Source organism: Conger conger, chromosome 4 (genome assembly GCF_963514075.1).
Source record: "Conger conger chromosome 4, fConCon1.1, whole genome shotgun sequence".
Classification (NCBI taxonomy): Eukaryota; Metazoa; Chordata; class Actinopteri; order Anguilliformes; family Congridae; genus Conger; species Conger conger.
In genome coordinates, this window is record NC_083763.1 from 52908324 (window position 1) to 53052502 (window position 144179).

The 144179-nt window shown below is 39.0% G+C and overlaps 2 protein-coding genes across 14 annotated transcripts; both read left to right on the plus strand.

Moving 5' to 3' along the window:
• The first annotated feature begins 37277 nt into the window (after window positions 1–37277).
• epb41l3a (erythrocyte membrane protein band 4.1-like 3a) lies at window positions 37278–90649 on the plus strand. Of its 7 annotated transcripts, none has more exons than XM_061237646.1 (25): window positions 37278–37410; window positions 53156–53338; window positions 54606–54791; window positions 59056–59160; window positions 59250–59292; window positions 60050–60125; window positions 62350–62568; window positions 63859–63946; window positions 66409–66561; window positions 67867–67964; window positions 68251–68426; window positions 69396–69467; window positions 70437–70624; window positions 72696–72749; window positions 73458–73493; window positions 75535–75720; window positions 76301–76378; window positions 77892–78524; window positions 82079–82198; window positions 82786–82950; window positions 85450–85581; window positions 86211–86309; window positions 86612–86692; window positions 86981–87096; window positions 89676–90649. In XM_061237646.1, the coding sequence occupies exons 2-24, from the start codon at window positions 53165–53167 to the stop codon at window positions 87089–87091; spliced, it is 3273 nt and encodes a 1090-aa protein (XP_061093630.1). In that variant the 5' UTR covers window positions 37278–37410; window positions 53156–53164; the 3' UTR covers window positions 87092–87096; window positions 89676–90649. The 7 variants fall into 7 exon arrangements, with proteins under 7 accessions (XP_061093630.1, XP_061093631.1, XP_061093633.1 ...); XM_061237647.1 differs by having other exon boundaries at window positions 82786–82911; XM_061237649.1 differs by lacking the exon at window positions 86981–87096.
• A 1138-nt stretch (window positions 90650–91787) lies between these two features.
• On the plus strand, window positions 91788–110034 carry top1mt (DNA topoisomerase I mitochondrial). 7 transcript variants are annotated; one of them, XM_061238743.1, is made up of 24 exons: window positions 91788–91920; window positions 92406–92545; window positions 92842–92923; window positions 93024–93088; window positions 93640–93724; window positions 94099–94124; window positions 94686–94784; window positions 95035–95095; window positions 95604–95698; window positions 96099–96150; window positions 96466–96854; window positions 98981–99096; window positions 99620–99741; window positions 99865–99987; window positions 101567–101754; window positions 101869–102013; window positions 102158–102301; window positions 103641–103826; window positions 104138–104206; window positions 104608–104722; window positions 107470–107597; window positions 107777–107871; window positions 109143–109292; window positions 109513–110034. In XM_061238743.1, the coding sequence occupies exons 2-24, from the start codon at window positions 92442–92444 to the stop codon at window positions 109613–109615; spliced, it is 2742 nt and encodes a 913-aa protein (XP_061094727.1). In that variant the 5' UTR covers window positions 91788–91920; window positions 92406–92441; the 3' UTR covers window positions 109616–110034. The 7 variants fall into 7 exon arrangements, with proteins under 7 accessions (XP_061094727.1, XP_061094729.1, XP_061094732.1 ...); XM_061238745.1 differs by having other exon boundaries at window positions 91840–91961; XM_061238748.1 differs by having other exon boundaries at window positions 91854–91920; window positions 92437–92545.
• The last annotated feature ends 34145 nt before the right edge of the window (window positions 110035–144179 follow it).

A 144179-nucleotide genomic window follows, 5' to 3' on the forward strand; every position in this document is an offset into this window, starting at 1 on the left:
ACTTAGATGCGTTATTCATTTATTGGCTGCGATTTAGGTTTTTTGCCTTTATTCAATTTGGTGTGGAATTCTCCTGATTGCCTGGTGTGATTGCTGTTTTGCTACAGTGAGAGATATGATCACTGCAGGCTTGTTGGAGATTATATTAATCAATCACTATAACCAACTGATGAAATACAATCATTGTTATGCACATAACACCTACTGGTAGCATCATACAGCTCTACACATGTCAAATCTTTAATTGAAATAAGAATTTAAGCAATATGCATCCAAGAATGTCTTCAAATTATGTTCAAATGGTTTTGTGTGTGTGTGTGTGTTCTTTTTATTATTGTGGATGTGCCACCCAAGAGTTCCAATACTTATTTGAATATAAGTTGCAGTTGTCGGTAAGTCATGAAACCTGTTTTACTATTGTGCGATCCAGCATAAGCCACTGGGTGGCAGAATCACCCTATTTTCTACAGAAACATGTAATCTTTTTGTAACCTAAGGCTTTATACCACAAACGCATTTTACCAGTAAGTCACATGCATTTCCCCAGAAATAAGTGCACCTAGAATATATTCATTACATACACGGTCCATTTTCTGTTGATATAATGCGCTGACAAATGCAAAGGACTTCCAATCAGTGGAGGTTTTTAAGAGGCCTTTTTCTTTTATTGATTTGTGTAAAACAATGCGATTGATGGTTTGAAAGCACTCTGAGTATGAAAGCCATTAGATTTCAGCTTCCAAAAGTATACTAGTAGTATAAGTGTATACCATTAAAATGGTGGGTCTTGGTGATTTCAAGCCTTTGTATTTTCAGTACAAACTGCTGGTTAATGGCCCTCTGGTTAGAGAGCCTGTCCAGAGTCATGCAGGTTTTATTACAACCTGTCTGCATTATAATAAAAATTGAAAAAATATAAAACCCTATTTCAAAACTTCAGTGTGCTTCATTTGCATTTGAATAACAGTGATTACAGTATTCATGTACAGGGCAAAAATACTCATAGCAATAGGCAAATACATTAGTGTTTTGGCGATTCTCTTGGTTGTGCATCTTATAATTGCTGTAGCACAGCAAATAGGTCAGAAACATTGATGTGGCGCCAGACAAACTGATCAATATCTGTGTAGGCTGGTGACTGCTGGTTATCTATTCAGATCAATAGTAGCAGTGTGCTTTTCTCTTTTGGGCTTTCAGCTTCAGAGTCCAACATCTTGACACAGGAATAGAGAACATGATAAATGTGTGGATGACAAACTGACCATCAGAAATTGCCCCATTGACCAGTAATATCCTTTCCCCATTGTGAGGACTCAGCATTCAGACTGTTCAATTAAACTGAGTAGAGGAAGAATTGAAGAACCAAGTTCATTTCAGTACTACTGACGAGCCACTGTGCAGACCATTTCGGTATTAAACTGAGTAATTCCCCTGTCCTGAGGGGAATTTTGTTTTATTTCACCATGTAGATAATTAAATCAATAGCTGTTTGATTTGCTGGGAATGCTTTCTTGCTCTAGAGAGGATGGGGTTAGAGAGACTAATAAAAGCTGTTTAGATGCATACTTTAAGGATGAGAGTAGAGGTATAATATTTACTGGAACACTGATGCTCTGCAGCAGAACTCATGCATTACAGCTTGTTTGCTGTTAATATGGAAGAGATTCATTTGAAATTCACGCAGAGGAAGCAGTGACAAATAGTAGTTTGAAAATAACTATCATCCTAACTAATATCTAACTAATATCTAACTAATATAAGTATTACATATTGTATATTCCAGTATTCTGTCGAATGTTCAATTTCTGTTTTCCTGTGAATATTTGTATTAGTTGTTTAGCCGGGTTGTGTAATCGACCTAAGTTTGATTACATCAGTTGCACTGATAAAGGGTAACTATCACAGACCATAGTTATTCTGCATGTGTGGTACTCAAAAGCAAATTGACTGCTGCATAATGGATTTCATTGCATTTTTGAAACCCAGGCACTTGATGATCGATCTAGACCTCGGTCACATCCCAGGTAACATTTGAAGGAAATTGCTGTATTTCCATGTGAATTATACCTCAGTGTTTGCAGGCATCAATAATTGGTTTGGCATACATAGGTCAGGTGATAAATGTGATTCTGGATACCACAGAGAGTCCTCCTTTGGAGTGAATGGAGTCATTGTATGAGTAATAAGCAGATAACATAGTAAAATAAGATAAAAACATAATATCCAACCATATTCAGTAGTATGTCATTTAGGGGGTTACAGTAGAGATATATTGCAGGATCACTCTGCAGGAACAAAGTGGGGTCACAAACAAGGAAGATCCTATATTGGCTGTAGGAAGCCAGAGTAGGCTATGTAAAAATAAATAAATAAATAAACCACCCACAAACACAGATTAAAAATTCCACCGGGGATACACTTTCTCATCTATAATCTTTACATACAATATTTGAAGACAAAATTCAGATTGAGACAAATACACTACAGTAAGCACTGCCACCTAAATTATGCATTAACATTAAAGGAACAATAGGTAATTTCAGACTTCTAACAGTCAAGAGAGGAATTGCAGCAAATCCCCTCAAACCTCAACACTGTTTATCCCTCCCTCTTCTCTGTGAATGTGCTGACGTTCATTTTGCTGTTGTACTTTTGAAAAGCTGGCTGTCTATCCAGATTTTGGGTGTCGTGACATGTTATTACCAGCAGCTCACTGTCTCTCTTACAATATTGATTTCACTCAAGATTTCAAATTATTCTCATGATATCTTGACCAATGTGAGCTACCATGCACCATATTGCCACCCTGTGACGATATGGTGGCCTCCCTTAACCCTTCTGTACTTGGCAGGAGACTGTGAAAGGGTGAGAAATCTATTGAACTCTGAGCTGCCATTGCACATTCACTTCCTGTGCCCATCAAACGTGTCATTCGATAATGTTTGCAATGACATTTAGGTGTAATTGCCTTCTAATTAATGATGTGAAAGTCAGTTTTCATGAATGGGTGCTGCTATAATGAGCTTCCAGTCGCAATTTGATTGAACCAATCACTGGGAACATTATGGCCCTTCCCTTTTAGGTTTCAAACAACCTCACTCTCCTATTGATACTTCCAACTGCTAATCAATTCCATACTTTATCTAGCACTCTTCAGCATGCATTCTTTTACGTTTTATGTACTTTCTTCCTGTGGAAAGATATACAAACATATATGCATATAGACATACGTACATATTTGGCATGTACACATGTACCTGTATGTGCATACACTGCATATTATGAAGTGCCAGGGGATGACAATATTAGCTTTGTTATGGTGGAGAAAAAATTATAATAAAGAAGATTGAAGGAAAAATCGAAACACAAATCACTTTAATAAAATGTGTTAGGCATGAATGTTTAACTGAGTAGGGAAGAGAATAAAGTGTCTTTTGATACTATAGCTGCAGTTAAGCTGGTCTTGAGACCTCGTCTTGAGCACACATGTCAGTTTGGGGCAAGTTGTCTCAATGACTTTGGGGTAAGTTGTCACATGTGACATCTTTTTCCCAATATAAATTAACATAGAACCTGTTCAAAAATCATTGTGATATTGTATAATCAGCAACTATGTTTCTTGCAGTAGTACTAATTTTGCTGTTCTTGTAATTAGTTAAATGTCGTGAAACGTTGACTGTCCCAACGTGCGTAATTTGATTATTGGTTTTCTGATAGCATTTCATAACGTTGTCTAATTAATTTGGGTAGATGTTAATTTTAACAGCTGAGATAAGGCCAATTAGATAAAGTGGTTATTTGTTCCATCTCACGAGAACATCTTGAACAGTTTTCAGGCAGGGTGTGAAAGGGGACGTTGAAGGGGAAAGGGTCACCTGGGTTTTGTGAGATGTAAATGCCCAAATATTTTTGATCCTTTAAAGGTAAAATACCTGATCTCAGCATCCATATTTGTGATATTGAGAGGTATAATTTAGCATTTTTCCAGAGTGTGCACAGTAAAGTCTAGGGTTTTTTTAAATACAAAAATACTGTATGTCTTCAGCATACGGGTTAATTTTATGCTCTATTGAAGTGGTCTAGAAACCAGTGATGTTGTTATTTTGTCTGATATAAATTGTGAGTGGTTCAATAAAAAGCAAAGGGGACAATGGACACCCTTGCCTTGTGCCTATTTTTTAACTGAAAAGGTTGTCATGTGTGGCTGCTGGTTATTACGGATGCCATTGGTGAGTTAAAGAGAATCTTCTGGTGAAGCATGTCCCAATTCAAAATGGCTTAAGAACAGAGAAGAGAAAATCTTGTCAAATGCCTTTTCTGCATCTAATGTTAAAATAGTGGATGGAATTGAATTCTCTTTTGCACATGAAATTGACCATGCATTATTTTAAACTCTTCTGGTATTTAACCAATTTTGGGGTCAAAACTACAATAGTGAAAAAATAGATTATCTTAATTTTGTATGATTTTTTGCACATCCTTATACAGTGCTATATATATACTGCTTGCAAATAACATAATTATGAAATAATCCATGACAGTAGTCGTTAAAGGGTTTTAACACACGATGCAGAGGCAAAGAACCACACAACACAAAGTGGGCATTTATGCTAGACCGGACCATGGTATAAATGAAAATAACTTAATTTCATCACTATAAATACTGTTTACAGTACTCGGAATCTTTGATTTACAACTACAGAACAGTGAAGTGTGCACACATCATAACCAATTGCAATTTGCATCCATTGCTTAGCTGAGTATGCATCATTTTATTTAATTTTTTTCTCACTGCACTGTAAGCTCATTTGTGTGCACAAGAAATAGAGTCATATGTCTTAATTTGAATAAAAAGGAATCTACTGTATGCCAGCAAACAATATTAGCTGCAGATTTAGCCATCATTTACTCATCTCTCCATGAAAGAAAACTCGGGGCACAGCATTCAGGTATTTCCTTTGCTCTCCCAAGTTATAATAACAAAGCCCTTAATGGGCGAGGACCAAGCTACATTGCTAACTCCCTTTGCTAACTATGTACCTTCAAGAACAATGCAATCATCTGCTGCTGGTTTATTGGAGGTTCCCAGCAACAGCCGGAAGAAGATTGGGGATGCAGCCTTTGTCAATTATGCCCCAAAGCTATGGAACACACTACCTATAGATATCAGGGAAGCCAGCTCGCTAAATAGTTTTGAAAGAAAGCTAAAAACATATCAGCCTTTCCTGATACGGGCCTGAAACTCTTGCTTGCTTGCTGCTGTATTGTATTATGTCGAAAATGGAAAGCGGATTAGGTATGGGTTTCAGTGGGTTTTATTTTCTATCTTATGTTATGCATTTTATGTATTCTATTTTCATCCTCATTTTTATCTTATTTCCCTGTTTTTATGTCTATTTTTATGTGAAGTGCATGTAATTTCTCTGCTGTAAAGCACTTTGAGCTGCATTTTCTTATATGAAAGGTGCTATACAAATAAAGTTTTATTATAATTATTATAACATTCATAATGATAATTTGTTATTTAGTCATCCAAAGGGACTTACAGTTGATTAGACTAAACAAGAAACAATCCCCCCTGGAGCAATGGCTGGGTTAATGGCCTTGTTCAATTGCCCAACAGCTATGCGGATTGTGGAAACACCAGGGTTTGAACCACCAACAATCGAGGTCCTAGTCATGTATCTTAGCCACTAGGCTACAGGCTGCCCTATGTGAGTATTGTAGTTCTCAGTTCTCACTGAGTTATGGATTCAGTGTGAGGTACTTTAAAATAGGTATAGTCAGAATGACCTTGAGCATAATATTTATATATCTTATTCAACATTCATCTATAATGCCTTGCAAATGTACGCATCATACAGCGTGGGAAATGGCTACACTGTTATAATATTCAGCACAAGATTTTTATTTGTATGAATGCTTTCTAAATGTAATTATTGTAATCCAATAGGTTAATTCATACAATATGAATTAACCACAATGGGCACATTCATACAATATAATATAATTGTAATACATTAGTTCAGAGAAATGGCATTATCTTGAATTTCCACACTACATTTTCCACCAGAACTATAAAGAAGAAAAATAATTAATGTTGCATTCCATTACTTTAAGTGGGCATTTCTTCATTGTGTAATATCCATTAAAGGTAATGGGACAGTGCAAATTTTGATTATAGGCAATCATTTTATTTATTTATTTATGTATTTACTTAGTTGAAATTAAAGTGCTGTGAAGCAAATACTGAACAATAGTTTTATATAATACAAAACCAGTTTTATTTTACAAAAATAAGTTAAACCATGGAGTTAACTCTCAAGACCACAGGCTTCCAACGATTGCTGACTGTAACAACAGCTGAGCTGATAACATTTTTTGTATCTGAGGTCTTGTATCCAACGAAGACATGCACGTGAAATCTTCATTCATTCATTCATTATCCTAACCCGCTTATCCTGAACAGGGTCACAGGGGGACTGGAGCCTATCCCAGCATATATTGGGCGAAAGGCAGGAATACACCCTGGACAGGTCGCCAGTCCATTGCAGGGCACACACACCATTCACTCACACACTCATACCTATGGGCAATTTAGACTCTTCAATCAGCCTAACTTGCATGTCTTTGGACTGTGGAAGGAAACTGGAGTACCCAGAGGAAACCTGTACAAACATGGGGAGAACATGCAAACTCCTCACAGAGAGGCCCCAGCCGACCGGGATTGTGAACCAAGGACCTCCTTGCTGTGAGGCGGCAGTGCTACCCACTGCACCATCCGTGCCACCATGTGAAATTCCAAAAATAACATACTGTGTAATCTGATTTCAAATGATGAATTTATTTGCACATGGTAACATTTCACAGAAATCACTAAAAAGATTATGCTAGACGAGGGCACACCCTGACATATTTAGGTTTTTAGTTTAAAAATTAAATAAACATATTATAGTAAATATTTTAAATCCACAAACAAGATGTCTTTGCTATGATTATAGACCATCTGTACAGTTCTAGGACATTCCTGCCGATTACAGTTCAACCAACAGTAGCAAAAGTGAACTTAAAGTTACAACTTGTGACAGCATCTGAAATGTTGGAAAATAGACTGGAAAGCATTTTGTTTTTATAAATGGTAAATGGTTGGCATTTATATAGCGCCTTTATCCAAAGCGCTGTACAATTGATGCTTCTCATTCACCCATTCATACACGCACTCACACACCAACAGCGATTGGCTGCCATGCTAGGCGCCGATCAGCTTGTCAGGAGCATTTGGGGGTTAGGTGTCTTGCTCAGGGACACTTCGACACAGCCCGGGCGGGGGATTGAACCGGCAACCCTCCGACTGCCAGACGACTGCTCTTACTGCCTGAGCCATGTCGCCCCTACACCTATACAAGTCAAAGGTAGGGGAATCCAACATTTCTTACCATTTAAAATGTTTAATCAGATACTGATACATATAGAAATGGTCTATATTTTGTCATGCATAACCACACGTGACACCATTATGTCTCGGAAGACATGGATAAGAGCAAGCACCTTAAAGAACAGAATAAATGCAAGGTATACAGGGAATATATAATATAGAATATACATTAAACTTTATTGAGGCAGTAACAATATGCAGCTTAGCCAGCACAGCTGTACTTCTGCATGGCTCCCAGCATTGCTTGCTAATGTCATGTGTCAAAACTATACTCATATAACCCACAAAACATTTAAATTATGTATATTTGGAGTCTGTGCTGTTCACACCTTATCAATTCAACAAAAAAAATTTGATAGAAACAAATGACTTGTATGGCACTGAAATTGTACGCTGTTTATTTCAATCACCCATGGATATTGAGGAAACACTACCCTTGGTGGCCAGAAAGAGAACAACGCGCCTTCTTCGAGCAACATTGACTCTGGCCCGTGATTCCTGGGTAATCAGGAGCGCTCGTATGCTGCAAACATCCCCGCCGAGTCCCTCGGAGTGGCGGCCCAATTACGTGGCTCCCTCATGCGCCAGGCCGGCTATACTCGGATCTGGCAGATTTGCAACTGCATTGAACGGAAGACTGATGCCTTAGCTGTGCGTCACCGTGACTCCTATATTTGTTAATAACTCTCACAGTCGCACATGAGAAGCACGTGGCTATAATACATAACTGAAAACAATACATCAATACATCACTCTTGCCCAAATGCTACTATGCAATATCCCCATGTTTCAACGTGCCTCGTCTTAGCGTGTGCTAAGCTTGACTGCTAAATAAATTATGTTACATGCAACATTCCTGATTATAAAAAATGTATCAAAATGTATATTTCTTGCATTTGTGTTTACATCTTTTTCAGCCCTCAAGCTTCATATATTAAGTGTTTTTTCTTATTTTCACCATGTTCTGTAATGGGGATTCAGCAGTATGTCTTCAAGGCAATAAATTTAAAATAAATTTAGGACTGGAATTTGGCAGGAGTTATTAATCTCAGGAATGAGGTGTATCAATGTCATTGTGCAGCATCATAAACTCCAATAGATGAATTTCACATAAAGCATAGCCACACTATGACAAGCATGTCTATGAACTTCCTTAAATAAGAAAAAATGCTGTGTCCCCTACAAACAAGCTACACAAATTATAAGGTGTACAGCCATATACATATAAATCATTGAATAGCTTATTTGTTTTTCAGTTCTTCAGTTCTTAATTATGAAATACATCTCCAGATGGTTGTCTTGTGTATTGTTATAATGAACATAATGATGTATAAAGATATTTGTGATCCCAGAAGTCATTGTCCACAAATCATTTTCAAAGAATGGTGAATGATACAGTAGTTATTCTTAGATATTTGTGATCCCAGAAGTCATTGTTCACAAATCATTTTCAAAGAATGGTGAATGATACAGTAGTTATTCTTTGAACTTCAGTAATTTCCCCTTTTTCCCAGTGTAACAATCAGATATTATACAGTAATTTGTCATTGCAAGAAATGTTGAATGTAACATAGTAATGAAGCATGGTTTAACTTAAAAGGTTTCCAAATGGATTGAAAAAAGTTAATATTCAGTTATTTTTATTTCCAAAATAAGCATCTCTCTTCATCCCACTGCTCTTGATTGAGTACCCCCAGGTTAATTTAAATGATAAGAAGTTAATTTTTAAACATTCCTTCTTCTTTTTTTAAATTGTGAACAGACCCAGCAAAATGAATGGCAGGAGAGTTTAATCTAGGTACCAGAAATGCACCATAGACACAAAGTTCTAATTAGTGAAGTCCTTTCTGAGCTAATTTAATGGAGCTTGCGTGAGGCTTCATTGCTCTGGGTGTTTCAAAGGGAATTTACTGAAACTCTCTCTGCAGGGCAGTGAAAATAAGTGTCTCTGCCAACTAACTGAAATATCCACTTTCTTATGCTGGACTCTGCCAGAACTGTTTTACAACCTGTAAAGATGAACTACTTTTTATAAGGAATGTATTACCTTATATAAGGAAAAATCAGATTGAGCATCAATCTTTTTCAAACTTTATCTTGTGTAAAATTCGCTCTTTTAAATATAGAAGGCATTAAAACTGGGAAAGGAAGGACGTATTTCAGAAACTGCTTTCAGAGACATGGGAATTATCTCCTTAATTGTACATTGTAGAGACTGTGTATAATTAAAAAACCATAAAATGCATGCTCCAGACTATTGTGTTATTTAATATGTGGAGCAATGTGCCAAAGCACAATTAGTGTGCATAGTGTGGAAAGTTTTGAAATCGTGATCTTTTGAGACAAACAGCAAAGTTCCTGTGGTAGATGTACTTGAGCAGACTAGTTGCTCAGTGTGGGCTTGAAGGTTTGAGAAGGTTTGAGAGATTTTCAATACAGTCCTGTTGTTTTCTGATTACTGAAATACTAAAAGCTGTGTCAAATAATCCACACTGGAAAATCTGTTTCATTTAAGCACTTAACTTCAATGAGGTTCTGTGACCCTCCATTGGTGCAGTTAATTCAATCAAATTCTTAACTGAGAATAAGGCAATCTCCAGTGAATAAAACAGGCTGAGGGGTAGAGGCTAATACATTGTTTTTCTTCTCATGCAGTCAGCTGCTCTCAGTCCACAGTATTTCTGAGTCTGAGAAATTCCAGCATTGGGCTGCTGAAGGTCACTGATATCAGAAAGCAGTGTTGTATTTTCAGGTGTGTATTTCATGCGCGCCGCATGCAGCAATAGTAAGATTTGTTCATCAATTGTGTGCGAAACAATGTAGGCCTATAATATGCACATTCGGGAGGTTTTGACATGACAGCCCCTGTGTAGATCTAGTGAACCATGTAGGAATTACAGCCCTTTTTATACATAGTCCCCCCAATTTTAGGGGATCAAATGTAATTGGACAAATGAATACAAACTGAAATAAAGTCATCATATTAAATATTTAATTGCAAATACTTAGCAATCAATTACTTCCTGAAGTCTACGACCCATAGACATCGCCACATGCTAGGTATCTTCTCTGGTGATGCTCTGCCAGGCCTGTACTACAATCCTCCTCAGCTCCTGTTTTGGGATCTATTTGTCTGGTCTTCAGCAAGTGAATGCAAGCTTAATTGGATTGAGGTCAGGTGATTGACATTCCACTTCTTAGCCTGAAAAAACTATTTGATTGTTTTGGCTGTATGTTTTATATCTTTGTCCTGCTGCATGATGAAGTGTCTAATCAGTTTTAATGCATTGCTTGGATCTGAGCATGATGTTTCTGTATGCTTCTGCATTCATTCTGCTGCTGCAATCAGCATCAATAAACACACTTTGCTTTTTCCATTACTCTGGTACAGGTTCATCTTCATCTCATCTGTCCATTACCCATTTTTCCAGAATGTTTTTTTATTGATTTATTTACGATTTTTCCCTTTTTCTCCCAATTTGGTAGCCAATTGTACCCTATCTAATCCAATTAGTGTTAGCTGAGGGATACACCGCCCACACCCTGTCCCTCGGCAGCCCAAAGTAAAGTGACATGCCGTCTTCAAGCCGTCTTGTCTCATGCTTGTGACCGTGATTTCGAGGTGCCCAGGGTGCTGTTGTGCGCGGCGTTCAACTAACCCAGCCAAGTCCCTCCCTCAGCGAGCCAATTATGCCGCTCCACGAGAGCCGGCCAAACTTGGCTTTTGGCAGGACCGGGTGTGCAACGCAACAAACTGCAACCGCAATGCGGCTCCTTTCCAGAATGTTTTTGCAACCTGTAACCTGGCCGTTCTATTCTTGAGGCTTGCCATGGGTTTGCATCTTGAGGTGAACCCTCTGAGCTGCTGGCATAGTCTTCTCTTTGACACATCTACGCCTACATCCTGGAGGGTGTTCTTGATCTGTTGAACAGTTACAAAGGAATTTTTATTCTCCTTTCAAGGATTCTTATGGCATCCATTACGTTGGTTTTTTGTGGTTGTTTGCCATTGCTGAGCTCACCACCGTATTCTTGCTTCTCAACAATGTACCAAACAGTTGATTTTGACACACCAAGTCTCACTTGGTAACAACATATTATTTATAGGGAGTGCTATGAGATGCATATTGCATATGCATATTCAGTCTACAGACAAGAATTTGCAGGGATGAAAATATGGCTCACGCTGAGAGGTACACTCTTTTCCCTGAAGATAGCTTAGCATTATCTCCGACTTTGATGAAGTCATGCAACAATACAGATCATGTAAAGCGTTGCTTCACACTTCCGTTGGCCTCGTGTGAAAAATTGATCTCTCTGTTAATGATCTAAGCCTGTGAGAAACAAAACAGTCAAAGATAAAGGAGATGCAGAAAGGATGCAGGGATTAAACCCTGCAAACTTCTAAAAATAGCACTGAGCATGCACAAACCTAATCTGTTTCCGCCCCTCTCACCATCATCAGAATTCTTCTCAGGAATAAACTGCATGTTGCCTCTTAGCCTCTGATACAATGTAGTCACATTGTGAAATATGTGGTCGGGAACAGATTGTTAATGTTGACAATACACAGAGTCCTGGGATGTTATGTATGAATTAGAATCTAATCTCCTTTACTTTACAGGGTTAACAGCAGGATATTTTATTATTTTCTCCCACATGAGTGAAGCATGGTGACCCTGTTCTTTGATAGTATCACAACACCGTAATTTGAAAAATAGTTCTGTGAAAGCCTTTTCTTCTAGCAAATATGTCTCAAGCCATATTTTCCAGTAGCAGAGCAGAATATCAAAACATTTTTCAGCTCAGCGGCTGCCACTTCTCTGAACCCTCCAAACCTTTGGCTGGGCAATAATCAGTTGCTTTGTGCACACAACTCCTTAAGCATACATGTTTAATATAAAGTTATGACTTACCCAAGATTAAGTTATTTTCAGCCATTTGAGAGGGAGAAGAAAGGTAGACTGCTGATTCTATCCCCATTATGTTTAAACTGCTGCTCAAGTGCCCTTCTGCCTTTGAGGTCAACTTTATTTCACAAGTGAACATACAGTAGGTGAATTCATTCACCTTCATTAAAGTAGAACCTACTGTTGTAACTTGCCCTGAGATAAAACAAATGTCATTTCAGAAAGGTTGTTAGAGATTTTTATGTCTATTCTATTGCAGGAAAGATAACTCCCTTAAGTCACAGGTGTTTATTCTCCGTATTGTATAAGCAACCAATAGTCTCACACATACTGTGTAATGATACTGTAGTATACAAGTGACTTCAAATGTATTGATCTGCATCATAATTACCTGCCTTTTCTCTTGATAGCTTTGAATCAGCTCCTCTAGAATGAGATCTTTGGACCAGTGGTTGGTTGTGTACAAGTGATCAGAGACATAGCTAGATTTTTGTGGGTCATAGGCAAAAGATAATTTGCGGGCCTCTCCAAAACAAAGATTCACATTGAGATTTATTTTTAATTGATCTGTCAAGGGATGTCAAGATGGCGAGGCCATTGGAGGGGTGCCTGATCTTGTCGGATGGACGGATCTAAAATGATAGTCAGTCTGGTTCTGTGTGGGGGAAAGTGAGTTTCTGTGGTCCTGTGTGAGAAATGGGGAGCCTGGTTGTTTGTCGGGGATGGTCAGTCTAGTTTTGTATGAGTCATGGGACATCTGGTTCTCTGAAATGAATGGTGATCTGGGGTAATTCACAAATGGAACGGAATTGGAATTTTTCATTCAGCCAGTCAACCACTCAATATTTACTTAATATACAGGTATACCCACACAAAGTACATTTCTCGAGGTCACTGCATAAGTGCAATTAACTATTAAATAAAATAGAACTTGGAATTGAACTGTAAAAGAGGCATGGGGAAAAAAACAAATGGAGTTTTCACATTGAAAGATCAACAAGATATGCATTGAGTTGGTAAGTAAATAAAGACACCAACAAAGCTCATTTTTGGAGGCTATAATAAATTGTGAGTATTTTTCACATAAACATATCTTCCCGACAAGTTTTACACATTGCTTATCACACAGTGTGGTTAAATCCAACAACTAGCATACTGCAACAAGCATTTTATTGCATCTCTCTGTGAGATTCACCTCATCAGAACCCTATAGGATGCAACGACATGCACATCAGCAGTTTAACTGTGAGGAAGCGAATCTGAAGTGAAGTAATCAGCTACAGGCCAGGGGCCACACAAAGATTTACCAGTATTCATCTAAATGATATGTTGCCAAAAACATCACAGGATGATTTGCCAGCTAAGATGGAGAAAATGCAGATCTTAGACCAATGCAGCTGTTAAAATGATCAATCTGTAAGTATAGCCTATTAGTCTATTGTTAGTCCTATTAGAGAGTATAAAAAAGTGAACTTAGCTATTTGTATCCAATTCATTTGTTGTGATTATTCTAATGGGAGTAGTACATCTGAGGCTATACATAAAACAAAAGATTAGAGCTTGACATGTACTATTATGTCAATATCTGTCTCATATTATTTTCTAGGCGAATGGTGCAGTGGGTAGCACTGCCGCCTCACAGCAAGGAGGTCCTGGGTTCAAATCCTGGTCGGCTGGGGCCTCTCTGTGCGGAGTTTGCATGTTCGCCCCATGGTCGTGCAGGTTTCCTCTGGGTACTCCAGTTTCCTCCCACAGTCCAAAGACATGCAAGTTAGACTGATTGGAGAGTCTAAATTGCCCATAGGTATGAGTGTGTGAGTGAATGCTGTGTGTGCCCCCAATGGACTGGCGACCTGTCCAGGGTGTATTCCTGCCTTTTGCCTTATGTATGCTGGGATAGGCTCCAGTCCCCCTGCGACCCTGTTCAGGATAAGCGGGTTAGGATAATGAATGAATGAATGAATTAATTAATTAATGATTTTCTAACCCATGAAATTCTGTTTTTGCAGGAAAGAGAGTGAAAAGAAGTGAGATACAGTGGGCATCAGCTGCCACTGTGCTGAACCCTCCAGACCGTTGGCTGGGCAATAATCAGTTGCTTTGTGCACATAACTCGTTAAGCATACATGTTTAATATGAAGTTATGAATTATTGGCACCCTTAAGAAAAATGGAGAAAAACGGCATAATAAACAGCATCTATAATTATCAACATTTTATGTTCAAACATATGGGAAAACTATGAACTTTTCTTTTTTTTAGACGCCATTTCTGAAATCCCCCAATGCCAGACAGGATATTTTTGATGATTGTCTTACCATCTGAGTGGAGGACAGAATCCCACTTCTCAATATAACAAAACATTAGTTATTTCTTATGAATATAAAAAGAGAATTCATTCATTCATTCATTCATTATCCTAACTCGCTTATCCTGAATAGAGTCGCAGGGGGGCTGGAGCCTATCCCAGCATACATTGGGCGAAAGGCCGGAATACACCCTGGACAGGTCCCAGTCCATTGCAGGGCACACACACCATTCACTCACACACTCATACCTATGGGCAATTTAGACTCTCCAATCAGCCTAACCTGCATGTCTTTGGACTGTGGGAGGAAACCGGAGTACCCGGAGGAAACCCACGCAAACACGGGGAGAACATGCAAACTCTGCACAGAGAGGCCCCGGCTGACAGGGATTCGAACACAGGACCTCCTTGCTGTGAGGTGGCAGTGCTACCCACTGCACCATCCATGCCGCCTAAAAAGAGAATACTACACCAAAATACAGGGTGCTCCATATACAGTATAGTCAAAAAATCCTATAAACAAGGGCAAGGACTCAGGAGCACGGGGAAGGGCAAGGGCACAAGGAGGCTAGAACTGGGGGAAGGAATCAAGGGCTCAGGACAAGAAAACAGGACAAGATGAACTAGCAGCGAAAACGCGGACTGAATTCACGAAGACACACATGTAATACAAACGGCTCCGGACTAGAGAGTAGACAATTGCAAAGAATCAGGAGATGCAGAGATACGGAGAGACAGGTGCGAATACTTTGCTGAAACTAAGCAAGTAATCAGTGATAGAATAGGGAGGCGGAGTTACGGAACAGAATTGAAACTGGAGATGCATTTGTAAGTTAATTAAGTGATTTAAATTACAAATACCCAAAACTAGTGAATGTTAGTTTGTTAGTTTGACAAACATATTAGTGTGTTAGTATAATTAGTACTGTACAAATTCTATGTTAGTTGGGATTAGTATATTAGTACTATGTACAAACATGAAATGGAGAGAAAGCAGGAAGTAAGGAATGACAACAGGTGCAATGGAGATGCAAAAGCAAGACAACCCCCAAAAAGGTAATGGTTTTACATGTGGTGGCCACAGACAATTGCTCTCTCCTTATCCTTGCTGACTGATTCTTCTCTAGTTTTGTGTTCTGCTGGTGTCTTTGTCACTACTGGTAGCATGAGGCAGTACCTGCAGCCCAATCAGGTTGCACAGGTAGTCCAGCTCCTCCAGGATGGCACATCCAAATGTACGGTCGCAAGAAGGTTTGCTGTGTCTCCCAGCACAATCTCAAGAGCATGGAGGAGATACCAGGAGACCGGCCGTTACACAAGGAGAGCTGAACAGGGCCGCAGAAGGGCATCAACCCAGCAGCAGGACCACTATCTGCTCCTTTGTGTGAGAAGAAACAGGAAGAACACTGCCAGAGCCCTACAGAATGACCTCCAGCAGGCTACTGGTGTGCATGTTTCTGACCAAATTGCCAGAAACAGACTCCTTGAGGGTGGCATGAGGGCCCGACATCCTCTAGTGGGACCTGTGCTCACAGCCCAGCACTGTGCAGCTTCATTGGCATTCCCGAGACACCACCAGAATTGGCAGGTCCGCCATTGGCACCCAGTTATCTTCACAGATGAGAGCAGGATCACACTGAGCACATGTGAAAGGCGTGAAAGAGTCTGGAGACGCCATGGTGAACATTATGCTGCCTGTAACATCATCCAGCATGACCGGTTTGGCAGTGGGTCAGTGATGGTCTGGGGAGGCATATCCTTGGAGGGTCTCACAGACCTCTATGTCATAGCCAATGGTACCCTGACTGCTGTTTGGTACCGGGATGAAATCCTCAGACCTATTACCTTACGCTGGTGCAGTGGGCTCTGGGTTCCTCCTGGTGCAGGACAATGCCCGGCCTCATGTGGCCACAGTGTGTTGGCAGGTAATTATGATGCAGGATGGGCAAGGCATTAATGCCATTGACTGGCCCTCACGTTCCCCTGACCTAAATCCAGTCGAGTACCTATGGGACGTTATGTATCGGTGCATCCGACGCCGCCATAGACTGTCCAGGGGCTCACTGATGCCCTGATCCAGGTCTGGGAGGAGATCCCCCAGGACACCATCCACTGATTCATCAGGAGCATGCCCGGATGTTGTCAGGAGTGTGTACAGGCACACGGGAGCTGTACACACTACTGAGTCAGATTATGAGTTGCAGTGATAAAATTCATACAAGTTGGATCAGCCTGTGATTTCAATTATTTACTTAGATTTTTGGTGTGATTTTGAATCCAGCCCTCAATGGGTTCATGGCTTTGGTTTCCTTTGACCGTAATTTTGTTCTCAACAAATTCTACAATGTACATCAGTAAAGAATTTCAACTTAATAAATTGTTCATCAAGATCTGATGTGTCCCTTAAGTGTTCCCTTAATCCGGTCTGAATTGGGCGCAGATTTTAAGGAGAAAGAAAAAACCCCAGCATAGCTTCCTCTCCAGGACGAGGGTTGCAGACCCCTGTTTTTAGCATTGTATTCCATATTTCTCTGCAAAATTGAAACAGCTGTTTCTGTGTATTTGGGTTTGTTTTGTTTATTACCCCTATCTCACCCTACTTGTGTCAATTCAATTTCTGTCCTGCGTCATTCTGTAGCCTGTTTTCATTGTGGCAATTTCTACTTATCTGTTATCTTGAGTCAACGTTCATGTCAGCACAAGCACTTATGTGTCATACCCTGCCAAACACAATCCAACATTTCTGTGTGGTAACAGAGATATGTTAGACAAACACAATGATTTAATGCAAAGAGAGAAATTGTGGAACCAAGGCAACGGACTGATGATGTGATGACAGAAAAGGGGGGCTTTCGTTCACTTGCAATGGCTCTGTGATTGTTGGATTGGTTGTTAAGGAGTTTTGTTACCAAGCAATGATACTGTATGAAAAAGTCTCCAGTGATAAAAAGATTAATAAAATGGGGACAGGAGGAGTGAGAGGGACACTGCGGAGTCCTTGGCACAGTTTCAGTCTCGAAATCAGACAGACAGGAAATGCTACAGCAAGGCTGCCCTCCCCTTTTCCTGAAGATGTGTCATCCTGTATGTGTTCACTCCAGCCCTAACAAAGCAGGCCTCATTGGATAGCTAGAGATCTCATTGAACTGCTAATTGGTAGAATCGGGTGTGCAAAATGAGGGTTGAAATGAAAACACACAGGGTGGTAGATCTTCAGGAGGAACAGGGTTGGGAAGCCCAGTGCTACATATAGCATATGACAGAATCACTACTGACCTAAAGTACTATTACTACAGTATTACTACTGCTGCTGCTGCTGCTGCTACCACATGCATCATCTTAAATCAACCTTTCCGGCATGGGATTCAGTACTATCTAGGAAAGGTGTATCACTTCCTGTAGTAACATCAAAACTACAACAGGGGGTTGATGGTGGTGTTAGTAAGAGATGACAATCACTGACTTCAGACTGTGTCCTGGAGTAAAATACAGCTATGACCAGCTTGAAATTATTGTTTCAAAACATAGCTTGAACTGGTCAAGCTATATTCTGTATGGAGCTGTTCTGATCTGATCTCCCAGCTGTTTCAAAACCTAGCTTGAGCTGTTTTTTCAGCAGAGTAGGCTAACCTTTCCTGGATTTAATATAAGGAATGACAACCTGTTGTTATTTTTCAAGGTTACTTTCTAGGAAATAGACACATGCACTCACAGTTTTATGGATGTTTGCTTGGCCACTAGCAGCAGTAGTAGCTAGTCAATCATATTTAGCCAATCATATTTAGAATTTGCTTAGTTGTATTTGATGAATATAAAGGTCAGGCTAATGCCATTGAAAAATTGTTTAGCCCTTAATATGACAGAACTGGCTTTTGATTCGATTAACAGGTGAATTAGCATGAGCTTCATTTGACAGAACCTTCAAATGATATGGCCTTTTAAAACATTAACAGTGAACAAAATAAACATCCATTACAAACTAAAGCCTTTGTGTAGACTGATTTCACAGTCTTCACAAAACGCTACAGTTTTCTTTATTAATGTTTAAATACACGTCAGATTACGTTTGCCAAATCACTGTACACGTTCTGTCATCCATAACAACAAAGACCGTATCATTTCAAGGTTCATTCATAACAAGTTGACAACTATCATCCGTGCCATGTTCATCCCCCATAGAAATGTAATAGTGTGTAGAAATGTTGTTTAATCATCATGGTACATTTGCCTAAATCCACAGCTCACGTTTTAAGGGTACAAATTACAATGACAGTTTTTGTGACCAATGGGGAGTGTCGTTTGTGGGTGTGGCTTCCCTGGTAGGGAGCGTCTGGCCAATTGCGCACACCGGGGGCGGAGAGCTAAGCTCCTTCGGTCGTGGTGCTGTGAGGTTGTTGCAGAATCTTGAATGTGGGATGTTTTGAAAGCGTAAAGTAGCCTATTTTCACATCTTTCCAGAAATGCGGACCTTTTCCAGAAGTCTAGTGGTAGCCTGCTGTTTGTTGGACGTTGCTGAAACAAATACCTCATAAACTGACATTTTTGAAAGTGGCTTCAGAAACAAAGAAGACTCAACGAAGGTAAAGCGTTTGCACCAGATTAACAATGCATTTTAACATCATGTCGTATGTACTTAGCTGTGCTATTAGAATAGATTGAAAGTGTTGAACAGTTTTTTTTTATTTTATGAACTGATCCACCAGAAATTAATGCAAATGCTCTGACGTCGCAGTGCAGTCAGTGGCGTATTTTTTAATGTTTTCGAGTCTAATCGAAGTCACATAATAAATGATAGACTATATGTGCTTTTATTGTAGAATTATTCGATATAATTTGTTTATACACCAAACTGCAAGTTTCACTTATGAAGTTCAATTCAGTGGTACAGTAGCCTATGCTCACGTTATAGACTAATGTTGGAGTAGTATCATTCAGCATCATTGTATCCCTGAACCTTTGAAAAATGATTAATCATTTGAAAATGTTCCATGTCTTCATGGGGATATGTTGGAGAATTTGAGACTGAACTACAGTTTAGGAATTTTGAACCGCAGCTGTCACCGCATTTCATCAGTAGCTAGATTAGGCATTATTATTTTTCCGCAACGTTTAGGCACTTTTTGCCACATTTAAAGCAATATATCTGCGCTTTGTATTAATGTATATTTTGCCTCTTTCAGTAGGCCTATCTGAACATGCATAACTTTATAGCCTACTGTTGCGGACTGTCCCTGACAGTGACGGCAAATAATCATATGCATTATTCCCCAAACATAGCTGATCGGAGCTATAGGTGGTTGCTGGTTGTGTGGAGAGCAGAGCTGCTCTGACTGAATGCGGGTGGCACCGTCAACGTTGCTGGCACCAGCCCTGGGGCACTGCACTCCATTGATTGAAAAAAAAAAAAAAAAATGAGCACAGCGATCCGTAACCTACTTGAGTGGTTTCATTTGTTTGCTACCAATAAGTCGTGTAGCCTATTCAGAATAGACACTAGAAAGAATAGACTTTGAAAGTGTACGCTACGTGTTTAGGAATTTGTTTGGCATAGGCTTATATTAGCAATTTAGCCTTGGTTTGGAAGGTTAATGTCATTACGCCAGCTTTATCAAAGCGGTGTGAAATTATAACTGAGGTTGTCTTATGTCATCCATTTTATCTTATCACTTGATACTCTTCAAGTAGTCAAGAGCCTGCATTTTCAGTCATTAAATATAAAGTAGACCTACCAATTTGACATAATATGTTCCAAAAAGGTCCATATGTAGTAAAATGTAGTAGTATAACTTCATATATTGTGAAATTAATTTGCATTTAAATATAATGCCACCACGGGTTTGTCTTTTATGTGTATAAGAGTAGCTGTCCTCCTGATTAAAATGAGCTCTCAGCCAACGCTCTACATGTAGGCCAAGTGAGTGCTGAGATAACCCTAATCTACTGCGCATGATCCAGTTTCCTGCTTGACTATGGACTTCACTGGGGGTGCTTATAGGCTATAAGCGACAGGTTTCCACTTTTAACTGAATATAAACAGAGAAGGAAGTCAGGGAAGGTATCTCCAAATACAAACCCATTTTACCCACCCATTTTATTTCTTCAAATATGAGCAATGTATAGGGTAGGCGAGGTAATGTATACCAAATTCACTATGGCCACTACCGCTATTTCTGTGCTGAGATTGCTTTTGCCAGCTTTTGCAAGGTGAGACGTAGCCTTATCCGTCTTGTTCTGTTAAATGCGGTTATTGTTGTTTTGTGGTGGAATGTTGCTTTTATTGTGTGTTTTGATCAATATCCATGGCATTGTAATGTAACCAGTCCATTGTTTTGAATAATTTTCATGACTGTTTGTTTGTGGTATGCCTCCAGCAAATTCATTGTTTAGCAAAAAAAAATCCTGACAAGAGGACAATAACTGGGACACTTTGATGCCCTTTTACTAATGTCCTAGTTAGGACACTTTTTGTTTTGTTTTGACAGAACCCATTCATAGGAGAACAAAAGTAGAGCAGTGAGTTCTAACATTGACAGAAATGGACCACATCAACTAGCTTGGCTATGTGCTTGTAGTGACTCAGTGATAAACATTATATTATGACTACAGTATATTCAACCTAACTCTGAACCACAACTCAGAATTCTAACACAATATGTATCTGCCAGGTGCATTTTTTCACTTCATGTACCTGTATGGTAGTACTGATATGTTTGTAGCATAAGTGTTTTAGCAAGTGAGATATATACATATATATATACATATAAAAATGAATTTATGAAGTTAGAAATGGTTCTGTCTTGTAATGATTAGCCAAATGCAAAATGGACTGTTGGATTTGTAAAGAAACAGATGCAAACAGCTAATCCCAAACTTTCCATGCATGTATAACGTATGTTGGATTATGTGGTGGGTTCTATGGGATATTTGATTTGTTATGTTCTCTGTGTTGTGTTCCCATTTCAACAAAATGTTGACACGGTGATCACTGCTGACATGTTGCAATGGATTTGGATATGCTGGATGTACTTCAATGGTGAGTATCTTAATGCCCCAATTACAATTTTCTATAATAATATATTTGCAATATGAAATTATACCCTCTGTATTCCTCAGAAATTGGTTAGTGTTACATCTTCTTTCGTATTTGATACACAAACTATTCTCATGTTCAGATGAATTGTTTTGAATAGCCAGAAAATGAGATTTCAATGAAATGAAAATAAGTGCTATAACAGGACCAAAGTAATGTTCTGTGGTTGGCTCCACTGCTAAGTAAGTTATAAATGCAGGCTCCACTGCTATGTATGTTATAAAGGTCCATGCACAATTTATGACATTTTGTTTGTATAAGGTTATATAATGCATCTTGTTAATTGACACTTTATAATATTGCTTCTAAATTATGTTATGCCTTGAGGTTATAGGCATAAACCAGGGAAAAGTGCAGACTGTTAAATCAGAATAGAAGAGTGTAGTCAAGCATGTTACACTGAAATATCTTTTTGAAGGTTGTATTAATGATGGAATGCAGAAGATAGCTCCAGGCAATGAACTGTATCCTGCTAGGTGAATTAACTAGGTGAATTAGGTGAGTTGAATTTGAAGAAGTCAAAGCATGACGAGGTGAAATTTAAAGGTGCTTTGGGGCAGTCTGACCCGATTTGAGTTGAATCTTTTAGCCTGCTGTTTAATCTTCTGAAGTTTACATGTGGGGATTAACTACGGGCAATGTCCTGTCAGTATCGCACATAGAATGCGACTAATGTGCAGCAGAAGTACCTTTAGCTCATTTTTGCTGTTTTTGTTTGTTTGTTGTTGTTTGTTGTTGATAATGCTTCTTAATTATATTCAGAAGTTTCCCTTTCCTTCCCCTGTCTGACTAAGCCACATCCCAGGATCTTTCTGTCCATTTTCTTCCTGAAACATGATCTCGCAAAGAGAAAAGAACAACTATTGATCCTTCAGAATTCATTACACACCACTTCCCGAAACATAAATATAAAGTGCTCCATTACAGGAATGGTGAACAGATGCAGATGGTGTATTCTTATAGTTATATTACCAGATTGCTGTTGAATGATTATGCAGTTTCTTAAATGTGAAATTAGCAGTGTGCTATACATTTTTCATTCTGATCTAGTGCTCTAGTGTTTGTTCTGTGGAACATATGGAATATTTGTAATTGGTAATATGGTGTAAAAAAACTATCTTCAAGTCTTTTAAAGGGTTGTTGTTTATTCATTGTCTTGTCAATGATCTTGTTTATATTTGTGTTTGTGTAACAGTGATTGATGAATATTGAAATATTGAAAAAGGAGGCTCCCAGAGCCAGGAGAGAACTAGCTAACTTCCAGACTTCCACTATCAAATAAATCGGTCTGTAATAACGTAAATGCAGTGTCCGCTAGTTTTGCTTGTCATACATGTGTTCTTATCAATATCCATATGATAGAATCAGACATCTTTCCCAAGGTGCTTGATGTCACACAATCAGTACGGTTACGAGACCAAAATGGTGTCTTAGCATTTCTCCTCCCTGGTCCACAGTTCTTCATGTTCTATGCTGAGCACTGTGACGCTTTAACAGGAATCATAGCTCAACTAATTTCACTCATTTCTCAGGTCATGCACTTTAGTAATCAGAAAATTGCTAAAAAGCTATTGAAAAGAGGAGTGAATCCTCTTTCTTTACATCCCGCTGTTCATCCTGTCAATCATTGACATGGTGCTCTTGAATCTTTGAAGTATAAATGACAAAATTAGGCCTATAATTCAGAAATAGCCACACAGCAAGCTGGAAAAAATTGAAGGATCGTAATTTGGCTCTCATGTTTTATCACAGTGTAATATGTTGTAGTGGCCCCAATTAAAACTCTGAAGGTCACCCTGATAAAACGTTTTGTTGTTGCAATATAGTCTGTTTAATCAAGGCTGTAATGACTTGTCACAGAACTAAAACAGATGTTCATTAGCATCAATCTCATATTGATCTTTTTTGGGAGGTCCCCTGAGAAATGTCTTCAAATCATATGCAAACATGAGCTGACGTGCTTAGGGGTCTACTAATATTATGGAATCTAGCCTGTACATTTTTAGCTCCATTCTGTTGGTTGAAAATGGGATGAAAAGCTCAGGTTTACTTAGTTTTTATTGAAGTCCTTTCACTATTGGTGTGCTCCATTAGTGTTACCTAAACATTGACAGTTGCTTTTACTGTTGTACCACAAAGTGCATTATTATGCATTTTGATGTATTTCGCCATGTGGAAATTCCTGTTTATTATTGAAGTTCATTGACTTTAAATTTTCCTTGTTGCCATTGTGATACTGGTAGAATTATGAGTATTAATACAGCACAATGAGAGGGAGCAGTGAATGAATGATGGCTACTGTTAATGATTGTATGATTTGACTGTTGATGTATCTCACCATTTGTAATGGCATGAAGGGGTCTAGTAATGTGCTTTACCACTTTGCACTTTGTTGTACGTCGCTCTGGATAAGAGCGTCTGCTAAATGCCACGTAATGTAATGTAATGTAATGTACCAGAGACATCAGAACTATACTGTATATATTGTTTCAGTGGTGCTTCAGATTGTATTTTAAACCTTAAAGTACGCATTTTAATGTGTCTGGATGCTAATGTCAACTCAGACCGGAGACTGAGACTCGCAAATACATTTTCTTATATCAGTTTTTTTGCGATAGGGAGATTCATAATATATGGATTTAAAATAAAACAGTGAGCATAGTGAATGCTTCAATCCTCTGTCATAGAGTGGTAGGCTGACTTTTTCCAGATACTGGTCTCCCAAATTTTTAATGATGACAGGAGAGTGGCATGCGACCTTCTTTCATTTTTAAGAGGTGCTGAAATGATGACCCCATAAGTTATCAAAGAATATTATTTGACAAGATTTTATCTATGTGATCAGTCTAGCACTTGGAACCGTACTTCCCTCTGTGGTTTTTAGTGCAGTAGTCCCTGGTTCTGATTTGCAGTTTATTGTACATCCCTCTGGATAAGATCGTCTGCCGAATGACTGTAATGTAATGTAATGTAATGCAATGAATGAATGTCTTGAAAACAAATCGAATTTGAACATATCAACATATCCTGAAAATAACAACATTTTTAAATTGGCTTTACATGTAATTGAAAGTAATATGCCTTTACAATTTTAAACCCTGTCCAAGAGCAGAAGTCACCATACAGTATGTCATGTTGGGATTTCAATTCAGAAAAGCTTCTTCATAGCATTCACTCTAGTCCTCTGACTGCCTGTGAGGTTCTTAATTTGTTTGTTCTCTTTATAAGTATCCCATGTGTATGATTGTAATTGCTCAGTTCTCAGCTTCTGTCATTGTTCTCAGGGTTATGAACATGGGAAAAGACTGCATGGCATTTCAAGCTTTTAAGTATCAGCTTCGCTGGTATTCAGACACTTATTAACACGGAAATTGCTTCCTCTTGTCTTTCATATGTATGAAAGTATTCAATTCCATTCCCACTCCTATATAATTAGCAGAATCTAGTTTAATTCAGAAGATCCATATTTAAATGAATTTAGTTGTTCTGCATGAGTGCTCGGTTAATCTCAATCGCAGGTTGATCATGGCAATGAATTCTTCAGGTTCTACTAATTATTTAGGTGAATATTGGCCTGAAATACCACTGGATAATAAGACATTATGAACTTTGATGATGTTTTGAAGTGTGGCAGCCATCTCAGTCTATATGTCCATAAAATCTGAATCTATCTCTCTTTCTAAGAAGATGGTGAGGATGAAGTCTGATATACATGTCTATATACACTAAGTGAGCACTTTATTAGATAGACCTGTACATCAGCTTGTTAATGCAAATATTTAAACAGTCAATCATGTGGTAGCAACTAAATGCATACAGGCATACAGATGTGGTCAAGGTTTTTCAGACCAAATGCCAGAATAGGGAAGAAATGTGATCTAAGTGACATTGACTGTGTAATGATTGTTGGTGCCAGACAGGGCGGTTTGAGTATCTCAGAAACTGCTGATCTCAATAATGCGTTATTAATGAGAGAGGTCAGAGGAGAAGAGCATCTCTGAAGACACCATGCATCAAACAAAAAAAAAAGTGGATCGGCTACAGCAGCATTAGTCTAAAATTTAAAATAAGCTCACTGAGTGTATATGCTGATCTTCTTTGGCATATTCTGTATACATTCAAAATATGAATTAAACTGGATGGAGTTCACACATAAATATGAGTCAACATTGGTAGGCCTATTGCTAGAGACAGAATCGCCATTAGATGTGCAATCTGTGCAGTTGACCTCAGCGTATTCAGTAGGAGATGAGGATGAGCTTGTTGCAAAGACACGGGTGTATAATGGTCGGTATCACCCTTGTGCTACTGGTGGAGAATGTGGACTTCTGATTGAGAGGAAATGGCTGAGATTTGGCCTGAAAAAGAAGCCATTCAAAGCTTGGATTCATCTGGATTACCTTCACAGCGGCTGTCTTTCCTCACAGGGGCTCATGGGTAATTCATGTCAGGGAGCACTCCCCTGAGTTCTAAACAGGCCCAGACATGGAGGTCCCTGGGGGCTAGCATCTAACCATGCTGAGATGCTGAAAGGGCACCTCCTTTTATCATGGACCGTTAGATCATCCCAGACTTTCATGACCTGCTTTTTATTAAATTGTCTCATCTCTGCTTTGAGCACTCACACAGCACAAGTGCGGTCTTAGTCAAGACGTTGGTAATTGTTTCAGAGAGGCAGGTGATGGTGTTAGTAAGACTGTATTCAGCCATAATACTGTCTTGTGTACTAGGCTTTGTTGGAAAGGAAGTTGTTGTTGTAGTTGTGCAATTCTCGCTCAAAATGCCAGTTGGCTCATGTATCATTGTAATTGGTAGAATCCATAACATCTTAAGACTAGTTATTGGCAAGAGTGTAATTTTACTGCTGAAAGATTGTCAGAGCGCTTGTAAGTTGGTGAAAAGATCTGTACACAAGGCATTGATTGACAGGAGAGCATTCACTGAACATTTACTCTTATTGTTCTTGACAGGATGTTTTCACACTTGGCCTAACTCCTGCACTGTAGAAAGGCTGATGTTGCTTGATGTGTACACCTGTGCTTTTCATTCTCAATCTCCATTGTTTGATAGAAACAACAATTATATTTTTGATGGTTCGGATAAGTGAACTTATCTGTATATTTGAAGAGAGATTTTTTGGTAAAAGCTTGCACACAGGAGCCCACGTTAGTAGGTTGGTGGGAAGCAAGTGTGTGGGAAATTGTTACCTTTTGAAAAATGTGATGAATATAACAGTTCAACAAGTGCAGTGATGTAACGGTAAAAAAAGGCACATCTCCATGGAAATGATTAAGGAAGTGAGGCTCCTTTCCCTATGGTTGCTGTCATTGTACTGTTGGCATGAACAGACTTGAGTTTTCACATTAAGAATCACAAGTGGACTCAACAAATGCTTTGATCTTCATACACTCATAAGGTGTATTGATTCTATTGATGTGGAAAATAGTAAATACCTATTGTGTAGACAGTATAACACTTATGCTGTCTGTTATTTTGTCTGATTTTATTGGAAATAATAATAAGCTTTATTTAAGTCTCATCTTAAAGCCTTTGTGTGCTTTATTTACTTTACTCAGGTATCCAGAGTATCTTGGATTTTACTGCATTTTAGATTGATAAACATGACGGTTAAATAAATAAACATAAATCACTTTTAGTTGTTATTTCCTATGGTTCAGTGCTTGGGTTTTGAAATGCAGCTGTATGCTTCAGCTAGATAAGGATTTTGGTAAGACACTATGGTTGGTATTTTTTATTAACATTATTAACATATTACATTTCATTTTTTGGTTTATTTGTTTTTGGAGAGGCACAATATTACACGAATGCTGGCATTCTGTGAAAAATATTAACTTAACTTTATATCTATTTTAAACTTTAAATTATCCATTCTAAAGGACAATTATAATTACAACTGAGATTTTAATTTCATAACACTGTTGCTGTAGAAGACTGATGGAAAGCGTGCAGAGCTGTTTTGAGAAATGTGTTTCTTGCCTGGAGGTACAGTAGTGAAGCGCGGTGGGAGATACAGCGAATACAAGTTGATACCAGATGATTGCTTCCCTTAAGGCGGCTGCAGCCGGCAGTGCCGTAGGGGGCCTGTAGTCCCTTTATCTGCCTACCACACTGACTCCTGATGAGAGCCTTCTGACAGTACTCCCCCTCCGTTCCCCATCCCACCCTCCCCATGGAGCTTTTCCCTGCTCTGTTCTGAATGACCCATCCCCATCATGGGCGCCCCCACCTCCCTCACTATTCCAGCTATGTGGGTCGGCCGGCCTCACAGCATGAACCAAAGGGGTTGTTTCAGAAATGGGGTCAGAAAACATTCCTCTATCAATGTACAGGTAGTTGAACGGGTAGACAATGGGCCAGAGGTACTAAGTCGTTTGCAATGATTTTCAGGCTCACATATGCCCAGTAAACATGCGTCGTATGTATCAAACTGCCGCACGGGGCTAGAACCGCTATGTGTGTGATATAGGTGAGACACCGCAAGATGCGCTTATGTCCTTAATGCATATGCATTTAAGGGTGGATCGCGCAAATAAATGGCAGAGATATTTTAAGTGTGGCTTATTATGTATTCCATTGAATGTACTAAAGTTCACACAATTAACAAGGGTCCAATTGTGCATGAAATTTCTCTGACTATATAGAGCAGGCGTAAACCGAGGTGCAAGACAGAGACACAGATCTAGTCTTCAAAGCTGCACTGAAATAATTTTTGCAACAAGAATCACGCCATTTCATCCCACAGAGCAGGAAATAATCAAAGAAATTATTAATATTAATTAATGATTGCAGCCAAGCAATAATTAAGGCTGGGTGTTTGTCACAGATAATATTTACAAAATAATTTATTAAATGAATCAATATCTCATGCGAAGCAGTGGGAAGTGACTGAAATAACCTGCTCGACCGTAGTGACAGTAGCTAAAGTTTTAAAAAACCAGTGTTGCCACTAGTAACAAATATGAGTAGGCTAAATGCAATGATGTGCTGCTTTTAATCGCAGAAAGAGTGTGTTTTTTTTATTAGTTATCCTCCAAAAACAATCATGGAAAAGAAACTGGGAATTGAGGAGACTTCTGTGACAAACACCCAGCAAGTTAAAACAAATAATTACGCTTCTGAGAGAAATAAAAGATGTACTGGTACCTCCCAAAAGACGTTCACATTCTATCTCGTCAATAGTGAAGCTCATTGCAACATTACAATTCAATGCACAAAACACCTGTTTTAACTGCGCTGTTTAAAATCTGTCCCTTTCGCAAAATGCCGTTTGTAGGCAGTCCCAATCGTTGATTGCGTAATGAGCTGTAGCCTTTGTAAATAAGATGTTAATTTCAGACAGACTGCGACCGCACCAAGACACTCTCGTCTGACTGCACTTTGCGCTGTGAGCTCCATGTACATAAATCTGGCCCAATACCTTCAATATCTCAACACTGGCGATCAAAACAACGGTTTTCAAAATCAATCTTTAATCACCTGCTAGTTACCTTCCATTCTGGGCCTGTTCCTTCAGCAGCTCTTTTGAAAGAGTATGCATTATATACAGTATGTGCTTTATTGCACTGAAAGCAAAAGAAACCCATACACTTTTTGTGAAATATAATTATACAGTCCTCTTCAATATTCCTGCAATCAACTTGACTGTCATGGCAGTACTTTTCACACCTATGGCCCTGAATAGCCAAGATGATGGTTACACTTGGAGCCATTTCCTTGGTTGTGCAGTGAGAAGCAATCATCACCCCAGATTGAAGCTCCTCATTCCTATTAGACTTTACTGTCACAGGGATAAAACTGCTCAATCTGGAGCATCTTGGACTACTGATGAGCTATCCTTCTACCCTTGAGCTAGAATAAATATTCTGCACCACTGGATGGACATAACAGGGCTGGTCAGTTTACCCCAGACAAAATAACTAAGCAGGACAACAAAAGCACAATCCATGAATTAAATATTAATGTTTATAATCCAATACAAGTTTAGGCAATACATTTGGCAGTTGGGTTATTCACAGTGGGCTCCATAATTATTGCCACCCTTAATAAAAATGGAGAAAAAAAGTTGCATATAATAAACAGCATGTATAATGATCTATATTTTACGTTCAAACAGTGGTCCAGGGGCACTATTTAAGATCATTGGCACAATGAATTACCAGAAAATCATGGCAGAAAATCTGGTTGCCTCTGCTAGGAAGCTGTGACTTGGTCATAGGTATATTTTCCAGCAGGACAATGACTCTAAACCTACATCAAAATCCACACATAAATGGTTACGTAAAAACAATATCCATGTTTTTTTCCAATGGCCATCTAAGTCTCCAGACTTAAATCCCATGGAAAACCAGTGGTTTGAACTGAAGGGGGGGGGGGGGGGGGGGTCCCTAAGCGCAAACCCATGGATATCAATGCATATTTATTTAGGGTGCCAATAATTCTGGAGCCCACTATACATACACCATGCCACCTCTGGGTGGAGAGGGTACTGAGGTCACAGAGAAAGATGGTCTAAGATCAGCTCAGGTGATAAAGAAGAGGGATTGGGCAAATTGCTTTGTAGGCATTTTAATTGTTGTCCTTCCCTATGTTGTAAGACCTTTTTTTTTCTCTTTCTTTCTTTCTGCTTTACTGTTGCAGACTCCATAATGGAACGCATAAATCTTGTGGACATTTCATCCTCTAATATTTGTGTAACACAAAATAGGATCCTTGTGAATGCCATTAGTGTGCCATCAATTTATGGCTACATACACAAACAAAAGGCAATATTTTCTACCGTCCATCTACCGTGTATCCTACTATCTTGAAGTTGATTAAAATGTTCATCTGGCAATGTGCATTTCACAGTACTCTGAGTTCTGTGAGAACTGTGAATGTTATTTATGCACAAAAGCTCATAGTCAATTGCATAACATAGGTGTAAAATGTAGGTTTTGGCAAGACCTAAAGAGTTGATTGGCCCAGTACATGATCTAATTCTGCAAGAATCTAAAATCAACATGGAAATGGGATTAAATGTGAACACAATTAGAAAGGTTTTGGTGGCAGTTGCATTTGCTAGGTTGTACCAGAATACTAAGGCAGCCTAGTTGAGGTAGACTTATAGAGGTTCAAGTCATGCATTTCATCATCACATGTACCTCTATACCTCATTTTCTATGATGCATCTAGTTGCTGATAACCTGCTCTCAGGAGATGAATACATATGTTGTTATTTGACACACCAGCCATCAAAAAGGCCAGACATGAAATTCATGCAACCTTACGCAACCCGAATGGGCACTATGACCCACAATATGCATAGAAAAGAGTTCTATTTTCCAAAAACCATTATCATGTCTTCACTGGAAATGCTCTTAAATTACCTGCACAAATTTCTGCTGATAACATGATTCAGTGCTTCATTCATCATCTTCCCCTAATTTTCCTTTTCACCATATTTTACTGTTAATGTATGTTTAGATGTGTTTGCAAAGGAGATTTTTAGACTGGAGGCTTGTAGCTACTGTGTGATCTTTTATGAAATGCATCTGGAAAAATATTTTTTCGTTTTGAAACACCTTTTTCTAATTAAAGCATTCCATTTCAACTTAGCGCCCCAATGTTAAGCCAATTTTTGTGGCTTCGGTGATTGACCTCTTTTTATTGAAAATGGTGATAATCCTAGTTTAATGGTAACCCCACAGATGCTGTACCTGTTAATGTTAGTAAATAATGTACATTTCAGACATGTCACATCCATAACGCTATAGCGTCACATCCGTAATGCTGTTATCTCCTGGAACGTCAGCCAAATGCCATTAATGTAACGTAATGTACTCAATACTGAATTGCTTCGCTTATTTTCATGTAATGATGTGTTGCATGGTCATTCATTATGGCAGACAAAATTGTGTAGCGCTGTGGAATGAACAAAGAAATCGATACCATCATAGAGATTATATGCTCTTCTTAGCACAAGGAATCATGCTTTATCCAAGCTTAATGATCTTGCAGCAGAAAGTTGAAGTCAGTATAGCCAGTCGCATACAGTATATTGAAATCATTGTCAAAAGTAACTTGTCAACGTCAATGAATGCACATTTGTCTGTGGTGGCTTTTTGTTGGTTCCAAGTGGAAGCTGGAAGGAATAATAGCCTTTTTGTCTGCTTTATGAAACCCTTCATTGCAATATGAGAGTGACCAACAGATGCTTTAGTATATCAAACCTCTGGGTTGTTCTCCCTCTGTTTTATTTGCATGTTTATTCCTTATCATAGCACAGTAAAGTTGAGCATGTTATTCTTGGGATCATTTCGCCAGATGAAATGGTCATCTAGTGTGCTGCTATACATTTAATACATACAGTGCATCCGGAGTAAATTTGCAAAAATCTCAAAAAAACTTCTTTCATGTTGTCATTATGGGGTGTTGTGTGTAGAATTTTGAGGAAAAAAATGAATTTATTCCATTGTGGAATAAGGCTGTAACATAACAAAATGTGGGAAAAGTGAAGCGCTGTGAATACTTTCCAGATGCACTGAAGGACCACTGTTTGGATCCTGGTGAAAGAGGCACAAGATCATGCTGTCTGTCTAATGTGCAGATCCTTGTTACAGTTAGGCTCTGATTTGGTTGGAAATGCACAAGATTAATAATGTGTGAGTGATTCTTTATTTCAGCTGTAGTCCTATTTATTCTCACCAATCAGTTTTTCATTTTATTTGAAAAGCTACAGAGCAGTCACACTTGACAGAAAGGTTGCTGTTGTTAATGCAGACCTTGAAATCTTGAGATGCCAAGAGGATTTTACATACAGAATGGTAGCTTTGGAAGGTAAACACAGGTCTGGCTTTTATTGAAATGTCAAGGCAAAATGGCACACCACGAGAGGCTGTGATTTTACTGAGGAAACTCTTGTACTGTAGCATATAATGACTCGATGTATGTATTTAGCATGCACTCAAGTGCAGTTTCCATTAGTTAATTTAATAGGCTTCATTTTTGTGGGCCTTTAAGTTTCCTGTAATCAGCCTGATTTAATGCAATAAAAATGACATTTTTTACTTAAAGGTAGTTTGAACAATATTTAGCAGACATGTCACTCAAGAAAGGTGTTTCTGGAAAGTGTCTGCCATGCAGTTATTTAATGCAGTTATTGATGCTAAAAGTGGTGAAACCAGTTATTAAGTTTAAGGGGGCAATTGCTTTTTCACAAGGGTGATATGGGTGTTTGATTACTTTCTTCATGACTTAAATGAAATAATAACTGAATGTTTCATGTTTTTATTTCTTCTAAAGATATTAAATCAGTTCAGTTTGACAAATATGCAATAATCAAGGAAATCAGGAAGGGGAAAATAAGCATTCACGGCAATATGCTTAATGCATATTACTGTATAAGTACATTTTTTATACTGTTCCCCCTTTCTGTAGCCAATTTGTATGCATTTGAATGCTCATTGCTGTAACCTCTGCTATGGATTTGGGAGAGCACTTCTTCTTGTCACTGGAGATTGTTAGTCAGGCTTGCACAGACGTGAGCTGAAGAGACACTTTATGTGCAGATGAACAGGCAGGCTTAAGGGCACCCAATCGAACAGCTGTGGTCATTGGTGTGTGATGAGATATTGTCATCGCAGCTGACTGAATCCCTCCCTACCCTGGTTGATGCTAGAACCAGTTGTGCATTAACTACTTTCTTAACAGAATGTGCCACTTGACTATAAGTACATTATTGATGAAGAAAGAAATATTTAATGGTCCAATGAGCTCTACTACCGCCCTGCTCTCAGTATATAATGCTTTTCAGATAGACCTGTAAGGCAACCATCGTCATACGCACCATTATGTGAGAAAATGAGAAGGCAGTTGGCTATGTGTGCATACAAGATTTACTGATCGCCATGTGTTGCCTTCTCCTTTTTTAGTGTTTTAAAAATGCACATTAAGTTCTGAATAAACTGAGATTGCCTTGCTTCCCATTTAATGAATTTTCGAACTCAGATATCTTTTCGGTAGATAATTACATGTCTATATGTTAATGAATCACACCTCACTGGGATAACTGCAAGAGTCAAAATGACACATGGACTGTTCCATACTGACTGAGGAACAGGTTTCTTTGACTGCAGGCTGCCAGGCTCTGCGGTGTCTCCATCCGAATGGTCAGACAGTCAGTGCTGCAAGATCAAAGATTTTATTTCATCAAAATGTAAAGATCAAGTGATTTACTTTCTTTTGCCAAACAGTTATTGTAAATGTTTAGATTAGACTTATTACCCTGGAGCTACAATACATAGGTGATGTATAGGTCACATACTACGTCACAGCACCTGCTCTTGTGTTTTCGCAACTTCAGTTTGATTTGTTTCATGATTTTTGTATTCTTGCTGAATAGTACTAGCTAGGTTCACTGCCAATAGGAAAGACTCTGCCCTCAGACAATACCTTGTGCTAGACTAGTCTTTGGCCAGAAAGCACACCCGAGCCAACCATTTCTGCCGTTTTTCATTTTCAAAACCATATCCTCTTTTATGCGGAATCCTGATTTGTAATGTGGACCATGTTTCCATTGAAAGGGAGCAATGGCACTGTCAAGTCTTAGTGGAACCCTTCCAAAGAGAGCATTGGAAAAAGGAATCATTTAATTGTTTTGAGATAAATGTGAAAACTAAATATCGCAAATGCATGGCATGTTTCCACGATGCAGTGTTCCATGGGTTTGGGCTAATAATACATACACCAAATCATTTTCATTTCAATTGTGTGGAATTATTTTCTATTAATTATTGGTTTAAATGCCGTAATGATTTAATTAACTTTTAATTGGTTTGTTATCTGGTTAATTCCCTCTCTTTAAATATCTGAAACATTTTCCCTTCCCATCCATGCTGGAGATTTCTTTTTTTCATAAACAGCTAATTCAAGGAAATATTATCTGTTATCTTTTTGATTATATCTACATGTGGTTTGATTGCAATTAAAATTGCACAACATACTGCATTGGAATTCATATTACATGGCAGGCTGAAAAATGTTCCTATAGAAACTATGGATAATGGAAAGCAGCACAACATGAAATCTATTAGTAGCAGTAAGTGGAAAATTAGTGGAATGGCAACATAATGCAAAATATTGGTGATCACGGAAACAACACTCTTGGAAGCTTAATGCATTAAGCATGATGAAAAAGGCAAAGCAATTTGGAAGGGAAAAAGTCAAGTGTCACTCAGGTCCTGCAAAGCCTTTCCCAGCTCTTTGGAGAACTGAATAACATGCTTTAATTCACATGCGCTTGTGTGTGCATGCGCATGGACCATGGGAATGCACAGGATAATATTGAAGATTGCTTGCCGAAACTGAGTGTTAACCCCTGTGAGTGCGATCAGAAAGGGAGAGAAATTAAGAGTTAGCGACAACATGCCATGTGTGACCAGGACCTGTCTGAAGTAGATTCCCAACTGATGTCTGTTCCTGAGCTTCTGGTGTTCTGAATGGAAGTGGAGTGTCTGACCTGGATTAGGCTGAGAGTGCAGTAAACACTGTTGGGTATGATAGAGCTGGGGGAGATGATTGGAGATAGAGATCCTCCAGAGGCACCAGCTTATTTGAAAATTATGCAACATAAGCCGTGGTGGTCGATGCTGGGTCATGTTGCCCAATCTGTTGTATGATTACTGTGTGCTCTAATGGGAGTGGAGTGAGACTTACTCCTGTTGAAAGTTGAAATTTTGGGGTGTGAACTGTAGTGAGTTTTGAGCTAGCTTTTGTTTCTAGTTATGGATGTTTTTGGTTGCCTGGTTGGCTTTTTGTTTATTTAAGAATTATTTATGTGGTAAATGTGATTTTGTTTAATAAAAGGCAGTAAGCAACCCATTTATCTTGGTTTTATTTGCATGTTCACCCTGGGAACCACACAGAGCCCTACATCACATTGGTTTTTGTTCATTCTTATGTTCATTTTAACTGATTAATTTATTATATTGGCTATTGTCCTGAACTTTGTTGTAATCTTTTCTGAATACACTTGCCTTAGATGACCAATTCCATGACCAGCAAAATGCATAGAACTAAATGGGAAGGCAAGGAGAGCCCTGAAGGAGCTGAACTTGTTTATTTGTAATCTACTGTACCTAGTCTCATGGGATATATTGTGGGCTCCAGAGTTATTGGCACCCCTGACTGGAAATGCACAAAAAAGAAACAATATAATAATTCCAAAGATTTCATAATTATTGGCAATGGACAGTATGCGTTTTTCTTGTTTGTGGGAATGGCAAACTGGTCCTTATTATCCATGACAACTGTTTTTCATGGTTTTTAAATAGGCTGGTCATGTGCACATTATACAAGAATGCCCGTAAGTGAGCAATACACCATAGACTGTAGTCTATAGGGCAGCCTGTAGTGTTGTGGTTAAGGTACATGACTGGGACCTGCAAGGTCGCTGGTTCAATCCCAGGTGTATACACAATAAGATCCGCACAGCCGTTGCTGCAGGGGAGGATTGTGTCTTGCTTAGTCTAATCAACTGTACATCGCTCTGGATAAGATTGTCTGCCAAATGCCATTAATGTCAATGTAAAAATAGACTGGTGTGCGACTTTTGCATTAGACCTGGCTTGATCAGGCGGGCGGCAAGGTGCAAATAGCATACTAGTCTGAATGGAAAATTGCAATGAGCAGCATCAAAATCTCAATGCCCTCCCATGACTTGACTGACACATCCCCGAGCAGCAACTCTCCTACCACTTCGCCAAGTCTCTAAATTACTCTGGTGTGTCAAAATCCAATGACGAAAATGCCAATTTGCTGTGCAACAGCTCACAACACTCACAGCATGCTAACACTAAGTTAAATGAGTGCCATTTAAAAATCAGCTGTTTGCACACAGTACTGCAGTTTGGGACTTGTAGCTAATGAACAATGGCTTTCACCTTAGAAATCGATTCGGTAGTAGATAAAAGAAAGACCCCTTTGTTAATCTATGCTTTCCAGACACCATTGTGCATCCATGGAAAAATACCAGTGCCTAACATTAACATAATATCTGGGAAGGAATTGCACTCCGCCCCACTCCATTACATTACAACATTATGGTGGAATCGGTGAAATTGTTTAACCTTGTGAAAAGGTTAAAGAAATTCTGACTAAAATGCATTTCTTAGTGCATTTCAATTTGAGTTAAATGCAACAGGATAAGATCATGAACATGCATCTCATTCTCCTGGCATCAGCCAATTAAACCACTTCTATTCATTTGATAAATTTAAATGATGTTAGTTACTGAATACCATATACCCATATACTGTAGGCCTACTAAAATTCTTATCATAATACAAAGTTCAAAAAAATGAACACATTAATAATTTATTTCCACTGATTTTGTGTCCATATATACATTTTTTTTTGTTTTTTGTTTAAAGCGTCACTGTAGAAAGAAAAACAAATGATAAAATAAATAAATATATAAAACAGCTACGCTGGCTCAACAGTATTTCGTGAGAGGGTTCCGCTTGCTGTCCGTGGGTATCCCAGAATGCTGCGCTGCCCCGTTAGTTCAGCTTGGTCAGTGCGCTTGGCAAGAGGACAGGCTAGTGTGTCAGCAGCATCAGCGCTGGGGGAACTGCGTCTCACCAAACCAAGAGGAGGAGACAGGATACCTGGTAAACGAAACGAAATGTGCATGGCCAAAAATCAAATTTACATGATTTCATTGATAACCGTATTTCCTGTGAAATTAACCTTATTATCCTGGTGTTAGGAAAGGAAAACGAGGAAAGATTTCCATGTTTTTCGTCAATGTTTGCATTGGAAGAGAAATCTGTAGGCTACTTGGGTATCACAGTTAGCCATACTTTATTAATGAACATACGGCGATATGTCTGCAAGAATCCTAACTGCATTGCTTTTTGACTGTTAAAGCATAGCTATAGCTAACAATTTAGATTCGTCCTTGACACAAAACTAGCTTCCTTTTAATTTATATCATTGCATGGACAGAAGATGCTTGAGAGATTGTTAGTTCAGAGCACACATTGATTTAGCTTGCGCATCTAAACAGGAACATACGATTGCTAATTTATGTAAATAAAAATCGTGCATTTAATTTACAATGATGTGTAAAACGCGATGTAAGTAAAATTTCGATAGCTAGCTTATTTTTAAGAAATCGAGTAATTCCCTACTGTAAGCAGTTTGACAATATGAGATATGTGCAGTTATGGCCGTTCTTTGGCGGTGTATTCATAGCCCCATAAACCTTGGTGAGGCCATCTCTGCTTTCGGACAGCTTTTGACTTGCCGGAGCTATTATTGTATTTCAGTAGCTCTTGCATTGGCGTGTTGTTCTGCAATGCGGTGGGTGTGGTTTGGATGTACAGTAGGCTACAAGGGGGTGCTGCTGCCACCGAGAAGCCAGTCTGACTTGGCATTTTTTCTCATCACATCACGCGCATCAGAAAAACTGGCATGTTGTAATTCACATGTAGAAACTCCCTGCATACAAGAAAGCAAAGCGTCACTTATGCTACAGCGCTTGTTACAGTAACCTTTCACTATGTTAATATCCCCACGATGTCGGAAAGGTCACATTAACCTTATGTGTAGGCGTTAGTAATGATCTTGTAAAGAATCACAGTTACATTTCCCGAATCCTTGAAGGGTTACCACATTAATATGTTTTTGCTCAGTTTCATATTTTATTTTTCATAGCATGGTCATGGTAGACACAAGCCAGTTTGGATAGTGAATATACTGTCCTAGGTGACCCGATTGAGCCAAGATTCAGTTATTGTACATTGCCTGACTTAAAACTGTGTCTGAAAATCATTCAGTTGAATGGTGAAAAAGCCAAATTTCTTCCAGTTCCAGTTGGTCAATAAGGTAACATGTCTGGGACTGATCATGTACATGTCCCTTGACATGGACTCATGGGCATGATGTGCTCTAGGTTTTATATCTTTGCCATTTCTGCTGATAATGAAGACAATAATACTGTATACACCATATAAGTCAATTTATTTGCCGAGTGTTTCAGTTCCTATACAAGAGAGCTAATCCTGTCTCACCATTTGCCATGGACTTTGTTAAGACTAACTAACACTGTGGCTCACTAAAGCAGCAAACAACTAATCAGAGCTCCTTCAGTGGTTTAGAAGTTACAATCCAATCTTATTTGTGTAATAGGGCCTCTGTGGAGATAAATATTTGTCTGTAACTCAGACTTCATACTTAAAATTCCTAGTTCATTTTCTTTATTTAGGTGCTATGCCACAAGCAGTATGATCACATCCATATTTGTCATTATACATTCAATGACCACTTTATTAGGTATTTATTCTAAAATTCTTGATTGGTCTTCTCCTGGTCACTTCAAGATTTGACGTCTTTTATGTTCAGAGATGCTCTTTTGCATACCACTATTGTAAAGCATGGTTATTTTAGTTACTGTTGCCTTTCTGTTGGCTTGAACTAGTCTGGCTATTCTCCTCAGACCCCTGTCATTAACAAGGCACCACCCACACAACAGCTATTCACTGAATGTTTTTTGTTTTTTTCTTGTAAAACTAAAGACTGTTGTGCATGAAAATCAATTCTGTTTGGTCTGAACAACAACTGGACCTCCTGACCATGTCTGTATACTTTTATGCATTAATTTGTTGTCACATGATTGGCTGATTAGATATGTATGTGGCATGAGGCATTTTAATTATTGAAACCTATAGACATAAGTCTGCTCTTGTCCGATTTGTAGTTATGTCTGCACTGAAATGTAAACAACTGCAACCATGTGACGACATGCTGCCTAGATGCTTTGTGAACTTGCAAATACTGTATGGCAGCGCCCAGGAAATTCAGGACTGGATTGTATTGCTTGAATGTATTTATTCATAGTCTGATAAGTAAATTAAATAAGAATTATCTGAATACCAGATTTCCTTTAACAGTAAGATAATGATAATGTTGGGTGATCTGTCAAGGAACTAATTAACTGAACAAAATCTGGACAAGTGTTATTTTTTCTCAGTTACTGACTTGAAAACAGAAAGGTATTGTGAAAAAAACTTGAGCACACACAACTGTAACAAATATCTAAGTAATATCTCCAAGTGATTCAAGGATGCCACACAAGGACCATTGCAGTTTTTGGTTTCCCTTCTTATATAACAATTTTGAGCACTATTATGTGTGTGTCTTTAGTCTTCTTTAAATAAATCCATTCAGAATCAGGTTCATCTATTTCCCAAATTTTTACACATACACAAATTACATTTGTAAAGACAAGGTTCAAAGCCATTTCCCTTCATTCCAAAGAAAGCTGAAGATGGAAGAAGTCAGTGGCCAGGAAAGCTAAACTCTGCTGTGCCATTAAGTTTGACAAAGAGAAAGTTAGCTTTGTAAAATTGTCTTGTGCAAATAGTATTTCAGATTAGTGGGTCAGATTGCAGTTATACTTTCTGAAGCCTGGAGGCTAGGAGCCCAAATAGATACCCCAGCTAACAATTAATATTGTTTAGAAAGAACAGGAAACTGTTGCTACGACTCTTTTAATTGCAGGCAACAGTAATCCTTTTCAAACAGAAAGAAATCGGGAGAGGGGCTAATGCTACACTATTAGACCAACAGATTGCTATATTTTCCTATATTAAAAACAGCATGCTTAGTGAATAATTTACAGACAAATTGTTAAAATAGTTTGTTTTATGTCATGTCATCTTTAGTGAGTTGTTGCATGGCATTGCTTCCATTTAACACCAGATTCTAGGTGCATTAACTTGGGAGAGTAGTGCTTAGACCAAAACAGGCTCTCAACTACTTAATGAAAGACAAGTCACAATGACATATTTTTATCATGCCCATATCCACTGATTCATTTGTGATGGAGGAAAATAGTAAAAGGTATCCAGTAGGCAGTATGTGGTTTACATTGTTTTCTCCTGAGGGAGCAGATGTATCATTAGTTCACCTGAGCCTATTGCTGTTTTTTCGTAAGTGTCTCATGTGGTTGGATGCTGCTCTACTGTATCACGGGTGTCATCTCCATGTACGATGATTGGGGGAGGGTGGCTGGTCAGTTTATAGATGCTCATCTGCCACCAACAGGGTAATTGCCTCACACATCACTGGTACTGCGGCTGCTATCCACCTAACTGTCTGAGGTACTGTAATGAGAGGATGAAGGAGATAAAAAAAAAAGATGGCAGAATTGAGGTTGTGAGGCTAACCTGTTGGGATAGCAGGCTCCAGGAGGGTGCCTTCTGGACCTGTAAAACCCGATTACTTGCTGTGATTTTCGTCTTGCTTAGCTGGTTTAATTTCCTTTGCGAATAATATTGCAGTGTGCACTCTGAAGACGTACTTTGGATTAACAATTTCAATTTCAGTAGCAATTCCTGGAAAATGTTTTGCAATTTTCTGAGTGTATTTAAATCAGTTAGCTTGAACTGTGAGCAATACTTTATTCACAAAGAAATTGCCAAAGATTAAAACTATGAATTAATTAGAATGACTCAGCTACTGCTATATTGCTGTAAATGCACCGTTATAATAAAGCCATCAACTACACCCTCAGTGGAGAATAGTATACAGTACGGTAACACAGAAAAATATTTCCCATATGAACTTTAGCTGGTGTTATTTTATTCAGTATTGTAGGCTGTACTGTAGTGCTATATTGTACTGTAGGGAACTAGACAATAGTCCTTCCCATATTTTCATTTAGCATTTTTCAGCACTTTTAAGTAACCATAAGAACATTGCAACATAAGAATGTTTGATGAGGATAAAAGGCCATTAATCCTATCTAGGCTATACTAGCATGTACGAAGCCTGGAGAGGCACAAACAACCCAGCTGATTTGGATGCCACATTTCGATTTCAGAACCTGTGTAATGCATTGCCTTTCTTTCATCAGTTCCGCTATAGCCCGCTCATTATTTTAGATTATTTCCCTTTTTTTATAACTCACAATTTTCAGTCCAGTCCTCATGCTTTGGGTTTCATTGGTTACACTTATGGCGCAGAGACCCTGGGTAAATCATACTTGCTGTGAGAAGATGAAGGCAGGGAGATCATAATGTGTTTGACAACTGTCTGCCATTCAGCCTTGGACGAATGTCAGAGTGACTGGTTCTGGTGTAAAATGAATGGGGATACTGCAGTGCTCACACAGATGCCTTTCCTTCTGCACTTTGAAGGCCACCAGTTTCTTACATGTATAGGGCAGTTTGTATATACATGTATTTAATAATTATTCTTTTTTGGACTGTGAAATGGAACAATGGATATGAGGTTAAATTGCTGAATGTCACCTTTAATTTGAGGGTATTACATCCATATTGGGAGATTCCTGTAGGAATTGCTTCCATTTTTATACATTGTCCCCTCATTTTAGGGGACCAAAAGTAATTGGACAGTTGGCTTCTCAGAAGTTTTCGATTAGTCGGGAGTATTCAATCGCTTCCTTAGTAAAGCTATAAGGAAGCTTAGTATCCAGTCTTTATTCTTGGCTGACCATGTCTGTATACTTTTATGCATTAATTTGTTGTCACATGATTGGCTGATTAGATATGTATGTGGCATGAGGCATTTTAATTATTGAAACCTATAGACATAAGTCTGCTCTTGTCCGATTTGTAGTTATGTCTGCACTGAAATGTAAACAACTGCAACCATGTGACGACATGCTGCCTAGATGCTTTGTGAACTTGCAAATACTGTATGGCAGCGCCCAGGAAATTCAGGACTGGATTGTATTGCTTGAATGTATTTATTCATAGTCTGATAAGTAAATTAAATAAGAATTATCTGAATACCAGATTTCCTTTAACAGTAAGATAATGATAATGTTGGGTGATCTGTCAAGGAACTAATTAACTGAACAAAATCTGGACAAGTGTTATTTTTTCTCAGTTACTGACTTGAAAACAGAAAGGTATTGTGAAAAAAACTTGAGCACACACAACTGTAACAAATATCTAAGTAATATCTCCAAGTGATTCAAGGATGCCACACAAGGACCATTGCAGTTTTTGGTTTCCCTTCTTATATAACAATTTTGAGCACTATTATGTGTGTGTCTTTAGTCTTCTTTAAATAAATCCATTCAGAATCAGGTTCATCTATTTCCCAAATTTTTACACATACACAAATTACATTTGTAAAGACAAGGTTCAAAGCCATTTCCCTTCATTCCAAAGAAAGCTGAAGATGGAAGAAGTCAGTGGCCAGGAAAGCTAAACTCTGCTGTGCCATTAAGTTTGACAAAGAGAAAGTTAGCTTTGTAAAATTGTCTTGTGCAAATAGTATTTCAGATTAGTGGGTCAGATTGCAGTTATACTTTCTGAAGCCTGAAGGCTAGGAGCCCAAATAGATACCCCAGCTAACAATTAATATTGTTTAGAAAGAACAGGAAACTGTTGCTACGACTCTTTTAATTGCAGGCAACAGTAATCCTTTTCAAACAGAAAGAAATCGGGAGAGGGGCTAATGCTACACTATTAGACCAACAGATTGCTATATTTTCCTATATTAAAAACAGCATGCTTAGTGAATAATTTACAGACAAATTGTTAAAATAGTTTGTTTTATGTCATGTCATCTTTAGTGAGTTGTTGCATGGCATTGCTTCCATTTAACACCAGATTCTAGGTGCATTAACTTGGGAGAGTAGTGCTTAGACCAAAACAGGCTCTCAACTACTTAATGAAAGACAAGTCACAATGACATATTTTTATCATGCCCATATCCACTGATTCATTTGTGATGGAGGAAAATAGTAAAAGGTATCCTTTTGATTGCCTTTGGAGTCTGTTATTGGCGTATGAGGGCCAGAGTTGTGCCAATTAAAGTCAAGGTCAAGCCATTATGAGGCAGAGGATTAAGGAAAAAACTGTAAGAGATGTACGCAAAAAAAGGCTTACAGATACAAACTGTTTGAAAATCATCCAGAAGAAAGAGAGAAGAGGTTATCTCAGTAAATGACCTGGTAGGCCAAGGAAGACCTCAACAGTTGGTGGATGAAGAATTCTCGCCACAGTGAAGCAACACTGATCCAACTGATCGGTAACAGAAACAGAAGCAATGGGGCGACATTGGCTCAGGAGGTAAGAGCAGTAGTCTGGCTGTCGGAGGGTTGCCGGTTTGATCCTGCCCTGGGTGTCTGTCCCTGAGCAAGACATCTAACCCCCTTGCTCCCGACATGCTGGTTTGTGCCTTGCATTGCAGCCAATTGCCGTAGGTGTGTGCGTGCTACAGTATATTAATGCAGACGATTTACCATTTGGAGGTTTTGTAGGGAAATATACTATTTTTGGGTAATACTGTTGCCATACCCAAGGGCAAAGATTATGGTTGTTCTAACTGCCTCAAATATTGTTTGTTGCAGTACTTGGCTTGATGATTGGCTGTTTGTTTTTGAGCTACTGTAAGTGCAGCTGTCATCTTGGCTCTGAGGTCTATGCAGATACAATATTAATGCAGTTCTGTTCTGCACAGCTCAATAGGACTGCTGCCTGCTAGTACCAACAGACTGCAGCAAGATTGGGTATAAGTGGGCAAAACCCAGATTTGCCTACTGTTCTACGTGGATCTTATTTAGTTGCGTCTGACAGTCAAAAAAAGCATATTAATGTTCCGTGACACAGTAACATTTTATTTAAAACAATGGTCTTTCTTTATTGCACCCTCTGTTCCATGAGTATTTCCTCGATTGATTTCATATTACTTCAGCAAAATGCCCACCTTGTCCAGACTTTTCTATAACTTGTTGGAAAAAAGAAATATGCTCCTGCCAGTGAAACACAAAGACCCATACTGTATTGTAAACTTATATAATCAGACTTTAAGAACAGAAAGTATCTGATTTCAAATTTGTTTTACACAGTCTGTTAATTTAGCCATGATTTAGCCTGAAGGTCACCACACTAGAGAAGACAAGATTGGAAAGTTGCCTCTCATTTCCCAATGATGACAGATGTCAAGGACAATTTGCCTAAGTGATTAGGTATGATTTACGTAGTTATGTATTTGGAATAATTTGGTTTATGTGCATGGCATAGAAGAGAGAGAGATGGGACTTCCAAAGCAGAAGGGACTTGGCTAGTGTAATGTTTGGGGACCTGGGCTTGTCATTCAATGGTTGTGGTTTGGGACCATTGTGTACAAAACATCAATGATTATTATTATAGATTATATATTATTAAAACTGATACTTATTCTGTAATTGAACACATGTGGATTTGAAATAGTTGGACTGTATTAATGTTATTATTAATACTGTGAATTGTCTAGCCAATTTACATGCCAATATTTGCAACTCTTTTTTACCATTTTGCATCAGCACTTACTTAATATTCATTGACAGAATGAATATTTTTGTAAGGATAGTTAGACTGGAATTTTGAGATGCCTATTTGAAAATTCAAACTATACCTGAGTAAGATGATCTTGATATATTGGCTTTGAAATACCATTTCTGCTGCGGGAAGTGCCTGTTTTCCAAATCCTTGATTAAATTACATTTTGAAAGGAAATTCTCCATATAAAACTCAATTAAGTCCAGTCAACTTAATCTGTGTCCATGAAACCAGCCCAGAATTGGGAGATTTTTAGGCAGCATTGGTGTATGATGGTGATTACTTATATACAATGGACAATATGTTCAAATGTTTAGCTTTGCTGCTGGTGATGAAATTACCATTTATGTTCAGTAAAGTATGCAAACATACAGTATAGCAAATCAGGATCATGGAACAGTATCACTCTGTCACGGCAGTCACAATATTTTGCTCACTAAGACTAGCATGTTTTGCACAAATTATTGCACAGCATTAACAGATAGAATTGTGTCATATATTATTGAAATTCAAACACTGTCTGGAAATGTGCAGCATATGGTTATTTTGAAAGCAGCTTTATTGGAATTTGTGATAGCAGCATTTATAGAGAGAAAATAAATTCAGTGTCCACCATATGATTTCACAGTAGATGTGGATGTGTGAGATTTTTTTTCTAGGCATGATTGCACTCTTGGAATGGCTTCCATAACAAGCTGCTGAATAGTGTTCAGCTGCACACATTTTTTTGGCCCTTCAGGATATTAAAAATGAATATTTAAGCAAGAAGGCGACAAGCAGCCATTGCCTTCCTGTTCCTAGAACTATTTATTGACAGTGGGTCATGAATCTCCACTGACAGCATGGTTGGTTTTTCAGTTCAACATAGTCCATAATCTTACTCCCACATTCAGTAGGCCTACTTCATTGAATGTTGAGGAAATTGTTGAAAAATAAAATATTAAATAATTATATAAAATCTGTGCTATATAGCACTCTAATGGGTCTAATTTCTAGCCCTGATTAACAGCTGAAATTTTAGATCTTAGATTTTATTTTTCAACAATTTCCTCAACATTCTATCAGGTATTCTCTCATCGCCTTTCAGAGAGAGGAAAATGCTGAGCTGGTTAATTGTCAAGGTTGCACTAGATGAGAGGCCACACAGAACTGCGTCATGGATTTTAATTTTGAGTCATCATGGCGCTGTCTGTGTACATCTCTCAGTGGGTGTCATTTACTGTTTTTCCTCCTCAGCCGAAAGCCTGAGGGGTATGTCTAGTCTTTCCCAACCATATTTCCTCTCTGACTCACTGATGTCACTTGTGAGATTATTTGTCTGAATGCTTTATGCACAGTGCTTTATGGGTCCACACACAGTGTGTTGCCTGTTTGGTTTCTGTGGTGGTTTGGGTTCCCTTCATGCGTGGTAAACACAAATTTTATTTATGAATTCTCTGAATAATTCTATACAGTACTTTCCCAGCTTTTAAAAGGACATGGACAACAGACACGGGGCTATTTTCCATTACCGAAGGATTGTTCAAGCCTCTGCAATTCACTTATGAGTTGTTTTGTGGGAGGGCATCTGAGCAAATGCGCTGTTTACTTTGACTTTTTTAATAAGACACTCGGGGGAAAGAGTAATGGAAAAGGTGCTTACTGGAGCGAGTCCAAATCATATTGGGGTTATTTTCGGTACATGTACTCAGTTTTATAATTGTTTATTAAAAAATTATTAAAAAGGCCTGAAAAGCACTCGACCAGCGAAGAAGAAAATGTACTATTATCAATATATTACAAGTGGAGTGCTGTGGACACATGGCCTGTAAGAGTTGTGTTGAAACTAGGCATATAAATAATGAATAATTATTATTTATCTTAATAGTATTTGTATACTTGAGTAGGGACTAAACTTGAGAACATTTAATGTTAAGCAGTAGGCTAAACTTGAGGTCAATGTTATTGCAATGTTTCCCATACGGACATCTAATATACAGTTGCAATCCAAATTATTCAACCCCCATTGCACATTAGGTTTATTGGCAAAATATACAATTTCTCAGCTGTTTGCAATAAACAAATTACACAATAACTGTTTAAGTAGTTCAATGAAACATAATATTACAAAATATTACAAGGGTTTTTATCCACATTCAACACAAAATGCTACTTTTAATCACTACTGCAGTCTCAAAACTATTCACCCCCCTGTCTCAAAATTATTCTACCCCCTGTCTCAAGCGCACCTGATGCAACTAATTAGTTCAGGTGTGCTTGAGATAAAACACATAAATACCTGGACTGGCTAGGGGTTTGTTGAGAGTGACGTTTGATTGCATGTTAGAAATATGGCTAAGTCAAAAGAATTGTCCAAAAAGTTAGAAGAGATCATTGCCTTGAACAAACAAGGAAAAGGATACAAAAAGATAGCAAAAGCACTGAATGTTGCCAGAGATACAGTTGGAAGCATAGTTTGCTAGTTTAAAGTTAAAGGAACAGTGGCTACACTACCTGGACGTGGCAGAAATAGGAAGCTATCAGCGGCTGCCACCAGATTCCTGAGGAGGCAAGTGGTTAAAAACCCTAGAGTGTCTGCAAAACACCTGCAGCAAGACTTGGTGGCAGCAGGCACTGAGGTTTCAGTTTGCACAGTAAGGCGCATACTGAACACTGAAGGGCTCCATGCCCGGACTCCAAGACGTACACCACTACTGACCCAAAGGCACAAGAAAAGTCGGCTCCAATATGCTCAAAACCATCTAAATAAGCCACAGAAGTTTTGGAATTCTGTTCTGTGGAGCGATGAAACAAAACTGGAACTTTTCGGGCCTATGGATCAGCGGTATGTCTGGAGGAAGAAGAATGAAGCATATGCTGAAAAGAACACCCTGCCTACAGTGAAGCATGGTGGTGGCTCAGTGATGCTCTGGGGCTGCTTTGCTGCCACCTGTGGAGGGCACGATGGATTCAGTCAAGTACCAGGAAATCTTAGGGAAAAACCTCATGCCGTCTGTGATAAAGCTGAAGCTTGGGCGTCGTTGGACCTTCCAGCAGGACAATGATCCCAAGCATACCAAAGTCCACCAAGGCTTGGTTTCAGAAGAAGAAATGGAAGATTCTAGAGTGGCCGTCACAGTCGCCTGACTTGAACCCCATAGAAAATCTCTGGTGGGATTTGAAGAAGGTGGTTGCCAAACACACACCCAAGGATATTACTGAACTGGAGGCCATTGCCCATGAGGAATGGGCTAAGATTCCTCAGGAACGCTGTCAGAAGCTGTCTGGCTATGCATCGCGTTTGGAGCAGGTCATAACAGCAAAAGGGTGCTCTACTAAGTGCTGAAGATGCTTGTCATGAAGGGGTTGAATAATCTTGAGACCGCAGTAGTCATTAAAAGTAGCATTTTGTGTTGAATGTGGATAAAAACCCTTGTAATATTTTGTAATATTATGTTTCATTGAACTATTTAAACAGTTCTTGTGTAATTTGTTTATTACAAACAGATGAGAAATTGTATATTTTGCCAATAAACCTAATGTGCAATGGGGGTTGAATAATTTTGATTGCAACTGTACATTACATTACATTAATGGCATTTGGCAGACGCTCTTATCCAGAGCGACGTACAACAAAGTGCATACCCATAACCAGGGATAAGTGCGCTGAAAGACCCTAGAGGGAAGTACAATTTCAACTGCTACCTGCACAACAAAGCACCAGTGTTTTGAATTTGATGCGAGCCATGACAGGCAGCCAGTGGAGGGAAGTAAGCAGGGGGGTGACATGCGAGTATTTGGGAATGTTGAAGACCAGACGAGCTGCTGCATTTTGGATAAGTTGGAGGGGTCTGATGGCGGATGCTGGGAGGCCAGCCAAGAGGGAATTGCAGTAGTCCAGGCGGGACAGAACCATCGCTAGGGAAATGGAGAGATCCAGATGGGGAGAGGTAATGGCAGGGATGAATATCATTTCAGTCTTACCTGGGTTGAGCTTTAGATGGTGGTTGTCCATCCAGCTCTGGATGTCACTCAGGCAAGCAGAGATACGGGCTGAAACCTGTGTATCAGATGGTGGGAATGAGATGAAGAGTTGGGTATCATCTGCATAGTGGTAGGATAGACCATGTGCAGTGATAACAGGGCGAAGGGAACGAGTGTAAAGAGAAAAAAGAAGCGGGCCTAGAACTGAGCCCTTGGGAACTCCTTTGGCAAGGGGCAGAGGTGTCGATACCGTACCAGCCCAGGCAACCTGGAAGGAGCGACCAGAGAGGTATGACTCAATCCAGTCCAGGGCTGTGCCACAGATGCCCGTTGCTGACAGGGCGGACAGGAGGATGGAGTGATCCACAGTGTCGAAGGCAGCAGAGAGATCTAGAAGAATGAGGATAGAGGAGAGGCATTGTGCGGCATGGAGTGATTCACTGACGGAGCGGAGCACGGTATCTGTCGAGTGGCCAGATCTGAAGCCAGACTGATGGGGGTCTAGCAGGTTGTTGTTAGAAAAGAAAGAAGAAAGTTGACTAGAAGCGGCTCGTTCTATGGTTTTAGATAGAAAAGGAAGAAGAGATACTGGGCGGTAGTTCTGGATGATGGAAGGATCCAGAGTAGGCTTTTTTAGCAGCGGGGTGATGTGGGTCCTCTTGGAGGATGCTGGAAAACAGCCAGAAGACAGGGAGGAGTTAACAAGGGAGGTGACAAATGGGAGAATGTCAGGTGTGATAGGGTCAAGGGCTGTAAGGGGAGAGAAAGTGGAAAGGGAAGGGACGGGCCTAGAGGGGGGGAAGGGCACAGAGAGGGGGGCGGTGGTTGTAAAGGATCTGCGGATGTCTGTGACCTTCTCATCGAAAAAATCAGCAAAGTCATCTGCAGCGAAGGAGAACTGAGGTGGAGGAGGCGGTGCGCTGAGGAGAGAGGAGAAAATGGAGTGGAGTTCTGAATATATCTATCGTATGTCAGTCATTTTAAATATATAGGGACCTACTGTATATGGGACATGTATTAGATTTCCATCAGGGTTATTACTCTCATATTGTTATCACATGCAACTTTTGGCAATTAAAAATACTTGCTCTTAAAATGTATACTAAATACCTTCAACTGTAATATGGCATGATTATTTTGCTTCAGTTAGGCAAAGAAGCTAATGTAAACATTACTGGCAATAATTTAACTTTGCTGACATGGCGAAAAATCACATACTAGTTATTCATCTGCATTTTCCAAGTTTGACATTTCATGTGAGTATTCAGTTATTGGAATGTTTTTTACATTCTCTGTTGAAATGCATACCTGGAATGCCTGTGCATATATTGTCATAGGTGGACTAAACTCAGTGTGTATGCACACCAACTGTCTCCAGTAAATAGGTAGGCATCCCTTGCAGGTACTCTTGTCTGAAGTCCATGTGGCTGCTACTTACTGCCCAATGGTTGACAAGCCAGGCTCGCACAGACACGAGTTGGAGGAAGGCACTTATTGTGCAACTGAACAGGTGAACTGAGAGTGCCTAATTGACCAGCAGGTGTCGCTGGTGTGTGATGAGATTTCATCCCCACTGGCTGAAAGCTCTCCCTCCCTGGCTGATGCTAATGCATGCTATATGTCACCCTGCGGGGCTGCCAACCACAGTTGAAATATGGTTGAGAATTCATTACATTACATTAGATTACAGTTATTTAGCTGACACTTTTATCCGAAACAAGTTACATTTCATTAGACTAAGCATCCCCCCCGGAGCAATGTGGGGTTGAGGGCCCTGCTCAAGGGCCTAACAGCTGTGCAGGTGTTATCATGGCTATGCAAACCTTCCGGGTCCCAGTCATATACCTTATCCACTAGGCTACAGGCTGCCCCAGGTTCAATACCAAATTCCAATATCATTACCAAATGTTGCTCACAATACCTGGGTTCCACATTGTGTTCCTATTACTCAGGCAGGAGAACTGCATGTTGTAAAACTAGAATTGATACAGATGGACTGTGTCACCATGGCTTTATATGCTAGCATTGCCCTACTAGCAGGTATCTGTCATTTTCCATGGAGAAGATCTGATGTGTTGTTTTGCTCTGCTTTTGAGCCTGCAGTGTGGTGTGACCTACATTAGATACGATTAGATTAAACAGCTTCTATGGGGCTCTGTTCTGCATTGCTACTCCGTTTTTCGCACAATATGTCTCCCGTCAGCATCCTGTTCTGGTACAAAAGCAAAGATGACCTTCTCAAGATAGATTTGGAATATGTTTCGCATGATTTTTATACAGATATAAAAACTTAAGAACAGTGTGTAAATAGCAGGAATCTCAAATTGCAAAAAGTTAGAAAAGTATGAAGTATGATGAGAATAATGAAAAACCTAGGTGAATTCTGCATTTAAATAATATTTTTTCAAAGAAGCTATTATTGCATGTTCTAGAAGAGATATGTAAAATAAAAAATCTTGTCTTCATAGAAGAAGTTTAACTAGCAGAACAATTGGCGGTGTCTGGGATTTGCAGACACAAGTACCGGCCTTGGAAACATCCCAGACCCCCTGCACACCCCGCTCATGGGCCTGCTGTGTATTTTGGTCTTTTTTTCGTGCCTTGGCTGCTGTTCGGCTGCCACATGTAACGCTGGATCCGCACCATGGTGAGCTGGGGTGAGAGCATCCGCTCCGAGCTCACAGGCTCCAGTGTAAACACTGGGCTAAAAATAGAGGGGAGTGACTGAAAGGCCTTTGGCAGCAATGACAAGCTTCTCAGCGTAAACTCCAGATGTCCCAGGCTGCCACAGTGCACTAATGAAATGTGTCGAGATATCAGGGGCAAAGTTGAAACCTGAACCTCTGCCCTCAAATAAATACACAGATGGTCGTTGTGTTGCCATAGTTTCTTCACAGAAATAAAAATGGTGTTTAGTTCACCAACGTGTACGGTATTCTAAGCATTCCTTTCAGTGGGTTTTGTGTTGTAAATATTCCCGTCTGAGATTATTTTGCCTGCAGTCAGATAACCTGTAACTTTTTAGGTAGAACTGTCTCTATCGGTTTTGCCAGTGAACCATAACTGGAAGTGACAGTGCATTATTAAATCAGAATCAGTGCAGAAATAGATTTCATGTCACCCTTACTCATCCTTTCCCCAGTAACGACGATTACATTCAAAATTTAAACTGTTGGAACAATTTGGTGAGTTGTCCACCTAAAGAAATGACCTAATCTTAATGAAATCTTGGCGTCTAAATTTACTCCAGTAATATTGAGTAAATCACATGCTTCATGCTATACTATAGTAGCAATGCAGCCAATATCTTGGTAGTGTGTACTGTAGTATCATTTTTTTCCTTAACCTAAAATGTTCAATGACTAATTTACTATCAACAACAATGTTTTTTCTAGATGGCAGTCATTTGTCAATCTTTGTTTAAGACCAGACATTGACAGATGTTTGATTGGCAATTGGCAAATGCTGGGTGTGCCACTAGCCTCACCTCTATTCAGCTTGAAACAGGACATCAAACACTGTTCCAATAAAGATTCAATTATTCATCAACTGCTTCTTTTTAGCATTGCAATTGCCTACAATTTACAATGACAAATAACCTGTGATTGTGATTACTGTGTATTTGGCTTCATGTCTATCAGAAGGTTTCAGAATCAGACCAGAATAAATTCATTCATATTTTTCAAATTATTGTTCTAGCAACAATTGAGACCATCTTAATTGACACTGTACAGGTGTGTAAGCAAATGACAATAACATTATTTGTAAAACCAGAAATATTGGGTTAATTCAGGCTTGCACCCTGCTGAAAAAAACAGCTCAAGCTAGGTTTTGAAACAGCTGGTAGCTCCATACTCAACATAGTATATTCTACATTCATACATCAACATGACCAGACCAAGCTATGTTTTGAAACTGCTGGTAGCCGGTAGTTTCAAGTTGGTCATGGCTGGATTTTGCACCAAGGCAGGCCTCAGTAATGACAGCAATGAGGTCCAGTTAAATAGCCGTTTTTGACACGAGGATGTGAGAGTGGTTGGCAGTCATTATGAGCATCGATCCTAAAGCTTTGTTCGTCTGTTTGCTGTAGTAATCTGCCATGACGACAGAACCAGGTGAGGACTCAAAGGAGCGGGACCAGCAGGGCAGTGCATCGCAGCCTGCTCAGGCCCAGCCGCCCAACACGGCTCAGCCTGCTCACATCCCCCCGCTGGGCGACGAGGAGCAGTTTCCTGCTGCTGCCGCTCACAGCACGCCCACCAGAAAGGACCAGGTGAGAGACCTGCGTAGCACGTTATTCCTCTGGAGAAGTTTGGCTGCTCCTGTCAAGGCCTCTCTGCAGTAGATGTTAGGAGTTTTACTTGACACTTAATTCACTACAGGAACAGTAGCAAATGCAGGCATTGTACAAAGTGCAGGCATTGTACAAAGTCTGAGATTTCCCCGATTATGTTACCTGATGTGTGCTTCAGATAAATGTCTCAACCATTTCTCAGGAGAGGGGAGAAACATTGCAAAATCACTATCCGGTCAAAGTTGAGTTAATACCAGAGTCACATTCCTAAAGATCAAATCTACCATTCAGTAAATTCACAGTTCCAAGTGTTGCATAACAACAATCACAAGCTGCAATATAGTGTAATGTTATTCTTGTTTAATGACAGAAACTGTATTCTTCATCTACTGTGAAATGTGTCTTCCTTCTTCTGTGGTTGACACCTTAGTAAAGTGTGGATCAGTGTGGTATGGCATAGTTTTGTTCTGCTTCCTGGAACAGATATAAGCAGAGGGCTACTAAGTGGCTCATTTGGTTGAGGCTCCACAAAATATTTTTATAAATACCTGCATTATTTTAATAAACGGAAGGAGAAAATGAAATTGTCCCTTTTGTGTTTTGTGTTCTACACTACAAATCATTTCCTTTATCAATCCTTTCACAGCATGTGTCATGAAATCTTATGGCCTTTGAAATTTATGGATGAAAAATACTGTATAATGATATTAAAATTAATTATGGCTGCATAAAATTGTCTTGGCTGATTTCTTTCAGAAAATAATGTACATCACTGAAAGACATCAATTGTTCTAATGCTAGCAATTAAGAGAAGGGCTCAGTAATGTGATATGACAACATAAAAGTTAATTGCGAAAGCATTATTAATTCTTAATCTACTCCACTGTAAATTGCTCTCTATTGAGATAGAGAAAATAAATTAATTCTGAAACTTTTGTATGGCTATACAGGAAACTGTTGAAAGCAAATACGTTTGTGGCCAAAATTAAATCACATAGTTTCTGTATTTAGGTTTGATCTTGTGGAAGGAGTCTTATGTGATACTTGTATTTCTTCTAATTAAATGCCTTTGATTGAGCGGTTTACTGTATACAGTGAACTTCTTGATGATTTGTTTTGTGTGTGTGCTCATTAAAATATATAATTAGAAATTGCGTTCCTTTGGAAGTACAGCAGTGCTGAACTTTCGGTTTAGGATGTTCATTGCATCACAGCTGTGGTTTTCTCCTGGTTATGCCATTTCCAGAACGGCGAGAGAGGGGCAGAGGGCACTCCCCTGGGGAAGCACGATCAGTTTGAAGACGATAAAGCGTCTCCGAGGTCATCTACCAGCAAGCTCTCCAAGTCCCCCGGGAAGACCTCAAAGAATCCCAGGAACATGCAGTGCAAAATCACCCTCTTGGATGGGTCGGACTACATCTGCGTCGTGGAGGTGAGGAGGGTCTATGAACATGTTTGGTGTCCTTCACCAACAGTTGTGCATCTACCTCAGGTTGGTGCGGGCAGGGATGTCCGGTCCTTGAAAACCATAGGGGAACTCTTGAAGAAGAGATTCTCTTGACATTGCATTGCATTTTAACATAGGAAGTTACATTTGAGAAATTGGAGCATGGTTTTCAGAAGCGTGGTTAAGTTATATGAGCCATGACTATTGCTGAAATAATACCTGCTGAAACCATCCTGTTATTATGAACCTGAGCATTTTACAGCTCATTAATATTGGTTGCCATTTAGTGTTACTGTGTTGAGCTGTATTAACATGGAACATTGTATCCACTTCGCAATTCAGTGTGATTAAACTGGCAAATAAAAAGAACACTAAACATACTGCAATTCAGAAGTGGGTGTTTGCTCATGCCATTTTGAATCATCTGTCCCTATATACAAATGACCACACTTCGACAGTTATAAGTGTGAAGTGTGCAGTGTGAAGTGTGTGTCTTTAATAATTATTTTAACAATAATTTTGGGCTTTGCTCACGCACTTGGACTAGGTTATCCTCATTGAAGGCAGCTCTTAAAAAGAGCATTGGTGGGCAGCTTTCTCCTTCCATTTTGTTTCATTATTTTTTAGTATACATGCAGGACCATTTCTCTGCCGTTGATAACTCTCAGTGTCGCTGGTGTAAACACTTATTTTTGACAACTTATTTTGACAGCCTTGCACTTGAAGCAATTTCCAAGTTGCATAGAGCGGTGATTGGGCGTTTGACATTTAAGTGTGAAGTTCAGCAGTGGCTTGCTTGTTTTTTTCAGCAAAAAGGTGTCTGGACTGCCGAGGGAGTGGCACTATGTGAGCCATCAAAACACATACTACCGTTGTTTCTCTCTCTTTTTTTCTTCTACAGTATCTCACCTACTCCCAACATGGGAGCAAGAACACTACTCTGGTTCGGGAACATAAAAAGGACAATTACAATATAAAACATTATATTTTTATCATACAAATTAGCTAGCAGGGTGCAACTGAAACATTTTGTACATGCACTACATACAGAGGGAAAGTAGAATTTGTCGCAATGTTCTGATTTGTCCTTTCTTAGTATGGCTCAATGTTTAACTTGCCTCTCAGCACCTGAAAAGATGAATAATGGTAGCATTGTCACTTGGCATTGTAAAATGATATTCCATAATATACGTTCATGAATCACTGTGAGTAGATAAATATTATTATTAGATTAATTGTAGTTTGCACAGTTCTAATATGGACAGAAATTGGGAAGAATTATAGTAAAGATTGACATAATAAATATAGGCATGCCTGCTTTTCCACCAGAACTCAAGATGCTATTATTGTGTGGTGTAAATGAAAAAAGGAAAAAGACCGCAAAATTATTTCTCTGTATTTAACTGTTACAGTGTTAATTATCATGTGACATTAATATGAAAATGAAGCATTTGGTGCATTTTAGTATACTTTCAAAAAAGGAAATATCACATAAGTTTTCATGGAATCACAATTTAAAAAGTAATTTCCTACAGTTCAGGATAAAAGAAGATGCCTAAAATGATTTTTGCACTGAAAAGCAGGAATAAGACTAGCAGCAAAAAAGGCTTTAGAAGAAGGGAACCAATGAATGGACTCTGACTGTGTACAAGGAGGGATGAAAATTGAGAGAACAAGCCAGACAGCAACATTCCCAATTAAAATGCATTTTCAACATACAATATGTGTGCGCACATTTGTGTTGTGCTTTCAAATGTAGTTTTACTTGTGTTTAAATGAATACATGACCAGTAGATAGAACTCACTTAGTTCCAGAATGGACGATAAAGCCCACAAGAGCCAAGCATGACAGATGAAGTGTCTTTGGCTGCGCCTTTTAAAATTGCTAGAAATAAACAAAATCTGTCCTCATGAATAAATCTCTCTGGTTCTGCATATTCACTGCTGTTTTGAACAGTTTTCCTCACGTTGCAAAATGATTCCGTCAAGGACTGGAAACCAATCTACTTAAAGCAGTTTTAGCCCTGCTGTGGATTTGTGCAGATTAGTTTTAGCATCAGATTGAAAGATCATAAAGCATTTGTGGGTTGTCATTCTGGAAAATTCTGTGGTTCATGTCACAGGCTTGTCATATCGCAGTTATTACTGGGCACACTGTGCAAACACCCTGCTGATGGCATGTGGCCAAAGTCCCAGTGATGCCCCAGTGACAAGGCATGCCAGAGAAGATGCAGTGGATGATCATGCTAATTTCCTAGTGTGATAGGAGATGTTCTCATTGGCTGATACTGTATATCAGGGGCAGGGGGCTGTGCATCCCATTGGGCTGGCTGGATTACTACACTACTACACACTACAGGAGAGTTAATGCCATAATCACAGTCATGGCAAGATAAGGACTTGGCTGTGCTGTTTTTGTCAGCTGGTTGCAATTACATGGCGCAGTCTTTTGGACATTTTGGTTTGGGGGAGTAGAGGGTGGGGTAGGCTTTCCATCCAGAATGTTTCCAATTATTTATAAGAATGTATTATATGTTTTTTCTGCTTCTGCATTGTTTGAAGCATTGTTGAGGTGAGTTTAATGTCCTCCACAGTTTCTACCAGGTGCTGGTAGGTGAACCCGGACTTTGATAAAATGTTGAAGACGCTCACGTACAGACAGGGATTTTGTTCACATACACATTCAGCAAATATGAAAGCTTTGTGGAGGTGAAAAGGTTGTTGAACAGGATTATGTGTTTGTTCATGGAGTATGATGAGTCTCTTCTTGTTTGCTGAGCTATCACCTGCATCTCACAGTGCCTTAATCCTCCAGCTCACTTACTTTATACCCCTGAGCTGGGCTTTGCTCTGTGCTGGCAGTCTAGTGCATCTTCACTTTCAACTAGGTGTCAGGGAGAACATTTGCAATAAAAAAAGAGACTGAAAAAAAAAAAATTAATGTGATGATTATAAAAAAAATAAAAAAAAATAAAAAAAATTGGTAGCCAATTGGACCCAGTCTGATTCAATTAGAGCTAGTATTAGATACACCGCCCACACCCCATCCCTCGGCCGCCGGCAGGAGAGCGACACGCCTTCTTCAAGCCTTCTCGTCTTACAAGTCGTGACTGTGATTCCGAGGCGCTCGAGGTGCTTGTTTGTGCGGCGATCTACTAACCCTGCCAAGTCCCTCCCTCTGGAGCAGCGAGCCATTATTGGCTGCTCCACGTGAGCCAGCCAAACTTGGCTTTTGGCAGGACCGAGAATCAAACCCCAGTCCCCGGTGTGCAACTGCAGCAAACTGCAACCGCGAGTCTGCTGCGTCTTAGCCTGTTGCGCCACCGCGGCTCTGTGATGATTATTTTTAAAAACAGATCCAGAATTTTAATTAATTTTATATGGATATTAAAACCACATTTTATGACCAATGAACTGGTTGTTCATAACTATCAATGTTAGTAGTCACAGTATAAGCCTCATGGGCCTTCTTAGTTGTACAGTTCTCCAGCACAGTGGCAGCACGACTCAATTTTCAATTTTCTCAGAATGGATCAGAAGCAGTGAGGAATATCATTCAATATTCAATAAGAAACAATCTCATTCAGTCATGACTAATGAACATAAGGGAATATTGCATTGGGGAAGAAGGATAGCACATGTTTATGTTTGTGTGCATGTCTGAATGTGTAGTATTTATTTCATGTAATATTGGCTCATGTAGATGAAAATAAGTAAACAGAGAGCTACTTCTGTCGTGCCATCGTGTTTAACACTGTGACACTGCTCAAAGTTTGTTTTACCTTAAATACTGGAACAACTGACCATCAGTTAAACAAATTGTTTAGCATGGAAAGAGTCTTCAAACATGCTATGCAAAAGTCTAAAAATAAAATTGTGACACCTTTCAATTTTTCAAAAAAAATTATGTTTTCAGTGTTTCTGTACTTTTACATACTTTTACCCCAATGTAATTGTGGGAATGATTTTGTTTTGTTCTCATTGCTAACAATAGTATTGTTCAATTAATTTTCACCAAAAAATGTTAAACTTTAATTTTTAAAGGAGAACTACATTAGGACCCCTTTTAGACAAACGTGGTGGTGTATAATCGTCACTGCACACTACTGTATGTAATGTTAGTAATGTTAGCATATCTTATTGTGTAAAGTCCTATAATCACACCTGTTCCTTTCACATATGCACACCTTCTAAAGACATTATACTTCCTCCCTTTACAGTAGCACACATGCTTATTTTTACCTTACAGAAACGGTCCAAAGGACAGGTACTATTTGACAAGGTTTGTGACCAGCTCAACCTGTTGGAAAAGGACTACTTTGGCATCACATTCCGTGACATGGAGAACCAAAAGGTTAAGTACTCTCTTCAGAAACATTTTGACATGCATTCAAAAATGTATCAATGTATTATTGACTTGGATATTTTTGTAATAATTTACAGAATTGGGTGGACCCTGCTAAGGAAATGAAAAAACAGATAAGAAGTAAGTTCTATTGTCATTCTATCTCTGTATTAAATATAGTGAGACAGTAAAAGGGCTGCTCCTTCATTTACCCTGGCAAGGGAAAATATATTCCACTTACCAGCGCCAATATTATTATTTGAAAATATGAAAATCAGCCACCAATGTTCTGTTATTCTACATTGATATTCTAATCTAGTGTGTTTCATTTGATTTTCTAATGGGGTATGCATGTGTAATGTGTATTAAAATAACTGCTTCTGTTATTGCAAAATTATATTAATTCCAGTGCATTACTTCTAATAATATAGAACCGCCATGGTACTTACATTCAGACTGAATGAATGAAGCTGTCATATATTTAAAGGCCCACACACATCAGCATTCTCTTCCCGGTTTTAGTATCTAAAATGCCCGCCAAACGTTTGCAAAGAGCAGTGATGTAGGTTTTTTGAAAAGTGCCGAACACCACAGAGCCCAATTCCCCCTCCCCCTCCACCTCCTGTCAGCTCTCTGTGTTAACATTTAGTAACATCATTCCAATAATTATGCTAAAACATACCTCATGTTAGTGGGAAATCGTTTCACAAATACCTTGGAAAAATTGCAGTTAAACCCTAACCCTACTTGAATCAGTATGGAGTGAAAGCTCCAGGATGATATGAAAAGCTGAAAAACATGAAGATATGCGTGTAGGCCTTGAAGGTCTTTGAGTCACATGATGCCAGGAGTTCACTCTGCTATTCAGAGGTTCAAACAGCATTGTTTTCCATTTTAGGTGTGGCCTGGAATTTTTCATTCAATGTCAAGTTTTACCCACCAGATCCTGCACAGCTTTCTGAGGATATCACCAGGTAATGTTCAAATATTAGATTTGTACATAGCCCTTAAAGTAAATAAATAACTGCATAGGTTTAAGAAAACTTTAAAGGCATACTATGCAGCATTTTGAACACGAAAATATTATAAAAAGACCATGCTCTGTTAGTATTATGATGCATTGGCAACCTGTGTCTGTGTTTACTTCTGCCCTTGATTATCTACCTGCATTTGTTTTTCTAACAATCATTTGGGATGTTTCTGTGCATGAATGTGTACTCACAGATTTTATTCTTCCATCTGAAGATGGAAATCTGTATTGTCAGACACAAATTAATGACTCAAGTGAATCGTAGAGATCCATAAAAAAATGTTCACCCCGTATATTCATTTCCACTTCTCACTCAAGTAACGATTCACTTTGGCATTCACTCCAGTGTTTTGACTCCCTCTGCTCTGAAATTTCTGCTGAGACTGGTCTATAATTCTATGAACTCCTTGAACCTGGATAAATCACTCTATTCTCAGGCACGTAACTCTTATTATTTCTCTTACCTTACATTTTCTTTTTTTGTCATGCAGCGGAGACTTATATCAAAATGACTGACTAAAACCAGAGATGCGTTTGAAAACCACGCATACATTTCGATCAAGCCATATTTAATTTTGTATTCTAAATTCTCTATATTCTATATAACATGTTAGGCCAATAGAAGGAGGAGGAGGAGTGCAAGAGTATATATGAATTGACTGAACAGCTGGGTTAGTCCAGGAAAAGTTTATAAGGGATTCGATTTAGTCGCTGGGAGGAAAACAAGTTTATTGGACTCCATTAACTTCAAATCCTGTAATGTGGAGATTTGTGTCAACATGGGTTCGCAAATATTGCATGTGCATTGGCTGGGGCGTCCTGAAATAATGGGCAGCAGGAGAGTGCCCCAGAGAGTGAAACCCACTCAAGTTCTCTTAAGACCTTCTATCCTAGGAGGTAGATGCGCTGCTCCTCTTGGGATCTTGCACTAATATTTCTGCGCCATAAAGAAGCGACTTTAACCTGACAATTATGTTTGTCTGGGTACCGAATCGAGCAGCTGAACCAGTGAGCCTTAACTAAGGTTACTGCCAGTGAGTGAACCTATGTAAATATCCTCTTTATTATTTATTCGAAACGACACTAGGATCCGTCTGGACAGTGATGTGAACAGTTGTCCTGGAACTGCTGCACATCCGGCTAGTGAACCTATGAATATGCCCAGTGAGTAAGCCGTTACCTAACAATGTTACCCCAAAACCGTATATGAGACCAATACAGTTTTTTGTTCTTGCACACCCCGGTCAGCATATATGTGAACCACATGTACTACCCTACATTTGACCATATAAGGTCTGACCTGGCATCTGTAATGCCATCACCAACTTGCCCCCCTTCAATAGGAATAGGGCGAAAGGTGTCGAAAGGGAGCACGTTGGCTCTGGGTACAAAATTCCCGATGCTAGCCTAGTCATTTACCAGACACCCTTCTGGCTTTTATGGCACCCAGTGCTTCTGTCTCCGGTAATTTGGGCTCTGTGAGCTGGAAAGTAGGAGTTGTCTGGTAACGTTAGCTGGCTGGCCTGAGAATGTGCTGTGGGTCTGATATTTTCAAAGTAACAATTTAAGATTGGAGTATATTATCCCAATCCACTTCCTGCTTATGAGCTAGTTGCTGTTAGCTAGTTATGTAGTAGCTACTATCTGTAATGACTACCCTCCTGTTTTCTTCCTGATCAGTTTGTGAGTATGCCTGCTTAAGTTACTTTTGCTGTGTGGCACATTAGAGCAGATTTAAACACACAGGTGCTGTGCTAACGTAGGTCTGTTCCATCCCCACTAGATCTAGCTACTACTTCAATACGGAGTTACAAAGCTATCAACATCTAGCCAGAATAAAACATCTTGTTTTATTGGTGGGTGAGCTTTGTCATCTTGGGGGTGTAGGCGGGGTAAACTCTGGTGGCAAATAAGAAAATAAATCCTGCATACGTATGCCTTTAAATCGAATCAGTGTTGCATGTTGTATGATGTACACTTACGGCATGTCAGTCCTGTCCTATTGGTTAACTAAGTTAACTTTGACTAGTACTTACTGTAAGTGATGGTGCATCTTGCTGGTCTGGGAATGGTGGTTTGGCACTATTGCTCATTAAAGCTCTCAAACTCTGTGCCACTTAATGCAGTTCCTGACAAGCAGCAGTGCTGAAGCTCATTCTGTCTCATAGGTATTACCTCTGCTTGCAACTGCGGGATGATGTGGTTTTGGGCCGCTTGCCTTGCTCCTTTGCCACACACACCGTCCTCGGTTCCTACACGGTCCAGTCGGAGCTGGGAGATTACGACCCAGAGGAGTACGGAAGTGACTATGTTAGCGAGTTTCGCTTTGCTCCCAACCAGACCAAGGAGCTGGAGGAGAAGGTCATGGACCTCCACAAAAACTACAAGTTAGTGTTAATTTACATTTTTTATTGTTTTAATTGGCCACTCACACTGTGCATTCTCTTGTGCACTAATCTTGTGTATGTGCATTTTGCGTTCCAATTACAGGTGTTTATTATTAATTGCATATTTCAGTGATAATACCAATCCGACTGGTTCACATCATTGCTGTTGGCATTATAAGCAGGCCAGTAATGAACCACTTGAAACATATTAGACTTTAATTGTTCTCTGGAGTATTACGCACATTAACCGGTTGGTTATTCTCTGTTAATTAAAATACATTGGCTGTATCCATTTGGTAATGGCAAAGAATAAGAATGCTCACCCACTTGCTGCTATGTAATACAGTGGCTAAGGCAGCAGAAAAGCTGCCGGTAATGATGGTGCTATTAGTTATTTCAGAAAATGAATGGTTTGTTCCATACTTCATTATATACTGCTTCACCGACAAACTGCTTCTTGATATACCCACCAGCAGGTTTGGGGGGTTGGGGAGATATGTATTATTGTCTCTGTTCAGGGAATAATTCAGCTTCAAGAGTGATAGGTGGTTTTGAGTCCTGTCCTTGCTAATAACAGGTTATCCAATCCGATGAAAGGCGAAGTGGCTGATTAAGTTATCACTGCATTCCCGACACTAAGTATCCGAATTATGGGTACAACATGCGGGTGTATTTAAAAGATCATATTTGCTTGGGGAAGCATGTGAGTTTGTACTGTACCAAAACAGTGGAGCAACAACCATTGGAAGTAATTACTGTTAGAAAATGAAGGAAAGGTTGTATTAAATGCATGTGTGGATGCAAATGCATCTGTGCAAACATGTTTGTTTTCAGGCCATTTATTAATTTATTTATTCATTTCTTTATTTATGTATTTATTTTGTAGAAAATTAATAAAAGCACAGTTATGGTTATTGGGAGTAATATTATGCTAATGACTTTGAAATTACCAATTTATTATGTTGTTAACAAGCACAAAATGACTTTCCTATGTTGTCAAATAATGTTTTCTGCCTTCTGTAATGGGTCATACTCTGTATTATCATTATGATAATACTCTTGCACTTTTATAGTATGACATTAGATTTGCAATAATACATTAAGACATATGTGTAGTTGCATTATAATCAAAGAAAATGTTGATTGTAGCAGCATTCATCCTTGACCTGAGGGGGAATTAAACATAAATGCCGTCAAAAATAGTCCTTGCCCACACTCACATGCTGCCCAAAATCCTGTTGGGTATCAGAGAGCTCTCTTCTGTCTCTCTTCTGTCACTCTGCACTCCAGAGGGATGACACCAGCTGAGGCTGAGATGCATTTCCTGGAAAACGCCAAGAAACTGTCTATGTATGGAGTGGACCTCCATCATGCCAAGGTAAAGCGGTTCACCAGTGTATCCCAGGCTTACAGTCAGGCTAATACAGTAGATCTCCGATTAGGCCTGATTTTACAGCCAGCACTCCAAACTTCAAGTCCTGCCATCCATCACACACTTGAGTAGAACCAAGTAGCTGTAACGGTTTTGATTCCTTCGCAAAATTACCTCACACTGAACAACTGGCCGAACATTTCTTATCTAGACATCAATGAATGAACAAAATAGCAGTTTCCTATTGCTATTTTTAGGTGAGCAGGTGTTATAAATCTTTCCAAACCGTAAACCCTGACAAAAGCATCTAATGCTTTGATGGCACACTTCCAGAATTATTAATGTACAGTTGTCCTGTGAATATTTGTTAAGATGATCCCAAGAGTAAATGAGGAGTGATCTTTGTCCTGTTCATTTGTGATGCACACCCCCACCTCCTCCCCCCCCCCCCCCCCCCCCTGAGAAAAGGCCTCAAAGCTGTATTAGAATGATGACAATGACTTACTCATCAGTGATTATGTGCTTAGATGGTTTTGCTGTGCTTCTGCTGTCAGTTGACATGCTTGCATCTGCTTGCTGTCTGTTGAACGCACCCCACTGAGGTGGCAGAGGAGGCAGAGTGGGTTCAGAGGCCCTCCAGACTGACCCTTTGTTGACCTGCGGGAGAAGTTTTAGACAAAACAAAGATACAAAGACAAACAAATACAACAACATTGGCCCACTTTCCTGAAATAGATAAAACACACTAAAGCAACAGAAACAAATAATTGCCTAAGGGAGAAAAAAATACAGTCACAAATAAAAAAAGCAAAAGAAAACTGCCGGCCCTTACCCGACCTTGCAAGGCATTACTTTTATTGTTCAAACACAAGAAAGGGGTAGAAAAATACCTTCATTATTCACTGTTTTGGCCATCCAGAACAGGCACCGATAAACCTTGCAGTGCATGACAAAGGGGCTCACTCTCCCCTGGCGGTGCCTCCAACAACATTGCTAAGCTGCTGTATCATCTCTGTCGTTCTTTCTGTTCTGCCTGAGCTGTCTGTTCCAGTGTACTCTTGGGTGCTTATCTAACCCCCTTTAAAAAGAGATCAAGCATGTTAACAGATGATTAAAAATCTGAGCGATGTCAGCGTGGACCAGTAATAAAAGTCAAGCCTGTATGTACCTCAAGAGTAAAAGTGTAACATTCCACATGTAGGCTGCACACTGATGACCTTGGAAGTTAACTTCAGTTTGATTAGATCAGCGTATGTCTTCTCTCTTTTCTTACCAAATGGCCTAGTTGATAGGAAGCATCTTTGAGTGCTTGGCTCCAGCTAAAGGGGAGGTAAGGCTGCATTTTGGGTGTGTGTGTGTGTGTGTTTGTTCTTGTCTTTGTGCATGACTGTGGACTGCAGACCTCATCACCATGGCTGCGGTTGCTTCACTGCAGTGCTGGTAATGCTATGCCTCGCGGTTGGTTTTCTGTGGGTGCGAGGGTGAGGAACACTCCGTGGTTTGCCCTTACTGGACAGAACCCCCATTTATATCCCAAATGTACCAATCTTTGGAACAGCTGATTGTCCCACCTCAGAGAGGTGCAGATCCATTGTCAGCCAGTCCTTCCATTTAGCCCACACCATTGGCAGAACTGCAGAGTCTGTTCAGAAGGCCCTCGTCATTGTCATTTGTCTCATCACCAAACTTCTACAGTGCCTCTTACGAGAGGTCAGATGTACACCTCCTGAATTTATTGTTGATGCCTGATGATTTCTAGATGTATTCCAACACCAACCGTGTGTTCTTTTACACAATTACAGACATTAGGCATTAGGAATAAAGCTCTGAACTAGTATGTTAGAAGGAAGAATTCAGATACTGACATGTTAATTTGCTGGACCTACCTTTCTTGTCAGTGGATTGAATTAAATCCACATTTCTTCCTAACAAAAATAAAAAAATGGACCTGAAGTTCAAAGCAAACACTGTTTTGATATCAATATAACTAATAATAAATTTGGCAAGAAAACAACTTTAATATGCTCTGGGAGTATCTTAGACAATGGCAACACTGTTCTCAGGTTAAAACTGGCTTTCATTTTAAGTAAATGTACTGTATATCAGGTAGTGAAAAAAAGTTTTTTATTTTATTATCATTTCACTGAATGTTTTTGGCTCTCAGATTCTATGATCGATATTATAAAAGGCTTTGGGAGAAACTTTGATATATCCCTACTTCACTCTTGGTATCGACTTGCAGTATTATAAATACTTTGTTTTCAGTTACCTTTTTAAGGAGTTTGGTGCTGTTTTCATTACATACATCATGTTAAACTAAGGACTACAACAAAGCCTCATTTTGCAGTCATGAATCTTTCTCCATCCTGATCCTGTTGACTGTAATGACACATCTTGTACCCATCAGAGAGTGAGCCTTAGTCGGAGTGAAAATATGCTCACTATATGACCGGGGCTTCTGTCTGCAGGATTCAGAGGGTGTGGAGATCATGCTGGGGGTGTGTGCCAGTGGACTTCTCATTTATCGTGACAGATTGCGCATCAATAGGTTCGCCTGGCCCAAAGTCCTCAAGATCTCCTACAAAAGGAACAATTTCTACATCAAAATCCGCCCAGGGGAGGTAATGACCTGAAAAACAAATGCTTCTTGTTTTGCTTTGGGGATAATAACTGCTTACTGGAGAGGACTGTTATTGGGTTTTTAGCTGTCTCATATTTGTGAAGAAGTGTACTGGGGTCTGAATATTGGTTATGGTAAACAGTTGAGAATTGAGCACATTGATACAAGCTACTCTCTCATATCAGAACATTTGGAATTATTTTGTTATGAAAGCAATTGGTGTACTGTAATGAATAATAAAATGGAACTGAAGGCTAAATCACATTCCCAGTACCATTTAAGTTCATATACAATAAATGGTGTTGCTAGTTGTTCTATTGCATGAGAGATGCACTACTTTCTGCACTTTATTAAGATACAATGAAAGTGCTTTGTACTGGACATCACTTTGCATTGTATAATCCCAAGGATGGAACCACATGTAAATCATGTTTAATTCTTCATTAAAATGTCCAAATACATTCATGGACATTTTAACATGTAAAGGACTGCTTTTCACCACAAGCTGAACTCTAATCTGTCTGTCTGAACTGATTGCGTAATAGTGGTGCAAGAATTGCATTCAGTTACAGCATTTAAAATGAAGGTAGAATATAAAGACTTTAAAGGTCTTGACTTAGAGATGTTTCCAGGCAGGCTTAATATGTTCACTGTCAAACCGTCTGCCTTTGTCACGTTTTCTCGTTTGACACAAACTTCAATTTAACCAGAGCAGTGTATTGTCACATTAAATTTATCTTGTTAAAAATGCTATTGTTTTGAGATTACAGCCCATTTTTATGAGCTACAAATAAACTGCCTTGTCTGGCAGAAGAATGGCTTGATTGTTATCCATCCCTCCTGTGATTTGCGGAGTGATTGCTGCAATATCTCTGCCATTTCCCCTGTCAGATATGTCAGCACGGTATAAAGGGAATGTGTGTGTGTCTTGTTTCCTGTGTTTACCCTGTACCATCCCTAGATTGGTGATAAATGCTATGTTTCTGGACAAACCACCCATCACGCTGACTACAAGACTTTGTAACTGGGCACTCGGACAAAGACCTAGGCTGGAGTTACAGCAGATTCATTGCATTGCGTTTGTGTTGCGGAGCTTGCTTCCGTTCAGCGCCCATGCTAGTGGATTATAGCTATTACGCAGGCTATGTACCCTGCACTACATGGCCTGTGTAACAGCTATAATCCACTAGCATGGGTGCCGAAAATAAGCGAGCTCCACTCTGGATTCCAGCCCTAATCAGATGTGCTTGTGGCTAATTATTTGTGATGAACTTGGGCCAATGTCTCCGTACTTCTGTCCTTACAGTTTGAGCAGTTTGAAAGCACGATAGGCTTCAAACTTCCAAACCACCGAGCGGCAAAGAGGCTTTGGAAAGTCTGTGTGGAGCACCACACCTTCTTCAGGTATCAACAATATTGAATTCTCAATTATTTTCCTCAGAACTTTTTAGTGTGTACTATTTTAGTCTTCATTATGTCCTCTAACTCAGTAATTATAATACAGCTCTTTTGAAATGATCTCGCATGAGACACAGACCAACTAGATCTGACAGATGACCTCTACTCTACTGTGCAGAGATACAATTTGTTACCCATTTAAAAGTCATCTTTCATCTCAGATTTGTGCACTTTACATATTATTATAAAAAAAAACTAATTGTAATGGCGGAGTCGACTTCTCTCTCTGAAGGTTGGTGTCTCCGGAAGCCCCTCCCAAAAAGTTCCTCACGCTCGGCTCTAAGTTCCGCTACAGCGGCCGGACCCAGGCCCAGACCCGACGGGCCAGCTCCCAGATCGTCCGCCCGGCGCCGTACTTCGAACGCTCCTCCAGCAAGCGCTACACCATGTCCCGCAGTCTAGATGGGGGTGGGTACCTGCACACAATGGGCTCTTCACCCCAACATTAGGCCTGAGTGGGAGAGGATGGGTAACATTGGGTGTTTGGGATGTTGAGTTTATATGATGTAATTCTTGGTCACTCTGGGATTGCCCGTTTTTCCCGTTTTGCTTTATCCCTGCTCCTCACATTGTCTTCCCTGCCAGCTCAGTGAGAGCTGCTCCTTTCCCTCTGGTTTATCAGCCGTTCCCAGACCACGGTTAATGTCCTTTTTTCGTCAAGCCAACTTACAGAAAGCCTACAATAAATGACTTATAGTAAAGCCTGGCTCTCTGAAGAGGGCTTTATTTCGTATCGCCTATAGAAAGACCGGATTACTCACCATGAGGATTTTCTGTGCAGTGTTGCTTTTTTTGTCAGTTTTGTTCTAAGGTACATTTTTTTGCTTTGTTTTGCCCCTCGTCCAAATTAATTAGAAGAATTCCTTTATATTTTTGTACTCCCAAGAGCTCTGTCTTGGACTTACTGGCAAAGCTTGTTATGTAAAATCGAACTGTGTTGGATAAGCATGTTTGATGGTGGGAATAGAAAAAGAGCACACAAAAGTTTTTTCCTGGAAATGAAATATTTTACATGGAAATATGACTGCCCTTGTTTTTTTTTATGTGTAACAAATCCTCAGTTACTTTTATAACATGTTTATTTTATGGACAAGTCAATGTTCTAAAATGAAATATTGCTCTTTGCATTACAACAGTACGGCTTTAACAATAAGAGAATTAAAACAGGCAGAATTGGGACTGAATCCAAATTGAATTTTCATTTTCTTTGTCAGTCCATTGTCCTGATGATTAACTTATGACAGATATTTGTTATCACTGTATTGTTTAAAATGATGTGTTAGCTGTTTATCCTCCATCTTGATTTTTTTTTAGATTAAGTCAGAATGTTAACATTGAATCCTTACTGTAGTATTTAATTTCTATGAATCTCTCCAGCTCAGCGGCATCATCCAAAAAATACAGTGACTCTAGACCTGCCTGTCACTGTAAATGACAGTAACGCACAAGGTAGATATGTACTGCACATCATTTAGCTCTTAGATGTAGCAGCTGAGCATTATCAGTCATTAACCTATGCTATTTGTTTTTCCCTCAAAGTTGGCTCACCTGATAATCACACACTTTGTGATTTGCAGTCAAACTGCCCTTACGCCTATGCTGTCGGATTTATATTTATTTTATTTCTTTGCATGTTCCTAAACTTTCTATCTCCTGCATATCATAAATGCTGCTGACATTTTCTATCAACTACAGCTCATTTAAAAAATATATTCTCTTTTCTGTGAGACGCAGATGTATAAAAGGACTGTAATGGTTTACAGCCATCAGGAGGAACTGGTAAAGCATGGACAGCAGGGAAAGATACAGTTCCCTTTGCTGTAAATGTATCAATTATAAGGAATTGAATTGCAAAATCAAAATCGTAATTGTTGAGAGACAATTTTTGCCTTATAAGAGTGAAAGAAAAAACTGCACTCTTTAGTATCAATACTTGATACATTCTCTGATTGAAATGTTTCCACTTTTTGATTGAGTACTGTGTAGCTGGCGGACTCTTTTCAAATCTGGACCTGGACTGTGGAATGTGCTTTCATTATTTAAGAAGTGAAATATTAAAGGGGTAGTTCACCCAAAAATAAAATTAAGGCTGTACTGGTAATATGTTAGCAGCATATGATTGAAGCTGTCCCTGAAAAGCTTTCTTATTCAAGTAACATGAATGGATTCTTGTTTGAATAATACAGCTTAAATTTCTAATGAGATCTCAAGGTTAATCCCTTTTAAAAAACTAAGCTGATTTCTCGATTTCTTTACAGTGTTGGTACTTATTGGTATTATTTTTCAAGATTAGTTTAATTCTGAAACTCGTAATGAATTCTCCCTCAATATGGTCAGTGTTTTGATGTCTCCCTGAAAACCAAACTCCAGCCGGTGAAAACCACAAAATGTTCATGAAGGATTCCGTGTCCACTTCAGAGATGGGCACAGGCCAGTACGGGACAACCAAGGGAATTGCCACGAGTGACCTCATCACCACAGTAACGCCCGAGAAAAAAGTTGAGGAAGAAAAGGCTGAGAAAGAGGATGAGGAGAAAACGATGGTCATGGAGCAGTCGGAGGTGTCCGAGCCGATTCCAACAACCCCAGTGCGACAAGACATGAAGGTATGTCCTTCTGAACTTAGTTTCTAAAACGGTTTCAGACTTTTAGTGTGTGTGGTGCATAGGTTTTGGGTTTTGGGTTCGTTGGACCTGGAAAGAATTTTTACTTGTTTAACATAATGTGGGAAAATACGGTACAGCTGCAATAATCATTCATAATTATTTATATAATTTGTATGTCCCTCAAAATGTACAGACCATTGATGCATTGTGTGTCTAGAGATGCTCTTCTGCATACCACTGTTGTACTGCATGTTTATTCGCGTTACTGTCACCTTCCTGTCAGCTTTGACCAATCTGACCCTTCTCCTCTGACCTCTCTTATTAACAAGGCATTTTTGCCCACAGAACTGCTGCTCACTGGATGTTTTTTCTTTTTCGCAACATTCTCTGCAAACTCTAGTGGGAGCAACTAAATGCATACAAGCCTCAAACCTGTGGATAGGCTGCAGCAGCAGAAGACCAATAAGTCTTATAATATAAGTGTAATAAATACCTACTAAAGTGCTCATTGAGTGTATATTCAACAAGGAATTACTTTCTTCATATTAGCAAAGCAAAAATTAGATTAGATTAGATTATTTAATGGAGAATGTGCAGAAAACCAACTGCTACTGCGGAGGGAGGAGTTGGAATCACAGCATACAGTGGTAAACCAGGTCAGGTTTTTAAAAGCAGCAATCAATAACATTTTAATTTCAACGTCTTTACTGAGCAGTTGGTATTTAATGAGTATTGTTTCAAAAGAAGACTCAAGGTTACAATGAATGCTCAAATTAGTTTGAATTCAAAATGCAATATAATTTTACAGATGTCTCAAATCTAGCATTACGATGATATAGTATGGTATCACATCACATTTTATGACCAGGTTAGGGAGTACTGTTTCTGTAGTGTAATCTAAAAAGCATCATCAATCTTGCCTTTGTTTTAATGAAATTGGCAGATAGTTTTTACAAGTCAAAAAAATTTTTTTTAATGAAATTTTCAGTTTCCTCACTGGTTTATTACTGGGCAAAGGATTTCTGTAATGAATATGACTAATGCCCCTACAGACCCATTATACACAAATTCTGGCTGGGAATATGAAAGGATTAACTATTCTAATGAATACACAAGATAACACAAGAACACAAGAACTTCCCTTACAAAAGAAAATCATGTGTTTACAAGCCACATGTGTTCAGCAACTACATGCGAACACCCAATATGTGAAGAGTCCATATGTGAACAATAAAAATAATCCCATTTATAAAATGAGAGTGGACAGAGGTAGCCTATGTTATTTCAAGTTGTATGTTGTCATACTGTATGTGAAAATGTGAAGATCGAAATGGCTCAATGTGACCTATTTTCATACAGTGCAGTCCGTAGTAAGTATTTGGATGGTGGTACAATTGATGTTCCTTTGGTTCTGTTCTCCAGCACATTAGATCTGAAATGAAACAATGAATATGTGGTAAAAGTACAGAGAGAGCCATGGAGGAATTACATCCCTTTTTATACATAGCTCCCCGGACAGTTGGCTTCTCCGTTTCTGATTTGTCCTGTGTATTCAATTGCTTTCTTGCTTCCTTATATTAAAAGAAAGCTTTCAGTAACTAGTCTTGATTCTAGGATTTTGATTGCCTTTGAAGTCTGGAGGCTGAGAAATTAGAAGAAACAACTGTCAGATACATGGGCCAAACAATAGACTTACATAAACAAACTGTTTGGAACATAATTAAGAAGAAAGAGATAACTTGGCTTTATCTAGAAACTTTTTTGAGATAAAGCCAATAGAAACTGCACTGGTTTCAATTCTACAGAATAAATCTGGTATCAGTGTGAGGATTTCAGCTTTAAATCACACTAATTCCCTGTTTTGAACATCCTAGTGTTTGCAATTACGTCTGCTCATTTGTCTGATCATTTTATTTTTATTACTTTTTAATGCATGTCTTTTCTACAACCTGATGAATCAACAGTACATAAATGTGATTGAAGGTAGTTAAAAATGTCCAACTGACAAATTTTTGTCTCTATTCCTGCCCTTTTGTCTCTATAACTGGAACCGGTACTTGATATAAAACAGACTGACAGCGAATGGACAGAGACTATTGCCGATGGTGAGACCACAGCAACAGAGGTTTGTTAAGCAGCCAGTTCTCTGCTCACTACAAAAATAAATACAATTTTAGCATCACAAAGCCGTTACATAGTTGAAAAAAGAAATTGTTCCATAGCTAATGCAATTATCAATTGAAATAATACCTGCATTCTATTATCATAGAATTGTTTTTTTTTTCTTTCTGTTTAGTTTTAAGGTTCGTTGCAATGTGCTCATCTTTTCATGTTACTCACTGATGCATGCCTCTCTTGGAAAAATGAAAATGTAAATTTTTATATTTCATGAACAGATGTGTGATGGCTTTGCCCCAACAGGGAGTCAGAAATTGATGATTTCTGATTTGGGGTGCTTCAGTTGTGAGAGGGCCGAAGTGATTGTTTTTCTTCAGTGTGCATCCCCAGAAAACGTGCATCTGTATCGCAATTGGACAAACAGTTTAATACCCTTTCCATTCCTGACACAGCAATGTTCCTAAAAGGCCCAATTCAATCCACACAATTGAGTCTATTCATTTATTCCAGTGTACAATATTGTGTCTTAAGCTTTTTTTTTTGCCTAGATTTTACCACCTATTCTTACCGAGAGATCATCAGTTCATTTGCAAGTTCGCAAGTTCACAGTCTAGTGTTATTAAACGTTGTGCGTTGTATACACTAGCACTTCTCTGATAACCAACAGTCCTTTTTTCCATTTTATCCTTTGTGTGTTCATTGTCCATGCTGACAGTCGGATCAAGAAGATGAATCTGAGATGAAGACGCAGGTATTCTGGGCTTTGATGCTGCGTTCCATTTACCTCGGAAGTCGGAAGTCGGAGCTGGGAATGACGTCACACCCGAGTTGACCGCATTCCAGTAAACAACTCGGATAACCAAGATGGACGCCTCCAGTGCTATTGTTGCTATCGTTGTAGCCATTGTTAGCAATACCAGTTGAAAACACCACATTACACGGTATTCTATACATACAAACACCGTAGTAACATGTCCACAGATAGACGTTGGACAGTACTACGTATACCACTTATTGAATTACACAAAAACAAAACAGAAGCGCTAAATAATACATTACGAGAGATTTTATTAACCGTTGACGCACGGAGCAGCCATCTTGGATTTCTAACTCGGGGTTACTCAGTTCTTCCGACTTTCCCAGTCGGAAATCCCACCTCAGGGGGCGTTCCAGTTGAAATGTCCGACTGGGAACTCGGAAATTCCGACTTCCCAGTACAAATGGAACGCAGACTTATCAGAGGTGGAAAACCCATCTGTTGATAAGTGGGCATAAGCTACATTGTCAACACCATGTGTATCTCACTGACATTTTTCACCACTGCTTGTTGCGTAATTTCCTTCAGCCTATCTTTTCATATCTAAAACGCCCACTAAATATTTTCAAAGAGCAGTGACCTAGGTTTTTTGAAAAGCCCCTATCCCTATCCCTGACCCCAGAGCCCAATTCCCCCTCCCCCTCCACCTCTTGTGGTTAGCAACGTCATCATCCGATAATTATGCAAAAACATACATCATGTCACATGGGAAATCGTTTTACTAACAGCTCAGAAGAAATAGCAGTTAGACTCTAAAATATGCATACTTCTAGCATCATTGCAATAGTTTAACTTGGATCAGTATGGAATACAGATGGAAAGCTCCAGGTTGATATGAAAAGTTCAAAAACATAAGAAATATGCATGGGGGTCTTAAAGCTGCATTGGTTTTTCATCAGAATTAAATGTGTTTTCTCATTTTTGAACATCTCAAATTCCTCATAGCTTCTCCATTTGGAACTAAATAAATAGGAGATATGCTCTCTGGAAAAAAAGCTGGTCCAGTTTTTTCGGACAGGAGGGAGAGCAATAGTAATGAACAACAAATCTGCAGTTGCGGACGGAACCATCTTCTTTTCATATGATAACAAAATAGGTACTTCTGTACATTTTGAGATGAGTCCCCTTTTTTTCTTTTTCATTCCAGAATAGTTTCGAATAAATAATGCGAATAAAAGGAGAAAATGTTTATGTCAAACATGGTAATGATGTTAGATGTGATGTGACATTAGAGTGCATCCCAGCTTTTTTGTTTGAACAAAATAACCTTCGGTCTTAAATTTTGGAGAGCATGCTACTATTATTAATCAAAGCCCAGTCTACTGACCTCTCAGTCTTAATGTGTTTCTGGTTATGACTATGATTATTTATTTTGTAACACCTTTGTGTTTTATTTTTTTAATTAATAGCACTGTTCTGGTTATGTTACTGCAGAGGTTCAGGCCTTTCATGTTTGTGAAAGATTTTTGTCACAAGAACAAATTATACAGGGGCATATCTGCTGCAAGGCAGGAAATTCAATTTTCTGCTACTTTAGAATTTGCAGCTTGGGCCAACTGATAATGATAGAACTAAACCTTAATCCAATATATTGGTACTTAATGTTAAAATGCCTTCATACCAGCATACATAGGCACCAGTTCTGTTAGTGCTGAGGAGTATGGGGAGAGGATAGGAGGATACATTGTTTGGAGTATTGGGACGCACCCCTCATTTGTCTTGTTCTTTTTAAAACCATGCTTGCTTGAGCAGCCTAACACCAACGCATATAAATAGCCAAACTAGGGATGCAAATTTTAATTTATTGCCTTAACATTAATAAACAATCATTGATTAATCGTTAGAGGCATACTATGCAGGATTTCTTGCCTTGCTACCCATCTGTGTTAACATACAGAAGAATTTCTACGTCAATACTAAGTTCTAAGTAGTTATTTCCTGTTTTCAATTTTTTTTTCCATCATCATTCTCCTAGGAAACGAAGACTCCAGAGGAGCTGATGAAATACCAAACCAATATAAGTGAACTGAAGCGTACGTTTTTAGAAACGGGTGCAGACACTTCTGCTCTCACAGAATGGGAAAAGAGGTTATCCACATCACCAGTGCGGTCCCCAAGGCTAGAGGAAGCGCCCATGATCGAACCCCTTGTGCCTGATGAAGTAAGTGACATCATTGACATCAGTTTGCAGTATGCCCCACCTTTTTTGGGTATGATTCATCATCTAAATAGGGAGGCAATGTGGCATTGTTAAGTAATACATTTATGTCAGCAATATGTTTATGTACAGGTATAAGTACATTAGACTGTATCTCTAATTTGTAATCCTTGGTAAAGAGGGGGGGTTCATCCATATTCTAAGGAAGCACCAATAGGAATGTGACTAGTTTGGCTATTTTGTCATAAAATTCATTCAAAATAATCTCTTAATCAGATAATATATATTGGCAAATGCAACAAACTCTTGTAGGCAAAGCTTGTATGTAACACAAGAGTGAATCTTGAACTTGAGCGTACAAAGAAATTGCGTTGTTTTCATGGTCCATATTGGTTGGTTACAAAGCCATGCAGTGATTGATTATGGTCAAATCTTGTTTAATCTACGAAAATGTCCAAAGAAACCAAACTCGATCATAATTTTACAAAGGCAGGCGGCACGCATGTGAACACCCCCACACATAATTGCATATCTTTCTGTACCTTTTATCCATATTCCTTCTTTGTCCTTTTCATGTCTTTAGGCCAAACATGATGCAAAAGCGATGGCTGCAGACATCCTGCAAGTGAAGCACAGCGTTTTGGAAACGAGAAGCACCACGGTATGGACCCGTCCTTTCTGTAAGCCCAACCACAAGTCTGTGTGTGTTTTGGGTAAGACCCTCACAGCGCAATGACACATACACCTCTGCCGTGTGGGCATAGTTGACCGAGTGTGTGTGCGTTTATTAAATCGCTTCTGTCACTCAAGTGTTATGCCAGGGACGTAGCCAAAACACCCATAGTCAGTCTGTGACGTGTGGGCACATTCAGAGGAGCAGCGAAGCCTGTACACATCCGCTTTCATCTGCACCTCAAAGACCGCTTAATTAGAATTGGAAGGAGAGGTACGATAAGAAAGTAGGTTACCTCAAATAAGTAAAAAGCAGGATTTTACACAGCAGGAGAAGACACAAGTAAGAAACTTGGTGCAACTATATTTGAAGATTGGGAGGGTCCTTCTGTCACCGTTCATTATTATATTGCTAAAGTAGTTTCAGAATCAATTTTTGGGGTTAAATTGTATATACAGTGTATTAAGTTATTCTCGGTTTAATGATTATAGGGCCATTTCATTGCTTGGGTTGGTTTCTTTCAGTTTTATTTTGTTGTCCTTCTCATTGCTTCTTGTTGAACATGCATGAAATCTGTGTTTCAATAAGGCCTATGGTATGTCAGTGATATTTCATGATTGTGGTGCCCATTTGCCGGTTGAATTTGCAGCTGCAAGACTGGTAGATCAACATCACCTTTGAAAAACTAATAGAAAACTAAAAGAAAATGTTACTTTCAGACAAAATGTTTAATTTTGTTCTTGTGAAATTACAATGTTGTTTGTTATGGTTAAGTCACATGACAATGACATTTTTGTCTTCTGTGAAATCTGCTAAAAGTGCATCTTGAACAGATTTGATCCTCTTTTATTCCATGCATAAACAGAAGGAAATTGCAGTATTCTTGTGGATTTCTGTCTCAGCAGATCAGGAAATCATGCAGATTGCAGCAGTCTGACAGTCTAATCTTACCCTCATTTGCCCATGCTCACATAAGTTGGTACAGTTTCAGGAGGAACTATATTTGTTATTGCATCACCAACCGTATGTTTTCCCCCCAATTAAACCAGTTTTAATATTCCAGTACTCAATTGAATTATTCAGAACTATGCCTTCTAGTGTTTTTAAACCTTTAATGATTTGAGGGTTTTAGTTTCAAGAGAAAGAGGCCTGTCAGAATAAATTTAGCTTTAAAGAATGTTTTGCATGCGTGTAAATTGATTCTGTTAGTAAAGCAACAGACATCTGGCCCATAGCTTTTTTCAATTGCAATGCAGCAAGTATATTCCCTGCAGTCCTATGTAGCATCAAATTGCATTTATATCCATGGGATTTCCAGAATGTTACATAAAACTATAAGGCAAAAAAGTCCTTGATCTATTTTTTTACAAGAGAACATTTTACTCTTTTAGAATATACTGTATCCTTATTAGATTCAGAGTTGAGTCAGTGTTGAACATTATGCTGTGTACATGTTTTTTCAGGTAGTTTGCTAATTCCAGTTTTTGTATCTTGTATGTAGGATTCTGATGGGTGGGTTATAGTAAACAAAGTCCCTCCCAAGGTAACAGAAAAGAAAAATGTTGTCAACTATAAAATAGTGTCAGTGACTAGCACTGCCGTTGATGGGGAGCACAAAGGCACTGAGTACAAAACCTACAAGGACTTCCGCAATGAAATCAAGTCAAAACAGGAGGAGATGAAACAGAAACCCTACACTTTGGGGAAATCCTACGACACCATGTCGGGTAAAATTGTCACCATGACGGCCCGAACCAAAGATTGTGACAAACCGGTGCAATTGTACCCACAAGAAAAGAGGATGGCGGATAGGCCCCGACCGGCCGTGAAGATCATACCCGTCTCCGCCGATTACGAGATGCTAGAGTCAGCAGCCGAGGATGGCAAAGGGACTTTGGTTACCATAAAGGAGGCTGAAACTCCCTCGCCCTCTGAGGCCACTGTAGGCACTGTGAGGACTGTGATGGCCATCAGCTCAGGTGAGGAGATAGGGCGAGCGAGAAAGCCTGAAGTGAGGTTACAGAAGGACAGCGTGGAGGGATTCAAGGACCTGACTTCCACCAAGTCTCCAACAGGCCTGCGGTTGACCACTGCGCACTATGTAACCAAAACTTCGCCTACATCCAGAGCAGTGGTATGATTTCAGCACGGATGAGATCTGCTCCTTTCCCACCATGACCCCCCCCCCCCCACACACACACACACTTCCCCTAACAGCCTCAGCTCTCCCTCATTCTAGAAACTGCCGCATGACTGAGGCCAACTTTTCTGCTTACAACCCAATGACCACGGTGTGCTCAAGTACCTCCTTGGACGGCTTTGCTTCTGTATTCGGACACAAATCCTTAATTTCGGTATTTGCTGTCACTCACCTGCTTTCAAGCTAAACATGCTGCTTTCTGGGGCACTGGCCTTTCCTGCTCTCATCCGATCTCCATGAGGCAAGTAAAAAATGGCTTGTGCAAACCTCACTGAGCACTAAACCTGAGCTGTGCTGTGAAGTCTCACAGAAGTGACCCTGAGCTCCTGCTAATGGCACCACTGCAATCCCTCTCTACTTTTCAGTTTGGCCACTTTTAAATTTTTCATTTGTGCTTTCTGAGTGCTCTGCTTGCTTTGAAAAAATGGGCCCTATTCATAAGAGATTTTTTAAGACTGAAAGGTTAGTTTGTTTCCTGTTGGTAGTTTTATGATATGCCTGTTAATGGTAAGGTAATAGTCTGCCTGGTAATGATGCCCCTGCAACTGCTCGTGCATGAACATTTTCCTGTTTACAGGAACATGAATATGGACCTTACTATACTGATCAGAAACAACAACAGAAACAAAAATGGATCCCTTACAATTAACTGACAGTAAATTAATTTTCTAGTTAAATATATCTTGGCATTGATTAATCTACAATTATACTGTTAATAATAGATCTCCAATTATTTGTGTTGGACTGCAGATGTTTCTATTTTTCACAGTATAATCATTGAATCTACAATAGCTCCCACGCTTATGACATGATTGGTACTAGTAAGCATTATTGTCCTAGCAGATTTAATCTTTTTCATAAAACAAGGTAATGTACTTTGGAAGAGTCAGTTGGTCATTACTTTTAATTCATGAAGAAAACAAGACCAAAAGCATTCTTAGGACTCATCGCCTCACTGCATTAGAAAAAGCTTTGAGGTTTCCCCTCAGAGGAAAGAGACCACACGTTTCAGACATTGCCTGCCCAGCAATGGAGATCACTAAATCAAGCCACATCCATGTGTGGCGGTGGTTATGGTACTAACACCAGCTGACCAGATGACCTGCTACAGCGTGGCCACCCTCCTTTGGTGATGAAAACTCTTATATCTGCCATGCCTGAATGTAATAGAGGCACATCATAGTTGGAGTCAGTCTGGAGTCATGTGGTCATTTTATCATGTTGTCCTTCCCAAGTGAAGTTCCTGCTTGCTTCAGCCACAGTAGTGTTTTCTGTCTGTATTGCATTATGTCTATTTGTTCACTGTTGCATTGACTCACTTTAGTTATATTTGACTTTGAGACTATCTTCTGGAGTTTTTGGTGTTGGATTTGCTCCTCAATAAAAGAAAAACTCAAGCAGAAATTAAGGGGCCAAGCACTCATAGCCACAAAGCTTAACTGCCAGTGTCAAGTCCTTAATAACAGTAGATATTTTCCATTTTCAAGCTGAACACCGAAGGTTGTACAGAACGAATTAATATAATCTGTATGGATATACGCAAACACCAGCCATGTATGAAAATGTAGTTCATTTTTGCTCTTCTACCGACATCTCATTCTCATTTTATGCAAGTGCACTGTTTATGAAACATATTTCTTGTGTATACAGCAGTGGTTTACAAGCTCACTCTTGGGGCCCCACTTTGTATGCTGGTTTTCATTACAGCCACAAATGAAGCACGCAGAATTGTAACAAGCTGTTAATTTTTCTTAATTAAATCATTTCCATTATCATGAAAATAGCGATATCATCAAGTCAAAATAGCTATTGATGCTATGAAGAATAAATTACCCATACTCATGTTGTGCTTAATACGCTATATAATTTAAGACTGGGGTGAATCAAATGGTGGAACATCTAACTACACATATTTCTGTGGTATGGATGAGTTTGTTCTTAGGAATCTAGCAAAAAAGAATTTTGATTCTAGGTCAAAGGAGTCTGGCGTTAAAGGCCTTTCATAGTTTGCATTTTAAACCATTTGCTGTACCACTGAGTGGCCAATCAAGGCCAGAATTGCTCAATCGCTGCTTGGAGTAACTCTCTATCAATGTACAAAATTTGGTCCAAAAAAAACCTACCATGTGGTTTTGCCAGAACTGTGAAAATAATAATAATAATAAATCATGAAGCACAGCAGGGTACCTCGCACATTTGGATATGTTCCAATATTTGCAGATACACTTTTTCAATCAATAGAGTATATACAGTATGTGCACCATCACACAATACCTAAAAGAAGACAGTAGAAACTCAGGTTTAGACGATGCATCAAACCCATTGTTTATGGAGAATGGAGAGCAATTCCCAAACCATCCCCAGCATCAATCAGGCAGAGCATGCTTTGGTTACACCTGGCAGAATTTATTACAGCTGCTAGCCTCTAGAAAACTGATATTCACACTGGAGAGCATTAATGTAGCATTAATGCCATAACAGTACATCACCTTGGGCTTTGTGAGATTCTGTATCAGTATTCTTAATTCTTTTAAGTTGGCTATGTGAAGAACTTGCCAAAAGGAATTTTACTTTCTGATTTTGCAAAAAAATGTTCATGGGAGTGTATCATATATGTCTGTAGTTTTCGAAGGTAGCTCATGTTTGTCTGGGATGCTGTTACGTGCTTACATTACATCTCGCTTTCCAAAAAGAAAGACAAATGATGCAGTTGTGACCACACAAAGAAAGAGATCAAATGATATGCAATGTGAAGTGTACCGGTGAGCTTTGCTTCATTTGCATATCATTTGATCTTTTTTGTGTATAGTTACATACTGCATTACTGAATGGGTACAATAGGCAGAAGAGCTCCCTGGTGTAAAATCCAGCTATGACCAGCTTGAAAAACCAGCTACCAGCTGTTTCAAAACATAGCCTGAGCTGATCAAACCATGTTGACCATAGAGCTGGTCTAACTGGTCAACCAACCACCAGCTGTTTCAAAGCCCAGCAAGGCTACTGTATGTACAGCATTGAGAGCCCATTCTACATTCGTATTTTATCTCCCAAGTCCTGGCTCATGAATTCAGTATTACCCAGTATATAGATGTACAGAATCACTATAAAGGTTAAATAAAAATGTATGCAGTATCCTAAGCAACAAATGACCTTACATATTATCTCTAGATGTCCTTATTTTGCTGTGATGTCTGTGCTTCAGTTTTATAATGCAATGCAATCTTTTGTGTACATAGCATACAGTACAATGTTCAGTGATCTTCCATGCTGGGCAGGGAATATCGACTGTTACTGTAGCACTATTGTCCTTCAGAGAGTTGTTTTTTTTGTTGCATGCTGTTTTATGCTCTTATGAATAAGCCCTCAATGACCCCTTTTACGTTTCCCTATCCCGTCTGACTGATTGTGGTGGCAATCTGTCTTTTGGACTCTGTGGTCCCTTTGTCTGTCTTTCTCTGTCTTGACCGTCCATCTCTTTGTCTGTTCAGCCTAAACCCACCTTTGACGAGATGTCCCCGGAGCTCACGGCTCTGCTGCAGTCAGCACGAGACCAGATCAGCACAGTGGGATGGGCCACCTCTCCTTCACATAGTCAGACCATTCTCAAGGTGGACCTGTGTCTCTATCGCACCTCTTTCAGAGATTGTGCTGCTTATTAGCATAGCGCTAATTTCTCTCCCCTGACGGGATTTGTGGAATTTGCATTGTCTGTCGTCACCTGTCCCCCATCCCCTCCTCCCTTTGTGTGGTTCCCCAGTCGATTGAGGGAAACCATCCAAACGCTCCTCAGAGCTGTGCCTGCAGCAGTGCACAGTCCCGCAACAAAAATTGCAGTGACACTTGCTGATTGTCCTTGAATGGAAGATATGAAAACAGTTGGTATTGTTAAACTAGGTTGCGCATAGGTAAAAGGTTGGGATATGTCCTACAAATGTACTGTTGCGCATCCAAAAGAGTGTGGTACCTCAGGTAACACGTGTGTAATGATATTGCAGTATTCCAATAAATTGATCAATTGCGCCAGACACAGAATTATCAAGAAGTATTCCTTATTACAAGAAAATGCCCTTGAAATTAGACTCCTTTAGTTTTACTCGCCTCTACTTTATCTGATAACCAAATGTTTCTTGCGGCACATCAGGTCATTCCAGGTGACTGATGCTTTTGCTGCAATGCTTTTTTTCACCTCCTACAGTCGACGGAGCGAAAAGAGACGATCACACTGCAGAAGGCAGCCTCCCAGCATCAGCAGGAGGAGGAGGACAAGCAGGAAGAGCAGGAAGAGGAGAAGGAGGAGCAGCAGGGAGTGACAGTGACTCAGGTGCTGCAGGATACAGAGCTCCCGCCACAGGAACCTGTGGTGAATATGCATGTGGCCGAGGCCAGCGACGGCGCCCTTGCCAACCCTAGCAGTGCCGCTATCGCTGACGCTAACGCTGCTTCCGCTAACGCCGCCGCTACCGCAGTGCAGGCTGCTGCTCCGCCCTGCTTGGCAGGAGAGGGGGGCTCCCCGTGCCCGACAGATGCCGGCCAGGAGCAGGCCGTCTCCTCTGCAGAGGGACTGGCAGAGCTGGGGCAGGCTGCTGAGGCTTTCAGGGCAGACGCAACCGCTGCTATGCCTCATGCTAAGGTAACTCACACTGCCCCCGCTATTCCATGCTCGTAACGCCACCCCCAGTCAATCAATACTGAACCATCCAAATGCTTCTTAGAGCTGTGTGTGCATTACTATTTTGTTCATCAATAAAATTCTTGTTCCATGGCTGCAATTGGAAATCATTATCTAAGCAATTGAAGATATGGCTGGGTCGACAATACACCTTGTAAGGTGGATGAGAAGTTGCTTGGTAGGAAGCAGTCACTCAAATGATAAATATGAATCCTTATTTTAAAGGAAAATGAGGCCGGCTGAAACTAAGTGAAAAAACCTATAGAAATACAAATTATTTTGCCCGGCTCACATGGGGCAGCAATAATTGGCTTGCTGCTCCAGAGGGAGGGACTTGGCAGGGTTATTAGATCGCCGCACAATAAGCACCTCGGGCGCCTCGGAATCACGGCAACGGGCACGAGACGAGACGGCTTGAAGAAGGCGTGTCGCTCTCATTCGGGCCGCCGAGGGACGGGGTACGGGCGGTACATCTAATACGACTACCTCCAATTGAGTCAGACGAGGTACAATTGGCTACCAAATTGGGAGAAAAAGGGAAAAATCTGGGGAAAAAAAAGAAAAAGAAAAAAAAAAAAGAAATACAAATGATACATTTTTCACAATGTTGATAAGCTTAAGCACCTATTATTTGTTTACTACATTTTAAAAGTTGCTATTAAAGTGTGCAATATGGTCATATGATCAAGTCCTGCAGAGAAATGAGTTTGCATTTCTTTATTTGGGGAAAGTGACATTCTGTACAAGACCATCATACCATACATAGGAGCCACAACTAAGCAGAAGAATATACCAATATATACACTTATATCATTTAATAACTGCTGGAGTGGAAATATTGTATAGTTGACTGTACATTATGTAGTAATTTCCAATTTTTCATAATAGGCTGTGTCTGTATCATGTAGAAAGATTTTATATTATGTTATTATATTATTCATATTATCAGGATGAGCTATTCAATATTCTCACCCATATCTCCATGCTTTGTACAGTCTCTCTAATTTATTCCCACAGAGATGTTTTGGTCTTTTCCAGAAAGTCCACATTTCAGTATTTCTGTATTAATTACCATGGATTTAATCATATTACTACAATTTCAGTGTAGGAAACTGCTCCAGAGGAATTGTAAAACTTTATCCTTTAAAGGTATTACTTTGGTGGCATGGATGTGTGCTATAGTGTGAAGAAAAATGATAAGATCTTTAGTGTGTTGTAGCCTTCACATGCTGCGATTCAAAAGATGTGAGCATCAAAGTAAAGATCATTTTAAAAAGTGATTTACAGAGCTGAGATGTGAGCAAACTGCATACTAAGTTCTGTGGGGTGACCTTTCAAGACCTTCACTAGAGTGGACTGTGACACACACAACTTTTTCCTTTTGACACCTTTGTATGTCCATGTCTTAAGGGCGTACTCATTAATTTTTCCTGGGTAACATTTGGTGTATGATATGGAAAGATCAATTTTACTGTTGAATATCTATTAGCATTTCTTGTTTTTGCTATTTGTTTTGTGAGGATTGTATGAAAACTGACTGTTTTTTTGCATACAAATGCTGCTGTTCAGTTTTAATTACGAATACAATACTATGAACTAAATGTCTACCCTACAAAATGTGAAAAGAATACTAGTACACGTTATGCTCCAAGTCATGTAATTAATCCCTGAGCAAAAAAAAAAATTGACAATTAAGTCTTCCGCAGGTTGAAATGTTACTCTTGACTGATTAAATAAATCGCTTGGGAGCACGCAAACAGTGCTGCCATTCTTTTCCTATTCTGATGTAATTTTTAACAGGCACTTGTTTGGCAAATGACAGATGTTGAACACCCATTAAATTACCCTTTATTCACCTACAGGCGCAACACACATTTACCCAAGTTCATTTTCATTTGGCTTATGACCTCATTGCGTTTTGAAGGTTAGGTTTAATAATGGGAGAAAACTCAATTTAACCTTCCTCTCTGCTAATGCAGATTTGATCATTGGCCCTGTGTTCTCTGTGTTGGCGCTTGTGAATCGCAAGCTTTTCAGCTTTTGGTGCTATGCAGATATGCAGCTCAGTGTTTCGCCAATGAGGTCTGCATGCTTGTGTCAACCAGTTTCCTTGTAAACAGTTCAAGTCTTGAAGCAAATTAACATCTGTTCTTCATGAGTTATCATCATTCTGTTTGTTTTTCTTCACAGCAATCGCTGGTGTTCAAAACAGAGGCTGCAGGTTTCAGTAGCATTACGCGAGAAGAGAGAGAGGAGCTTGTGACCAAGGAACACCCAGTAATCAACACAGAAACAAAAACTATTACATATGAATCATCACAGGTGGGGGCTCCCATGTAGTAAGCAGATGCCCAGGCTTGGCGTTCTGTGTCAAATCTTGTTCCTTTGTGATGCTGCCTTTATCTCTGGGTATTGTTATGACCTTGTCATGTAAGCATAATAAATCAATTCCTGTATATTTAAACAAAAGTTTATACTGAAATTCAGTTCCCTGTCAAATGCAAACCTTATAGATGAAGACCAATGTTCATCCAATGTGAATATTGCCAGTTCAATACTTGCATAAGGCTAAGTAAAGTCACTTTTTGCACACTTTATTGTGTTTAATTTCATTTAATTTTAAATTGATAAAATTACCCATCAATCTACACTTAATAACCCATAATGAGTACATTTTGGAGTGCCACAGTAAAGGGTCTGAATACTTATGTTTTTATTTTTAATACATTTGCAAATAATTCTAAAAACATGTTTTCATGGGTTTTAAACACAATAAAGTATGCAAAAAGTGAAGGGGTGTGAATATTTTCTGAATCCACTGGATGTCTAAGCTAATTTCCATCAAGGTTTCCAGTGCATTAAACTGCAAAGGACGCAAACCTGATCCTCATGTCCGGTGAACTGCTGATATGCGTCAGCTCTCTGACATTGTCTTGTGCTGTATGTTACAGAAGGAAGCCGGATCTGATGCTGATCCAGGGATATTGATGAGTGCCCAGACCATCACTTCAGAAACGACAAGCACCACCACAACTACGCATATCACAAAGGTCAGGCCAGACCGGGCCAGGGTTCTGGATAGTTTTATGTGGCTGCCGTTAGCACCATAACTAACCATACCGTGACATAACCTTGCAAAATACAGACTTTCCCATCAGTTAGCACTAGTTTTTCCTGCTCTACTTTCAAACATAGTTGCGTTTCTGCTGTTTGAAAGTACCTGTTTTGATGCAATTGCAAATGTCACAGGATTCATTACATCTCTCATGTCGTCATACGACATTTTCAAAATGCTTTTGTGATGAGCAGCTCAAAGTGTCTTTAAGCTGTTCCTTTATGGTGCTGTCTTCAGACTGTGAAGGGTGGCCTCTCAGAGACAAGGATTGAGAAGAGGATTGTCATTACAGGAGATGCTGACATTGACCATGACCAGGTAGGACCAGGACCCTTTGAGCTCTGTCTCTCTCAGTATCTTGTATCGAGTCCAGTCTGTGCGTGTATGTGTTTTTTTAACAAAACGTATATCTAAAGATTAAATCTTTGATGAGAACTTGCATGCTGGAAAGGTGGTGATATATTTGTGTCTTTGTTGTTTTGGGAACAGCAGTAAACCTGTTCTCATTTGTAAATGATGTGAATGACCACACGATCTCCACCTTGCTTCTGATCATGCACGTTACACCTCCTCTCTGTCTCCCACCGTGGGGTTCCCTTGAGCTAGGCGCTGGCTCAGGCCATTAAAGAAGCCAAAGAGCAGCATCCAGACATGTCTGTGACCAAAGTAGTGGTACATAAAGAGACAGAGGTCACCCCAGAAGAGGGGGAAGAGTAATGCAGGTAAGAGGATGATGACAACTGCAGTCGGCTTGCTGGCAGGCCCCCTCCCCCACGCTCCCTCCCACCTTGTCTATAGTTGTCTCGCTGGCATGGGGCGCTACTAAGCTACTAACCAGGAGCTGCTTCCGGCTTTTACACCTCCCGTCAGATAGGATGACTGGCTGGGAATACGTGAGCGCTTCTCTTCTATAATGTGCATCTGTACCAGCTGTGCTGTTTCCTCACATCATTCTTGCATACTTGCTAATAGCCAGGTTAGCAATTGCTGAGCTCACCTGGCTATTTTCACCTGTTTTATAATGCCCTCATTTCCCCATAATATTGAAGATATGGTTTTGTGGAGCTAATGATTTGCAAGTATCAGAAACTGTGACAAAAAAAACTTTTTTAAATTATAGCATATTGTGTACAATATCCCCCACTTCAGAAATGGACATAGAGCAATAGTGCACCCTGCTGGAGATTGAAGTACATTGTACCATTCAGCAGAAGCTTTGCAATATTTCATTGACTGTTACGATAATTTGTGTTGAAAAAGACATAGCGCATGCATTTGTATCTACAATTCGTAGTATTACATCACTTAACAGATGTCCTGATCCAGAAGGAGTCATCTATTTTCAAAGTGCCATGCTTAAGGGCTGCAGATATGCAAGGGGAAGCCATTAAGCATTAATGATAGAGGTTTATGCATCAGTCCTTCTTGCCCATAGGAGGTATTGACCAAAAAGAAGCTTGTTCTGCTGACTCCCTGTGAAACTGTCCTCACAGGAATTGCTGCTATGCTATCTTTCAACTTCAGTTCCTGACGTGTGCCATTGTACATTGCTTGTAGTGACAGAAAAGTACACATACTGTAGCACTTCAGTTAATAACTTGGTAATTTGATTGCTTTGAATGCCCAGGAATTTGTTGCAGATCAGCTCTTGTTAGAGACTTGCTGTGTCATGGAATTTCTTACAGCATATACATGAATATGGTACTATTACTTGACTTTATATTGCATGTCAGTTGGTAGTACTATTGTATGTTCGGTATAGTGATACACAGTGCAGTAACATTAAAACAATAATGTAAAGTTTTCACCTTACCCCTTTTAAACGTGCTTGGCAAAATGTGAATTGAGAATTTCAAACTTTGTTGTGCTAGAATCAGATAGAATCTAGAATTGTTCTTTTTGTAGGATCTTTTATCTCCTGTTAAATTTTGTTTTGTGGTATCAGCTTTGTAGGGCACGCTGTCAGCTCTATTACTCACCTATTTTATTGTGCCACCAAAAATAGAGGCAATTTTCCTGTCTTCGACATCAAGAAGAACATGGAAACAGCAGTATTTCAACTGTGTTTTTGGTGGATTTTGGTGTGGGCACCATTCCTGTCATAATTTCAGTACACTCTTTATCCTTAGAAGGCAAGATGGATATTAATCATGACCTAAACGGTTTGGAGTGATCAACTTCACTCCATGTAAAAGCATTTATTTCCTGCAGAGGGGCTTGTCTTTCAAGATGTGTTCCCATCTGGAGAGCTTGAGTGGTTTTAGAAGCGTGATCCTGGTGTTGATGATCATGGACGGCTCAGTTTCCAGATCTGAACTACGAGTATTCTAGAATGACTCCTGTGCCATTGTTACATGACTTACTTTTACTTTGGTGTTTCCATTTTTGTTGACTACCAGAGGACTTTTGTTACTTTCACACAGCAATCTGGTTTATTGGTACATCTGGAATGTGATTTTTAAATCTTACACAAAATATACAGTTACAGAATCAGTAACCCGATTGGTAGAAGTAGTTTTTGTATCCAAATGTACTGTACAGCATATAATAAATAATATATGATATACAGCATATATCGATCTGTCTTCACAGGCAGGCTTAATTTGATGAACATTAGTCTGTCAATTTCCATTCTTTCAGCTCAGAATCAATGTTTTATTTGCTCATTTTTGCAATAGTCAGCTTTGTCAGATGTTTTAATGTGGAATTTGGCTGGCTTTAACTTGATCTTTGACAGATTCCATTCACTGAATAAAATGACCCCAAGGCATTTAACCCTTTGCTGTGCACCATATTGCATGAAGGTATTGAAAAGGATGCATCTGATTGTGCCATTGTGAGTTACATGGGAGGCTGTGCTTGCCTTCAGCATTGCATTATGTAATGTTTCTTTGCTTGTCAATATGGTCTTTAACAGGAACAAATCAAGGCTGCTACAGTGGAGCATGTTCTACTGCTGTTTTTCTTACGTTTAGTTTATTGCTTTTTTAACAAATAATTGTATATCCTACATGTCTGTATCAGTTGCAGTTGCAAGCTGCGAGATAAGTTATAAGTTGTATGCATGTTGATTTTATAATGAGCTGGGTTTGTTTCTAGAGTAAAATGGTTGCTAGCATGTGCTTACATAAAATTTAATTTCTGCATTTTTGAGACTTGCTCTAGTGATAGTGATCAATCATTAAGTGCAGCTTATCAGCAGATAAAATAAGGAAAATGTCTTTAGGGATTCTATTCAGCTGTATTTTTGTCAAGATGGTGATCACTTTCTAATTTAGATTCTCCCATCTGATTTTTCCAGGATTAGACCTTCACCCTTCAGAGGACACACTTATTTTACACCACATGGAATCAGACAGCTTCAGGAGTCAACGATCACTCATGATGAAAACTCTGGCTTATGTATCTCAAAATCCAGTCCAATCCATCACCTGAAAATGCATACTGCATGAAAAGGGAGCAATTCTGCATTTTTTGAAATAAAAATGTGATCAAAAACCCAAAAGTTACGTATACAGTTTCTTATCTACCTGCACGTACAGACAGATGGCAGGACGATTCAAAGGAAAAAAAGAACATTTTTATTCACTGCCTTATGGAGTAATGACTTTTAAAGTGATATAAATAATCATTTAAGTAGCATCATTTTATTTGTGAAAATAAAATGTTCAAAAGAATAATGTAGGCTGAATATGTAAGTGTGCACAATATTTAACCATTCAGTAGATGTGCCAACCACACCACCAAGCCCGTGATCCTTCACTTAACCTTCCAAGCCCATTTTATCTCATTTTACTCATACTGCCTGCTAAATAAAGACAACCTTCACATTACATTTTAAAGGTCTGAATAGAGTACAAATATGTACTTTAGGCCGTATATTATTCTTGGAGGCTTTAGTCATTTTTAGTTTGAATTGTCTCTTTTTTCCACAAATTATCAAATTAATCGAGAGGAAGCTTGTGTATATTTTAAAAATAATAAGATTGCTGCTCGAGGAAACCAATTCTGTGACCTAGCAAATGGTGTGTCACCACACGGCAAACTGTATTCTTCCTTATTCTTTGTCATGTCAGTGGAAGTCCAAGAGCTCCCCTCCACACTCTTTGTCGGGCATGGCCGAGCCTTAAAACTACAGAACGGACAGCATTTCTGGTGCTGTCCTAAACTATGTGTGTGCGTGTGTCTGGACATCCTGCCCCATCTCTTCATCATCTTCAGTACCATCTATGTTAAATGTGCTTCCACATTAGTGAAATAAAAGTGATAAATGCATTTTGTGATTAATTTTGTCCTTTTCTTTTTTTAAATAAAATGTACTGACACAACAGTGCTTACTCTGTATTGTATCGAATAGAAAAAAGTGGATGGCTGCTTCTCAGCTGGAAATTAGTCATGCAAAGTTTGTAATAGGCCTCCATCTTACAGTAAGTATCACGTCCCCGAGTATGACAATGTAGGGTGAAGTCAACACAACCATCAAAACATTTAAAAGATTTTGTAGCCAGGAAAGTAATTCCATTGTGGCTGATACAGCAATTACAGTCCATAAGATGGCAACAGTACACCAAATACAGTAAAATTCCAAATAATGCTCTATCCTTAAGGCTTCACAACAGATGGGGTCAGCCTTGGATAGCTGCTGCTATAGCTATTATACATTAGTATATTTCATAGTTATTTTTCTCCATGTTATTCATTTTCTTTTTCGACTTAACACTTCCACAGTAATATTTTAATTGGTTTAGATTTTCTGCTATAGTTTGGTATCTATCTTGAGATGACTGGACATCCCAAATTAGTGTTGGAATGTGCAGCCCCATGCTGGGCGCCGAATTGATAAATTAAAAAATAATAATAATAATAATGAAACCTCAGGATCTGCCTCTTAGCTGTATATATATATTTATCCATGTATAAGCCCTATCTGGTGGTATTCATTACATTCTTGATGGAAGATGTATTTAAAACTGTAAAAACGTCCAATTTCAGTGTTACAACTGCAATTTATTCTGTAATTACTTTTTCACCTGCAAGTAGAATATCTTGGATGATATTAACGAATTTTACCTATAAGGACTAAGTTCAGTCAAATTTTCTGAAGACAAACAGCCAATGTCAGCAAACTGTATTCAATCAGAAATACCAGTACATTTGCTGTCTACAGATTCTTAAAATAATTATTTGTGCTTCTAAAGTATGGCAACTCTGGAAGGTATTGTTTTTTTTTATCTTTTAAGGTTTGCCCTCTCCCGTTAAAACATCTGAAAAACTGTTTAATAAAAATGTTTTAGGCACGGGCATGATTAGTCTGCTGTGCCTGTTATTTCGCTTCCGGTCATCAATAAATGTTATCATTCAAGGACGGGGAATTAAAGCTCAATTAAAAGCCCATACTCACCCCTTCTTTCGAACAGTGATCATGCGCAGTTAGTGTCCGTTTCAGACTCAAAAAGCTTTAAAGTTTTCCCTAGTGTTCCTAGCACAGTTCTGTGGTTCCGCGTGAGGATGTTGAGCTAGGAAGACGTTTTAAGCTGTTGCCACGGGTAAAGAGCCCTTACTGATACCGAAACGCGTGGCTTTCACGGTAACTTTAACTTGGAAGTCGTCTTTTTTAATACAGTAGGCTACTATTTAGCCTAGTCCAAATTCATTTCCCAGTGCTTCTAGAATCCGGACGTAGTCTATTAATTGTTCAAACATTTTTGAAACCACAACTTTATTACTGTAGCCTCTTCTAATGATGTATTTCACCGTGTTGCCCATTAAACACGTGTCGTAGCCAAATGGTTATTACGCTAACCCATTTGTATAGCCTATTAACATAATCTAAATGTGCATGGATAAACGGATTAGCCTGCCACGTGCATACAAAATATAAATATTCAGCCTAGTCTTAATCGCATTCATTAGGATATAAACAGTGCTTACAAAATTTCCGTTAACAAAGTAGCTCGACATCTAATTGTATTTCAGTCCTTACCAAACTATTAGAATATTGCTCGTTAAATGTGTTACGGTTGCCCTACAGACCGTGCATGCGATTCAATTAATCCAAGCAGGAGAAATGGAAGACAACAGCTGTGAAGTAGGGAGAGATTCTAGATTGCTTGGTGGGAATGAAAAAAGGAAGAGAATTTCCGACTCAAAAGACAGGACCCCTTCAGACAGGTTTGTCCCCGGGATAACAATTGAGACCACGTTACTTGGTGCTTTTTCGAAGTAATTTTGTAGCACTGGGAGTTGATTCCCATTAGCCTACTATTCTCTGGCAAGTTTCCATCTAAAGTGTGTGCGCCACGTATTTATTATCTTTCGGAAATGCATGTATCGGTAATAAATTGTGAGTTTTACTTGTGTTGAATCTCTAATGCAATATTGTTGTCTTGTCCTGTCCAAGAGGCAATTAAGCACACAGGAATGCTAGCAATCGGATGTCTGATGGTTGGATACATTTTTCAACACAGGAAGACCATAAAGGATGCTACAGAGAAAAAACACAAGAATAGTCGGGAGAAGGGCGAGAAGCACAGTGGATCAGCAGTTGTGGTATCGGCACAGATGACCATGAGTTTTATAAATTTTTCTTGTCCTGTACAATTTGATCAGCACATGCAAATATGCCTGCTGCTCATCTTGATTTTAACAGGTTAGAGGTACTGACTCCTGCTCAGAATCACACCGCAAACCTCTGCAGGAGTCCAAAATCACAAGGTGAGCTTTAATGGACCATCTGAGGAAAGGCTGCACATGCTGTTGGTGAGAGTACATGGTTTTTAGCTCTTTTTGAACCAACTGAGGATAAAAATAAATAAAAATCAATTTGCTTCCTGAGTACATGTATGGAGATGGTAAAATTTGTAGAAGTTCTTTATTTTTAAGAAAAATAATGAATGCATATTCACAACTTTTACTGTATGAGGGTACTTTGAAGGTCATTGCAAGCTCTTTCTGTGATACTTACTTTTTTAAAAACATATTCTTTACCTTAGTCGTTAGTAGCAGCAGTTTTAAACTTGCTGTGAGGACAAGTTTTTAAACCGTTAAAACTTTAGACTGGATGTCCATATATGTTCTAATCTGAAAATCTCACTGAATTATTATGTGGCATTTCATTACCCTTAGCTTTTGTGCCCTCTTGTGGGGAGTAAAGTAGCCAGAAATTATATTTGATGTGTACAGTTTAACATAAACAGTCATTTGCATTAATATCTCAACCTCTGTGGTGACTACAGAGTTCATTTGGATTTTGCTCTTTCTTTAAGTTCTGAGATACTTGCTTGTCATGTAATGGCAGAATCTGGGGGCTGTGAAGGGGAAGTTGGTATAGAGGTCTTTGACACCAATATGGTAAGAATCCTGTCGCAAATCATTCACTGATACAGTGCAAATAAACAAATTCTATCCCTCGCTGGGAAATGAGACCCAATAAGTGATTAAATGGTTAATTACATATCACTTTATTTGAGCTATATTTCTTCTTTAAAACTGCCATGTTTTAAGGGGGCTTAATGTGTGCATCTGCACCGTTATGATTTTCTCATTTTCAATTTGCACAATGTAATGATCAGTGTGTACCATGAGAATCTGTGAATAAAGAGTTTTTGCAGCAAATATGCATAACAATTTCTGAAGTCCATGTATGGTTATAAATATAGATTTCCGTCTGTCCATGAGTCTGTTATCTGTAAAGTATATGTAATGACATGTATTTGTTTTTACAGGATACATGCCCCTCACCCTGTAGGGAGTAAGTTGTCCTTGCGTATTTGTTTAAATGTTAAATGACCATAGTCTGTTATAAAATCAGTAGATCTATCCATCAGTTTTCTAAACATGTGTACTGATTTTTATTTGGCTCTGTGGCTTTATGCTTAAATGTGTAGAAATGATTCATTTTTTTTTTTTATGTTCATAAGACTTTGCTAAAACATCGCCATTGCGTTAAAAAAAAAAAAAAGGTAATAACCTTGTGGTTTTATCTGGTCTGTTTATCACATTTAAAGGAAAGTAATGTTTTAAAGTAAAAGTTTTAACAAATTTTCTGAAATCTCCAATGCATACATGTGAACTGTTACAATATTTACATATCATGTTTTTTTTAGTACAAGAGCTTTTTGTAAAAGCCTCAAAACAATTGTGCTTGTTTTTTGTTGGAATGCATAAGATTCCTAACTTTGTTCTTCCAAAACAAACAAGATTTTCCTGCTTCCCATCTTTCTAGTTTGTAGTGGGTTGCACACACAAAGACTGATGGAAATAGTAAGCTATCCTAAAGAGATGAAAGTGATTTGTTTTTTATTCCAAAAAGCTATACAGACCCAAACAACAACATATTTACTGTGAGTGAGGAATATGATGGGAAGAGATCAATTGACAGTGCAGCGCATCAAAACTTTGTTTCGGAAAGGTACTCTGACAGCGATCCTCTGTTGCTTAGCATGTCTTGTCACATCCTTTGTTTTTCACTTCTCTTTCCTTCCTTTGTGCTCATGTTAAATCTTTCCACTCTCTGTCCTGAGTTCTGCACATATTCACTGTTCATTCCTCATCCTGCTCTTTTAATAATTCTGGTTAAAGCCTAACCCTGGTTATCCTCCTGAGCTGCTGCCATGTCATGGGTTCAGCACTATGTGACTTGCATCCTTCTTTTCACATAGGCCAGCACATGCCAAGAAAACAAAACATACAGAGGCATCAAAAATTAAGGACAAGAAAAAGGTACTTTGTCATATCTATACCTGAAATGCTCGATAATTTGATTGCAATAATTATTTTAATTGTATGTGTTTAGGAGATAATAATAATCAATTGCATTTATATAGCACTTTTACCCTACACAAAGCACTTTACAGTGATGAGGGGAAAACTTGCCTCAACCACCAATGTGTAGCATCCACCTGGGTGATGCAATGGCAGCCATTGTGCACCAGAATACTCAGCACTCATCCGCTCTGGTGGAGGGAGAGATAACAGTTTTGTAGCCAATTAAGTCAGAGGATAATTAGGTGGCAGGTTGAGAGAGCCAGGTATGGAATTTAGCCAGCACACTGGGAAACCCCCTACTGTTTGCAAAGAGGTCTTTAATAACCACAGTGAGTCAAGACCTTGGTTTAACATCTCATCCAGAAGATGGCATCTCCTACAGCTTTTATTTGACCGGAGGAAAGGATGACCCCTACTGGCCCACCAACACTATAATTGCTGACATTTCACTGCTTTCATTTAGCATAAATCCAAATGTAGAAAAGAGGGGACTTGCGAGATGGAGAAGAGTGGGAAGCCCCTGGAACTGACAAAGGACACTCCGCGAACAAAGAGCAGGTGAGGATGAAAGAAAGGATAATGATCTGTGCATTAATGAAACCGCTCCAATTATGATTACTTATTCTGCCAGTAATGAGTACTGATGCTAGAATTAATAGCCCTTCAATAAGAGTGCAGTTTTACATAATTTATTCAGAAGGGAAGGTTATCAGTTGGTAATTTACGGTATGTCAAACATTATTGCTATAGTTTCACCATGCTCCATGGTGCTTCACTGCAGATTCCACTGCTGTCTCGGTACACTATTGACTCCCATCTGCAATCTCTAGGTTATCAATGAACATGCTCCTTTTGAACTTTGTGGTGAAGATTATAGGCTCTAATTCAGTTTCAGCTAGATTGAACTGCTGAAAGGAATAATTCTGTCTCCTGTAGTATTTTGTTTTTCTTTCAACAGATCCAAGAGTGAATCACAGCCTACAAAAGACAAATCTCATAAGAAAAAAGAGGTGACCACTCTCTAATATTTCTTATGCTGCATTACATTGATTAAGGAGCCACATTTCTTATTCAAAATTGCTGACTAAATGAATGTGTGTTCATATTCCATGGCCTTTGAACAGCTGTTCAGCTTTTCTCCCAGTGACCGCTTTCACATATCATTGTATTTACAGTCATAATTATAGATAGGTTTGATGCACACTTATTTAGATGCCAAATGTCTGGTAACCATTTGCAGTGCAAAGCAAAGGATACTTTGAAAGGTCTGTTATAGTACACACTCTTGTTTGTCTATGATAATTGCGCCCTTTTGCAAACTGTAGACAAAAAGCAAAGATACCACTGATGCAGTTAAGGATGAAATGGATGAATGCTCCATTCAATACTATGGTGAACTGACAGAGCCTGAGGTTAAAACTTTGAAGAAAGAGAACAATTGGCAGAATATTAAGGGCGAACCCCGCGAAGAGAAAGCGGATGCGGCCAGTCCTACAAGGAAGAGGAAAAAGGACAAAGGACGAAGTGCGAAGATGGGACGCGTGGGAACAGAGGATGAAAAGACCTTGAGAAAAGATCGAGAAGGGAAATCCAGTCATAAAAATAAGCGCAAAAAGGACACCGTGGATGCGGATGAACCCAGGAAGAAAAAGGGGAAAGCGGGAAAGGAGAGTGTGATCCAGAAGCCTGATGATGAAGCCAGACTGTGGAAATGGTGAGTCTACTGTATTTAATTCTTCCACACCTTGCCTTACTTAAGTGAGGTGTTCAGAAGACAGACAGAATAAAGTTAACCGGCTAACAATGCACTGATGCCTATCACCACCAAAGATCCTCTGGGGCTGCTGTTTTGTTTTTGTTCTGCACCCAAAAACATGCATGAGACCAGTTGTTGTGTATGCTATCCCGATAGTGTTTGCAAGCCTGACAGGAATTAATCGCTATAAATAAAGTGTAGTGAAAGGGGAGAAAAACATGATATTACCAGTAATATCATGTTTGCCTCTTTACACACAAAACAGGCTATGTGTTAGAAATGTGGTTTACATGGCAGAGCAGCCTCATACCAGTTTCCAATGAAAATGAAACTTTGTCAAAAGGTATAATGGGCCTAGTTGTGTACAAAAAAATAAGTTGACAGTGCAGTGCCTTAGCATGTTTTGATCAGTTCAAACAGCACCTCAATTTACAGGGACTTCACCATAGTTGTGGAAATTACGAATCACTTTGCTGATTCAAATCAGTTTGTTCAGTTCAATACAAAGATTCGAGTTAATGTGATTCTTTCACTGATGCGCAGGCGCACAAATATTCAAACAAGCGCATTTCAGTTCACTCTACTCGTAGTTCAGTATCATTCGTCACTATTCGCAAATATTCCATTAGCACAAGTAAAAGCATCTGCCTCATATAAACCTGATACTGTTCAGTCACTACAGTCGCAATTCTGATGGTTGATGTGAAGATTAACTGAAGCTCCTGACCCATATCTGCATGGCTTTATACATTGCACTGCTGCCACACGATTGGCTGATTAGGTAATCGCATGAATAAGCAGGTGTACAGGTTTTCCTAATAAATTCTCAGTGAGTGTATATCCGGCCAACCAGACAGATTTTCTTTCATTCGCATAAGAATACCTGCTTTACCGCCGACACGCACAAGCAAACATTCGGGCAATGATCCGAATTTTTTGGGTGGGTTTGAACCATCCCTGTAGCCCCCGTCCTTTCACTGGCAATTCTTTTGACTTTGAAAATGAAAATACAAGGGAGGCAATGGATTTTCAATTCGAACCTTTGAGTGACCGCATGAAAATGATCATGCAAATGGAAGCAATGCAATTTCATTGGATTTGTCACCCTTGTGCCACGAAAACATGATGATGAAGTAGCAATTAAATTATCGTTTGATTTGTCTTTGTTAAAGCTGTTACGATATGAAACCCATTTAAAATGTGTTTTTTCTTTTTCATTTAAATTATGATGATTTTGTCCCGAATGTGGAATGGACTTTTGATTTACATTTTAATATTGACATTACATTTTTTATACAGTCGGCTTTTTCATTTGAATGATTCAATTCAATTATTTTTTACAAATGTTTTACGCACATGGAATGAAAACGAAATGTGTTTGAGGATGAACATTTTCATTTGAATTTTGGCTTCAATCCATACGGCACGTAACAGCCTCTTAGTGATGGCCCTTGTTTCATGGGGGAAGAAATGCAATGATACACAAGGAAGTTGTTGCTGTAACGTAGCTTCCTGAACACTGCTTTTTCCCATGTTTTCATACATTTGCGGTATCTGGAATGAATAAGTATGGCACTTGTGCTGTACAGTTGATAGCACATTCCCTGAAATTGAGCAGAACAGTTTCCATCGTTTGCCCGAGGAACGTATCTTCTGAAGTTTCGACGAATAATGCAGCACAGAAACAAAATGGGTCAATGAGTCCTGTGGGCAGCTGAATAATTTTGACATGCATCTACAGCTTAAACAAGCTAAACAATATGGCTGGCTAGTTCATTCATAAGGGGAACGTTGTTTACTAGTGTGGCGATTATATATTATTCCTCGCTTAAAGTTAGATTGGCAACAAATCGCTAATATTACCTTTTAGTTTCATTAAGTTATAGTTATGTCGTTAAAAGCATTGCTAACTAGCTAGGTACTTGTTTACAATTACAGATAACATAATTGCAAGCGAATTTACTCTGTTGATCAAGATTATTACGGTATGTCATTTCTATATGCAAGAGTTGTTTTTCTCTTGTTAATGCAACAGACGGTCTGCAAATGTTTTAGTTTGTTTCAGCAAATCATTTGGTCTTCAGGTGGGAGGAGGGACAGTCTCTCGATGGACAAAAATGGAAGACCCTTGAGCACAAGGGACCTCTATTCCCGCCAGAATATGAATCCTTACCACAAATTGTGTCTTTCTATTATAAAGGTGAGCGCCACATTTTGAAATGTTCTCAGTTAAATCCCAGTTCTTGTTTAAATTTTAATTCTTATGCAGAGCTTTATATTAAGTCAACCATAAGGCACTCTCACTCTTCTGGTTTTACATTGAATTGCACTGTTTTTCTCACAACCATTTCCTTTTTGGCATTCTTTGAAATGTTGACCTGTACAACATTTTCTGAATGAGACCCCAAAGTGTTTGTACCACTACAGTAACTGCATAGTTGGCTATATGAGTAATACGAATAAACTGGAAAATAAGTCCTGGTCATTTACACATCCACACAAAATCTGCAGATGAATGAATGGGCAATTATCTTTATTTTCTTCTTCCAATGAATGGAAATTAGAGTCTGCCAAATGGAATGGAGGCCAACAGGATTTGAATGCTGGAAACTAAAAACCGAACACTATTTGACCCTAAGAAAGAAAAAGTTATCCCCACTTTGCAGCTGGGCAGGTGTTAATGTTAAGCCTGTTTGGTGTCGTGAATTGTCGCTGTTATGTAGGAAAGCCTGTCAGACTGAGTCCGACTGCAGAGGAAGTTGCCACTTTCTATGCCAAGATGCTGGACCATGAATACACCACCAAGGAAGTCTTTCAGAAGAATTTCTTCACAGACTGGAGAATGGTATCTCATGAAAACTAACTTAATATCCAGCACTCCCCATCTGCAATGCCCAGTAGATGAACATACAGCATGGAATAATGGTACAATGTAGTGTGTGAAAGCCATATTTTTTGTTCCATCCAGGAAATGACAGACGATGAACGTAACTTGATCCGAGATCTCTCCAAGTGTGATTTTCGGGAGATCCACAAATACTTTGTGGATAAAGCAGAGGAGAAGAAGGCCTTAAGCAAAGAGGAGAAAAAGGTGAACTCCTTAATTGCATTAGTAAAATAACTGAATAAATTATTGTCCAGAGAAACCCAAAAATAATTTGCAGTATTTTGTCATGCATTAAATAATTTTAATTGAAGTGTTTTATCCATGCTTGAAAGTTCACATAGTGGTTTTGTGTTTCATTTGGCACTTCTGCCTCCAGTGATCTGCCAGAGAACGGCACTTGCCGGTTCCGACAGTAGGGGGGCAGCTTACGCACTTGCCGGTTCTTACGCGCTTGCCGGTTCCGACAGTAGGGGGGCAGCAGTGCCATTTTTCAGCATGAGAAGCATTTATCATGAAATATCTGAGAAGTCTGCTTCCAGAAGTAACCAACAGTACCCAAATACATGGTTATGTTTCATTTCTATTTATACACAACCATTCATTTGGCTTAATTAGGTGGTTCATGTTTCGAGGGATTGTGTAAGCACCTTTATGTCAGATATTGCTATGCATGCCTTGTGGTTTATTGCAAATGTAAAAAATTACAGGAACATTAATCAATGTTTTGATCAAATGAAAAAAGACTGAGGTTAATCATTATGCTGCTATTTGGGTTATTGTTTTATTTCATTAATCATTAACACCATGCATGTTTGCATCTTACATTATCTTCCTGATGGTTAGGCTAGTTTTAGTAGCCAGGTGTCCACACTTTCACCAATTAGGGGCATATTGATTCAACTCTGGCTTAACTTGATCATTTAACAGTTTACTTATTTTTATGTTGTTTGCACTATAGCAGAATATGAACTCAGGATTTGAATTATTCATGGCATGCATAACTATCTGACATAATGTGGTTTACATAACCCCTCTAAACATGAAGCCCCTAATTAAGCCAAATTAACTGCTTGTTGAAATTCTTAATGGTTAATGGTTGGCAGTAATATAGCGCCTTGATCCAAAGCGCTGTACAATTGGGGGGGGGGCATGACCAGAAGCACTGTCTTCAGCACAAACCTGCAAAAACCTAGGGTAAAGGTTGAGTAAGGACTATAACATGTACATAGCCTATATAAACCATCGTTTGCCTCCAGCGATTTAATACAATAAACTTTTTGTTCACATTTCATACATACAGTCCCCTCCAAAGGTATTGGAACAGCAAGGCCAATTCCTTTTGTTTTTGTAATACACTAAATACGTGTGGGGTTGAGATAAATAGATGAACATGAGACAAGGGTTCAGAATTTCAGTGCTAAACTATATCATTTGTTTGTACTTAAATGCATATTTCCTGTACACTATGTACATGCTCTTGACAAATTTGTTGTGTCTCAAATATCTGAATGTTACAAGCCTCTTCTTTAATTTATCATACATGTGTGTGCAGTAAATTGTTTTTCAGATATTGACACTTTTATAGGACTAGTACAAAATAGGTGGAAATTGTGCTCTAGGGCGGCAAATGGAAAGGGTTCATATTTTTTGGCTGTATTGTGGCTAAAATATTCATGGGTTAAATCCAGGGCCTAAGTGTCCTTTGTTAAAGTACAAATCTAGATTGAGATTGAGGGAGCGCTGAAGATATGTTTTATTTATTTTTGTGTGTGTAAATTGGCAGGTTCTTAAGGAGGAAGCCAACAAGCAAACAGAGGAGTATGGATACTGCCTCCTTGATGGGCACCGTGAAAAGATTGGCAACTTCCGGGTGGAGCCGCCTGGCCTGTTCCGTGGCCGTGGAGAGCACCCCAAAATGGGCAAGCTGAAGAGGAGGGTCCTTCCAGAAGACATTACCATAAACTGCAGCAAGTATGAGGCTCACTGTGGTTAGCTTGACTGGAGGCTTTCACATGTTTCCATGTTCAGTTCAAGTAATGCATTTGTTCTAAAACCAAGTAAGAGGGTTTTTTTTATTGTGTGTAGTGAATCCAATATCCCAGTACCTCCCAAGGGCCATCGCTGGAAGAAGGTCCAGCATGACAACGCCGTAACTTGGCTGGCCTCCTGGGTGGAGAACGTACAGGGGAGCATCAAGTACATTATGCTTAACCCCAGCTCCAAACTTAAGGTGGGAATTGCGTACCTAAAGTACTACTCCAAATATTTTAGAATTCCAGCTCCAGTGCTAATCATAGCAGCTATTCTACAATTACTGATACCGTATTCAAATGAATGCTTTGAATATTTTACAGTGTGATGATTTTTGTCCCAGGGCGAAAAGGACTGGCAGAAGTATGAAATTGCACGCAAACTGAAGCTTAAGGTAGCCATGATCCGAAGACAATATCAGACTGACTGGAAGTCTCGGGAGATGAAGAAGAGACAGAGAGGGGTTGCTGTGTATTTCATAGACAAGGTGCAGTGCATTCTGGATTCATTTCTTTTCACTTCTGCTAGTCATGGGTTTTATGTGGCCTGATTTAAAGGGGCAGCTCACCCAAAAATGAAATTAAAAGTATCAGGGCTCCTGACTACGACTAAATGGTCACATTTTGCGACTACTTTTCTTTATTGATGCGAGATGATTTTTTTCTATCCCGGGGCTAGATATTTTCTTCTTGTTATAAGGGGAAACCTGGGGGAGAACCTATATAACGATAAAAGGCACATTTAAACGTCAGTAACATGATATGAATTTCTATTGTGTAAAGCAGGGGTCTCCAATCTTATCCTAAAAGGGCCGGCGTGGGTGCAGGTTTTTGTTTTAACCCAGCAGTAACACACCTGATTATACTAATGAACTAATCGTGGTCTTTAATCAAGACCTAGATGAGTAGAATCAGCTGTCTTAGTCCTGTGCTAAAACAACAACCTGCACACACACTGGCCCTTTCTGGATAAGATTGGAGACCCCTGGTGTAAAGTCATCTGAAAAAACAGGTGCCTGTGTCGTGAAAAACCTGGTCTGGATTCCAGAACAGGAAATCTGATGTGAGGCTGTCCAGACATGGTGGAGGATCAGATCGGAATCAGCATTAAGGGACTGGGCCTTGAGAAAGTTGATGCAAAGGAATGTGTTCAAGTTGGTTTAACCAGGTTAAAAACATAAAATATGTGTATGCATATAAAATGTTGCACATTATTTCTGCTTTCAAAGGCTTAATGTAGCCGGCTGTTTGCTGTGCATGGCTTCATATCTAACCATGAAAGTTTAGCCAGCTGAGAACTTAGCGAAATTGTGGCAAGACAATGTAGCTCACAACGTTGAGCAATGAAGAAGACGGACACTTTGCCCCAGAATACTGGTGTGCTTCGATGGAAACTTGCGCTTGCATGGACACAGTTGGCAAGTTCACACAGTAGAAGAAATGGTTCTCAATTAGATTGCGTCTTTGAGCTCTCTTAATGTTCGTGAGTAACTGTGGCATTCTATTTGGAAGGAGACTGTTAAGTTCTTCGAATGTAAATTGTCGGTGCATTTATCACCAGAAAAGATCGGGTCCATAGAGGTCCATTAGATCACAGCAAACTGCGTCTAAAAAAGTTGTCCAATCTAGAAAACTTGTCATCTTAGTGAAACTCTGGATAGATCGATGGTACTCTGGGTTACTCTGGAAATTTTTGGATGAACTGCCCCTTTAAATAAAAGGGGAAAAAACTAGAACATTGGGTAAAGTGTTTGATAATCGCACTGATCACCATGCGTCACGGTGTATTTGTGACTTTTTGTGACCCTGACATTGTTTTCCAACTAGCTGGCCCTTCGTGCAGGTAACGAGAAGGAGGAGGGAGAGAGTGCGGACACGGTGGGCTGCTGCTCTCTGCGCGTGGAACACATCACCCTACACGAGGAGCTGGATGGCCAGAAGTGGGTAGTGGAATTTGATTTCCTGGGCAAGGACTCAATTCGCTACTACAACAAAGTGCCTGTAGAGAAGCGGGTGAGCATCTCACCGCTTTCACTTTCACATGAGATGCACAGCAGGGATGGACAGTGCAAATGTTCAGATCACATTCATTCATTTTCAACCGTTTGTTAAATAGTGACTAGTTTAATGGTCATTATTTAACAAGAGAACCAACTGCTTAGATCGGGAAAATTATCTTCATTCCATGTGACCAAAATGATTGGTTTAATTTCCTTGATTTAATACCTTGTTTGTATATGCCTGCTTTGGAGGTTTCTCTTATTGTGCGCTGTACGAAAGGACATGCTTCTTAAATGCATATGTAATATGTGTCTCTGATGCAGGTTTTCAAAAATTTAAATCTGTTCATGGAAAATAAAAGCCCTGAAGATGAGCTGTTTGACAGAATAAATGTAAGTACTTAAAAAAGAATGGAAAAATAAACTACATGCTTTAGCAATATTTTATTTTGGAACACCACTTTTCAATTGCATGGCCACTCATTTGGTCCCAATTGTTCCTTTATGAAAGTGTCCTGACTGCAAAAAACAGTATATGCATAGAGTAAGATTTGATCACGTGATCATTTACGTGAGATTAGCGCATTGAGGATATCACACAAGTCTGGCCCCAAAAGATTTGTATTTTGATTGAAATGGCTGCTCACTCTTCAGTTTCTCTATTTGAACAGAATTTAATTTGTTGGGGGGTTGTTTAACTGAAATGTGTGGTAAGACTCACTTTCCTGGCTGTTTTTCAGCTGTTTGTAAATTGTTTACACCCTTTTGTCATATGTTGCTCTTTTCCCCAATAGACTGTTTACTTGAACAAGACGCTGAATGAGTCCATGACCGGACTATCAGCTAAAGTGTTCAGAACCTTCAATGCCTCCACCACTCTGCAAGAACAGCTGAACAAATTGACGCATGGTATGCACAGCTCAGTTAGTCATTTTCACATACTACATGCAATCTGTGTTGGAAATAATTGTGTGGCATGAACAGTCCTATTCTTAGCTTACTACTTACTACTAAACATGCAGATATAGAATTCCATTGAGGCTAACATTTTTTTCACAGAATGTCCTGCTAACATTACCAAATATAATGTAACTGAATTTAGCTGGCTAATAATGGCAGCTACCGGATGCTACTGAATGCTGACCAGCAATTTGGTTGGCAGGCCATCAAGGCCACTTTCTTTCACAAAACCAGCAGCAGCTGTACAGCCATGCATTTCTTGTTGCACCTTTTAATTTAACTTTAGCAGTAATGCTTCTGTACACTTCAGAATTAATTCTGCTGCTGCTATCAGTGGTTACATTATCAATGAAGGCAAGTGAGCCATCACCTGTGGCAGCAAAACATGCCCAAACTATGGATCGTTCTAAATCACGTGACAATTTAACTAGGCCTTGATGACATTACATTACATTACATTATTGGCATTTGGCAGACGCTCTTATCCAGAGCGACGTACAACAAAGTGCATACCCATAACCAGGGATAAGTTCGCTGAAAGACCCTAGAGGGAAGTACAATTTCAACTGCTACCTGTATAACAAAGATAAGGACGAGGGCCTTTTTTTTTTTTTTTTGAGAACAAAGAAACAAACAAGCAGAGCAAAAGTGACCAAAGTTAACTATCCAAACACTGCTTACCTAGCCAACTAAAAATACCGATACACAAAGCAAGTCACAGAGACAACAATTAAGGTTCACAGGGAGGTAGGGAGGGATGGGGAGAGGTGCTGCTTGAAGAGGTGTATCTTCAGCTTGCGCTTGAAGGTGGGGAGAGATTCTACAGTTCTGACCTCAACGGGGAGTTCGTTCCACCACCGTGGAGCCAGAACAGACAGTAGTCGTGAGCGTGATGTGGAGGTTCGGAGAGGGGGAGGTGCCAAGCGGCCTGTGGAGGCTGAACGAAGAGGTCTGGCAGGGGTGTAGGGTCTGATGATTTTTTGTAGATAAGCTGGGGAAGACCCTTTAACTGCTTGGAAGGCTAGCACCAATGTTTTGAATTTGATGCGAGCCATGACAGGCAGCCAGTGGAGGAAAGTAAGCAGGGGGGTGACGTGTGAGTATTTGGGAAGGTTGAAGACCAGACGAGCTGCTGCATTCTGGATGAGTTGGAGGGGTCTGATGGCAGACGCTGGGAGGCCAGCCAAGAGGGAATTGCAGTAGTCCAGGCGGGACAGAACCATCGCTTGGACCAGGAGCTGGGTCGAGTAGGGGGTGAGAAAGGGGCGGATTCTCCGTATGTTGTATAGGAAGAACCTGCATGACCGGGTCACCGCCACAATGTTCTCGGAGAGGGACAGTCTGCTGTCCATCACCACGCCGAGGTTCCTTGTACTGGGTGACGGCGTGAGTGTGGTATCCCCGAGGGAAATGGAGAGATCCAGATGGGGAGAGGTTTTAGCAGGGATGAATATCATTTCAGTCTTGCCTGGGTTGAGCTTTAGATGGTGGTTGTCCATCCAGCTCTGGATGTCCCTCAGGCAAGCAGAGATACGGGCTGAAACCTGCGTATCAGACGGCGGGAACGAGACGAAGAGTTGGGTATCGTCCGCGTAGCAGTGGTAGGATAGCCCATGTGCAGTGATCACAGGGCCAAGGGAGCGAGTGTAAAGAGAAAAAAGAAGCGGGCCTAGGACTGAGCCCTGGGGAACTCCTGTGGCGATCCATGAACAAATATTATGATGGTGCCCAGTCAATATCAGTTTTCAAAGGTTGGATGGTTGACCTGTAACAGAAGTAAACAAAGATCTAAGGGGGGGCAGCACTGCTGGAGCAACCCTCTGTGTACCCTCTGTAGGACTGGGTTGCACCGGCTGTACTACAGTTCAAATGTAGCCTGATTGGCTTTAAATGACTTTAAAAAAATGACTTAAAATCCTACTAATACTCTTGATTTATGCATTTAAAAAGTGGTGACACAACGGAAATAAGCTAACTACGTAATTATCTAACCGTCCTATAGCCTACACCTGCACTCAGCAGGTGTAATCTCGCAATCACTCACTAATGGTAAAACATGTTTGTTTCTGCACACAGCATCGTTTTTCGGTAACACCTTGGCATTTTGCGACTCTGCAATCAAGTAGTGGTTTCATTTATGGATATGATATTTCAATAGCGAACTAGCTACGGTGCCAAGACCGTAACCGTGAGGAGATGACGTTTTCATAGTTGATTATTCACTCATCTCTGTAATCGCTTTATTTTCTCCTCTTCATTTACTTGCCATGGTTGAGCTTTGGTAATTTAGTTTCCAGTCTTGAGAGTAAGGTTTAGCATTGTGTAAAAATCTGCCTGAAATGTGTTTTCACTGCTAAAATTTAATACTAAAAATGGAATTGCATGAAGAACGGATTCATGTGATTTTGAGCACTTGAGTTCAAAAATGCTGTGTGCAGTTCAATGCAGTTGCATTGCAGGAATTCAAATGAATTCTCCAAGTTAATAGAATTTGTCTTTGTTTTGTTGCCTTCCATACTGCATTGTTAAAACAGACTAAAAAGTTTAAATACTTCATCAAATTCTAGTATTACCATAAAGATATTTAAAAGTTTGTTCCCATGCGTAAGACCTATAAATGCCTGTTTCATGGTTTGTCATAACAAACCAGACAGGATTGAGAAATGCTGGGATAAACCAATTGTTTGAACCTTCAGCTGATATGTCTTTGGAGGAGAAGATACTGTCATACAACCGTGCAAATAGAGCTGTGGCCATACTCTGCAACCACCAGAGGGCAGCACCCAAGACATTTGAGAAGTCCATGCAGCTCCTACAGGAGAAGGTAAAGAGGGAAGACATCAGTGTCTGCAGCAGTGTCTTAGTGTACTTATTTCCTAGGCCCAACTTACTTCATAGTCTTGGTATGTTTTTTTTTCAGAGAGATGCTGGCCAATTAGCATTAGCATCTTTTTTTGCAAAGCAGCACATGCCTCCACCATTTTGGTTGTTCTTAATTTTCAGATTGCCCAGAAGCGAAAACAAGTGGAGGAAGCAAAGAAAGAGCTGAAAGACGTACAGACTCAGGACCGCAACTATAGTACTGACAAATCAAGAAAGTGAGGACTGCCTTTTCTATCAATATCAGTGTGAAGATATGTGAGCTGCGTGAAATATACATATTCGGTCCCGGCTCGTGCAAACATTACATTATTGGCATTTGGCAGACGCTCTTATCCAGAGTACGTACAGTTGATTAGACTTAGCAGGAGATAATCCTCCCCTGGAGCAATGCAGGGTTTAGGGCCTTGCTCAAGGGCCCAACGGCAGTGCGGATTTTAGTGTGGCTACACCGGGATTAGAATCACTGACCTTGCATGTCCTAGTCATGTACCTTAACCACTACGCTACGGGCCACTGTTCTGACTGCAACAAGCCCCTCCCCAACGTGCCCCCATGTACCAATACGAACAGCAGGACATGGTGGAACAAAGCCGTTGCCTTGTGACACGGATACGTAAGCTGTAAGCAAACCATGTAAGCTGTGCATTCTTTGCGGAGAATGTGCGAGTGTTAAAGCGCACTCAAAATAGTGGATGTCTCAATGTTCATATAATATGCCTCAATTTTTTCTTTGTTAGCATATCAAAACAGCAATACTATTACTAATATTAGGTATTTATTCAAATAATTATTTTAATTTTTTTTTTCACGTGGATCCTGGAGATCCTTAAAATTTTTTGTTGTGTATTAATTTCCCCTTCTCACTCAAGTAACGATTCCCTTTTCGTAATATCGGGCTCAGCAAATGATTCAGTGGGCCACCCCTGGCAAAAGATGATAGCCATGAGTCTTTTCCTATAATTTGTGATGGCACATTGGATGGCACTGGTCATAAAGGAGCATAATTATCTATTATGTTAACGTTGATTGGTTCAGAATGTGAACTAGTCTTTTTGTGGGGATCGCTATTGTTTTCCTTCATCAAGAGATTTGTCATGGTGCATTTCTTACAAATTATATCATGAACTTGTTGAACTATTACACTAGGCTAACAAAGTTTGATGTGACATATTTTACACTGAAGAATACGCAGATTAAAATGTTACTGTAGTCAGCAATCATGTTAATTTGGCTACTGTGAAATTCTACAACCCCACTACTGTGGGCTACCCACAACTGCTAACACAATATAGAGCACTCTTAAAAACGTTTTACCGTTTTGGTTAAGAGCACAGGATGCAGCTTCATTTAAAAAATTACATTATTGACACGCAGGTTCTACAGTAACTAAATACGGTCCTTATTAACAATTATTAACACCCAAGATGGCATTTGGAAGGTGTGTACTGCCTGTAATGTGATTTATTTATTTATTTTTATCCTGCAGTATGGTGGAGAAGAAAGAGAATGCTGTGAAAAGGCTGGAGGAGCAGCTGAAGAAACTGCTGCTTCAGATGACCGATAGAGAGGAGAACAAGGTCATTGCTCTTGGAACGTCCAAACTCAATTACCTGGACCCCAGGATCTCTGTAGCTTGGTATGTTCCGTAATATATATATATAATTTTTTTTTTTTTTTTTTTTGCCTTGGAACTTTGTTGCTGTTGTAAATACGTTTTAAGGTATGTACTTTCATGCATAAGATTTAATGACGTTTTCTGTTGCTGAAATAGGCGTTACTGCTTTTGTTCTGAAATGTCAACATCTGGAATTATACTGATGTATGTACTCTGATTCTCTACTTTTATGACATAACAGGTGTAAAAAGTTTGAAGTTCCAGTTGAGAAGATTTACAACAAAACACAAAGGGACAAGTTTGCATGGGCTATAGCTATGACTCAGGAGGACTACCAGTTCTAATGTTCAAATTATTTTGGGGTAATGCTCGGTTCTTCTATTTTTTTTTTTTTTTTATTAAAAGAAACACTTTTTGTAAGTCTAAATGCTGCTTAGTCTTGACCCCTTGTGCTGATCTATGTATATTTCTGCAGATGATGCAAAACTGGATATTATTTTCTGATTAAATGGCTCTTGATACCAACCCCCCCCCCCCCCTCCAAAAAAAAAACTTGTATTAGTTTCCATCATTTTTTCCATTGTGTGAAACTTCATTCTGTTCTTGAAGCACTTGAATCACTGCTTTCCCAGCAGAAAATAAACATTTGTCCACACCTGTTGAGAACATTTTTTAAGGAGGCTATACATTGAATGTGTTACATGCATGACATTGGATTTAATATGATTATCACATTGGAAATAAAAAAATGTATGAACATTGCTACACTTGGATATTTATTTTGTTCGCCCGACACTTTATTATGGAGAAAATGTTTCAGCTGTGGAGCTCAATTAGCCTCATATGGAGTCTTCGTGCAGTATCAATTTCACACCATTTCTCGCGTTTCATCCCATTGCCATCGGAGTCGCAGTTTCTCATTTCTCCAGTTAATGTGCGTACGCATGGGTCAGAGTTTCCGTGGAGGACCGCTCATTTTCCCGTCAAGTTCGTTTTTTATAAATGCCAAAGTTTGCTTAGAAAGTGGCATACGCATTCTTTTGTGCATACGAAACGTTTATAAATGAGGCCCCTGGTCCTTCGCTCCTTCCGTGAAGTCTTCCATAGCGCAGCTTTGAATGTGAATCACTTACACATAGGTTTGTTGTAGTTATGTCTATAATGACTTCACAGAATGATTTCACAACCAGAAAGCACATTGCATATTATTTCTTGTAGTTGCTTGTGCCATCACGTAGCATCCGAGGTTAGGCTATATATTTTCTCTATTCTATTAACCTATAAGGAGCGTTAACGAAAGTAGTGCAGTTACCTTTAGGTTGAGTTTTAGGCATGGTAGACCAAAGCTCCGTGAAGTTGGCAAATGTTGCTGGCCACAATTGGAGACTTTCGGTTCGCATTTATCAAAATAAAAGTTCGGTGAATAAAATTATTTATGAACTGTAATTCTGTCAGTTTTCATTGTTAAATTAATACAGTTGGATATGATTGTGATGTATTTGCAGAGAATATAAAATTGTGCACAAATTTCAATAAAAACTGTTGTTGCTGTCTGTCAGGTGTGGTATGGGCATGCATTGCCATAGACTGTCAATTGCCAACCTGCTCATTTGCATAGCTGATAACTCAAAAACTATAAATTGTTTCAAAATGAAAGGGGGTATACATTTGTTAGCTGGACCCATATCTTTAATATTCTACAGTCCTTTCTGTGAAATCCTGTTCCGAGCAATTGTTGCTGTGTTTCTAGTGTGGGGAGGCCATACGTTGCTATTGACTGTCAGTTGCCACCCAACTCATTTGCATAACTATGTTCTCATTATTTAACGTTACTCCGCAGCTCTTATTTTGACAGAAAATCACAGGAAGTTGAGACCGGAACTTCTGTACAGGAAGTCTAATTGTTGCCAACTTCACGGAGCTGTAGACCAACAGGCTACCATTTCTGTACAATTTCATTGCACGAGCCAGTTATCTACCGTAAATCCTCAAATTGTGTCCAGGGTCTTTTATTTACTTAGGCTGCACAAAGCACAGGCCTTTATTTGGGGCAGGCTTGTATTCGAGGCAGACCTTTATTTATTATTAGGCTTCTGTTGTAGAATTCTATTCTTAGAAATAAAGTAAAAGGCTACACTTAAAGTGGGCCAACACTGTTCAACACTTCCTGTAACCGTTCAGAAATCAAGTAGTGTAGGCTAATCAGGAAAACCCGTTTGGTAAGTCATAGTGTCAGTCTTAACAGACTTAGTTTATTGCAAATATTCTCAAACACAATAAATCACAAGTCCAGAATCCATAAAATAACAACTTGCCAGACACGCCTTCATGAACAATAACAAATTAGCGTAGATAACAGCAAGTTAAGGATCTTTTTTTTTCCTAAAGTGTGTTTTATTGTGAGACATGCGTTTCGTTTGGAGCAGCATACCAGTAGGCTATCGCTTTGGTTTGGGATTAAATTTACTTTTGGACTGTTTGATTCTATTGCTAAATGTTGGGACTGATGGGCACTGAAATCTGGGGGGTATTTGATGGTTCACTGTTAAGTTTTATGTAGTTGGAAGAGTGTCGGGATTTCCACCTAAACAGACGGGCCGAGGAAAAGCCAAGGAAGCCGCTTTCATTCATTCATTGAACGTGCGCTGTACTGTAAATACATGGAAACCTTATTGCGTAGCCAAGTAGCCTAAATTGAGTTAATTTAAAATTTTGCCTGATTTACTTTTTATTAAATTCGTAGGCTGGAATGCCTTGCGGCAACAATTGTTTTTAAATGTATACTGCTTCAGCCTTTGGCAAGCTACTTAGAAGCGGGCGGCAAGCGACTGGTAGCTTGAGAGCAACGTGTTGGAGACCCATGGTGTAGGACAACGACTTTTCATTGGCAACAGTATTAAACCAACCAACAATATAAAATATTAAGAAGAGCTCTTTTATTTAATTGAGTTAAATCGAAACAATGTCTTCTAGTGCTCATGGACTGATAGCCCTACTTGTAGGCAATATTACCCCGGCTTGTATTTGGGGGCTATTATCCTGTTGACAAAGGTCCTGTTGAAGGTCCTGTTGAAAATATATATCCGTAGTCACCTCACCCCAGATCACACCCAATATAACCGTTAGCTAGCGGTTAAATTGCGCTGGAGCTACAGTCCCTGAGATTGTCTAAAGTGGACATTATTAGCCTACTGTCGGTGTCATCTACTGCCTGCTAGCGATACCGATTCTCATGTAATAATAGAATGTTCAATTAGCCCAATTTGTTAGCGTCTCCCCCATGTTAAGTCTATGGGTTGAAATGTATTATTTTGAGGTCTAATGGAATAACTCGTACAGTCATGAAATTAGAATGCAGAGAACAACATTTGGCTGTTCTAATGCACCTTTAATCTAGCTATGTAATATTTGTTCTTACCTTTAAAATTGCTACGTGATTAGTCCCAGGTAAGCAACTAATCAGCTAGCTGGCATTATTAGACCCATTGTATTAAAAAGGCGTTGGTGGCTAAATGGAATGTTAATTTGTTCAACCTAAACTGTTTGCTGCAAACATAGCACAGCTCGATCTTTCCATGACGAAAATACCACTTTGCCAGTGCAACCGATCACCAGACGCCATGCGCCGGTCAGAAAATAGAGCCCCTAGTGTTATTTTCGGGTAGATTGTATGTCACATAATTACACTCATATATTTTCTTTATTTAATATTTTGCTGCACATAGTATGTGGTATAGTTCTGAAGTAATGACAGTATCAGACAAATGATGACAAAAAACATACCTAATAATCATGCACATTCTTTTTTAACAGATTGAACCGATTTTTAGACGTGCATTCCATTCCTTCGTCGGTTTGATTATACAAAGTTTCAGGTAATTTCCTTCATTTATGTGATATGATGTGAACATAAAATAACTAATACTCCAACTTTTGGTTGCGAAGGTGAGGGGGCTATCACGATTGTGTTTGTATTGTGTTTGTAAACAATATTATCATACTGTGTTTATTTCTGTCTTATCTAGGGAAGGATCTATTGTCACAAAGGGAGATCTGACCTACACACTACCATATTCCTGGTAATATTGTGATAATACTGCATCAAGGGAACAGGGCTTTACTTTCATGTTTTCATGAAATGCAGGAAATTGACAAACCACTGAAATTGCAAGTATATCTTCATCCCTGTGCAGGAGATTTGTGATTTCTCTTTGATTTGTTATCTCTTTTTCCATTTCATGTCCAGCTGCAATCAGCAATGGAGTCTCCCATATGACCAGTATGCTCACAGCCTCCTGTCTGGCTATGGTGTCAGTGCTGCTCTCCTACTGCTGGTAGACTCAACTACAGCTTATTCATTGAACATCATCACTGGATATCGCCATGCATAACAGCAGGCTAATTAATTGTTACCTACAATAATGACACAGCAGAGCACTGTGGCTTAGGAAATTTGTATACATTGTTAAATTCACAGTCATACTATAGTGCAATGCTGTGCAAATGATACACTCCTCCTATTATTAGCATGGTATTTTATATAATTGGAAGGCCTGTTCATTTTACTGTACAATGATGTCCCATTTGTAAGAATCATGCATTTATAGGATGAGTAGCACAGCTGATTATGTGGGTGGGGTCCCAAGTGAAATGTGCCAAATTTCCCTGCCAATGTCAGACATTGTATTCTCCTGTTGGTATTGACTCTATTGTTTTGAGTTGTTTGGGGGATTGGATGTGTTTACCATTACATAAAAAATTATCAAATTGTATAAACACCTGTATTGGCATAAAAGTAGTAAAAGAGATCGGGGTTTGTTGTTGCCTCCGATTTCAATAGGCTGTACTGAACAAATGATTTTGGAAATTAAAATGCATCTAATTGGCTGTAATGGACAAATACTTCACTGCTTGGCCCCTAATAATAAGAAAAGGTAGAAACACAGTGTTTGCCTATTCAGCTTCGCTGCTTGGCCCCCAATTAAACACATTATCTAGGATACATTGATTATGTAGTTCTGTAGCTGCTGTCTGTTATAAATCTAAGGGCAGAATGGTAGACAGCATCTAACAGCTTCAGAATGGTAGCAGTTGCATGTCTTTACAATATGTCATTCAGACTTCCCATAGACCAAAAATGTATAAGTTTGTTATTTATCAATCACACCCTTATGTTTATAAAGCAAGACAAATTCGAGATAAGCCTTTCATTTTCATTTTGTTCCCTCCTATTCAAAGGGAGCACATGAGCAGTCTTCAAAACCTTTGGGATAATACCTATACAGGTGGTTAGATTAAGACTATCTGATATGTATTCCGATACCATCATGGCTGAGAGTTTAAGAAAATAAGGTTCTAAAAGGTTTTGTGATTTTAGGTGTGACTCGTTGCAGGATTGAAAACAGGGCAAGGAATGTCCAGAATGTTTTCACTACGTCATTCACCATACATGTATCACTGTTGTCAAGGTACACAGTTATAGGAATTTGCTGTCCATCAAACAGGCGTGACTCTAGAAAAACGTGGGTCCTGGGAAACACACCCCAGCACACTCCTGACTACCTGAGTCACGCATGGGTCACTATTGCAAATCTGTTGTTAAGTAAAATGGGCCATTCCAAACATTGTTCGGAGGAACAATGTCATTTCATTAAAAAGTTGATTGGAGTGCAGCTAATTATAGGATGCTCAGCTAAAATGAAGAAAACAAGCAACTACTGTTAAAAGGCATCGAAGAATAGTCAGAATGGCAAAGATTCAGCCATTCATCAGCTCCAGAAAGATCAAAGATGATCTACCATTACCTGTAAGTGCTGTTACTGTCAGAAGATGTTTGATCAAAGCTAAGCTATCAGCAAGAGGCCCTGTAACGCACCATTGTTGAAAAAAGGGCATGTGCAGAATCGGTAAAGATTTGCCATGGAACAATTCAATTCCCTATGGTGTTTGCATTCATAACCCAATGAAATGGCCACATATTGATTGCTAGTTTAGTATCTAAACAGCATATTCCACTATTGCTTAAACCGCAATAATACGGCTGGTGGTGTAGACACATTTATTTGAAACTGACTTTACCATTTCAGCTTCATAAAAAAATGTATGTCATCGGTTAGCAAATAAACGTTTAAACAAGGACAAATTTGCTTTTGTGAATTAATTCCATCAATGTCCAAATTATCTTTCTTATTTATCTTTAGAAATGTATCTTCTTAGCTTTGCGCTCTGACATTGCCATTCACAGACATAGCCTACATTGGGATTATCAAGTACATTTCTATGTTTATCAGTATTAATTAAGGGTTTCTTTAACCATTTATGGGTAATTGTGGGAGTGAACTAGGCAGTGTGTTGGGCTCGTGCACGTATGGACAATTCCAAGTTGATTTGGGATTTATAAAAGGAAATTGTGCACTGGCAGACGTACGCAACGTTTTACAAATCTGAATCTATTTGTTGGGCCACGTAAATTTCCTCATCTGTACAGACGCAAGAAGTATGGATTCTCCACAGAGTTTTATAAATGAGGCCCCTGTTGTGTCATGAGTAAGTGCATTTCTTCCATCCATCCATCCATCCATTATCTGAACCCACTTATCCTGAACAGGGTCGCAGGGGGCTGGAGCCTATCCCAGCATACATTGGGCGAAAGGCTGGAATACACCCTGGACAGGTCGCCAGTCCATCACAGGGCACACACACCATTCACTCACACACTCAAACACTCAAACCTATGGGCAATTTAGACTCTCCAATCAGCCTAACCTGCATGTCTTTGGACTGTGGGAGGAAACTGGAGTACCCGGAGGAAACCCACGCAGACACGGGGAGAACATGCAAACTTCGCACAGAGAGGCCCCGGCCGACGGGGATTCGAACCCAGGACCTCCTTGCTGTGAGGCGGCAGTGCTACCCACTGCACCATCCGTGCCGCCACCATTTCTTTCATGTGTATCAATATTAAAAAAAAAAAAACACTCCTTGGAAGTGCAAAGAGTGTGTCCCCTGTTCTTGCAGCTAAACTGTTTTGAAAAATGCCATGCAATACATGGTTGCAATCATTTTGTTTGGCTCAATGAGCCTGAATTCTTTAAATCCAAAGGTCACGTCATGCGTAAGGTATGCAGCAAGAAATACAGTGTATGGTTGCAAATGAGAAGTGCACAGTGTGGCACGTAAAATGGCACTGGTCGTGTTTAAACAACGATTGTTTTTCATATAAACCATTGAAAAATAATGAGTGGTTGTGTCATTGTTCACGATGGCATTTGGCAGACTCATATTGTTCACAAGTCATTATCGACGAGTCCGAATCCAATCTGGATATGTTCGACTTAAGTGACTTGAGTCCCCATCTCTGGCTCAATGACACTCCTGTCGTGTGCATTCTTTGCTCCAGTCAGTCCAGCTCTATATGCTTTTAAATTATCAAAGTAAGACTGAGAGTGCATGTTTAGATTGTTTTCCTCTACTGCCGTTCTAAGCAGCGGCCAGCGGCTCTCATGGACCACAGGTATGTATACTCCAGGCCTCCTATGAATAAATGGTCATTATCAACTGTATGCTGATGATACTATATTGTACTCTTGTTCTGACTCTATAATTAGCCGTCAGTGATCTGCAATTTTCCTTTAACAGTTTACAGAAACACCTTAGCAGGCTTAAACTCATCTTGAATTCAGGAAAAACCATATGATTCAGTTTTATATATTAGCAATATTAATAAGAATAAGGATAATAAAAATTAAACATATTATCTAGGATACAGTGATTATGTAGTTCTGTTCCTGCTGTCAGTTATAAATCTTAGGGCAGAGTGGTGCACAGCATCTAACAGCTTCAGAATGGTAGCAGTTGCATGCAAGACAAATTAGAAATCAGCCTATAATTTTCATTTTGTTCCCTCCTATTCAAAGGGAACACATGAGCACTCTTCAAAACCTTTGGGACTATACCTGTACAGATGGTTAAATTAAGGATATCTGAGATGTATTCCGATTCCAACATGGCTGAGAGTTTAAGGAAATAAGGTTCTAAAAGGTTTTGTGATTTTAGGTGTGACTCGGTGCAGGAAGAAGAGAAAGGAATATGTTTTCACTACTTAATTTCCTAAACATGTATCACTCTTGTCAAGGTACACGGTTAATGGAGTTAGTTGTCAATCAAACAGGGTGTGACTCCAGAAAAATGTTGTTGAGTCATGGGAAAATAAGCATACAGTACATTGTTTATAGGGGAAAATATGCAAATAGAAAATACGCCAAAAACAACTCTCCAGCAAAAACTCACAGCCGCGCCCTTGCCACAGCCGACTTATACACTCACTGAACACTTTAGGTGAACACCTGTACACCCATTTACAGTATATATGAGAGTATGTAATCAGACAATTGTGTGGCAGCAGTGCAATGCATACATCAACCATCAGAATGGAGAAAAAACGTAAACTCAGTGACATTGACCGTGGAATGATTGTTGGTGCCAGACAGGGTGGTATCTCAGAAATTGCTGATCTCCTGGGATCCCCATGCACAACAGTCTCTAGAATTTGCAGAGAATGGTGCAAAATAAACAACCAGTGAGCTCTGCAGGCAGAAACACCTTGTTAATTAGGGAGGTCAGAGGAGAAGGGCCAGACTGGTCAAAGCTGACAGGAAGGTGACAGTAACGCAAATAACCATGCATTGCCAGTAATGGACATGAAAAATAAAAATCTGTTAATGTACTGTTGATTAAGAAATTGTGTAAAATACCTGAAAGGGGCAAGTGAATTTGGGTGTATTGTTTATATTTCAGTTTTGTACATATCTCATAGAAGACAGAATGTTCAGGGAATCATTTTCAGGATATATCTTTCTTTTCCAACTTTCAATTTCTCAGAAACAGTGTCCCAATTTACTATAAAGGAAAACAGGTTTTAAAAAGACGTCAAGCCAGTCTATTTATTCTCCATGGAGATGTGATGGGAGTGGCTGAACTCATTTTGATGAGACATTTTGTGTATGAAACAAATTCAGGAATATGAATCAACCAATAGTCCCACACAACCCTTCTTGCCCGTGATTCTGCTGCAAAAATGACCAAAAAAACCTGTTCTCTTGTGAAATGTGAATTAATTTTGTGAGGAACCATGTAATGAACTAGGATAGGTGCCATGAGTGTAACATGAAAAAGTCAGAGAGTTTCATGCCACTGAGAGAAGAAAGCCTGTACTGTAGCTATTCATTTTAAATGTATTGTTTTCTTCTTCTTCACAGTTTACTCACTAATAAACAAATTACGTTTCTAAAGGAAAATAATATGGAAAAGATTTCTTTCTACCAAATCATCTGCATTTGGAGTAGCAAATTTCTTTATTCTTGTTATTTTATCATTAGTAAATTAAATTGTCAAATGTAAGGAATCAGTTTATTTAAATGTAGTTAATACATTTACTTTAAATTCACATTACTGTTATCTCCTGTCATATTTGTTTTAATAAGAAAAAAAAAAGTAGGCAAAGCATTACATTACATTTCATTTAGCAAAGGCTTTTATCCAAAGCGATCTACAAAACCGTGCATATAAACTTCATAAAACAAACAACCGAACTCACCAAATAAGGTACAATTCATATATGATTGACTCTTTGGTGTACTGGTTATGAACACATATCCAGTACACAAGACAGCTAGGCCAAGTCTGTAACTACCATACCAAGACAACTACAGTTTGAGAAACTACAGTACTGAGAAATAATGATTCAGAAGTCCTAGGTTAAGGTAAAAAATACAAGGGGGTAAAGATAGACAGGTGAAAAACAAGTGACAATAGTTTAGGGGGATGGGGAAGTCGTTTCACCACTGGGGAGTTAGGGTGGAGAAGCTCCGCAGTCAGGACAAGTGAGAGCCATTCACACGGCTGGCAGGATGAGCAAGCCGGCCTGTGGCAGCTCGAGATGCTAGAGATGGTGCGTGTGGCTGACTTATGTCCTGTAGGTAGGGAGGGGCCGCCTTTCAGAACTTTGAATCTGATCCTAGCATCACCATAGCCTGGATGAGTAGTTGTGTGGAGTATGTTGAAATAATTAATTTGGCATACTTTACATATTTCTTTTTCATCTTTAGGTGTGCCAACAAACCCGCCTTTTTTGAGGTCATAACTAATTTAGTTATATGAGTTATATGAGTCTAAAAGAAATGTTCCCAAGGCAGAATTTCAAGCTGCACTGCAGCACAGTCATAACTCTCATCCATCAGTCCAAGAGACAGAAAACCGATCATATTTTATCGTAAGTACAAGTAATACTATGGCTACTATTCCTACTACGAATAATAACTATAATAATTTTTTGGCTGTTATGCTTGACATGCTGCCCTGTTGTCAACAGCTGTGTTGGAAGTGCATTTTCTTGCTTTAGACACCAGAGTGCCCTGATACCAGCCACTGTACCAGTTGGCAGGTCATCTGCTGTAAGTATCAACAATCATTGATACTTTGCCCACAAAACCTGTCTGAGTCAATAGGAAATATATACTAATACTGAAATTATATATTTTCTATATATTTTCTATACTCCAGAAACCACATCATCATTTTAACTTGCAGTGATGAAGCTCAATAACATTGTTTTTTTGAGAGATTGGCTCTGTCCTCTAGCACATTGGATTCAAAATGAAACAATGAATATGAAGTTAATGTAATTAATGGGTACTTTCTTGTATATCGGGTGATAATTGAAGGAATTACATCCTTTTTATGGATTGTCATCCCATGTCCAATTTTGGGGAACAAAAGTAATTGGACAGTTAGCTGATTAGTTAGCAGTTAGTTTTCTGATTTGTCAGGTGTATTCAATCACTTTCTAGTATGAAAGCTTTCAGGATATGTGACCTGCTCTATCAAAATCAGTCATATTGACCTGAAAATGTATTTTGAGTTTTCGAAAGAGGATCATTTGTAATGACACCAAAGTTATTTATTTTCTCCAGATATCAAGGGAGTTGTGTCCCGTTTCATTTTGAGTGCCACCAAACCATGTTTTTGAGGAAAAATGGCTTCAAAGTCTCGTCATGAGAGTTACGTGAGCCCGGGAAACTACCAACACTGAGCTAAAGAAACTCTGGGGCTATAACTTGTCATCTTATGTATAAACCCTTTAAAACTATATTTGCAGAACTCCGGTGTTACTTTCACATCTTACATCTTGCTTATGTGAAATTGGCCGTCATGACTTATGACTGATTATGATAGAACAGGTCCCATATAGTCTTGATTCTAGGCTTTTGATTGCCGTTTGTCAACATGAGGACCACAGTTGTGCCAATGACAGTCAAGGAAACGATTATTGCAAAATAAGAAAAAAGACATAGGCCAAACAAAACTATTAGCAAAATATACTGTTTGGAATATCATTAAGAAGAGAGCACTAGTGAGAACCAACTGTCCAATTACTTTTGGTTCCCTAAAATGGTATGACTATGTTTAAAAAGGGATATAATTCCTACACAGATCACCCGATGTGGATGTAAATAATTTCAAATGAATGCTGACAGACTGGACTCATATTCATTGTTTCATTTCAACTCCAATGTGCTGGAGGACAGAGTCAAAAGAACAGAAGTTGTACCACTGTCCATATACTGCACTGTAAATTTAAGTACAAAGTTGATCCATGTCTTCTTACCAGAAGAGCTGTTACAATCACAAACAAAATGAAGACAGGAATTCTACTGACAGTGCTGATATTGATAAGTAAGTAAACCTTTTTTAGGTCTTTATTTTTTCACATACCTTTGTTTTGTGTTTATAACTACAGTTCAGTCTCTAGCCATTAATTTGCCCTCTGTTGTGAGAAGAAAATGGAAAGCCAAAAAGCTTTGCACCAGTTGACATTTGCCATTGTGACATAAAATTATTTTATCCATCCATCCATCCATCCATTATCTGAACCCGCTTATCCTGATCAGGGTCGCAGGGGGGCTGGAGCCTATCCCAGCATACATTGGGCGAAAGGCAGGAATACACCCCAGACAGGTCGCCAGTCTATCTCAGGGCACACACACCATTCACTCACACACTCATACCTACGGGCAATTTAGACTCTCCAATCAGCCTAACGTGCATGTCTTTGGACTGTGGGAGGAAACCGGAGTACCCGGAGGAAACCCACGCAGACACGGGGAGAACATGCAAACTCCGCACAGAGAGGCCCCGGCCGACGGGGATTCGAACCCAGGACCTCCTTGCTGTGAGGCGGCAGTGCTACCCACTGCACCATCCGTGCCGCCAAATTATTTTATATATACAGTATATAACTGTGCAGAAGTCTGAGGCACCCCAGACTTCATGACATATATATGTTTATTTTTGTTTTCGTATAAAAGAACACATTTGAAATCTTTCAAATATTCATTTTAAAAAAATATTTAATTTTACAGAGACATTTTTGTATTTAATTTTTAAAAGTAACATATTACTGTAAGCAATTGACTACTTTTTACATAAAAACTTGATCAAGACTGTCTGAGATCATAAGCAAGGAGCCAACCAAAGTCTGCAGAAGAACTGTGGCAAGTTCTCCAGCATGCTTGGAACAACCTCCCTGCTGATTGTCTTATAGAACTGCAGGACAGTGTTGGCTATCTCAGAGAAGTGATGCAGTTTTAACGCCGAAGGGTGGTCACAAAAAATATTGATTTGATTTGGTTTTGAACTATTCTGCCAAATTACAAAAATGTAATGTAAAATGTATAGTACGTTTATTTAGGACCTTTCATTGAATTATCTTTGAAAGAATCCTATCTGTACGGAATGTTAGACAAGTGCCTAAGACTTTTGCACAGTTCTGCATAATTATTTTATAACAGTAATACTGTAGTGCATATCAGTCATGAGTGGGTTCCGGCCCGGTGACTGGTTAAACAATAAATAGTGCTTGTTGGAGAACTTGCCACAAGTTTTTTGTAAGAAGTAGTCAATTGCTTACAGTAATATGTTACTTTCTTTAATTAAATCCAAAAAATCCAAATCTTTTGAAAAATGAATATTTGGAAATCTCAAATGTTTGCTTTTATACGAACACACATAAAAAAAAAATACAGACAGTATATATATATAATAAAGTCTAGGGTGCCTAAGACTTCTGCACAGTACTGTATATAGGTCCTGAGTTCGAATCCCGGTCGGCCGGGGCCTCTCTGTCTGGAGTTTGCATGTTCTCCCGGTGTTTGCATGGGTTTCCTCCGGGTACTCCAGTTTCCTCCCACAGTCTAGAGACATGCAGGTTAGGCTGATTGGAGAGTCTAAATTTCCCGTGGGTATGAGTGTGTGAGTGAATGCTGTATGTGCCCTGCGATGGACTAGCGACCTGTCCAGGGTGTATTACTGCCTTTCACCCAATGTATACTGGGATAGGCTCCAGCCCCCCTGCGACCCTGTTCAGGATAAGTGGGTTAGGATAATGAATGAATATACATAGTATATATTAATAAAATATTAATTAATGGAATAACAAAATAACAAAACACACACTGTGATCTTTCATTTCTGCGCACAATACGAACAGCTGAGACCACTCGTGAAGTTTGTTCAGCTCCTACGGAAAAACTGACATCCGAAAACTTTGATGTGTCCCACATTATTTGTTGAAATGCATTTCCGATAGATTTACGCTGAAATTTGTTTGGGGCCCATTGAGTGACTGTAGTGTGTGGATGTGCACTCATGGAGCACTTTATTTGGCATTTATTACTTATCTTGTAGACTTCAACTGCTGAAGCCTATCCACTTAGAGTTATAATGCGTTGTGTGAATGAGATGCTCTTCTGCATACCACTGCTGTGGATATTTGCATTACTGTCACCTTCCTGTCAGCTTTGACCAGTCTGGCCATTCTCCTCTGACATCTCTCATTATCAAGGTTTTCTGTCTGCAGAACTGCTACTCAATGGATTTTTTGTTTAGTTTTTTGAATGAGTCTTTACAATCAATAGAGACTAGTGTGGGTGAAAATCCCAGGAGAGCAGCAGTTTCAGAGATACTCAAACCACGCTGTCAGCCACCAACAATCATGAACTGAAGCTTTTGACCTAAATCTGCAGGACTGTATGCATTACACTGGTGCCACACAACTGGTTGATTAGATAATCACATGAATGAGGAAGTGTAATACAGAATGATCCTAATAAAGTGCTCGGTGACTGTATATATGTATATGTGTTGTCATGTTCAGTGTGTTTTTCTCACCTTGATACGACTATTGAAGGTTTGGTTTCATAAGTAATATTATTATATTATATATGAATATCTGTTCCTACTTCCTGACCTGCAGGTGCCACAAGAGCGTACATTTGTAATGGAAATTCAACTGGATCCAGCACGATGAGAAGTAAGTTCCCTTGCTCTATTATCTCTACAAACATCCCTGTGTTTGCTGGCATGTACTGTAAAAGTCTCCACTAACCATGTGAGTGAATATGTCGCTTTTATGTATATTTTCCTCATATTGGCAGTAGTGTTTCAACAGATCTTTAATGAGTATTATTTCAGATTTTCTTGAAGGTGTCAAAATACCTTTGCAATTCTACCAATGACCCTACTTTAATGCCTTCCTACTACCTCAACTGCAGCTCCCACAATAGCTCCCACTTCTGAGGCTCCTTCAACTGGAACAACCACAGCACGTCCCAATCCAGTCGTAATTCTTCAAGTGACCCTGTCCGGGCAATTTGTGCCTGCACTGGCAGACAACCAGACAGAAGAATATGAAGCTTTAGCAAGGAGAGTTGTTGGATTCGTGAGTCAACCTTTCATCATTTTGTACATTTTCTAAGATATCTCATTTGATATTTTTTGCAGATTGCTTGACTTGAATTGCAAATCAATATTTTTGGTACCATGGAATGATTTGCACATGTACAGCAGCTTGCTTACTTTTTATTGTTCTATGTAAAATAATGAACCCATAATGAAGCCAATCACTGAGCAACAAATGACAATGAATCTATTGCTGTATATAAATAAGATTTGTGAGCCAGGATATGCTCATTTAAAAGTCTTGCTCTAATTTACAGTCCTGCCAGGGATTTTTTCATTAGCACCTCTCCAGCAGTGTGATGATAATGCCTTTCTTTGCTTGTTTTTTTTTGTTTTTTTGTAGTGTGATGTCATTTTCACGGCGCGCTATGGGTCTTTTTTCATACGGACCACTGTACTAGCATTCAAGTAAGATAACAAACATTTCAACTATTTGCTTTTAATGTCACCGCAGTCACCTTGCAATGCAAAATCTTTCATCAAATATCAGAATTGTAAAATTAGCTAAAATTGTTTATTTTACAGAAATCTTGTGAATTGGTCAAAAGAATTGTTGAATAGGCTGGAACTAACTAGTAGCAGTCACTGCAAATTCTCAGAAATAAAGTGTAGCCATTTCATTAAATATGATCCTGAACCTTAATAATTGAAGGAACATTTTTATTCCAACTGCCCATCATGCACTGAGTTTGGTTTTATTGGTGTCCTATCAAAGTATAATATTTCTCCTTTGCATTTTCGTTCATTAAAGAGCCAGCCCAGACAATAGGACAGCTGTAGAGGTGGCACTGATCTTCAACGGAACAACTTCTGAACCGTTGCCCACAAACGATGATGTTGAGGAGACCTTGGTAACAGCAGTGATGGACACAAATTCCACGTCAACAAATCAGTTCAACGTTTCCGTGGTACCTGATTCCATCAGCGTGAATAGTAAGTTCCCTTGTTCTATTATCTCTACAAACATCCTGTGTTTGCTGGCATGTACTGTAAAAGTCTCCACTAACCATGTGAGTGAATATGTCGCTTTTATGTATATTTTCCTCATATTGGCAGTAGTGTTTCAACAGATCTTTAATGAGTATTATTTCAGATTTTCTTGAAGGTGTCAAAATACCTTTGCAATTCTACCAATGACCCTACTTTAATGCCTTCCTACTACCTCAACTGCAGCTCCCACAATAGCTCCCACTTCTGAGGCTCCTTCAACTGGAACAACCACAGCACGTCCCAATCCAGTCGTAATTCTTCAAGTGACCCTGTCCGGGCAATTTGTGCCTGCACTGGCAGACAACCAGACAGAAGAATATGAAGCTTTAGCAAGGAGAGTTGTTGGATTCGTGAGTCAAACTTTCATCATTTAGTACATTTTCTAAGATATCTCATTTGATATTTTTTGCAGATTGCTTGACTTGAATTGCAAATCAATATTTTTGGTACCATGGAATGATTTGCACATGTACAGCAGCTTGCTTACTTTTTATTGTTCTATGTAAAATAATGAACCCATAATGAAGCCAATCACTGAGCAACAAATGACAATGAATCTATTGCTGTATATAAATAAGATTTGTGAGCCAGGATATGCTCATTTTAAAGTCTTGCTCTAATTTACAGTCCTACCGGGTATTTTTTCATTAGCACCTCTCCAGCAGTGTGATGATAATGCCTTTCTTTGCTTGTTTTTTTTTTTTTTTTTGTAGTGTGATGTCATTTTCACGGCGCGCTATGGGTCTTTTTTCATACGGACCACTGTACTAGCATTCAGGTAAGATAACAAACATTTCAACTATTTGCTTTTAATGTCACCGCAGTCACCTTGCAATGCAAAATCTTTCATCAAATATCAGAATTGTAAAATTAGCTAAAATTGTTTATTTTACAGAAATCTTGTGAATTGGTCAAAAGAATTGTTGAATAGGCTGGAACTAACTAGTAGCAGTCACTGCAAATTCTCAGAAATAAAGTGTAGCCATTTCATTAAATATGATCCTGAACCTTAATAATTGAAGGAAAATTTTTATTCCAACTGCCCATCATGCACTGAGTTTGGTTTTATTGGTGTCCTATCAAAGTATAATATTTCTCCTTTGCATTTTCGTTCATTAAAGAGCCAGCCCAGACAATAGGACAGCTGTAGAGGTGGCACTGATCTTCAACGGAACAACTTCTGAACCGTTGCCCACAAACGATGATGTTGAGGAGACCTTGGTAACAGCAGTGATGGACACAAATTCCACGTCAACAAATCAGTTCAACGTTTCCGTGGTACCTGATTCCATCAGCGTGAATAGTAAGTTCCCTTGTTCTATTATCTCTACAAACATCCCTGTGTTTGCTGGCATGTACTGTAAAAGTCTCCACTAACCATGTGAGTGAATATGTCGCTTTTATGTATATTTTCCTCATATTGGCAGTAGTGTTTCAACAGATCTTTAATGAGTATTATTTCAGATTTTCTTGAAGGTGTCAAAATACCTTTGCAATTCTACCAATGACCCTACTTTAATGCCTTCCTACTACCTCAACTGCAGCTCCCACAATAGCTCCCACTTCTGAGGCTCCTTCAACTGGAACAACCACAGCACGTCCCAATCCAGTCGTAATTCTTCAAGTGACCCTGTCCGGGCAATTTGTGCCTGCACTGGCAGACAACCAGACAGAAGAATATGAAGCTTTAGCAAGGAGAGTTGTTGGATTCGTGAGTCAACCTTTCATCATTTTGTACATTTTCTAAGATATCTCATTTGATATTTTTTGCAGATTGCTTCACTTGAATTGCAAATCAATATTTTTGGTACCATGGAATGATTTGCACATGTACAGCAGCTTGCTTACTTTTTATTGTTCTATGTAAAATAATGAACCCATAATGAAGCCAATCACTGAGCAACAAATGACAATGAATCTATTGCTGTATATAAATAAGATTTGTGAGCCAGGATATGCTCATTTTAAAGTCTTGCTCTAATTTACAGTCCTACCAGGTATTTTTTCATTAGCACCTCTCCAGCAGTGTGATGATAATGCCTTTCTTTGCTTGTTTTTTTTTGTTTTTTTGTAGTGTGATGTCATTTTCACGGCGCGCTATGGGTCTTTTTTCATACGGACCACTGTACTAGCATTCAGGTAAGATAACAAACATTTCAACTATTTGCTTTCAATGTCACCGCAGTCACCTTGCAATGCAAAATCTTTCATCAAATATCAGAATTGTAAAATTAGCTAAAATTGTTTATTTTACAGAAATCTTGTGAATTGGTCAAAAGAATTGTTGAATAGGCTGGAACTAACTAGTAGCAGTCACTGCAAATTCTCAGAAATGAAGTGTAGCCATTTCATTAAATATGATCCTGAACCTTAATAATTGAAGGAACATTTTTATTCCAACTGCCCATCATGCACTGAGTTTGGTTTTATTGGTGTCCTATCAAAGTATAATATTTCTCCTTTGCATTTTCGTTCATTAAAGAGCCAGCCCAGACAATAGGACAGCTGTAGAGGTGGCACTGATCTTCAACGGAACAACTTCTGAACCGTTGCCCACAAACGATGATGTTGAGGAGACCTTGGTAACAGCAGTGATGGACACAAATTCCACGTCAACAAATCAGTTCAACGTTTCCGTGGTACCTGATTCCATCAGCGTGAATAGTAAGTTCCCTTGTTCTATTATCTCTACAAACATCCCTGTGTTTGCTGGCATGTACTGTAAAAGTCTCCACTAACCATGTGAGTGAATATGTCGCTTTTATGTATATTTTCCTCATATTGGCAGTAGTGTTTCAACAGATCTTTAATGAGTATTATTTCAGATTTTCTTGAAGGTGTCAAAATACCTTTGCAATTCTACCAATGACCCTACTTTAATGCCTTCCTACTACCTCAACTGCAGCTCCCACAATAGCTCCCACTTCTGAGGCTCCTTCAACTGGAACAACCACAGCACGTCCCAATCCAGTCGTAATTCTTCAAGTGACCCTGTCCGGGCAATTTGTGCCTGCACTGGCAGACAACCAGACAGAAGAATATGAAGCTTTAGCAAGGAGAGTTGTTGGATTCGTGAGTCAAACTTTCATCATTTTGTACATTTTCTAAGATATCTCATTTGATATTTTTTGCAGATTGCTTGACTTGAATTGCAAATCAATATTTTTGGTACCATGGAATGATTTGCACATGTACAGCAGCTTGCTTACTTTTTATTGTTCTATGTAAAATAATGAACCCATAATGAAGCCAATCACTGAGCAACAAATGACAATGAATCTATTGCTGTATATAAATAAGATTTGTGAGCCAGGATATGCTCATTTTAAAGTCTTGCTCTAATTTACAGTCCTACCGGGTATTTTTTCATTAGCACCTCTCCAGCAGTGTGATGATAATGCCTTTCTTTGCTTGTTTTTTTTTGTTTTTTTGTAGTGTGATGTCATTTTCACGGCGCGCTATGGGTCTTTTTTCATACGGACCACTGTACTAGCATTCAGGTAAGATAACAAACATTTCAACTATTTGCTTTTAATGTCACCGCAGTCACCTTGCAATGCAAAATCTTTCATCAAATATCAGAATTGTAAAATTAGCTAAAATTGTTTATTTTACAGAAATCTTGTGAATTGGTCAAAAGAATTGTTGAATAGGCTGGAACTAACTAGTAGCAGTCACTGCAAATTCTCAGAAATAAAGTGTAGCCATTTCATTAAATATGATCCTGAACCTTAATAATTGAAGGAAAATTTTTATTCCAACTGCCCATCATGCACTGAGTTTGGTTTTATTGGTGTCCTATCAAAGTATAATATTTCTCCTTTGCATTTTCGTTCATTAAAGAGCCAGCCCAGACAATAGGACAGCTGTAGAGGTGGCACTGATCTTCAACGGAACAACTTCTGAACCGTTGCCCACAAACGATGATGTTGAGGAGACCTTGGTAACAGCAGTGATGGACACAAATTCCACGTCAACAAATCAGTTCAACGTTTCCGTGGTACCTGATTCCATCAGCGTGAATAGTAAGTTCCCTTGTTCTATTATCTCTACAAACATCCCTGTGTTTGCTGGCATGTACTGTAAAAGTCTCCACTAACCATGTGAGTGAATATGTCGCTTTTATGTATATTTTCCTCATATTGGCAGTAGTGTTTCAACAGATCTTTAATGAGTATTATTTCAGATTTTCTTGAAGGTGTCAAAATACCTTTGCAATTCTACCAATGACCCTACTTTAATGCCTTCCTACTACCTCAACTGCAGCTCCCACAATAGCTCCCACTTCTGAGGCTCCTTCAACTGGAACAACCACAGCACGTCCCAATCCAGTCGTAATTCTTCAAGTGACCCTGTCCGGGCAATTTGTGCCTGCACTGGCAGACAACCAGACAGAAGAATATGAAGCTTTAGCAAGGAGAGTTGTTGGATTCGTGAGTCAAACTTTCATCATTTTGTACATTTTCTAAGATATCTCATTTGATATTTTTTGCAGATTGCTTGACTTGAATTGCAAATCAATATTTTTGGTACCATGGAATGATTTGCACATGTACAGCAGCTTGCTTACTTTTTATTGTTCTATGTAAAATAATGAACCCATAATGAAGCCAATCACTGAGCAACAAATGACAATGAATCTATTGCTGTATATAAATAAGATTTGTGAGCCAGGATATGCTCATTTTAAAGTCTTGCTCTAATTTACAGTCCTACCGGGTATTTTTTCATTAGCACCTCTCCAGCAGTGTGATGATAATGCCTTTCTTTGCTTGTTTTTTTTTGTTTTTTTGTAGTGTGATGTCATTTTCACGGCGCGCTATGGGTCTTTTTTCATACGGACCACTGTACTAGCATTCAGGTAAGATAACAAACATTTCAACTATTTGCTTTTAATGTCACCGCAGTCACCTTGCAATGCAAAATCTTTCATCAAATATCAGAATTGTAAAATTAGCTAAAATTGTTTATTTTACAGAAATCTTGTGAATTGGTCAAAAGAATTGTTGAATAGGCTGGAACTAACTAGTAGCAGTCACTGCAAATTCTCAGAAATAAAGTGTAGCCATTTCATTAAATATGATCCTGAACCTTAATAATTGAAGGAAAATTTTTATTCCAACTGCCCATCATGCACTGAGTTTGGTTTTATTGGTGTCCTATCAAAGTATAATATTTCTCCTTTGCATTTTCGTTCATTAAAGAGCCAGCCCAGACAATAGGACAGCTGTAGAGGTGGCACTGATCTTCAACGGAACAACTTCTGAACCGTTGCCCACAAACGATGATGTTGAGGAGACCTTGGTAACAGCAGTGATGGACACAAATTCCACGTCAACAAATCAGTTCAACGTTTCCGTGGTACCTGATTCCATCAGCGTGAATAGTAAGTTCCCTTGTTCTATTATCTCTACAAACATCCCTGTGTTTGCTGGCATGTACTGTAAAAGTCTCCACTAACCATGTGAGTGAATATGTCGCTTTTATGTATATTTTCCTCATATTGGCAGTAGTGTTTCAACAGATCTTTAATGAGTATTATTTCAGATTTTCTTGAAGGTGTCAAAATACCTTTGCAATTCTACCAATGACCCTACTTTAATGCCTTCCTACTACCTCAACTGCAGCTCCCACAATAGCTCCCACTTCTGAGGCTCCTTCAACTGGAACAACCACAGCACGTCCCAATCCAGTCGTAATTCTTCAAGTGACCCTGTCCGGGCAATTTGTGCCTGCACTGGCAGACAACCAGACAGAAGAATATGAAGCTTTAGCAAGGAGAGTTGTTGGATTCGTGAGTCAAACTTTCATCATTTTGTACATTTTCTAAGATATCTCATTTGATATTTTTTGCAGATTGCTTGACTTGAATTGCAAATCAATATTTTTGGTACCATGGAATGATTTGCACATGTACAGCAGCTTGCTTACTTTTTATTGTTCTATGTAAAATAATGAACCCATAATGAAGCCAATCACTGAGCAACAAATGACAATGAATCTATTGCTGTATATAAATAAGATTTGTGAGCCAGGATATGCTCATTTTAAAGTCTTGCTCTAATTTACAGTCCTACCGGGTATTTTTTCATTAGCACCTCTCCAGCAGTGTGATGATAATGCCTTTCTTTGCTTGTTTTTTTTTGTTTTTTTGTAGTGTGATGTCATTTTCACGGCGCGCTATGGGTCTTTTTTCATACGGACCACTGTACTAGCATTCAGGTAAGATAACAAACATTTCAACTATTTGCTTTTAATGTCACCGCAGTCACCTTGCAATGCAAAATCTTTCATCAAATATCAGAATTGTAAAATTAGCTAAAATTGTTTATTTTACAGAAATCTTGTGAATTGGTCAAAAGAATTGTTGAATAGGCTGGAACTAACTAGTAGCAGTCACTGCAAATTCTCAGAAATAAAGTGTAGCCATTTCATTAAATATGATCCTGAACCTTAATAATTGAAGGAAAATTTTTATTCCAACTGCCCATCATGCACTGAGTTTGGTTTTATTGGTGTCCTATCAAAGTATAATATTTCTCCTTTGCATTTTCGTTCATTAAAGAGCCAGCCCAGACAATAGGACAGCTGTAGAGGTGGCACTGATCTTCAACGGAACAACTTCTGAACCGTTGCCCACAAACGATGATGTTGAGGAGACCTTGGTAACAGCAGTGATGGACACAAATTCCACGTCAACAAATCAGTTCAACGTTTCCGTGGTACCTGATTCCATCAGCGTGAATAGTAAGTTCCCTTGTTCTATTATCTCTACAAACATCCCTGTGTTTGCTGGCATGTACTGTAAAAGTCTCCACTAACCATGTGAGTGAATATGTCGCTTTTATGTATATTTTCCTCATATTGGCAGTAGTGTTTCAACAGATCTTTAATGAGTATTATTTCAGATTTTCTTGAAGGTGTCAAAATACCTTTGCAATTCTACCAATGACCCTACTTTAATGCCTTCCTACTACCTCAACTGCAGCTCCCACAATAGCTCCCACTTCTGAGGCTCCTTCAACTGGAACAACCACAGCACGTCCCAATCCAGTCGTAATTCTTCAAGTGACCCTGTCCGGGCAATTTGTGCCTGCACTGGCAGACAACCAGACAGAAGAATATGAAGCTTTAGCAAGGAGAGTTGTTGGATTCGTGAGTCAAACTTTCATCATTTTGTACATTTTCTAAGATATCTCATTTGATATTTTTTGCAGATTGCTTGACTTGAATTGCAAATCAATATTTTTGGTACCATGGAATGATTTGCACATGTACAGCAGCTTGCTTACTTTTTATTGTTCTATGTAAAATAATGAACCCATAATGAAGCCAATCACTGAGCAACAAATGACAATGAATCTATTGCTGTATATAAATAAGATTTGTGAGCCAGGATATGCTCATTTTAAAGTCTTGCTCTAATTTACAGTCCTACCGGGTATTTTTTCATTAGCACCTCTCCAGCAGTGTGATGATAATGCCTTTCTTTGCTTGTTTTTTTTTTGTTTTTTTGTAGTGTGATGTCATTTTCACGGCGCGCTATGGGTCTTTTTTCATACGGACCACTGTACTAGCATTCAGGTAAGATAACAAACATTTCAACTATTTGCTTTTAATGTCACCGCAGTCACCTTGCAATGCAAAATCTTTCATCAAATATCAGAATTGTAAAATTAGCTAAAATTGTTTATTTTACAGAAATCTTGTGAATTGGTCAAAAGAATTGTTGAATAGGCTGGAACTAACTAGTAGCAGTCACTGCAAATTCTCAGAAATAAAGTGTAGCCATTTCATTAAATATGATCCTGAACCTTAATAATTGAAGGAAAATTTTTATTCCAACTGCCCATCATGCACTGAGTTTGGTTTTATTGGTGTCCTATCAAAGTATAATATTTCTCCTTTGCATTTTCGTTCATTAAAGAGCCAGCCCAGACAATAGGACAGCTGTAGAGGTGGCACTGATCTTCAACGGAACAACTTCTGAACCGTTGCCCACAAACGATGATGTTGAGGAGACCTTGGTAACAGCAGTGATGGACACAAATTCCACGTCAACAAATCAGTTCAACGTTTCCGTGGTACCTGATTCCATCAGCGTGAATAGTAAGTTCCCTTGTTCTATTATCTCTACGAACATCCCTGTGTTTGCTGGCATGTACTGTAAAAGTCTCCACTAACCATGTGAGTGAATATGTCGCTTTTATGTATATTTTCCTCATATTGGCAGTAGTGTTTCAACAGATCTTTAATGAGTATTATTTCAGATTTTCTTGAAGGTGTCAAAATACCTTTGCAATTCTACCAATGACCCTACTTTAATGCCTTCCTACTACCTCAACTGCAGCTCCCACAATAGCTCCCACTTCTGAGGCTCCTTCAACTGGAACAACCACAGCACGTCCCAATCCAGTCGTAATTCTTCAAGTGACCCTGTCCGGGCAATTTGTGCCTGCACTGGCAGACAACCAGACAGAAGAATATGAAGCTTTAGCAAGGAGAGTTGTTGGATTCGTGAGTCAAACTTTCATCATTTTGTACATTTTCTAAGATATCTCATTTGATATTTTTTGCAGATTGCTTGACTTGAATTGCAAATCAATATTTTTGGTACCATGGAATGATTTGCACATGTACAGCAGCTTGCTTACTTTTTATTGTTCTATGTAAAATAATGAACCCATAATGAAGCCAATCACTGAGCAACAAATGACAATGAATCTATTGCTGTATATAAATAAGATTTGTGAGCCAGGATATGCTCATTTTAAAGTCTTGCTCTAATTTACAGTCCTACCGGGTATTTTTTCATTAGCACCTCTCCAGCAGTGTGATGATAATGCCTTTCTTTGCTTGTTTTTTTTTGTTTTTTTGTAGTGTGATGTCATTTTCACGGCGCGCTATGGGTCTTTTTTCATACGGACCACTGTACTAGCATTCAGGTAAGATAACAAACATTTCAACTATTTGCTTTTAATGTCACCGCAGTCACCTTGCAATGCAAAATCTTTCATCAAATATCAGAATTGTAAAATTAGCTAAAATTGTTTATTTTACAGAAATCTTGTGAATTGGTCAAAAGAATTGTTGAATAGGCTGGAACTAACTAGTAGCAGTCACTGCAAATTCTCAGAAATAAAGTGTAGCCATTTCATTAAATATGATCCTGAACCTTAATAATTGAAGGAAAATTTTTATTCCAACTGCCCATCATGCACTGAGTTTGGTTTTATTGGTGTCCTATCAAAGTATAATATTTCTCCTTTGCATTTTCGTTCATTAAAGAGCCAGCCCAGACAATAGGACAGCTGTAGAGGTGGCACTGATCTTCAACGGAACAACTTCTGAACCGTTGCCCACAAACGATGATGTTGAGGAGACCTTGGTAACAGCAGTGATGGACACAAATTCCACGTCAACAAATCAGTTCAACGTTTCCGTGGTACCTGATTCCATCAGCGTGAATAGTAAGTTCCCTTGTTCTATTATCTCTACAAACATCCCTGTGTTTGCTGGCATGTACTGTAAAAGTCTCCACTAACCATGTGAGTGAATATGTCGCTTTTATGTATATTTTCCTCATATTGGCAGTAGTGTTTCAACAGATCTTTAATGAGTATTATTTCAGATTTTCTTGAAGGTGTCAAAATACCTTTGCAATTCTACCAATGACCCTACTTTAATGCCTTCCTACTACCTCAACTGCAGCTCCCACAATAGCTCCCACTTCTGAGGCTCCTTCAACTGGAACAACCACAGCACGTCCCAATCCAGTCGTAATTCTTCAAGTGACCCTGTCCGGGCAATTTGTGCCTGCACTGGCAGACAACCAGACAGAAGAATATGAAGCTTTAGCAAGGAGAGTTGTTGGATTCGTGAGTCAAACTTTCATCATTTTGTACATTTTCTAAGATATCTCATTTGATATTTTTTGCAGATTGCTTGACTTGAATTGCAAATCAATATTTTTGGTACCATGGAATGATTTGCACATGTACAGCAGCTTGCTTACTTTTTATTGTTCTATGTAAAATAATGAACCCATAATGAAGCCAATCACTGAGCAACAAATGACAATGAATCTATTGCTGTATATAAATAAGATTTGTGAGCCAGGATATGCTCATTTTAAAGTCTTGCTCTAATTTACAGTCCTACCGGGTATTTTTTCATTAGCACCTCTCCAGCAGTGTGATGATAATGCCTTTCTTTGCTTGTTTTTTTTTGTTTTTTTGTAGTGTGATGTCATTTTCACGGCGCGCTATGGGTCTTTTTTCATACGGACCACTGTACTAGCATTCAGGTAAGATAACAAACATTTCAACTATTTGCTTTTAATGTCACCGCAGTCACCTTGCAATGCAAAATCTTTCATCAAATATCAGAATTGTAAAATTAGCTAAAATTGTTTATTTTACAGAAATCTTGTGAATTGGTCAAAAGAATTGTTGAATAGGCTGGAACTAACTAGTAGCAGTCACTGCAAATTCTCAGAAATAAAGTGTAGCCATTTCATTAAATATGATCCTGAACCTTAATAATTGAAGGAAAATTTTTATTCCAACTGCCCATCATGCACTGAGTTTGGTTTTATTGGTGTCCTATCAAAGTATAATATTTCTCCTTTGCATTTTCGTTCATTAAAGAGCCAGCCCAGACAATAGGACAGCTGTAGAGGTGGCACTGATCTTCAACGGAACAACTTCTGAACCGTTGCCCACAAACGATGATGTTGAGGAGACCTTGGTAACAGCAGTGATGGACACAAATTCCACGTCAACAAATCAGTTCAACGTTTCCGTGGTACCTGATTCCATCAGCGTGAATAGTAAGTTCCCTTGTTCTATTATCTCTACAAACATCCCTGTGTTTGCTGGCATGTACTGTAAAAGTCTCCACTAACCATGTGAGTGAATATGTCGCTTTTATGTATATTTTCCTCATATTGGCAGTAGTGTTTCAACAGATCTTTAATGAGTATTATTTCAGATTTTCTTGAAGGTGTCAAAATACCTTTGCAATTCTACCAATGACCCTACTTTAATGCCTTCCTACTACCTCAACTGCAGCTCCCACAATAGCTCCCACTTCTGAGGCTCCTTCAACTGGAACAACCACAGCACGTCCCAATCCAGTCGTAATTCTTCAAGTGACCCTGTCCGGGCAATTTGTGCCTGCACTGGCAGACAACCAGACAGAAGAATATGAAGCTTTAGCAAGGAGAGTTGTTGGATTCGTGAGTCAAACTTTCATCATTTTGTACATTTTCTAAGATATCTCATTTGATATTTTTTGCAGATTGCTTGACTTGAATTGCAAATCAATATTTTTGGTACCATGGAATGATTTGCACATGTACAGCAGCTTGCTTACTTTTTATTGTTCTATGTAAAATAATGAACCCATAATGAAGCCAATCACTGAGCAACAAATGACAATGAATCTATTGCTGTATATAAATAAGATTTGTGAGCCAGGATATGCTCATTTTAAAGTCTTGCTCTAATTTACAGTCCTACCGGGTATTTTTTCATTAGCACCTCTCCAGCAGTGTGATGATAATGCCTTTCTTTGCTTGTTTTTTTTTGTTTTTTTGTAGTGTGATGTCATTTTCACGGCGCGCTATGGGTCTTTTTTCATACGGACCACTGTACTAGCATTCAGGTAAGATAACAAACATTTCAACTATTTGCTTTTAATGTCACCGCAGTCACCTTGCAATGCAAAATCTTTCATCAAATATCAGAATTGTAAAATTAGCTAAAATTGTTTATTTTACAGAAATCTTGTGAATTGGTCAAAAGAATTGTTGAATAGGCTGGAACTAACTAGTAGCAGTCACTGCAAATTCTCAGAAATAAAGTGTAGCCATTTCATTAAATATGATCCTGAACCTTAATAATTGAAGGAAAATTTTTATTCCAACTGCCCATCATGCACTGAGTTTGGTTTTATTGGTGTCCTATCAAAGTATAATATTTCTCCTTTGCATTTTCGTTCATTAAAGAGCCAGCCCAGACAATAGGACAGCTGTAGAGGTGGCACTGATCTTCAACGGAACAACTTCTGAACCGTTGCCCACAAACGATGATGTTGAGGAGACCTTGGTAACAGCAGTGATGGACACAAATTCCACGTCAACAAATCAGTTCAACGTTTCCGTGGTACCTGATTCCATCAGCGTGAATAGTAAGTTCCCTTGTTCTATTATCTCTACAAACATCCCTGTGTTTGCTGGCATGTACTGTAAAAGTCTCCACTAACCATGTGAGTGAATATGTCGCTTTTATGTATATTTTCCTCATATTGGCAGTAGTGTTTCAACAGATCTTTAATGAGTATTATTTCAGATTTTCTTGAAGGTGTCAAAATACCTTTGCAATTCTACCAATGACCCTACTTTAATGCCTTCCTACTACCTCAACTGCAGCTCCCACAATAGCTCCCACTTCTGAGGCTCCTTCAACTGGAACAACCACAGCACGTCCCAATCCAGTCGTAATTCTTCAAGTGACCCTGTCCGGGCAATTTGTGCCTGCACTGGCAGACAACCAGACAGAAGAATATGAAGCTTTAGCAAGGAGAGTTGTTGGATTCGTGAGTCAAACTTTCATCATTTTGTACATTTTCTAAGATATCTCATTTGATATTTTTTGCAGATTGCTTGACTTGAATTGCAAATCAATATTTTTGGTACCATGGAATGATTTGCACATGTACAGCAGCTTGCTTACTTTTTATTGTTCTATGTAAAATAATGAACCCATAATGAAGCCAATCACTGAGCAACAAATGACAATGAATCTATTGCTGTATATAAATAAGATTTGTGAGCCAGGATATGCTCATTTTAAAGTCTTGCTCTAATTTACAGTCCTACCGGGTATTTTTTCATTAGCACCTCTCCAGCAGTGTGATGATAATGCCTTTCTTTGCTTGTTTTTTTTTTGTTTTTTTGTAGTGTGATGTCATTTTCACGGCGCGCTATGGGTCTTTTTTCATACGGACCACTGTACTAGCATTCAGGTAAGATAACAAACATTTCAACTATTTGCTTTTAATGTCACCGCAGTCACCTTGCAATGCAAAATCTTTCATCAAATATCAGAATTGTAAAATTAGCTAAAATTGTTTATTTTACAGAAATCTTGTGAATTGGTCAAAAGAATTGTTGAATAGGCTGGAACTAACTAGTAGCAGTCACTGCAAATTCTCAGAAATAAAGTGTAGCCATTTCATTAAATATGATCCTGAACCTTAATAATTGAAGGAAAATTTTTATTCCAACTGCCCATCATGCACTGAGTTTGGTTTTATTGGTGTCCTATCAAAGTATAATATTTCTCCTTTGCATTTTCGTTCATTAAAGAGCCAGCCCAGACAATAGGACAGCTGTAGAGGTGGCACTGATCTTCAACGGAACAACTTCTGAACCGTTGCCCACAAACGATGATGTTGAGGAGACCTTGGTAACAGCAGTGATGGACACAAATTCCACGTCAACAAATCAGTTCAACGTTTCCGTGGTACCTGATTCCATCAGCGTGAATAGTAAGTTCCCTTGTTCTATTATCTCTACAAACATCCCTGTGTTTGCTGGCATGTACTGTAAAAGTCTCCACTAACCATGTGAGTGAATATGTCGCTTTTATGTATATTTTCCTCATATTGGCAGTAGTGTTTCAACAGATCTTTAATGAGTATTATTTCAGATTTTCTTGAAGGTGTCAAAATACCTTTGCAATTCTACCAATGACCCTACTTTAATGCCTTCCTACTACCTCAACTGCAGCTCCCACAATAGCTCCCACTTCTGAGGCTCCTTCAACTGGAACAACCACAGCACGTCCCAATCCAGTCGTAATTCTTCAAGTGACCCTGTCCGGGCAATTTGTGCCTGCACTGGCAGACAACCAGACAGAAGAATATGAAGCTTTAGCAAGGAGAGTTGTTGGATTCGTGAGTCAAACTTTCATCATTTTGTACATTTTCTAAGATATCTCATTTGATATTTTTTGCAGATTGCTTGACTTGAATTGCAAATCAATATTTTTGGTACCATGGAATGATTTGCACATGTACAGCAGCTTGCTTACTTTTTATTGTTCTATGTAAAATAATGAACCCATAATGAAGCCAATCACTGAGCAACAAATGACAATGAATCTATTGCTGTATATAAATAAGATTTGTGAGCCAGGATATGCTCATTTTAAAGTCTTGCTCTAATTTACAGTCCTACCGGGTATTTTTTCATTAGCACCTCTCCAGCAGTGTGATGATAATGCCTTTCTTTGCTTGTTTTTTTTTGTTTTTTTGTAGTGTGATGTCATTTTCACGGCGCGCTATGGGTCTTTTTTCATACGGACCACTGTACTAGCATTCAGGTAAGATAACAAACATTTCAACTATTTGCTTTTAATGTCACCGCAGTCACCTTGCAATGCAAAATCTTTCATCAAATATCAGAATTGTAAAATTAGCTAAAATTGTTTATTTTACAGAAATCTTGTGAATTGGTCAAAAGAATTGTTGAATAGGCTGGAACTAACTAGTAGCAGTCACTGCAAATTCTCAGAAATAAAGTGTAGCCATTTCATTAAATATGATCCTGAACCTTAATAATTGAAGGAAAATTTTTATTCCAACTGCCCATCATGCACTGAGTTTGGTTTTATTGGTGTCCTATCAAAGTATAATATTTCTCCTTTGCATTTTCGTTCATTAAAGAGCCAGCCCAGACAATAGGACAGCTGTAGAGGTGGCACTGATCTTCAACGGAACAACTTCTGAACCGTTGCCCACAAACGATGATGTTGAGGAGACCTTGGTAACAGCAGTGATGGACACAAATTCCACGTCAACAAATCAGTTCAACGTTTCCGTGGTACCTGATTCCATCAGCGTGAATAGTAAGTTCCCTTGTTCTATTATCTCTACAAACATCCCTGTGTTTGCTGGCATGTACTGTAAAAGTCTCCACTAACCATGTGAGTGAATATGTCGCTTTTATGTATATTTTCCTCATATTGGCAGTAGTGTTTCAACAGATCTTTAATGAGTATTATTTCAGATTTTCTTGAAGGTGTCAAAATACCTTTGCAATTCTACCAATGACCCTACTTTAATGCCTTCCTACTACCTCAACTGCAGCTCCCACAATAGCTCCCACTTCTGAGGCTCCTTCAACTGGAACAACCACAGCACGTCCCAATCCAGTCGTAATTCTTCAAGTGACCCTGTCCGGGCAATTTGTGCCTGCACTGGCAGACAACCAGACAGAAGAATATGAAGCTTTAGCAAGGAGAGTTGTTGGATTCGTGAGTCAAACTTTCATCATTTTGTACATTTTCTAAGATATCTCATTTGATATTTTTTGCAGATTGCTTGACTTGAATTGCAAATCAATATTTTTGGTACCATGGAATGATTTGCACATGTACAGCAGCTTGCTTACTTTTTATTGTTCTATGTAAAATAATGAACCCATAATGAAGCCAATCACTGAGCAACAAATGACAATGAATCTATTGCTGTATATAAATAAGATTTGTGAGCCAGGATATGCTCATTTTAAAGTCTTGCTCTAATTTACAGTCCTACCGGGTATTTTTTCATTAGCACCTCTCCAGCAGTGATAATGATGATAATGCCTTTCTTTGCTTGTTTTTTTTTGTTTTTTTGTAGTGTGATGTCATTTTCACGGCGCGCTATGGGTCTTTTTTCATACGGACCACTGTACTAGCATTCAGGTAAGATAACAAACATTTCAACTATTTGCTTTTAATGTCACCGCAGTCACCTTGCATTGCAAAATCTTTCATCAAATATCAGAATTGTAAAATTAGCTAAAATTGTTTATTTTACAGAAATCTTGTGAATTGGTCAAAAGAATTGTTGAATAGGCTGGAACTAACTAGTAGCAGTCACTGCAAATTCTCAGAAATAAAGTGTAGCCATTTCATTAAATATGATCCTGAACCTTAATAATTGAAGGAAAATTTTTATTCCAACTGCCCATCATGCACTGAGTTTGGTTTTATTGGTGTCCTATCAAAGTATAATATTTCTCCTTTGCATTTTCGTTCATTAAAGAGCCAGCCCAGACAATAGGACAGCTGTAGAGGTGGCACTGATCTTCAACGGAACAACTTCTGAACCGTTGCCCACAAACGATGATGTTGAGGAGACCTTGGTAACAGCAGTGATGGACACAAATTCCACGTCAACAAATCAGTTCAACGTTTCCGTGGTACCTGATTCCATCAGCGTGAATAGTAAGTTCCCTTGTTCTATTATCTCTACAAACATCCCTGTGTTTGCTGGCATGTACTGTAAAAGTCTCCACTAACCATGTGAGTGAATATGTCGCTTTTATGTATATTTTCCTCATATTGGCAGTAGTGTTTCAACAGATCTTTAATGAGTATTATTTCAGATTTTCTTGAAGGTGTCAAAATACCTTTGCAATTCTACCAATGACCCTACTTTAATGCCTTCCTACTACCTCAACTGCAGCTCCCACAATAGCTCCCACTTCTGAGGCTCCTTCAACTGGAACAACCACAGCACGTCCCAATCCAGTCGTAATTCTTCAAGTGACCCTGTCCGGGCAATTTGTGCCTGCACTGGCAGACAACCAGACAGAAGAATATGAAGCTTTAGCAAGGAGAGTTGTTGGATTCGTGAGTCAAACTTTCATCATTTTGTACATTTTCTAAGATATCTCATTTGATATTTTTTGCAGATTGCTTGACTTGAATTGCAAATCAATATTTTTGGTACCATGGAATGATTTGCACATGTACAGCAGCTTGCTTACTTTTTATTGTTCTATGTAAAATAATGAACCCATAATGAAGCCAATCACTGAGCAACAAATGACAATGAATCTATTGCTGTATATAAATAAGATTTGTGAGCCAGGATATGCTCATTTTAAAGTCTTGCTCTAATTTACAGTCCTACCGGGTATTTTTTCATTAGCACCTCTCCAGCAGTGTGATGATAATGCCTTTCTTTGCTTGTTTTTTTTTGTTTTTTTGTAGTGTGATGTCATTTTCACGGCGCGCTATGGGTCTTTTTTCATACGGACCACTGTACTAGCATTCAGGTAAGATAACAAACATTTCAACTATTTGCTTTTAATGTCACCGCAGTCACCTTGCAATGCAAAATCTTTCATCAAATATCAGAATTGTAAAATTAGCTAAAATTGTTTATTTTACAGAAATCTTGTGAATTGGTCAAAAGAATTGTTGAATAGGCTGGAACTAACTAGTAGCAGTCACTGCAAATTCTCAGAAATAAAGTGTAGCCATTTCATTAAATATGATCCTGAACCTTAATAATTGAAGGAAAATTTTTATTCCAACTGCCCATCATGCACTGAGTTTGGTTTTATTGGTGTCCTATCAAAGTATAATATTTCTCCTTTGCATTTTCGTTCATTAAAGAGCCAGCCCAGACAATAGGACAGCTGTAGAGGTGGCACTGATCTTCAACGGAACAACTTCTGAACCGTTGCCCACAAACGATGATGTTGAGGAGACCTTGGTAACAGCAGTGATGGACACAAATTCCACGTCAACAAATCAGTTCAACGTTTCCGTGGTACCTGATTCCATCAGCGTGAATAGTAAGTTCCCTTGTTCTATTATCTCTACAAACATCCCTGTGTTTGCTGGCATGTACTGTAAAAGTCTCCACTAACCATGTGAGTGAATATGTCGCTTTTATGTATATTTTCCTCATATTGGCAGTAGTGTTTCAACAGATCTTTAATGAGTATTATTTCAGATTTTCTTGAAGGTGTCAAAATACCTTTGCAATTCTACCAATGACCCTACTTTAATGCCTTCCTACTACCTCAACTGCAGCTCCCACAATAGCTCCCACTTCTGAGGCTCCTTCAACTGGAACAACCACAGCACGTCCCAATCCAGTCGTAATTCTTCAAGTGACCCTGTCCGGGCAATTTGTGCCTGCACTGGCAGACAACCAGACAGAAGAATATGAAGCTTTAGCAAGGAGAGTTGTTGGATTCGTGAGTCAAACTTTCATCATTTTGTACATTTTCTAAGATATCTCATTTGATATTTTTTGCAGATTGCTTGACTTGAATTGCAAATCAATATTTTTGGTACCATGGAATGATTTGCACATGTACAGCAGCTTGCTTACTTTTTATTGTTCTATGTAAAATAATGAACCCATAATGAAGCCAATCACTGAGCAACAAATGACAATGAATCTATTGCTGTATATAAATAAGATTTGTGAGCCAGGATATGCTCATTTTAAAGTCTTGCTCTAATTTACAGTCCTACCGGGTATTTTTTCATTAGCACCTCTCCAGCAGTGTGATGATAATGCCTTTCTTTGCTTGTTTTTTTTTGTTTTTTTGTAGTGTGATGTCATTTTCACGGCGCGCTATGGGTCTTTTTTCATACGGACCACTGTACTAGCATTCAGGTAAGATAACAAACATTTCAACTATTTGCTTTTAATGTCACCGCAGTCACCTTGCAATGCAAAATCTTTCATCAAATATCAGAATTGTAAAATTAGCTAAAATTGTTTATTTTACAGAAATCTTGTGAATTGGTCAAAAGAATTGTTGAATAGGCTGGAACTAACTAGTAGCAGTCACTGCAAATTCTCAGAAATAAAGTGTAGCCATTTCATTAAATATGATCCTGAACCTTAATAATTGAAGGAACATTTTTATTCCAACTGCCCATCATGCACTGAGTTTGGTTTTATTGGTGTCCTATCAAAGTATAATATTTCTCCTTTGCATTTTCGTTCATTAAAGAGCCAGCCCAGACAATAGGACAGCTGTAGAGGTGGCACTGATCTTCAACGGAACAACTTCTGAACCGTTGCCCACAAACGATGATGTTGAGGAGACCTTGGTAACAGCAGTGATGGACACAAATTCCACGTCAACAAATCAGTTCAACGTTTCCGTGGTACCTGATTCCATCAGCGTGAATAGTAAGTTCCCTTGTTCTATTATCTCTACAAACATCCCTGTGTTTGCTGGCATGTACTGTAAAAGTCTCCACTAACCATGTGAGTGAATATGTCGCTTTTATGTATATTTTCCTCATATTG

Coding starts and splice junctions, on each gene's coding strand:
- epb41l3a (XM_061237646.1), top strand. CDS start 53,165: ATGACGACAGAACCAGGTGAGGACTCAAAGGAGCGGGACCAGCAGGGC. Junction 54,792..59,055: donor ACTACATCTGCGTCGTGGAG/GTGAGGAGGGTC, acceptor TTTACCTTACAG/AAACGGTCCAAAGGACAGGT. Junction 59,293..60,049: donor AATGAAAAAACAGATAAGAA/GTAAGTTCTATT, acceptor TTTCCATTTTAG/GTGTGGCCTGGAATTTTTCA.
- top1mt (XM_061238743.1), top strand. CDS start 92,442: ATGGAAGACAACAGCTGTGAAGTAGGGAGAGATTCTAGATTGCTTGGT. Junction 96,855..98,980: donor GAAGCCAGACTGTGGAAATG/GTGAGTCTACTG, acceptor TTTGGTCTTCAG/GTGGGAGGAGGGACAGTCTC. Junction 107,872..109,142: donor AGTACTGACAAATCAAGAAA/GTGAGGACTGCC, acceptor TTTATCCTGCAG/TATGGTGGAGAAGAAAGAGA.